This window comes from Lepidochelys kempii, chromosome 1 (genome assembly GCF_965140265.1).
Source record: "Lepidochelys kempii isolate rLepKem1 chromosome 1, rLepKem1.hap2, whole genome shotgun sequence".
In the NCBI taxonomy this organism is placed as follows: Eukaryota; Metazoa; Chordata; order Testudines; family Cheloniidae; genus Lepidochelys; species Lepidochelys kempii.
The window spans coordinates 156,823,675-156,926,835 of NC_133256.1; the positions used below are offsets into that span (position 1 = coordinate 156,823,675).

Genomic DNA, 103,161 nt, shown 5'->3' on the forward strand with positions numbered 1-103,161 from the left:
TTCCCTATTACAATAATCTTTGCGCTAATATAAACTCTGCAATGTTAAAAATATCTAATAAAATCATAAATATTGCTATCCCCCCCCATAAAATATATACTCATTAGCAAAATGAGCAACAATCAATTTTTCTTATATCATGACCAACCCCTCCCACCCAAATCCTCATTTCACTGAAAATGTCACTGATGAGACAGGTATATCATTTAGCTGGCAGTCATGGCAAAACATGAATCAGCCTTCATAGCTGCACTCCACTTTGAAAGGTCTGCATGGAGAGTCTTGAGATTAGCTAAACCAAGCTTTAAGCTATTTTAAATCATGTATCAGTGTTGTTTTCTGAGAAGTATATGGAGCAGCACTTCAGAGTATGCCAGGGTCTCACTCTGGAGATATTTTTATTATATGACATAAGTAAGTAGAAGCAAATTATGGAGCACATGGACAAGACAATGACTCCATGAAAGATGAGAAATGAAGAAATCATCCATTTGTTGCAAGGAAAAAGGAATCAGCTCTGCAAGCCTCATTCATGAGTTTGTTCCTTCTCCAGTGCAGGTGAAGTCAACAGGATTTACTTAAGTAAATATTATTTGCATGAGTAAAGATTGTTGGCTTCAGCTCTAAATTTATGTCACAGTGGAGCTCTCTGTTAAAAACAGTGCTCAAGAAAGCTGTGGGATCTGAAATGGAAGCAGTAAATTAAGTTCTCTGCCTATAAGACAAACAGAATGTAATCTGCAGCAGTGTAAGCTTCCACCTGCTCTCTCACTCCTGAGCTGAGAAGGTATTTAATTCTCCATACCCATTCAATCCTCAGGCCTTCTGCAGAAACTGTCAGCCAGCCTGCCAATTACTCTGGGATATTTTTGTGACCCAGCCACCTGTCTTATTCACTAAGAAGTGAGCTGAGTTCCCTATATAACAGGATACCGATGGGAGAGTTAAAGTAACAAAGGCAAAAGGGTAGATTGCAGCCAGCCCCTGAACAGGATTCAAGGGGATGGCTGTTACTGCAATTCTTGTGCTCTCCTGAGCAGAAAGGCCGGAGCTAGCTACTCAAAACAGGCAAGGAGAAGTCGGTGCTATGGCTGGATGAGGATGGGCGCATACACTACACCCCCTTAAGGGATGCTGTGATCACACAGTCTCTCTTGTGAGTCAGTGAGACACAATGGGAGGTATTCGTCTCTGCACTGCCGTCTCTTTGTGCCAGCTAGAAAATCCCCTCGGGAAGATATTCCTGACAGTAGGATCCTCAGCCTAACATTCATCAGCTCTGCACCCCAGCTCCCAACCCTACCCTGAAGCCCTCAGTGCTAAGCACATTCTAAGGCAGGCGGAAATGGGACTAATTTGTTTCTATGCCACGGCTGTTACCCAGCTGCAGAAGGCTCTTAAGGGCCATGGGCGGGGTGCTGGAACAATCTGTATAATTGAGAGACACTGAACTGTAAACCTGTCTATAATGGAAACCACTTCAAGCCAGAGGGTGCTTCTGCATCCCCTGCACCCCTCGTTCCAGCACCTCTGGTCGTGGGCAACCCCAGGTACAACTTGTAACCTGTACTTGTGGCTAGTTTAGTCCCAGAACTGAGTAGGTACCAGCCATTTTCCATCAATCCCAGGACTAGTGCAGGGAAGGGAAGAATCTGGTCCCAGCCTTCCTGGAGCTCCTGCTGGAGCAGTGAATACCTGCATCACCCCCAGCTGAGGGCTGTACTTTAATGAGCCCTTACCTTACAATTGAAGAGACCTGACAAAGAACAAAGGCATGGCCCTGTTATAATACAGTTCTGGCTCTCTCATCCTCATTGCTATTTGTATAGTAACCATTGATTTCTAGGTCATCTGCTCATTGTCTAGTTAGTTACACCCACGCTTACAGGCAGGCTACAGGAGGATCCTTTGTTGGGTGGAATAAAGGAACTACATTTTCACTTCACTGTACTTTGTTCTATTTCATTATTAGTTCAGTGTTCTCTGTGTGGCTAATTGAGCAGAACATGGCAATAAAAAGCTTAGAGATTGCACTTGTAATGATCCTATAAAATTCAGTACAAAACATTATTAACAGTGTTCTTGAAAATAGGTAAGTTCAAGGCACAAAATTCATGCTGGATCCAATGGGGATATTTGGATTAGAGGTTTTGCTCCTTTGAGCAGCAAACAACCAATACATGCCAAGATGTCTGCTACATTATCGAGCAGAGCTCCACCGACCAGAAAGCAGCTCCATCAGTTGTTTAATCCGGTCAGTGCTGCAGACGGCAATATTAGGCAGGCAACCGCTCCTGCAACCGCTGGAGATGGAACATGCTGTGACCATCGTTGCCAAAAAGCGAGCTAGACCGTAGTGGAAAATTCCAGGTGAAAAATTTCAATTGGTTCCAACTGGCAACTAAATTTTGGAGCAATGCAATAGGTCTTGTAGTCTAGGGTTCCCTTCCTGTAACTACCACCACCTTTCTTCTTCATGACAGTCACCAAATAAACAAAGACCACACAACCCCTTCTCTCCACATCTAAATGAAAACAGGCATAATTTGTATTAAGAATGGAGGCAGAAAAACAAATTTACCAATTCAGCATTATCAAGATGCTTGCGTAGTCAGGAAACTATGTAATCTTTTACTGTAGCTCTTGTCCTCTCTCTCCTCCTATTGTTTGTTGAACTTATTTGCATGCCATGTCCAGTGAAGCTGCGAGCGCTTTGGGGTGGAGACTATGTTTCTCTTTATGTTTTCACAGTGCCTAACAAAACAACCCCTCTTCTCTCCCCCAATCTCCAGTCCTCATTGAGGACCTTGGGTGTTACCATAAATACATATAATAATACTGTTCCTTCACTAGAAAGGTAGAGACAAGTAAAAATCAAGATACCTGCTGAGGGGTTCTAATGAAGCCTATTGGCATTTCCACTTGCGGTCCAAGACAAATCCATTTCGTATATACAGTCTAAGATAGTTACTTTTACCTTCAGAGCCTCTGCCTTCTAGATGAAGTGCAATTGTTCCTGGGCAAGGCTAGCTATATTCCAAAATACTGTAATAGGCTTCTAGTGAAACGCTACCATTCTATATGTTTATGTAGGTAAATACTGTAGGAGAGTTCGTATTAGAGATAGGCCAAAGAGACAGTGTTTGGCTCTAGAATAATTTTAGGCTAGAGTTAGAGGCTTGGGCCTGTGACGTTTGAGTTCAAGATAGTGGTAATCTGCTACGATCAGCCATTTTAGTGAAATTGTCGCCATCTTCATCTGAATCTGAGTTGGATTCAGAAAATAGGCCTCATCTAGATTGGGATTCATCCCAGCACCAAAATGGATGTCAGGCTTGGATCCAAGGATTTAAAAACCGGGCCCCACATGCGGTAGTTATGATTATAATAGTGTTTAAATATTGCATGATTTTGAGGAGAGCTGTGACTGGAAAACCACTAATAATTGAATTCTAATGACTGATGACATGTCATTATCTCTGAGAAAATATTCTTGGCAGGGGAGTATATGAGGTGTTAAATAGCTTTTGTGATTGTCAAATGCCTGCAAAAGCTCTTTATTGTAAACATAATCCAGTCCCGTGAAGGTCATCCCTATTTGGTGACAAAAAATTAAGAAACCCACAACCCAAGATATTCTGAACCAGGGACTATGAAAGTTTTCTGCTGCTTCCTTCTCTTGCTGTTCACGGATAATTGTTGAACACAGTAGCTGTGTAGTAAGGGGCGTGAGGTAACTGGATGTAAATGATAGCCAATATGGATTTCAATGTCCTTTGTTAGATAACATAATGACCTAGTTAATGCACTGGACTTCTTATATAAGCATAGGTCCTTTGCAAGCTATTAGTCCCTTGTATTCATGAGAGAAGTAAGATACCTAAATATCACTTTTCCATGACATTTTAAACAGTGAGTAACAGGCATAAAAAGAATTGTAGGGCCCTGTATTTTGCTTGCTAATAGGTGCTGCTTTTACATAAAATTGAATGCATTTATTCATGTCATTTGGTAAAAAGGATCCTCTGGTGCTGTGTAACAGAGAATAAAAGAACCTTGAAAAGATGAAAAATTGGAGAAGATGAGAGGCTTTCAAATTTGTTGCAGTATTGCGCCTTACTTTGGAAATGGATGGGGGCCTATACAAGTAGGATGATCTATATATGAACAGAAAAAGACATTACCACCTCTGAAGATAGAAAAATACACAGTATAGTCACCACATTGTCTAATACAGCATGTATTTCTATCAGGACTAAATATCTGCTGCTTTGTATATGCTGAATATTTAATTGGAATCCTTTTGTAGCAAGCAGCATTGGCAGAGGGAACAAGCAAGTTTGCCAGTTATATGTTTTCTTTTCCTTCTCTTCTGTTCCACGCTAATTGACACATCTAATGTTCTTTAGACTTGGGGAATGAATTTTTAAAGGCAAAAAGTTTGGATGCAAATTTAACAGCCAACAGTATTTCTCAGATGCTATATTGTGACTTCAAAATAGCATTTAGCCAAGAGTTAGAGTGACCAATTGCTTCTGGTTTTCTGGATTGGTTCCTTTCTATTAGCATCTGTTCCTTAATTAGGTGCAATATGTTCCTTACTTTTACTCTTTTGGTTGCTAGGTTTAAGATGCAATACTCAGTGACTGACACCAATTTCCTTTCACTCCCTGTCTACAAGGGACTCAATTAATTCTGAACAGGGAGGGGTATGTACAGCTGCACAAACTTCCATTTGGACACACAGTAACACTTCAGAAAGCTGATATCCAGTTGCAACATTATTGCAAGTTACAGAGTGCATGGGCATGACTCACTCACACCTCCCTTTCCTGGGGCACAGCTGTGGAAAACAGGCCTCCGCCACCTACACGGCAGCATGTAGACGGTGTAGGCTCTTTTGACCTTGCCCAGCAGGTCACCTTAATTCTGTAGGGCTTTAGTATCCGCGGTGTGACAAATTGCAGGGCAGGGGCATCAGACACAGTCTATGGGCGGTCCATATTTCATTTTGAAGAGGGGGCTAGCACCATAGCTACAAGTTTAGCACATGATATGACTCCCAGAACACCAGAACTCACTGATGTCAATGGGAACTTTGCACAAAGACTGAGGGTAGAATGTGGCCTTTACATAGTTACTATACTTGTTGTACAGTGGGTTCTGAGTGGGTGCTCAATTGAGAAGGTGCAAGAAGCTTCTGGGTATAATCCCTCTAGGCACACCAGCACTACACCCTACTATCATCTTGTGGGTGCTAACTACCCAAAAGGGGCCAAGGAAGAGTTCTCCTCCCCAATCTCACCTCAGTGCAGACTCCAGTGGGAAATCTTCAATGGAGAGCTGCCCAGACTCTGTGGTGGCTCTACCATAATGAATACTTTTCTTCTCCTCCACCTCTCTTAGAGCACTGACAGGTGGAGCATTTAAAAGGGAGGTGATTCAGAGACAGCTGCACCAGCAGACTTCAGGGATTCACAGATTCCAAGGCCAGAAGGGACAATTGTAATAATCCAGTCTGACCTCCTGTGTAACACAGCCACAGAACTTCCCCAAAGTAATTAATTCAGAATAGCTTTTAGGAAAACAGCCAATCTTGATTTAAAAATTGTCAGTGATGAAGAAACCACCACAACCCATGGTAAATTGTTCCAGTGGTTAATTATCCTCATTGTCAAAAATTTATGCCTTATATCCAGGCTGAATTTGTCTAGCTTCAACTTCCAGCCATTGGAACATGTCATACCTTTCTCAGCTAGATTGAAGAGCCCATTATTACATATTTGTGTTTCATGTAGATATTTATAGAATGTGATCAAGTCTTCAGAGACTGGTTGCAGATGACAGATGACCAGCGCTTAACCTACTCTTTGTTAAGCTAAATAGACTGAGCTTCTTGAATTTCTCACTATAAGACATTTTTCTAATCCTTTAACCATTCTCGTAGCTCTTCTCTGAACCCTCTCCAATTTATCAACCTCCTTCTTGAATTGTGGGCTCCAGAACAGACACAGTATTCCAGCAGAGGTTGCACAGTGCCAAATACAGAAGTAAAATAACCTCTCTACTCCTACTCGAGATTCCCCTGTTTATGCATCCCAGGATTGCATTAGCCCTTTTGGCCACAGAGTCACTGGGAACTCATGTTCAACTGATTATCCACCAAAACCCTGAAATCTTGGTCAGAGTCACTGCTTCTCAGGATAGAGTCCCCGACCCTGTAAAAATGGCCTACATTCCTTGTTCCTAGCTGTATACATTTACATTTAGCCAAATTAAAATGCACATTGTTTGCTTGTGCCCAGTTTACAAAGCAATCCAGATCGCGTTGTGTCAGTAACCTGCCATCTTCATTATTTACCACTACCCAAATTTTTGACTCATCTGCAAACTTTATCAGTGATGATTTTATGTTTTCTTCCAGGTCACTGAGAAGCATGTTAAAGAGCTTAGGGACAAGAACGGATCCCTGTGCATCCTACTGGAAATGCAGCCACTCAATGACAATTTCCCATTTACAATTACAATTTGACACCTGTGAGTGAGCCAGTTTTTAATCCATTTAATGTGTGCCATGTTAATTCTATATCATTATCATTTTTTAATTGAAGTGTCATGCCGTACCAAGTCAAATGCCTTATAGAAGTCCTATATTAATGCAATGCTATTACCTTTATCAACCAAATTTGTAATCTCATCAAAAAATATATCAAGTTAGTTTGACAGGAACTATTTTCTGTAAACCCATGTTGATTTGCATTAACTAAATTATCTTCCTTTAATTCTTTATGAATTGAGTCCCATATCAGCTGCTCCATGATCTTGCCTGAGAGCGATATCTGGCTGACAGGCCAATAATTATATGGATCATCCCATTTACCCCTTTTAAAAATTGGCATAACATTAGCTTTCTTCCAGTCTTCTGGAACTTCCCCAGTGTTCCAATACTTATTGAAAAAAAACATTAATGGTCCAGCGAGCTGCTCAGCCAGCTGTTCTGAAGCTCCTGGATGCAAGTTATCTGGACCCTCTGATTTTAAAAAGTTCAACTTTAGTAGCTGTTCTTTAACATCCTCTAGTGATATTAATGGCATGGAAAAAGCATTATCATCACCATATGATACGACTATATAATCTGTTTCCCCTCCAAATACACAACAGAAATATTTATTGAACTCTTCTGCTTTTTCTGCATTATTACTGATACTTATATCATTTCCAACTAGTAATGGACAAATATCATTGTCAGGATTCTTTTTGTTATAATTTTTTTTTTAAAAAAACCCTCTTCTTATTGTCCTTAACTCTGCCAGCCATAGATGTCTCCTGATGTTCCTTTGCTTCCCTTGTCAATTTTCTATAATTTCTAACTTCTGATTTATATTCATTACTCTCAACTTCCCCTTTCTTCCATTTATTATATATTATTTTGTTATTTTTTTAATAACTGCCTTCACTTTCCTTCTAAACCAAGTTGTTTTTTTAACCAGCATAGCCTTCTTCCTCAGTTGTGGGACTGTGGATTTTTGGGCATCTAGTAAGATGCTCTTAAATGATTTCTAATTATGATTCACATTTTTCTAATTAAATTCTTCCCCTCAGCTGACTCTGCCCATAATTGTTTGCAGCTTTGTGAAACTGATCCTTTTAAAGTACCAAGTATAGAAATCAGTCATCCTGTTCCCTAGTGTTAGTTGGTGGTCGATACCAGGCACCAACTAATACCGGATCTTGTGCTTTATATGTCAGGGCACTGATCTATAAACATTCAAGATCAATTTATTCTGAGTTATCAATGACTCAGAAACAGATAATGACATTTCTGACAGGGGGGAGAGGGGCAGAAGTACAGGAGAAAAATGTTATTTTTATTCTTTCCCTTCTTCTGAACAGGGAGTGGGGAAGTCCAGCAGTAGTTGATTCCCCCCCCCCGCCCCGCTCAATCCTCTTGATGGGGACTGAGTCAGAAGGAAGGCACAGGCATTAAGGCTCAGATCCTCAAAGTTTTTTAGGTGCCTAACTTCAGTGGGAGTTAGGTGCCTGAATACCTTTGAGGATCTTGGTCTGAGAGACTGGGACAGGAAAGATGGCGCCACGGAGCTAAGCACATTAGATGGGTGTTTCTGTTAAAATAATCACCAGTTAAACAGTTATCATTGTTGACATTTATAACATTACCATTAGGCTTCAGAGCCAATGTAATGAACTGAAATGAATGGGGCCAAGTCACCCACTCTTTAGGGTGATTGGTTCAAAATGTCTGTCTGTTGTCTCAGGAAGATTACATTGCATTAGTTCATACTGCAAAGTCTGTCTTTGCAACCAAGTGGGCTAATTTCTGTGTTGTTTTTATTGGTGATAGTTTTACATTTTACAGAACCCTAAAATGACACAGGGGTCAAATTAATACAGCAAGCAAGCTTCTTCTAACACACAGGCTTAGAACTTGACCTCCACAACATGGAGAGTGAATCATCTCCTGTAACACTATGAAGAATTCTCCCTCTTTTGTAACGATGTGCAGTCGGTTGTTATTCGCTTTACAGCCTGTAAAGTCCATTCTTACTCGGCAAATGCTGAATTCCTCTTACAAGTCATTCCACAGAATTCCCTTCCCTGTGCAATATGTCTTCAAAGATAACTACTATCTCTCCAGTTAAACTTTAACAACCAGGGATGAGAAGAGACCTTTGTCCCAGAGATAAGTTCGGAGGTGTTATAAGCTTATTACAGTGTGAATAATATATTTAACTTAATTTATAAAAGAAGAAGAAGGAAAAAAGTAATCTCGTTGAGGTCTCCTTTGATGATTGTTGTTTGGTACAAAGGGAAAGGAATAAAATAGAATTTATTTCAATCAAATTTTAATACATTTTTAATGTGTTTGTAGCATTTACTTTATTTGCATGTATTTAGGTCTGGGACATACACTGGGCCTGATTGCTGTAAAGGGACTCAGTGCAGATATACAAATGCCTACAATTCATTGAAGGTGCAAAATGGAGGGGGGCATTATTTGAGGGTGCAACATTTCTCCCACAAAATTAAAGGATTAATTAAGTGATTAAGAAATAAACTGACTGGTTGCATAAAGTGCAAAAGAATAAACAAGGGGGAATGCCTGAACTTTTCAGCTTACTAAAATGTGTGCTGCAAACGGGGGTTCTCCCTCAATCCAGTCCCACTTTCAGATTCCTTCCTTGACAAAAGCTGTGAAGGCAAACCCTAACTTATCTGAAACTCTGCTACATTTGTTCAGAACAACTCGGCACTGTCAGTTTATATGTTAAATTGAGCTGGTGAGCTTGGTTCAAATCCTAACGTGAACACAGGTCCGTATCAGAAAAAATATCCTCACCACACAATTGTCACCTTGTTTCACCGTCTCAGCTGAGAGGACCAGACTGAATAGGCATGGTGAACAAAATAGCCTTTCACACCCACTAGAGCTGCTTATGTGTCAGTTATGGCAGAATGAAGGGGCAGCATGTGGGAGCTTCACACAGCTACTGTACCTGTTAATTAAAAAAAAAGGAACAACTCTTTTTGTTTGTTTCCTTCATTTTTCATGATTTTTTTAACCAACAATTTTTTGTCCCCCCTTTGTCCTTTTTCCATTTTGCCACTGAAAAAGGAGGAGATGGGGGGAAATGGGGAGAGAAATATTTTAAAAAAAGAAAAGCTTTTCATTTAGTCAAATGAATGATCTTGAAAAAAAAATCAATGGGCCTGATCGTCAGCAAACGTAAATCAGTTTATATGCATTGAAGACAACAGAGTTGGGCCTATACCCACTGAGGATCTGCCCCTTACTGTATAGGGAGTAACAACTATGACTAGGAAGCACAAAGTCCTTAAAAACAGCCAGGAAGAAGTAATATTTTAATTTACAACATGTGCCTATAAACCTAATGACCCTCCTGCAGGTACTTAGTGTTTTAGACTTTTTGTCTTATATGCTCTAGAAATTTATTTCTCTAGCTCTGGATGGGTTACGTTGGACTCTCATTGCCTCATGGAGCAGGTACAAAACATGTACGCTCATAAAGGTGCTCTTATCTAGCACTGTTTCTCCACCTTGGTTAACCTTATACACCACGGTAGTAATTGTTCTAGCAACCTGAGTGGGCGGGCCTAACACTGAAGCTACCCCCATGGGGGAGATCTGAGCAAAAGGTTGCAGAGTCGCCATGATCCTCTTAGCTCTGGTGGCTAGTTAAGGGACTACATGAGTAGAATCAAAAGGAAACCATGGGCCTAAGGAGAGAAGAGGATTAAGAAGAGAGAAGATTGATGAGGACTGTCAGGGTCAAGTATCCTCTATAATGGCTAGAGCAAGGAACGGAGAGCTAAGGCTCCTGGCTTCTATTCCTGGTATTTGAATGGCTATGCTGCCTTGGGGAAGTCCCTTAATTTTTCTGTGCATCAGTTTACCAGTCTGTAAAAGAGAGGGGATAATCTTTCCCTAACTCACAGGGTATTGTGAGTTTTACTGAATGTTTGTAGAGCCCTCTGAGATCCGGAGATGGAAAGGGCTGTATAAGGGCAAAGTATGTGTGTGAAGGATGACACAATAAACAGAATTGTAAATCATTGGGAGAAAATTAAATCAGAGATTAGTTTTACGTGGTCAGTCTTAACTGGAACATACTGTATAAATACCTGTCAGCGCACAGCAATACACACTTCATCACAGCAAGGTCTTAACTTCTCAACAGTCAAATCACCCATGAAAATACAAAGTAGTTATTGCCTTGGCTTCGGGAAAAGACTGTTGCAACTTCAGCTGAACCTTCATGCTGACTCTTGCAACTTCCTGAGCCTCCTTCAGGAAGTGAAGAATAAGCCATTCCTTCCCACTGAGCTGAACAAATGGCTCAGAGATCAAAGGCCAGATCTTGCCAGTCTTCTGTGAGCTGAACTCCGACTGAAAGCAATGGGAGTTCTGAACACAGAGGGTTTGCAAGATCAGGACCCAATTTAGCCATCCTGAGCAAATCTTACTAGGTGATAATATAGACACAATTTTCAGAGGTGCTGAGTACCCTCAGCTCCTACTGACTTCAACTCAGCTTCTCTGAAAATCAGGCCCTTAGAGCCAGATCTAGAGGCAGCCCCAGTGCAGAGCACTCTGAGGGGAATAGACGTAGCTCGTTCTCATGGGACCGCTGCTGATTTTTTCCCATTCATTTATAAAAGTCTTAACTCTGCTGCCCTCCCCCTTATTAGTCTAACCATCCTGTTGGGCTTCCTGAGCTTGTCAACAACCCAAGAGAGGCAGATGCAGCGACATCTGTTGTGAGCCAGTGCAAGAAAATGTTGGTAGTGTAAGAACCACAACTCTAAAGGTGGTACAGTGGACGAGCTCATCAAGGCAGGATCCATGGACAGCTGCCCTAGAAAGTTGCTCATGTCACTGGAAGTTAGCAGGACCCATTTACATGGGAATTAAATTGGTAGGTTTAGGACTTGAGTAGCAGAGGGGTATTGGGTGAGATTAAGGAGCAGAGGCAGAGCTGTGTGGGAAAGCTTGCACAACAGCTGCTCATGCTATGCCCTGTTCAAGCCAAAGCTGTTAATCACCACTTTCCTGGCTACTAGATTTTTATTTGTTAGTTCAGTAGCACTATACGGTAAGTGTGCATGCCAGTTTACAGTAATTGAACTGTGCTAAACAAATAACAATATCCCTTGAGGACTGTTACCTTATAATTGTTAAACCTTGTTCCTCAGAGGCTTGATCCTACACTCTGGAAGTTGATGGGAGTTTTGCCGTTGACTTCAGTGGGAGCAAGACCAAACTCTCAGGCCCAGATTTTCAAAGGCATTTTGGCATTGAGATGCTCAGCGTGGCAGCGATTTCGAAGTCTCAATCTCGTTTTCAAAATGGATTTATGTACTGACTGTCCGGGGCATTTTGGCTCATAAGTGCCTAAATCCCTTTTGAAAATGTGATTTAGGCATGTACATCAGTTAGGTGTTGCAATGTTGAGTGCTGCAACATCTAAACACCTTTACAAATCTGGACCTCAGTCATCAGATCTTTCTTGTGCATCCAGAGGCCCACAGCTATACCTACAATAGCCCTGGTCGGAGAGGACCCTTTCGTGCATGCTCTTTTTACCACGCATCCTTAGTGGGGCCACCTCCAGACCTTTTTTTCCTTACCTCTTCTTCAGTGTCAAAGGTTTCTTTCACTTGGCGAGGACACTTTGGTGAAATTTCCAAACATCAGTCTAGAACCACAGAATCCAGTAGAATAAGCCTGATTAGCAATAAGCAGCCAAAAAGATCAGATAACCAAAAGGGGAAGCAGCATGTATCAGCTGATCAGGGTCAGATGACACAGAAATAAAAATGCCCGAGTCTTGCTGACACAACAGCTTCCACCATTCCTAGTGCCGGCAGAGCCCAATGGTGAAGAATTGCAGCTATGGAGATGGCAAAGCCTACGTGTGTGAGACAGGCTGAACAAGGAGTGCACAAGGAGTGAGCAGGAGAAGCGAATGGATGGGAAGTAAGGAGTGAGGGGGGGCTGTGTAGGAGAGAAATTAGATTTTTTTAAAAAGCAATTAACGCGAAGGGTTTCAGGTTAATTGCATTCAAAATTTAATTTTAAGAAAGAATTGCAACCTTAAGTGATCCTTTCCACAGCCTGAGTTATAAAGCCCCAACTACAAGGCTTTTGACAATGGAAAGGCGGATAGACCCGCCAGCGCTAACGATAGCAGGATCCAAACACTGCCACTAGACTAGATTGTCAGCCTGCCGATTTGAAAAGCAGATTGAACTCTTTCCATAGCCAGCTGGAAATTTGTTGCAAAACACCACAAAAGAATTGGAAACATTGGAATGAGCAAACCAGTTTAAGACCCGAAATGTTCGTGGCTTTCCCGTTGCATTGACTTGGCAATTTATTTGCATGTGCTTAGAACCCTTCTAGGGACTGCTATTCAGCTTAGTGATACGACTAGTGACCCTTCTAGTGACTGCTGAGCACTCCAGCCAGAGTGACCTGAACTTGGGCCATCAGGCATTTATTATATATCCCCATGTCACTTTTCATCATGTGGGACTTTTTAACTGCTCGCTAGCTAATGTTAGTTAAGTCCAAACAGGAAATGTTAGACAGGCTAACAGCAGATGAACAGTTGGCCAGTGTGCCTGGTTGTGAACTATCCAGAGCCCAAAAACCTGTGGTTTGCAGTGGGTCAGCCTGTCAGGTGGAGGATGTGTGTCTAACAGGGCACCTTGGCTCAGCATTAGTTAAGGGCACTTTGAAAGCACCCCTCACTCCGCTGCTGTGGCTGGCAGGCTTTGCAGGTCTCTGCTGGAATGAGCACTACAGTGTGGAGCAATATGGCTGGAGCAGCTGACCCCATAATGGACTGCTTGCCTGGGAAAGTATTCTGTTGTTAGCAGCTGTGCTCTGAGCACACAGACTAGGGTACATATATTTTACTTTGATTTTATTTTTGCTGACTGCAGAAATGCCCCAGCTATCTTAATAGCAGAATTACCACTGATGGTCTGACAGCAAATTGATTTATTTGAGAAAGAAATATAGCTATTCCAAATTCCTACTATTTAGCAGCTCCCCTCTGGGGAAGATCTGCCGTCTATCATATAGGGCAGGGTACATGGAGCAACAAAATTTGGAAGGGAAAGATTTTTCCTCAAAAGAAGAATTATAGTGAGCTTTGGCTCAGACAGAATCAGTTCATATTTGCCAAACCCTCCCGATTCTAAGTTTCCCTTGTAACAGAGAAAGTTCAGCATTATAAAAACATCGACAGATAGCACGTGTGTGTGTGAGGCCTGTACACATGCCAGTACAAGCATCACAGGTCCAGCTGGAAATATAAACTATCCAGCCCCCAACTAGAACCTCAAGCCTCCCATCTAGGGATTATGCCTTTTCACTCAAACTTTATATATTTTTTTCAAGATATGTAATAGGATTAGCAAGCTAGTCTTAATTATAAATAGGATATGTACATACATGAATGTATTAATATATCATATCATGTATGTATAAATATTATTAATATTAATGTGAGTGTATATAATTAGAAGGAACACAAATAAAACAAGGCATGACATAGGTTAGATAAGATAACAATGGGCATAAAAATGGTAAACCAGGCATTGCTGTTTACCCTTCATCATGCTACAAGAATGAGGGGCCAATCAATGAAACTGAAAGGCAGCAAAGGGAATATATTTTCACGGACCATATAACTCACCTGGGGTTCTCAACGAGGACAAGATGCTAGGGAAGTACAGGGTCTGACCCTGGAGTCACAAGACATCCCAGAAATGCCAGGAGGAGATGGGAGCATGGTCTCCTCCCTTCACTCCCAGTGTACTGGCCTGCTGAGCTGACTGGACAAGGTGACTTGAGCATGCTGAAGGGACAGTGCATCATCCACTGTCCCTGTGTGGCTGGGTCTCCGTCCCACAGCTCTCCTGGGGTAGAGGATCAGGACTTTGACTTACCAGAACAATTGAGCCCTAAGCACGTGACACTTATTGGATACTAGCTGGGAAGAATTTCACTCCCATGCCAACAAAACCACTGGGAAAGACAGTGAGGTGAGAACGTAAGTCAGACTCCTGTGCATAACTGCACCACATGCCAACCCCCGTTTCTTGCATTCAGTTTAGTAGGGGCAGAACGCAACGTGACAGGAAGCTATACTGACGCTTTTGCAGCTCTGATTTTTGAAGGTTCTGGGTAAGCTTTTTATTTTTGTTAAATGAGGGGTGCGGAGGAATGTTATGAATGTAACTATATTTCAAGGAAGGGGAGGGCACATGTTTATGGCTGTTGGCCTTTCTCCTGTGATAGGTGCACTTATTGCCTGCTTTCTAGTGCAGTTCTGCAGAGCCCAGTCACTAACTTTTACCCTGCGCTTTCCTGTGGGATTGAGAACAGACCTTCCCGCCCACTTTTTTGTTGCCTGGGAAAACATTAACAATGTTTTAAACACAGCAGGCCTTGATTCGCCAGCATGTGGAGAAGACTTTGCCAGCAAAAAAGCAGCCCTACCCAGCAGATCTAGACACTGGAGTATTCCCCATGCACCGGGGAATCTTTAGGTGATACAGAGCCTTGTATGCCACCCTTTCTCGACGTGGCCAGAGAATGGGGGGACAGTGGGGGAGGGGGTACATGGCATGGCCAAGGTTACCTTATTCCTGCCCGATTCCCAGCTGCACAGACAGCCCCTGGGGGCCTCTAGAAACTAGTGTTTATTTTGAGGACCAGTCCGCACACAAGGACCCCAGGATCAGAGGTGTATAATTCTTGCAGTCTCTCTCCAGCCTTGTGTTAAGTGCCTCTAATGTTACACCAGGGAATCAGTGGGAGCCAGCTTCATTCTGCTCCATCTTACCCCCCACCCCCCATCCAACTCCAATGAAGTCAATGAGATGACATGGGGTATAAGCAAGGTAGGGAAGATTTTGCCCAACTCTGTGGAAAATTTGTTCCAGAATTAGTGTATTTCTCCTGAAATCTTTTATTTTTTATTATTTATTAATTATTATAATTATTATAACAAAACAATGAGATTAGGATCGTAATAAAAAGTGTATGAATTTTTAATATTACAACTCAGGCACAAAGACTTTCTCTAGCTTCCAATGTTTCTGGAGCAGAGAGGCAGGTTGGAACGATAGCCCATGATGTAAAAGGAAAAATTAAATACTGTCTGACATTTCTTTTCATGATGGGTTCATCCTCAGTACCAGTATTGTGCTTCACTGCCATAGGGAACAGATGCTATTATTATTACACCGCAGAGGCAACTCTGTTATCAACAATTTCCACGTACAGATATTTATTTGGCATTACATAGTCCATGTATTTAACATGCACTAAACTTTCCTTTAAAATTGGCTGCTGTGGAGTAGTCAAGTTTTTAAAGCTGTCTCTTTCCCAGCTACGTAGTTATGATATATGACCTTACTTTGATCTGATTAGAAATGCTCTGCGCAAGAGTGAAGTGTGTACAGGACTCGGGGGACATCGCTCTATTTAAAAACAAAACAGAGCCCTAGCTTGGTTTCCCAAGCCAAAAATGTGGAACAGATATAAACTCTTTTGTATTTGCCTGTGATTCTAAGGATAATGGTAAAAATACCGGGCTGGAATGCATTCAGGATAATAATGATGCTCAAAGGATATGAAGAGCAGAGAGTGTAACATTTTGTAAGGCACATATCACAGAGTCAAAAATAATATTACAATATAACATTCATAGATATATACTTGACTGGGTTAGAAAAAAATTATTAAATCACACTTCAGATGCCTGTCTGGATGTCTCCAAAAGCTCCATTTTTATGCCAAGTATAGATTTCAAATGTCAGACTGAAAATGCATGACAATTGAAAGGGCTGATTGCCAGGATTTATCAAATCCATTCATTTACATATAAATCACAATATCCAATATTATGGAAAGACAGGTGAAACCTAGAATTAAGAGAGGATGCCTTCCAATCCCCATGTTTAAACATAAATTGGACAGGGACTGCTTGGAAAACACTACAAATACAGAGGGGGCAAAATATATCAGTAGCTGGTTAATAAAATAAGGGGTCTTGTTTTCATTTTGTCTAAACAGCTGCTTGCACTTTGCATGTTCCTTTAGTAAACTGCAGTATATGTTACAAGAGCCTGACAGGTATTAGCATATGCTTGAGTACGTAAGAGCCAAATTCTCCTCAGTAATACTGATGCACCTCCATTAAAGCCAGAAGGGTTGCATCAGTGTCCTTTATAGTAATCTCCCTTCAGAAGTAAATCAGAGATTTCAGGCTACCCTTAAACATGATGGGGAATTAGCTTGGTCCCACTGAAGTCAATTACAAAACTCTCATTGATTTCAATGGGAGAAGGCTCAAGCTCATGATGAGTCCTGATCCTGAACACGCTTATGCACATGCTTAACTTTATGCAGGTGTGGAGTTCCATTAATGTCTATGAGACTATCATGTGTGTAAAGTTAAGCAAATGCTTGGAGAATCAGAGCTTTGGTTTGCTGAAGAGCCTTTCAGTTGAAATGAAACCTACGAGGTAACACAACATAATAATAAACACTCAAAAATCTTTATTATGAGTGGGGTGAGGTGGTCTTATTACCAGAGATTTTCTCATGTAATGCTCTCGTTGAATGCGGGACTTGGTATATCCTAAAGCAATTGTTTGTAATTACTACACAGCACATCTGCTTTGGGGGCTGATTTGTGGAGGAAATCCACTTAACTGGAGATGGTAAATTTGATTCCCTTGTGAAAAGAAACCAGGAACTCCACAGCAAAATGAATCTGGTTCATCATGAACTCTGGAGTATAATATTTACTAGAGACAGGTAGCTGCAAAATTCAGATTCAATTCTCAAACATCACAGAGTTCAGGTGTATTTGGATCATTGTATTATAAAGGTATTTGTATAACTTGCATCTGAATCTGGGTTTAGAACCTTTCCTTGTCTGGATGTTAAAATCCAGGCTTTGGTTCTGGCTACCATGCAATGTACAACAGAAAAAGTCAGCACTACCCACTGTGGTTCTGCCACTGGGGCAGCCAAGCAGGAAGAGGGCAAAGATTTCAAGGAGCTGTCCAGTCTGTGGAGGTCTGGAGAGCAGATTACAATACTGGGATATCCACCACGTGAGAAACAATGTGAAGCTGAGAATTAACGAACACAAACTAGAGGAGAATAAAGGCTTTGAAATGCCAGAGCATTGTACAAAAAGGATGTAAGGATTATTATTCAATGCTGAAAAGAGCGAGTGTTAGTCACTTGGTACTCCTAGAAAGGAAAGCCTGAGATTCCCAAAGTGTTGCCTGTGTCACGAGGAAGAAGGACTAGCCACCCACCTTCTTCTTTCTTTTTAAAATGAGCTAAGACTTCACATGCAGCTTTGGAGCTTGCAGACATATGGCTTCAGTGTGTGTGCCCTTCAAAGAGAAACACGAGCATTCGTGGGCACCAGGCCTTCCTTATGTGCTACTCTGCATATTTATAGCGCAACCACAGAATAACCTAGGAGACAAAGCACAGAAAAGGCAGCCTGTTTTCTTCCACCACAAGAGTCTGATTAAAAACATACCTATGTGAAAGCTACAGTGCAATACTTCTTACGCTTCTGTCATGTGAAGATTTAAAAACCAAGGGCCAAATTCTGCCCTCGGTAATACGTGTGGAAGCCCGTTCCAGGCTCTGTTGTGGCTACTAGCCATGAACCTTCCTTGGGGGTGGAATGGAGGAGCACCACTCCAGCACTGACACTGCTGTGCATGCTGCTTGGAATTCCCTTGCGTGCAGATGTAACCCTGGGTGAACACGGGCTACATCTGCCCCTCTGTGTCGAGACACAGAGGACAGGAGTTGCTGCAGTCCCTAACTCCAGAGCTCTGGCTGTTTAGCGCAAGCTGTAGCAGCTCATGTTTTTAGCTTTGGACATCTCCTGTCCAGTTCCCCGTGTGTCAGCCAAGAGAGCAGCTGTCACACAGACAGAGCACACCCCTGGATAGCACCCAGCGGGGGGACTCTGCTGTGCAGCTGGCCAACTCTGGCAGCTAGTGTCCCAGCCGGTGCTAGCAGGGACCAGTTCCTGCACTCAGGGACTAAAATTGCGGCTAACCCCTGCAATGGGGGCACAAGAAACAACGGTTCCTTACCCCTCCTCCTCCTCCCCTCCTTGTGCTCTTGCACAGGGATCAATTACAATCTGGCCCTCAGTAGGCTGGCAGGGGCGGGAGGGACTAGGCCTAGTAAATAAACCTGCCTCTCCCACATGTCAGTGCATATCAACACCCCTAGACCACCAGAGTCAAACTTTTTTCTCTCTTTCCTTTGATTATCCCTACAAAAGGTTCCCCCACCCCCCAGCTCTCCTGCTGGTAATAGCTAACCTACCTGATCACTCTCCTTACAATGTGTATGGTAACACCCATTGTTTCATGTTCTCGGTGTATATAAATCTCCCCACTGTATTTTCCACTGCATGCATCCGATGAAGTGAGCTGTAGCTCGCGAAAGCTTATGCTCAAATAAATTGGTTAGTCTCTAAGGTGCCACAAGTCCTCCTTTTCTTCATGTGAGGGTTAGTGTCCTGTGGCAGGATTTGGCTCCTAATATTTACATAACCATACATGAATAATAAAGCATTTTTCTGTTCTTACTGTTATGACACACACTATACCACACACAAATGTTTATAAAATGGCTCCTCTAAAAGGTCCAACACCCATTCCTTTCCTCCATGTACATATGAAAACATTTTTCTTTGGGAACAGGAGCAGTTCTTTATATACACATCTATGAAAGGAAATAATTACACCACCCAGGTTTGTATAAGAATATTTTATTTAGAAGAGCAGTTGAAAAATAAAAAAATTCTATACATCAAAGTTTCCTTTTTTTGTGTCCATGAAGATAGCAACAGTTCTTAGAAAATACGTTCTTGACGTGGTCTCGGCAGCTTTCTACCATCTTTCCTCTGGGCTGAAGGATCCCATGATACTTAGCTGCATCAGTCCACTCCGTGAACAAACACAACAGACCTTTAAGGTCTCAACAATTCTGTTCTGGTACAGAAGGGAAATTCAGATCAAATATATTAAATGTCAACTAAACATAATACAATTCAGAAGGTTATTTAGATAAATACACTGTTAGGTCATAATCTCTGGAATATTGCTAGGTAAACCGAGAAGTCTGCTGCTTGTTAGGAGCTAGGGTTCACGATGTGACGGAGAGACTGTCGAGACTCATCAAGCCCTCGGATCGCTACCCCTTCCTGCTTCTCCACGTGGGCACCAATGATACTGCCAAGAATGACCCTGAGCGGATCACTGCGGACTACGTGGCTCTGGGAAGAAGGATAAAGGAGTTTGAGGCGCAAGTGGTCTTCTCGTCCATCCTCCCCGTGGAAAGAAAAGGCCGGGGTAAGGACCGTCGAATTGTGGAAGTCAACGAATGGCTACACAGGTGGTGTCGGAGAGAAGTCTTTGGATTCTTTGACCATGGGATGGTGTTCCAAGAAGGAGGAGTGCTAGGCAGAGACGGGCTCCACCTAACGAAGAGAGGGAAGAGCATCTTCGCAAGCAGGCTGGCTAACCTAGTGAGGAGGGTTTAAACTAGGTTCACCGGGAGAAGGAGACCAAAGCCCTCAGGTAAGTGGGGACGTGGGATACCAGGAGGAAGCAGAAGCGCACGAGAGGGCAGGGCTCCTGCCTCGTACTGAGAAAGAGGGACGATCAGCGAGTTATCTCAAGTGCCTATACACAAATGCAAGAAGCCTGGGAAACAAGCAGGGAGAACTGGAAGTCCTGGCACAGTCAAGGAATTATAATGTGATTGGAATAGAGACTTGGTGGGATAACTCACATGACTGGAGTACTGTCATGGATGGATATAAACTGTTCAGGAAGGACAGGCAAGGCAGAAAAAAAAAAGGGAAGAAAGAGGATCCTGGGAACTACAGGCCTGTCAGCCTCACCTCAGTCCCTGGAAAAATCATGGAGCAGGTCCTCAAGGAATCAATTCTGAACCACTTAGAGGACAGGAAAGTGATCAGGAACAGTCAGCATGGATTCACCAAGGGCAAGTCATGCCTGACTAATCTAATTGCCTTCTATGACGAGATAACTGGCTCTGTGGATGAGGGGAAAGCGGTGGACGTGTTTTTCCTTGACTTTAGCAAAGCTTTTGACATGGTCTCCCACAGTATTCTTGCCAGCAAGTTAAAGAAGTATGGGCTGGATGAATGGACTATAAGGTGGATAGAAAGTTGGCTAGATTGTCGGGCTCAACGGGGTAGTGATCAATGGCTCCATGTCTAGTTGGCAGCCGGTATCAAGTGGAGTGCCCCAAGGGTCGGTCCTGGGGCCGGTTTTGTTCAATATCTTCATAAATGATCTGGAAGATGGTGTGGATTGCACCCTCAGCAAGTTTGCAGATGACACTAAACTGGGAGGAGAGGTAGATACGCTGGAGGGTAGGGATAGGATACAGAGGGACCTAGACAAATTAGAGGATTGGGCCAAAAGAAATCTGATGAGGTTCAACAAGGACAAGTGCAGAGACCTGCACTTAGGACGGAAGAACCCCATGCACTGCTACAGACTAGGAACCGAATGGCTCGGCAGCAGTTCTGCAGAAAAGGACCTAGGGGTTACAGTGGACGAGAAGCTGCATATGAGTCAGCAGTGTGCCCTTGTTGCCAAGAAGGCCAATGGCATTTTGGGATGTATACGAAGGGGCATTGCCAGCAGATCGAAGGACGTGATCGTTCCCCTCTATTCGACATTGGTGAGGCCTCATCTGGAGTACTGTGTCCAGTTTTGGGCCCCACACTTCAAGAAGGATGTGGAAAAATTGGAAAATGTCCAGCGGAGGGCAACAAAAATGATTAGGGGACTGGAACACATGAGTTATGAGGAGAGGCTGAGGGAACTGGGATTGTTTAGTCTGCGGAAGAGAAGAATGAGCGGGGATTTAATAGCTGCTTTCAATTACTTGAAAGGGGGTTCCAAAGAGGATGGATCTAGACTGTTCTCAGTGGTAGCTGATGACAGAACGAGGAGTAATGGTGTCAAGTTGCAGTGGGGGAGGTTTAAGTTGGATATTAGGAAAACCTTTTTCACTAGGAGGGTAGTGAAGCACTGGAATGGGTTACCTAGAGAGGTGGTGGAATCTCCTTCCTTAGAGGTTTTTAAGGTCAGGCTTGACAAAGGCCTGGCTGGGATGATTTAGTTGGGGATCGGTCCTGCTTTGAGCAGGGGGTTGGACTATATGACCTCCTGAGGGCCCTTCCAACCCTGATATTCTATGATTCTAAACAAAGCATGTGCAGCATGCTACACCCACTGACTCATAAATATTAGGATACAAAGATTAGTTAGATAATGCTGTAATTGTCATATGGCTGCCTACAGGTATTTTAGTGCATGAATCAGAAAGACTTTTTTGTTGTTGTTGTTGACTTCTGTGAATCATTTTCCAGAAAAGGGTGGTTGCTAAAACTTCATCTTATGTGGATGGACTCCTGGCCAAATTCTCTAGGGGCACAAGAAGGGACAGGTTCACTGAAGTCAGTTGAGCTGCACCATCTTCTGTCCATGTGTGTCTACTTTTAAAATATTTTAAAACCAAACTCACTCACCTTGTGACTTTTGTGTTGCTAAGAGTGTTTTTCTTTTCACTTCTGTGTGCTCTCAGTTGTCAAACTTGCACTTTTTTTCTTTTGCAACTAGAATAAAGAGCAAAACAGAACAAATATCACCACTGGCACATCCCAGACAGACTGCTACAGCTAGCTGATCACTAATCCTCAATAAGATATCAGCTGAATCTCTAATGCAATAGTATACACCAATTTGGTGCATCACGGGCCCCATTGAATCCAAAATAACTATGGTACTTGACTGGAGAAAGTGCACCTCAGTATTTCTCATTATCTGTTGACTTAATTTCTGAGATTGTTCGCTACCTGCTATTTGTTTGATGGCATTTTTGAGTTTACACAGTTCTCATTATACCAGCACTCCTTGTGTCGATATACTGTAATTAAGGCTCTATCAGTTTCCATAGAAACTCTGTTTTTGACAGCTTTACATTTCAGGTATAGAAATTCACTTCAGCTTGAAACTTCTCAAAGCTTCTCAAAGCCCCCACTATCACCTTGAACTTATTTTTAGTTTTTTTAAGGAATGTTTCATGTTTCTGTTGTAGACTTGAGAATTTCCACAAGATTTTATTTGCCCTTATATAACTCTTCCCACAAGACCTGTGTTCTGTTCCTCTCCACTTTTAATCAGAATTAGAATCTGAGCTCCTTGGAGAAGGAACTGTCCTTCCTAAAAAAAGAAAAGGAGGACTTGTTGCACCTTAGAGACTGACCAATTTATTAAGAGCATAAGCTTTCGTGAGCTATAGCTCACTTCATCAGATGCATGCAGTAGAAAATACAGTGGGGAGATTTTATATACACAGAGAAAATGAAACAATGGGTGTTACCATACACACTGTAACAAAAGTGATCAGGTAAGGTGAGCCATTACCAGCAGGAGAGCGGGGTGTGTGTGTGTGTGTGTGAACCTTTGGTAGTGATAATCAAGGTGGGCCATTTCCAGCAGTTAACAAGAACATCTGAGGAACAGTGGGAGGGGGAGGGGGGGAACGCGCAGGGCGGGGGAGGGAAATAAACATGGGGAAATAGTTTTACTTTGTGTAATGACCCATGCACTCCCATGCATCATCAAGGATCTACAACCTATCCTGAAGGATGTCCCATCACTCTCACAGATCTTGGGAGACAGGCCAGTCCTTGCTTACACACAGCCCCCCAACCTGAAGCAAATACTCACCAGCAACCACACACCACACAACAGAACCACTAACCCAGGAATCTATCCTTGCAACAAAGCCCGTTGCCAACTCTGTCCACATATCTATTCAGGGGACACCATCATAGGGCCTAATCACATCAGCCACACTATCAGAGGCTCGTTCACCTGCACATCTACCAATGTGATATATGCCATCATGTGCAAGCAATGCCCCTCTGCCATGTACATTGGCCAGACTGGACAGTCTCTACGTAAAAGAATAAATGGACACAAATCAGACGTCAAGAATTATAACATTCAAAAACCAGTTGGACAACATTTCAATCTCTTTGGTCACTCAATTACAGACCTAAAAGTGGCAATTCTTCAACAAAAAAATTTCAGAAACAGACTCCAATGAGAGACTGCTGAATTGGAATTAATTTGCAAACTGGATACAATTAACTTAGGCTTGAATAAAGACTGGGAGTGGATGGGTCATTAGACAAAGTAAAACTATTTCCCCATGTTTATTCCCCCCCACCCCCACGCTGTTCCTCAGATGTTCTTGTTAACTGCTGGAAATGGCCCACCTTGATTATCACTACAAAAGGTTCCCCTCCCCACCGGCTCTCCTGCTGATAATAGCTCACCTTACCTGTTTCAGAGTAGCAGCCGTGTTAGTCTGTATTCACAAAGAGAAAAGGAGGACTTGTGGCACCTTAGAGACTAACACATTTATTTGAGCATAAGCTTTCGTGAGCTACAGCTCACTTCATCTTACTTGATCACTCTCGTTACAGTGTGTATGGTAACACCCATTGTTTCATGTTCTCTGTGTATATAAATCTCCCCACTGTATTTTCCACGGTATGCATCCGATGAAGTGAGCTGTAGCTCACGAAAGCTTATGCTCAAATAAATTTGTTAAGTCTCTAAGGTGCCACAAGTCCTCCTATTTCCATACTTTGTAATGCCAGCTTTGTGCCCCTCGATCAGTGCTTTTATCAGAGCATCCACCTAGATGAGCTTATTCACAATCCTAATTTATTTTCGGATTTTTCTGTTTTCTCTCCTGTGCCCATAAACTCTGCTTTTATGTAATGTAACTGGATTTGGATGTAGTGAATTTGGGGTTACCTGCTGTTGGGCATCATGACAAGAGGAAAAGAAACCTAAACTCTGACCTCAGAGGGAGAGGACTCAGGAGCAGAGGTCACAGTCTGAGCACTAAGGGCATCATTCTGTACCACTGAAGTCAACGGTGGCTCTGTCATTGACTTCAATGGGAGCAGGACCAAGCATGACAGCACTGTGATTCCCCTGCTTGCCCAGTGCTGAAGAGGATTTGGCCCAGGTCAGAGAGAACCGAAAGACCTGGCACCTGGTTACAGATATCATCAAAGCTCTCCGAGGTCTTACATGCCAACGGGAGAGACATCTGGTAAATACCATTGATAGATAGTTTAACCTGGGCCATAAAATGAATTAATGTGGCCGTTTGTTTAATTGTATTGTATGGTATGTGTGTTTGTGCAGGTGTGTGTGCCGTATAAGAGAGAGAAAGAGCAATTCCTGGTATAATGCCAGTGACATCTGGTGATATCTCGGCAGGCTCTTTTGAATGACTCATTCTGTGCACCCAGAATTTTTTTGCCATTTTCTTTTCTGTGGTAAGTTATCATGGCTGCTTCTCTTGCTCTTTCTGTTTATAATTATTATTAATAATGATCTTGTGGCATAGGTATGCCTGGTGCTTTACAAATATATAGGAAGAAAAAGTGACCATAGATATAATCAAAAGCAATAAATATCATCAAACTGAAGAACTTGAACTGTCTGTTTCACTTCTTAGTACCACCCAGAGTGTATGTACAGAGCTGAGAGAATAATCAATTTTTCAGTTCAAATCCACAAAATCAGTTTGTTTGGAATTGAAACAGATTTTTTTGTTTGTTTTTTCTTGATGAAACAAAAAGACTGAAAAAAATCACTTTGGCTTGAGCAAAATATGTAATTTGAGTGAAACAACTGTTTTCATTTTGTTACGTTTTCAGGTGTTTTTACCCTTTTAAATAAAAATTTGAACAAATGGAGCTAGATTTCAAAAAGAAATGTTGTTTTGACATGAAAAGTCAAAACATTTTGCCTTTAAAAAGCCAAAATAAACCATTTAGACTTTTTCAACTTAAAAAAAAATGTATTCGGCGAAAACTATTTGCTGAATTCAACCCATATTCACAAACAGTTTTGGTCACTTCTCACTGAATTTTTGAGCAAATTTAAGATTTGACTGAAATATGTCACCCAGTTCTAGGTATGTATAGCTTGCCTCTTTCATAGTATCATCTAGTTGTTTTAATTCCTCGTAGCGGTCCCTGGATTCCCAAAGAGGTTGGAGCATCACTTCGTCAACTTCTGGAAAAAGCTAAACAAAAGTGAGAAGAGTCAAACTATCATTTCTTTAAATATTTATTTACCTGTAAATGATAAAAATGGAGTAAGAGGAGGTGTCACTGGCTGACTAAATGTTTAGCAAAACCAAAGCTGAAATGTTCTCAGTTCCTGCAGGCATCTTAGAACCTTAATAACGTACCTTTGTTACTGTTTCAAACATTGGGATCAGGACAAACTTAAGGAACCCGATCTGTGCTGTTGGTTTGGTCACTTTATCTCGGTCCATGAAAGGTGCCACTGGAAGTCCCTCAGACTTTTCTCGGTCACTCTAGGACAGATTCAATAGTTAACAAAGATTATTATCAACAGGGAGACTGTGAGGGCAGCAAAACACAAACTGTTTGCAGACCAGTAACTAGATCACTGATATCCTATACACATGCCTCAATGGTGTATGTGACAACAGCAAATGAAAGGGAAACTGTGTGTCATACATTTTAGAAGCTGACTCTTATTGTTTTAATAACCTTTGTATTGTTGTTTCTTTTGGTTTTTCACAAATGCTGCATGTACAGAAACGTATCATATTATAACAAGGCCATAAGGGTATGTATGCAGTCAGGAGCGAGCCTCACAGCCCATGTAGACTGATTCACACTAGTGGGACTCGAGCTAGAGTGCTAAAAATAGCTGTGTGGCTGTTTTGGCATTGGAGGAGGCTAGCCACCTCACCTCGAACCCAGGAGGCAGGGTGGGCTTGAGCTCAGGTGGCTAGCTCAAGCCTCTGCTAGTGCAATGTCCACACAGCTATATTTAGTGTAAGCCCACTAGCACAAGTCTGCCTGCCTGGCTTAAGAGGCTTGTGTAACACCAACAGACCCCGGTCGTTGTCGGCCAGGATCAAACCTGGGACCTCTGGAGCTTAATGCATGAGCCTCTACTGCATGAGCTAAAAGACATGCCTCTTAGCCCAGGCTATAGCAGACTCATCAATCTCTAGCTGCCACTAGAGGGGGACAGAGTGCCACACCAAGCAGGCATGGGTTGCACTTGCTCCCTGCTACAGTATAGACATACCGTAAGAGGGAGATACTCAGAGGCATACAAATCCCAAAATCCATGGGACTTCTTGTGGAGTAAAGCACTACTCAGTGTGAGACAAGGTAACAGAATCTAGCCCTTAGCCATTCTACATAAGAGGGAAAGGGTCCTTGACTTCCTTCTCCTCTGGAGAATTATTCTTTTGGGTATTAGGCTACAACTAGCCAACCATGATCAAAAATGGTTGAGTGTTTCTAGTCTATCAAGTGGCTCCTAGTACATATAGATTCAGGGAGGGATGTATCTCTGTGTGCCAGACTTTGGAAAGATCTTTACAAATAATGGGCTGGATCCTTAGCTAGTATAAATCAGCGTAGCTCCATTGACTTAAATGGGTCTACAGTGATCGGACTGTCCTATAAGCACATAGTTAGTAAGAAGGGCACAGAATACACCAAAAATTGACACCCCTTTAACTTCATTGCCAGAATTTACTCTCATCTGTCAGACTTGCTTTAATAATGTGTGTACAGTAGTACTTTGGGTCAGATATTAGGGTGAGGAAGACAATAAAGTGCAAAGACAGATCATTTTATTTTGCATAAAAATATTGCAGAGACAATGAGCTAATTGTCATTAAGATTCCCTATTGTCAAGCCTTCCCCTTTGGATACGTCTAATGTCATTTCTTTGTCAAATTGATTCCTTCAGCTCAGGGAAAATGTTAAAAAAAAATAGAAAGAAGAAAACTCTGGCATCTTGTTCCTCCAATCACGATAAAGCTTTGCATGCTGCCAGCTACTTCACAGACAGCTTGGCTTGGGTAGGAGAGAGCAGAGGATTACTGTTAGTTTTAATGTTGCTTTATACTACAAGAAGCCACACTAGAGAGGGATGGGAATCCAGAAAGAAGCAACTGTTTTGGGAGCATAAGCTGACTTTTCAGGACTAATGAAGTTGATGGTGTCCTTTGGAAATAATCAGAATGTTTTCATTTTTAAAGCAAATGTTCATCCTATGCAGCCTTGGGCATTTCAAATCATCACGGATATAATTTAAACTTGGACCATTTAATACTGCACATTTAATTGACTTTTTCTATACTCACGCTTCTTGCCCTTTTGGCTTGACAAGGGTTTACATGCCAAAAAACTCACAAGACAGCCCTATTAGTGAGAACAAGCTGCAGTCCAATGACATTAGCATTTCTACATTATTGTCATTAATCTTACAAATTGCAGTCAATTACAGTAACTTTTATTCTGAACATACTGTCTTATGCCACACTTCTGTCACCTTATGCAAAAGAAACCTCCTCATCCTTGTGGCACTGGATTGTCATACAGTAGTACCAGTCAGCTGTCAGCCATAGTTAAAATAGGAATTACTATTATGATGATGATGATTGTGTATCTGTGTCTCTGTCTCTCATTCTTACCTGCATAAAATACTCCTCTAATAAGCAGTCTACCCACGGTTCCGCTACTTCCATCGGGCGGACTTCATTTGAGATATCACAACATTTTATCAGTACCATCTTCAACTGAAGAAGGAAAAATACTTTAACACTCTGGTAATATAGAAGCCTGCCTCTTTGCCTTTACAGAAGCCATAGAAGCCATGAGTCCTTCATTTTTAGAGAGGCAGAGGGAAATGATCTCAGACAAGAAGGATAGTCTTATGGCTAAGGCACAAGACTGATCTGGTTTCTCTTCCTTCTACCTAGAGAGATTTGATTCCTGGTTCTGCCTGCCACATATTTCCTGTATGATCTTTGGCAAGTCACTTAACCCCTCTGTGTCTCAGTTTTCCTTTCTGTGAAAGGGGGATAATGGTTACCTACTCCATGGGAGGCTTAATCCATGAATGATTGTAAAGGGCTTTGACATTCCTGGAGGGAAGACATTATAGGGACCTGATCCCACCCTCATTAATGTCAGTGGAAAGATTCCCACTGAGTTCAATGGGAATTAGATTAGGGCTAGAGCAAAGTATTGTTATGATGGATGTAATGGAGACTAGAATGAAACTAAGAATTTATATCCAGACAGATACAGTAATTATTTCTTGCTCAGATGACTCTAAGATTTCAAAATCTGAAAGAGAAATCTAGACTTTCTTTGTATCAAGTGACCCCAGACTTCTCATTGTTTTTTGGGGAAAAAGCTTTTATAAAAATCTACAGAAATACTTTGACGTTTCTTTTAACGTTACAGTGCAAACGGTTGTTTTTAGGCACACATTTCCCTGCACTTGGTACCCACTCACAGTGACACCCCAAAAGGGTAGGAAGGATGGTTCCATAGTTAGGTAGCTAGGCTGGGATTAGGGAGAGCTCGGCCAATACCCTGCTCTGCCAAGGATTTCCTGTGAGACCTGGGGCAAGTCACTTAGTCTCTCTGGGTCTCACTTCTCCAGCTGTAAAAGTAGTACTTCTCTACCTCCGAAGGGTGTTGGAGGCACTTATATGCTACACTGAGGGGAGCTATCCAAGTATTCAATTCAGATTGATCCAACCCAAAACAAACTATTTCATTTGGATTTTTTTCTTGTCAAAATCTTTTCCCCACACAGAAAATTTCAAGTTTGCAGAAACTGCATTTTCTGTTGAAAAAACCCATTTTGACAGAAAAATTCTGACTACTTCTACTCAACATCTTGCATGATTAGGCCAAAACCAAAGTTTAGAATGTAGCAGTATCACTGCGAACCATGGTAGGCACTGAAAAATGATAAACATGTAATCTCCTTACACAGGTGACATGTTCCTCATTTGAGTAATCAAAATTATCCATTTTTTCTTTGAAAGAGTCCAGTATTTCTGCATGTCTTGCCATGTCTGTTGCCAGGATTAATGTAATTATCCCCTATCAAAACAAATAATAATAATACATTGATTTAACGTCTCACAAGGCATAGCTATTGCTGTGTAAAGAAATGTGCTTAAATTAACACAAATACCTTATGATAGAACACAGACAAGAAGAACAGATGTATCACATCAGCACCATTGAAAGAGGAACTTTCATACTTGAGGCCACTTGACAAAGTAGACTATTAATTTAAAGAATTCACAGTGACATAAGAGAATGACTAACTATGTAATTGGTTTTGTATAATTATATGCTGGAGAAACTACTGTTTCTTGTTCTGAGCTTTGTTTGATTTTTAGTATGAATGCAAAGTGCACAAAGAAATAAACTAAAAGCTCAATTCTACATGCTGAGGCCCAAGCTTGGTCCCACAGAAGTCAATGGCAGTTTTGCATTTCTGCATTTTCATTTAAAATGGATGGGAGAGTTGCATCCATGAATCTGAGGGCAGAATTTGGCCCATAATACTATGCGAATTACATCTTAGTTTGTGGTCACGGAAAATATTGTGAATTTATTCTTATGACTTCACTGCCTCACGCAACAGAAAAAGAGATAGGCTCCACAGGTTGAAGCTTTTGTGCAAACACAAATATTTTTAATACTGATGAAAAATGGGGAAAAAAAAGATGATAAAATGTGTAGGAGGTGAATATTTGTTTATGTCTTTACAAATTGTCTCCAGTTTGAACTCCCTGTTTAAGTTCAGCATAATGTTCTCCTAATGGTTAAGTTGTTACCATATGAGCAAGTTGGCCTAGTTACAGTCACATCCTAACAACTCTTTTCATAATGTAAGTTTCTACACAGAAGAGGATAAGTTTAAGAGTCAAACTTTTCTCATTGGTACCCAAGGAAGGTCAGCTCAACTGTCCAACGAGAGTTGCTAGAGAAATAGCCCAGGAATCTCTCTGTGTTACTTCAAGTTTGAGATTATTCAGTTCTAACCTCTTGATGGAATTATTCTGTTGGACTGTTCAGAAGGTAGATTTGTGCACACTGAAACTTCAAGAGCGGTTTGCATGTCATACCTCCCTTCTGGATCAACATTCATACCTGTCTTATCCGTTTGAATTGTTCCTGGGTAGCATTGGAGAAAATGTTGCATTCTGGCTGGGCAATGATCTGGAAAGCCACAGCACAGTGATGGTTCTCCAGTGGGGAGATGTCATTGTAGCGCACGGCAAGCTCTGTTCGGGCATTAATCTGGTAGCTGATGTGAAGGAAAATAGTGAGGTCTCACACGTTGCCTACACCCGATACTTAAAAACATACGTTACACATTAGACATTGGTTATTTTTATGTATATTGTTGTGAATACCTAATTAATTAATAATAAATTATTGCAACAGTTAATATTAAATCCAAATATTTTTTTGAGAAAATGATCATACTTCCACATCGTTTCAAAGACTCTCATTATTTACTTGTTATTACTGAATTTCTATAACTTAAAAACATATGGGGGAAGGATAGAGGGGACTCTTCTTCTTTTTAGCTCACAGGCTTGACTCCCACTAACTCCCAGTAAAGTCAGTGGAAAGATGCTCATGGAGCTCAATGCAAATTGGATCAGGCCCTTATTTAATAGCTGAATACAAGTAAATTAGAGTTTATATGTAGTTCACAGAAGTAATAATGCTTAGCACTTCTAGCACTTTCCATCTGAGGCTCACACTATGCTTTACAGACATTTATGAAGTAACCTTCAGATCATCCCTGCCATCTAGCTCCATTGTATAGATGGGCAAATGGAGATAGACAGTGGTTAAGTGCTTTGTTTAAGGTCTTTGGCAGAGCTGGGAAAAGAACCAGAAACTCTTCCCGTGTAATTGAGCCTCAACCATATGACCATTCTTCTATTACATAGCATAATTAACAAAAGAATTTGACCTGAGATGTTTTCTAGCTGCCAATTTCCTTTAATGGAAAATACTAAGTTTTATGAGAAAATTGAAGAGGGAGCCATTTTCCTTTCAGAGTTTAGCACAGTTAGCAGCCTCAGCTCAGGACTGAGTAAGCTAATGGCTAGCGTTGCATATAACCTAACCAGTGGTGGCTCTGTCCTTGTCAGTGTTTGACCATAATAGCAGAGCATTGTGGGTAGATTCCTACTTAGCTGCCCTACTCTCTGCTCTGGACATGAGAAGAAAATGCTGATCTGCATTGTTTTCCAGATATATTTGAAAGGAACAAAAAATAAAGGGCACACATACGTGTTGTTATATCCTGGATGATCCAAATCATGGCAAACTGCAGCAGTCATCAGAATTAAGATATCAATTTTGGGAAATTTCTCCTGCAAAAGAAAAACATAATAATGTAGTGTCTAACAATTTCTATACTTTTTCCCCCCAATACATTCACATTTCAGAAAAACAAGTCACCCGGGTAAAATTAACCATTATTCGTTAATTAAATTTACTGCAGATAAGAAAGAAGATTTCACTGTTCACTGCAGCAACAAATGACTCAGATTCGGCTTTGATGCATTAAATAGAAGCAGTTTGGAGGAGGCCAGTAGAATTTTGTCTGAGAGTTATTCATATTCATATTATGTTTTAAAGCACAGAGATGTTAATACTCAGGCCTTTAGAAATCATTCCAGTGTCTACACTAGCTGAGGGACGGTTGGAAGACAATTTACATACTATTATCTTTCACACTAACTAGAGATGGGAAGAGAGTGAGGAAAATTTTTCACAAACATTTCAGCAACTTCCAAACAGGATGAATATTTGTGGAAGCGGTTTTGCTCATATGTATATCCACAAGAACACAAATTCTTGCCAGTATCTGGGATTCATTTTACCATGGAACAAAATGTGGTTTGTGATGAAATTAAATTTGTTTTGTGTGGAAGTGAAAGCAGTTTAGAAATGTTAGGTCATCCAGTGAGGGAAAAATACACCTGGCAAAGGTGACCATACAGAATAAATATGAATCGTGAACATAGAACATGCAAAGCAATATTTTCAGTGAGCGGTTTGTGAACAACCCGTAGGCTGAATCTAGTTTGCAGAAAACATTTGCTGAAATATTTTATATAGTGAATGAAGTCCCAATTCATAGACCATGAAAGTCACTTCACGGGGATTTTGACCGGCCCCAAATTCATACAAATGTCAGACTACCTGCATCCAGAGAAAGGGTTAAATTAATACATGGTGAATGGTTCTTCCAGCTTTAATAAGCGCTCTTTCTTTGAGCTGCAGTCTGATTTGGGGGTCTTCTGGGGAAGTAGTGACAAGGAAGAGACAACTTTAGCTTGAATGATGGTTCTTTCTACTTTTTGGTCAATTTAAAGAGGGACACCTAAATTTGAGATTAAAATCAAAGAGGCCAGTCCTTGGGCTGTTGAAGGTCAGATATACTTCAGTCACAACTACTGTCTGGAAATCTGGATTTTTACTACGTCTCTGGATCACTGATATCTTTGACAGGATGATAGAAGGAGATGTTTTCTAGTCTTCCTATTTGTAGGATTCTATTGTATTATAACTAAAGCTTAATTCATTCCACAGGGCATGCCAGTCAGCCAGCTGTCTTGTGGATTTTCAGAGGTGTTGAGTACTCACAAATCCCAAAGAAGTTAGTGAGAGCTATAGGGGTGCAGCATCTTGGACTACCCCTTGTCTCCATGGGATTACTCTGTCATTTTCTTAATGTTAAGCTTTTGCTTAAGTGCTTTGCTGATTCAGGGCCTAGATGACTAAATGAAAGAGTCTCTGAAATGACTGAGCATTTTATTCCGTGATTTAAATAATTACTTTTCATATAATCCAGGGCAATAAGTTCTCATTATAATTAGACATAGATGAACCAATTGGGGTAAAATAAGAACCCACTGGAAACATTTTTTATTTCAGAACAAAACACAACCTCCTTTTCATGGCTGGATCTGTTCGATGAGTCTCTTCACTATGTCCCGTGACCAGCCCAACCACTTATCTACAGTGGCAGATCCTCTTTTGAGGAAGACTGTAAAACTCCTTCCTTCCTTGGGTGGCAGTTTAGCCTCTGTACTAGCCATTGCTGCTGCAGCTCTTGTCAACCTTCCAGAGAGTCTAGAGTTCCCCTGATACATGCTCCCCAGAATGCCCTACTGGAACACAGGCAGGCACATGGTTTAATTGGCTCAGGGGCTTCAGAAGGTGATGGTGTAGTCTGGGACCCAAGTACTGGGGAAGAGCCAGAATGGGTGGAGTGTGAAGGAGCACTCAGCGGAGACACTAATGGGTCCTGTTCTCAGCTGCTGCTTCTGGAGAAAGGGAGAGAGAGGGGAGGGCTGCTGCATGGCTTTCCACTGAAGAGAGTACCACACCGGAGGAGTGGAGAAGTCCTCTTCCCCTGAAGCATAGCAAAGAGGAAGGAGCATTGATCAGCAAAGATAGAAGAGCTGGGGCTTTTTGAGGGAGTTGTTTCATAGGGAGGGAGCCAGCAGCGAACTATCCAAGTTTGAGTTTCCAGAACTTTAAGTCATTTCTGGTAAAGCTCTTGTGCTTATGGATACTTATCTAAACTTTTGAGACCCATCCTACCTATCTTAGGTACTTACATAGCCCCATTACTGTCATATTTGAGCATCTCACAATCTTAATGTATTTATCTTCACAAACACCCCTTTGAGGTAGGGCAGTGCTATTATCTCCATCTTACAGGTGGAGAACTGAGGCATAGAGAGGGTAAGTGACTTGCTCAAGGTCAGACAGGAAATCTGTGGCAGAACATGAACTTGAACCCAGGTCTCCCAAGCCCTAGGCTAGTTGCCCAACCTTGAACAGCCTTTTTTTCCACTATAACTAATTATAGTTAGGTTTTCTTGTTTGCTTTCAATAAATTAATGAGTCATGTACAAACAAAATGATGGTCCTTTTTGGAAGGAAAATGTCCTGGGTTTTATGACTCTTAGTGGATGAATATTTGTCTGGTGATAGAAGCAGAAATACAGATAGGTATGTGGACAAACCAGAGACACACCTGGAGATTGCAGAGTGAGATCATACTGTACATCATCTGAGTCACACAGAAGCAGTGCCGGAAATTATGGAATGGGTTGTTTCTGTAATTGTCATGAATACACAGCTACAAAAAGAAGGAGTAAAACAGTTAATGACTGTAGAGATGTTTCAGAATGGAAAGATCTGAGTCCATGCACTTCCTGCTCTCCCTCGAGGCACTGCATGTCGCCATGTGAGACATATGGATCCCAAATCATTCTCCACTTTTGCCCCTTCAAAAATCACAACATGCAGCCCTGCAACACCACCCTCCTCTTTCTGGCTGAGGAGAACTAGATATGGCTCCCTATGAAGATTTTATTAACAGAATCTGTGAACCATCCAATGGAGTCACTGAAAAGTACCAGGTGGCATTCCTTCCCCAGCTACACGAGGGATAGCAATATGAGGCCAGGGATTGTCAGTAGTCCCTCTCTTTGTTATCTGCCTCACCCAGTAGTATAGGCAGGCAATAGCAAGATTTCCCAGTCCTGATGCACAACATGTGCTCTGGTCTTGCATATCTCCTCAGCAGACACCACCAAGTCTGCCAAACTGTGCTGGGGACAAAGGCCCACTTAGGAATATACAGAGGCCACAAAACTCATTTCTGACATAATTTGAATGTCAACTCTTGAGGTCTTCAAAGGCAAGAATGTAATAGTTATTTAATTTACAAATATACACTGAAGACATCTTATCAGATCGCTAATCTTCCCCAGCATTACTGAGCTCCACACACTTAGGGCTTGATTTTGCAAGGTGCTCAGCACTCTGGCCTCCAGCACGTGCTTAACTTTAAGCATGGGACTAGCCCCATTGCCATATGTGGGATTACATACATTCTTAAAGTTAAACTGAGCATAAGTGCATTGCCGGATCAGGACGAGAGTCCTCCGCACCCTGCAGGATCAAGCCGCTTGTTCTTGGGCTTGATGTTTTAAGCATCCCAAACCTCCAGCTGGAGTCAATGGGAGCTGGGAAAGCTCAGCACTTCTGAAAAACCAGGCCTGTATTGTTTGGCTTCTATTTCAGTAGAGAAGGACTTTTGAAAGTAACTTTAAAAATTCTATGTTGATGATCTCCTCAAATGTTATAAACATCATCTCATACAACTTCTGTACTGAAATGTGGGTCATACACATTCATTGTGCAAGGTAATATGATTGTAATTCATGCATCCATCAGCGGAAGTCAGACACTAAATGTGATTCCTGATTCAGAAGCTGTATCAGCCCTGCATGCTGAGCTATTAAAAATATTTGGTTGCATTAGTCATCCTGTTCCTCAGTTTCTCGGTGGTATTTTAAAGGCAGGTGAATGTGGGACTGAGAAAGGAAACGTTCAAGTAAAGTGAGGTAGCTCTTTCTCGTCCACCTGAGTTCAACCCTAAGCACACTATAGGCTTTGGGGAAATATCACCACCTGGAATTAGGGACTGTGGGTCTCTTTTTATCATCCCTTTTTGCAAAGCCAATATTTGTGAAGTAATTTTTGTAACACTCACATTTTTATAGAATAAATAAGGAGCCGCACACATGGTTCAGAATGAGATTGTATTAACTATTAATAGTAGCACATTGAATTACTCAGGGAAATTTGAACTGATGTGAACGCATCTCTACACATATTGTAGGTGGCACAGATTCATAGTTTTTAATGTCAAAAGGGACCATCGTGATAATCCAGTCTGACCTCCTGTACCACACAGGCCATAGAATGTCACCCCATAATTCCTGATTTTGCCCAATTTGTGGTTGAACAAGAGCGTATCTTTTAAAAAGACAGCCAATCCTGACTTAAAGATTCCAAGTGATGGAGGATCTACCACATTCCTAGGAAAGTTGTTCCAACGGTTAAATACCCTCACTCTTAAAAATCTGCACCTTATTTCCAGTTTGAACTTCTAGCTTCACCTTTCAGCCGCAGGATCTTGTTATGTTTTTCTCTAATAGTTTAAAGACCCACCTACTACCAAAAATCTTCTCCCTGTTTAGATTTTTAGAGATAACACTCAAGTCACCTCTTGATTTTTTTTACCAGTGAGATAACTAAATTCATCTCCTTAAGTCTCTCACAGTGAAGCATGTTTTCCAGTCCTTGAATCATTTTTGTAGCAATGCCATTTTACTGACATTTGCTACTTTTGGCCAGAGAAAGAGCAATCAAATAGTTTTCATTGCATCCACCAGACAAAAATGATATAATCCTGCAGAGCAACATGCTAGGTGACATACACTTAAAAGACAGTACATTTTCTGCTGTGCATAGAAGTGCAGAGACATGCCATGTTTATGAAAAACAGTCTAACAACCTACATGCAGAAGTATTGAGAGTCACATCATGTCCAGTACTAGTAATTTCAGGCTAAACCAATGTATAATATAGGAACACAGACAATGCCATACTGGACATAGGCGTGGGAAGTAGGAGTGCGGGGGCTGCTGCCAGCCCAGGGTCCTGGCCACCAGCCCCGCATGTGGGGTTCCGGCTGCCGGCCGCCGGCCCTGCCCCCACCCCCGCCCCTAGCTGTGGCCCCAGCCTCTGCTGCCTTACCTCTGTCTGTGTCCCCACCTCCTGGAGCCATGGCCCTGCTCTCGGCCCCAGCTCTAGGGGGCGGTGAGGGGCGCAGACAGGGGAAAGAGGGGTGCAGCTCATCACCCCCACTCCAAAAACTGTTCAAGCACCACTGATACTGGATCAAACCCAACGTCCATCTAGTCCAAGCTCCTGTTTTTGACATGGCCAGTACCAGATGCTTCAGAGGAAAATGTAAGAACCCCACAGGGAAATGTGGGATAATCTGTCCCCCCACCACATTACGTCTACCTCATCTATAATAGTTAGAGATTGGGTTAAGCCCCGAAACATGAGATTTAATGTCTCTTCCAAAAAGAATTATTAGCATTTATCGTGATAACTCTGGTATCTATATAAGTGTCTAATCTTGTTAAATTCTTGGTCTCAACACCTTCCTGTGGCACTGAATTCCAGAGTCTAATTATGCATTGCAAATTCTATTTTGAATTTACCACCTTTTAATTTCATTGAATGTCTCTTTGTTCTTGTGTTTCAAGACAGGGAGAACTGACATTCCTAATCTACATTCTCTATATTATTCATTATTTTATATACTTTTATCAAGATCCCTCTTATTCATCTCCTTTCTAAGCAAACCAATCCCAATTTTAATTCATGTGAGTTTTTCCATTACCCTAATCATTCTGGTGGCCCTTCTCTGAAACCTCTCTAATTCTGCAATATCCTTTTTGAGAGATAGTGACCAGTACAACACAAGGTATTCCAAATGAGGTCACATCATTCATTCACATAACGGCATCATACTATTTTTTGTGTTATTTTCCATCCCAATCCTTAGGAATTCTAATGTCTTGTTGGCTTTTTTGACCACAGCAGCACATTTTGCAGAGGTCTTCATTGAGCTGTCTGCAATAACACCCAGGACATTTTTCTAAGGTGACACATCTAATTTAGAACCTTTTAAGGTGTACTAGTTGCCTAATTTTTTGCCTCCAGTGTGCATTACTTTGAATTTATTGACACTGAATGTCATTTGCCAACTCATTTATTTAGGTCTCTCTGAAGTTCTTCAGTCTACCCAGTCCCGACTAATCTATATAACTTTGTCTCATCTGCAAATTTTGCCACCTCACTACTCGCTTCCCTTTTCAGATCATTAATATTAAACACTGTACGTAGTATCTAGCCTTAAAGCACCCTGTGTTAACCTGTTTTTTCCATGTTAACAATTGAGTTACTCTAGGAATAAATTTGGCCGTAGTGAGTCCACAGAAAGCTCAGAATCAAGATTTAAGTAAACAAATACAGACCTATTCCAAAACATGTCATCTGTGACCCCGATCATGCAAACATTGGCACAGGTGCTTAACTTTAAACATGTGAGTAGTTTCACCGCCTTTAGTGGGATTACTCATCTGAATAAAGTTAATGTCATGAGGAAGTGTTTGCAGGATTTGGAGCTGTATTTTAAAAATCACAAATACTGGGAATTTTAAAGAAATACTTACCAACCACCTCTTCAGCGTGATGGGGTTGATATTAAAGCCTTTAACCAAACCGAGATCATGGTACATATGTTCCAAACAACTCAGCATCTGTAATGATGAATAGACAGGATATTGTTTTAATCACTGTTGTTTATAAAGCACAAAGTACAATGTAATGTGAATCTTCACATTACAAGCACTGATGTCTAATGGAGCCCTATTGTTAATCATGAAACAAAGCTGTTCAAAGATTGCAAGATCAAAACCAGTTCACTAAGGACCTGATCCAAAGCCCACTGAAGACAAAATAAAAACTTCTGTTGACTTCAATATGTTTTGGATTGGGCCCTAATTCATCCCAGAGCGTCACAGTGATCATTGCTCATGAAAATCAACACTATATCACATCTTGAAGAAGTAATTTGATTTTGCTAATGGAACCGGTTTATGGGCCTGATTCAAAGCCCAGTTGAAATCAATGGTGGCCTTTTCATTGACTTCAATGGACATTGTATTAGGACTCAAGTGCATAGAAATAGACAGCAGAAGATAAGAGTGGCTGGAGGTAGAGTGCAGTCCAGATAACTGGGCACATCTAATTCATGTGTGACTTCCTGGAATTTTTAAAAAATCAAGTATCCTCAATAGACTAAACAGACAAAAAAAACCCCTCAGACTGTAAAATTACAAAATTAGAGCAGGTTTGTGCATATTCCCTCCCATAACTGTGTATCTATGAATCTATGAATACCAAAACACAAAGGCAAAACATTGTTTAAGACAACAGCATATGACATTCATTCGTGTTTTCAGAACAGAACACAACTAGCTCAGCTATGCCATTCCAAGTCTAGATTTTGTTGTGTCTGGAAATATTATAGAAAATAACTTATTTATATGCTACTTAGGTCTTGGTTTAAGAGTGGCTGACCCAGTTTTTGCATCTCAATTATAGTAACATTGGAATAGTGTTATAAATATGCCCTAGGAGATATTTGAATTTTAAACCCCTATTTTTTGGGCACTCATAGCGTCCCAGAAAAATTTCTTCCCTTAGTGAAATTTCCTATGTTTGTCAGCTCATATTTAATTTAATATCATGTTTAGTAGAATTCCATTACGGCTGGCTTTGGGTCATTCAAATGTGAATTTAAAAGGTTTTCTCACAAAACTGCAAGAAAAATCTCAGAAGACTGATGGATACTCAGATAAGACCATCACAATTTTGCTTTACAGCATCATGCTTGGTTCCCTGGTACCCAAGGCCAGAACATATTGTTTGATACATTAAAAAACAAACAGACAAAACAAACCCTGTTACTGAAACAAAGATTTAGGCCTGGTCTACACTGAAAAGTTGTACTGGTATAATTTTGTCAGTTAGGGTTGTGATTTATTACCAAAACAGTTCTATCTGTACAGCTGCTCATGTGCATGCAGTTATAATGGTACAAAATGCCAGTGCAGCTTATTTCCCTTCCCATACTGGTATAGCTATACCAGTATAAATCATCAATATGACTGCATCCATGCTAGGATTTTAGTTAACAAGGTAGAACATTTTATGTGAAGATGAGAGGATGTTGTGAAGGTCAAGACTATAACAGGGTTAAAAAAAGAACTAGATAAGTTAATGAAGGATAGGCCCATCAATGGCCATTAGCCAGGATAGTTTGCCAGAAGCTGGGAACGGGCGACAGGGGATGGATCACTTGACGATTACCTGTACTGTTAATTCCCTCTGGGGCACCTGGCATTGACCACGGTTGGAAGACAGGATACTGGGTTAGATGGACGTTTGGTCTGACCCAGTATGGCCGTTCTTATGTTCTTAAGAAATTGAAAGCAGGGCATCATTATGAGTGAAACTGGAGTCAGAGGGCCCATGTGCCCAGGAGGGCCTGTTTTAGATGAGACACCAGTAGAACAGACAATGCAGGGAGGTTGGTTGGAAGCTAATCAGCCACATGGACAGAGCAGGGCACAAGGTTTAATAAAGTTCCATTTATTCAACTTGACCTGCATTCCACTTCACTCTTTGCTAATGAAACAAGCAGCAGACTTCACATTTGCTGAGCTTCATTTTCCTTAATGATTGAACTGCATCTAGTGCAATTATCCAGCAGGCATATATTTGGATCTTGGCAAATTAAATGTCTTGGTTCAGTAAAGGATCTCCTTAATTTTTTCTTATATTTCCTTTTCTATTTTGTATGAATAATATTAAAATAAGGGAAATATAATGCAAAATGACAATAGGGTTAACATTCTGCAGACACAAAATTCAGAAAATTCAAACTTTTAGTACAGACAGAAAAATTTTAATTTATAAATACTGCACATCTATTCTATATTTTATGTCTGTCTGTCTCATTTTTGCCCTGGATGATGACATTATGGAGATGCAACACAACCTGTCCACACCCCTGCCTAACCAATTTGCCAATTTACAGGTTATATAATTGGGCCAGATTTTCAAGTGCTCAGCTTCAATTAAGGCACCTAAATGAAGTGGCCAGTTCTGCAAATGTACACCCAGTCGCTCCCATTAAGGTTAATGACAAGCTCCCCCGAGGAGCTGCTGGATGCTGAGTACTTTTGAAAAGCTGGCACATTATTTATGTTCAATTACTCATATTATGATAGCACCCATAGGCCAAATATGGATCAGAGCTCCACTGTACAAGGCACTGTACAAACACAGATGTAGACACACACCTTGTCCTGCAGAGTTTACAGTCGAAAGCCCTGATTCTGCTAGCTGGTAAATGGGGGTGGAGGTGGGAGCAGAAGGGACACACTGATGCTGACACAGAGCCCCATTGAAGTCATTGGGCACAGTGGTTTGCCAGCAAGGAATATCTTGCAGGATTGGGATCAAAGAAGACAAGTGGCAGACAAAAGGTGGGGCAGAAGGAAACACTAAAATACAGTGTTGACTACACTTTGTGATTTATTGTGAGTCTCACAATATTTGGAGTTTTTCTTAAAGCTCCAGCTCCTGGAATCAGGAGAAAACATGAGAATCTTGGGGAGGGGAGTTAAGCCAGAAGGAAAAGAACCCCCCCACCCCCCATTTATTAATTTAAAAATCTCATGATTTGGGAGGGCCTTATGATTTTTGAACATTTGGGGTTGGCAACACTGAAAATATATACAATTTTCACATATGATTTGTTAATGTACAGGTATATGGTAAGCTTCTTTCCTTCCTTTCCCTTCAGGGCTGAGCTTAGGCATCATCTGTTGGCAGATACATTGTAAGCACTGTGGAAGAGGTGGCTTTTGAGGAGGGATTTGAAAAAGGTACTGACCTTTATGGACCAGTTCAAGGATGTAAGGAATAACATGGGTTAAAAATGTATATGCAGCATGGTACCCCTCTACAAAGACACGGGCACCCATTAAAGGCTTGGAGCGAGGAGCCATTCTGATTCCTCTCAATCTCCATGGGGAAGCTCCTTGTGAGGTATTTGAAGCCCCATGGCTGCAATAACTTCTGATAGTCTGCTAGCCCTGTCTGGGGAGAGGTGGGACAACAAATTCACAGAGATACTCAGTGTGAGGATAAAGTGGGGCAGGACGTCAATATATGAGTGTGCCCTATCTCCTGAGCAGCTCCATAAATCCGAACAGAAAACGGTCACCTCGTTTCTTTGTCCTCCTTCTGCATATAGCTCGACAGTCCTCAGGACTGATCAGGTAAGCTGCTTTAGAAGGGAACAAGGGACTAACACCCCAGTTACTACTGCATAAGAGAAGGTTAGGTTTTAGCCCCAGTGGGCAAAATATGATTATATTGTCATACATTCCTCAGGGAGCAAGAGATTCTCCAGGTGGGTTGATGAAATAGAGCAAACTATTACGTTATTGCCTTACACACTGGTTACACTCTAGCATGGTGATTTACAACCCACTTGCTCAAAATCAGCCACATAAACCACCACTTACTGTTAAGTAAGCGTTAACATAATTGAAATGATTCATGTAAACATAAAACAGAGTCAAAAGGGTGAAAATGTCAACAGACATTACCATATGGTATTGTGCCCACAGTGGTTTGTGTGATTGTTTCTGAGCCTAAGTCCCGCATATGGTATGTTCCTAATCTCCATACCCTCATGCTATCGGTGTGCATGCCACAATGTAATGGTTCCCATTACAATGAATGAGTTACGCTGTTAAAATACTGTGCCTCAGTGTACAAAAATCCATGGATAATGCTTTTTTCCCTAGTCCTACTCTTTATTAATGGTCTGCTAAACAATCTGCCAACATTTTTATGATCTACCTGGCACGCTGTAATTCTTAGGGCAGTAAAAACACCACAGGCTAGATATCTTTAAGATGGTGGGTAAAGCGTTTTGCCTGACAAGTAAATGACTTTGATGCTTAACTACAGGTGCCTGGAAAAAAAATAACCATAAAGAATCTCCCTCAAACTGGCAAGAAGTGTGCGGTGAAAATGCGGTTACCTTCCATGTGAACGTGCATGGCTATATATTCTAACAACCAACAGGAGACTGAACTCTGAACCCACATAAAAGTCCTCCTGTTACTCCTACCAGCTGGAAGTATGTTAACAAAGAAACTGAATGAAGAACATTATTCATGTTAAAAGAAAAGGAGGACTTGTGGCACCTTAGAGACTAACCAATTTATTTGAGCATAAGCTTTTGTGAGCTACAGCTCACTTCATCAGATGCTGTAGCTCACGAAAGCTCATGCTCAAATAAATTGGTTAGTCTCTAAGGTGCCACAAGTCCTCCTGTTCTTTTTGTGTATACAAACTAACACGGCTGCTACTCTGAAACCTGTCATTATTTATGTTGGGATTTTTTTAATCTTTGGAAATTTGCTTCGTCATAGAATATGTTCATCTAGCGATTCTGAAGCAGAATGGCTCCTGTTCGCATAACACTTCTTTGAGGATTGATTTGTGCTGCTAGTTTGCAACTCCACTCTCTCTCCTTTTTTGTTGTTGCTATTGTACTGATCTAGTTACGTCCTTCTTCTCCCTTTCCGGGCTATCGTTTGTTACATCCATTTGTTGAATCTTGTTTCACATTATAACTTTCCACAAAAGGGGCATCCTCTTCCTTTGTGTTTCTACAGTAGCTGGCACAATGGGCCCCCGGGGAGCTTCCGTAACACAGATGATGATGATTAATAAATAATAATAATATACTGTGCACTTAGATTTGCATCTCCTCTGAATGTATTGCACACCAAAATCCCTGTACAGGAGCATCCAAATCAATGTCTGCCCCCAGGCCCTGATTCAGCAAAGCACCTAAATACTTGTTTAATATTCTGCAGGAAAGTAGTGTCATTGATTTCAGTAAAAAGAAAAGGAGTACTTGTGGCACCTTAGAGACATCCGATGAAGTGAGCTGTAGCTCATGAAAGCTCATGCTCAAATAAATTGGTTAGTCTCTAAGGTGCCACAAGTACTCCTTTTCTTTTTGCGAATACAGACTAACACGGCTGTTACTCTGAAACCATTGATTTCAGTGGGATTGGTCACTTACTTAAAGTTAAGCATGTGCTTAAGTGCTTTGCTGAACAGGGATAGACTCACTTATACTAGAGGGCATGAAAGAACACAGGCTGGCATTAACTTTGTTGCACTTGTCCTTGAATGACATTACCAATATTTGGACTATGAAGAAATAAACAAGGAGTTGTATAATAAGGACAATCTATTTGGCACCTTTAGGGAACAAAAATTATTGCACTCCAGAATGATTCACTCAGTAAAGAATTAGATTTCAGGCATATTACCTGGATCCACCAATTCTGTGTTTAAAACAGCAAATTTCAACTTAAAAGCTGAGGAGTCATGAAAATATATATTAGGTAAGGGGATCTGAAAAGGAAAAAACAAAACTTTCTTGAGTGGATATTTTTGGCCTTGTGTACCTTTGGGAATAGCACTAATCCAGCAATTGGTGTACCCCCTCAGGTGCTGATCTCTAAGGATAATGTCTACACTGCAATTAGATGCTTATGGCTGCCCAGTGCCAGTTCACTTGGGTTCATGGGGCTCAGGCTCAGGGGCTGTTTAATTGCGGTATAGACATTTGGGCTCGGACTGGAGCTTGAGCTCTGGAACCCTCCCACCTCGCAGGGTCCTAAAGCCTGGGCTCATGCCCGAGACTGAATGTCTACACCACAATTAAACAGTCCCTGAGCCTGAGCCCCGTGAGCCTGAGTCAGCTGGCACGGGCCAACCCTGGGTTTTTAATTGCAGTGTAGACATGCTCAAAGGCAGTGTCTTCATTGCAAAAAAGGTATGTTTATCTCACTGTAAAATGCGAGTGGAGTGAAGGCACAGGCACTGTTTACCTCTGTCTAGCTAGATGAGGTCATCCCTATGCCTTCCACCAGGGGTTTATCTTGACTAACTGCATCAAGGTAAGAACTATGGTGCCTTGTCTCCACTAGGATTATAGCTAGCTCGAGTTAGCTATCTCCAGGTAAAAACACCTGTCATAAATATAAAGGGAAGGGTAAACCCCTTTGAAATCCCTCCTGGCCAGGGGAAAGCTCCTCTCACCTGTAAAGGGTTAAGAAGCTAAAGGTAACCTCGCTGGCACCTGACCAAAATGACCAATGAGGAGACAAGATACTTTCAAAAGCTGGGAGGAGGGAGAGAAACAAAGGGTCTGTGTCTGTCTATATGCTGGTCTTTACCGGGGATAGACCAGGAATGGAGTCTTAGAACTTTTAGTAAGTAATCTAGCTAGGTATGTGTTAGATTATGATTTCTTTAAATGGCTGAGAAAAGAATTGTGCTGAATAGAATAACTATTTCTGTCTATGTATCTTTTTTGTAACTTAAGGTTTTGCCTAGAGGGGTTCTCTATGTTTTTGAATCTAATTACCCTGTAAGATATCTACCATCCTGATTTTACAGGGGGGATTTCTTTATTTCTATTTACTTCTATTTTTTATTAAAAGTCTTCTTGTAAAAAACTGAATGCTTTTTCATTGTTCTCAGATCCAAGGGTTTGGGTCTGTGGTCACCTATGCAAATTGGTGAGGCTTTTTATCCAACATTTCCCAGGAAAGGAGGGGTGCAAGTGTTGGGAGGATTGTTCATTGTTCTTAAGATCCAAGGGTCTGGGTCTGTAGTCACCTAGGCAAATTGGTGAGGCTTTTTACCAAACCTTGTCCAGGAAGTGGGGTGCAAGGTTTTGGGAAGTATTTTGGGGGGAAGGACGCGTCCAAACAACTCTTCCCCAGTAACCAGTATTAGTTTGGTGGTGGTAGCGGCCAGTCCAAGGACAACGGGTGGAATATTTTGTACCTTGGGGAAGTTTTGACCTAAGCTGGTAAAGATAAGCTTAGGAGGTTTTTCATGCAGGTCCCCACATCTGTACCCTAGAGTTCAGAGTGGGGGAGGAACCTTGACAACACCCCCTTTTAAGCAGTGAAGGTGTAGCCTCAGTGTAGAGAAGGGCATGCAGGGGTTTGTTTGATGGAGGGAACAAGGCGCACCCCTACTTGTACGTGGGGTAAAGCACGATGAGCTCAGGCAGTGCAACTCCTTGCATGTTCATTTCTACACTTTGGGGTTAGCGCCCATGTGGTCTCATTGACTTCCGGTGGCCAGTCAATGAACAAAGGGTATTCCTGAGTGTAGGCCAGGTCTTTGTTCTGCATTGCCTTCGTTAGGCTTCCATTGTTAGATACTAAAGACGGCTTTCCTGACCGTCTCAGTGCGGTCATGGGATAAGCCACAAGTACCAACAACTTGTTTACTCCTTGCCTCATTGGGCTCCCACAGCCAGACATCAAACGTTGGTTTCCGAAGTGCTTCTATGGTTTCTTGAGACAGCATGTACTGTAGACAAAAAGACAGAGTCTATTATTAACTACTACATACTGAGTTCCCCTCATGTCTTTGTGGGAGCTGCGTTCTGCCCTCATCAGAAGTTCTCCAGCATGCCATTAATTAATTTTCCAAAATTTAGTGCCTCAGCCGTGGGTGGGTAAAATGCATTGTCTCTTGTTGGTTTTAATCTTAAGTTCTTCATATTTTGGGGAATGAAATATTTAACTGCAGGTGATTTATATTGTTATTTTGAACAGTTGTTTTTCTCAAGGGTTCCCACATTTCAATCAGGTGCTAGGCAGCAAAGTTTATGCATGTGTTTATTGTGTACTCAGAGCTCCAAAACAAAATCCAAGTCAGCCTCCAGCAGGACTTAAAGTGTGCTGGGCTGGCACAGAACACAAACCCTGGAAATAACATTTCTAAAAGGCAAGCTGGGTCACCTAGGGTACACATTTTTAGTACCCCCAGGGGAAAAGCCCCTCTGATTGCTTGCTTTTCCTGCTTGCCCACATCCTGGGGAAGTGCAGCCAAGCAGAGCTGCTGCAGGAAACAGGTAAGGCTCTTTCTCCCTCCCCTCAGGAGCTGACACCGTTCTCACAGAAGGGGAAAGGGAGGAGGGAGTAGAAAGAGACCAGCAGCTCCGAGCTGGTGGTCGTGGTGGTGGGGCTGGGGAGACAGGATTGATTTGGACTTTGTGGGCAGGAGATGGGCAGATGTGGAGAGGATGACAGACCTCTCCCCCCCCCCCGCCACTTTTTTCACAGCACTTTAAGCATTGGCCCCCAGTGTTCTGGGTTGTTACTGTGTTGGTAACAGTGGCTGGCAATTTGTAAAAAATTCTAGAGTGTCAGAAGATGTTGAAGGTATCTAACCACTATTGAACTGTGTTTTTGAGACAACATGATCAAAATATTCTTGGAATACGTAAATCTAGTATCTTAATTGGTCCACTTACCATAGTTGGCTATAATTAGTTTTGGTATATTATACTGAGAATATAAATGAAATGATCTGCGCCACTCCATTGTTATTTAATTCAAGCAAGAATTACATTTGAGGATTAATTCTTCATCTCTGGAAGGAAGTAATCTTGCATTTGCATTATACTTTATTTGTAGTATAGAGTTTTGCTAGACAGCTGTAAATTAGCAATACTGATGTATTCATTAATAACTGCATTGTAATTACCAAATCTTTTTCAAGTGAACTGCCACCTCCTAACATGCCTGAGGTCACACAAATCCAGTATTTAAAGCCATAACGAATGTCACACACAGAGCAAACAAAACCTAAACTTCTCCTAAAACCAAGCAATTAAAAGCCTTGGGTTCGAGGCAGAAAGGAACAAGTTTACCACTGTGTTCAGTTAGTGCAACTCTCTACAGTAATAGTTAATCTCAGAAGCCAAGCATTCTAGCAGTGGGTAAAAGGTTAAGGTATAGTTTCCGTGTACATATCATGGAACAAAGGAATGTAGAGCAGTTTGAGAAAGCATGTGTTAGTAGTGTCAACAACACACATAAATTTAAGCAAAGCCAAAATGGAAATGACATTTTACAGCTCATTAAATCCATTTTCAAGAGACAGATGCCAGGACTACATAAATTACTTTAACTGAAAAATAATTCACTGAGAGGGAAAAAGGTAGAGGCGCCATTACAGAATAGGGAATAAAGTTATAGACTAAAATAAATCTTGTTCTGAGCCTGCAGACTAAGTATCATTAGATAAAACAGAACACGAAATGTTTGACAAATTTCAGGAATTCAGTAACATTTTCAGCTTTAATGAGATTCCAAATATTGAGGGTCGGATTTCAAACCCATTGAAATCAATGGGAGTCTTTCTATTGGCTTCCAGGGTCTTTGGATTAGGCCCTTGATCTACCCCAGTGGTTCCCAAAGTGGTGTTCCCGGACTCTGGGGGATTTTCTGTGGGTCACATGGGAGTCCCACCCTTAAGCCAGGGCCGGAACATGCTGAAACAGCATTCTGGTATTTTTGCTGCATGGAGGATGCCATTTTGTTCTCAAAATGACATCCTCAGCACAGTGTGACCTTTCGCACACAGTGCGTGACAGGTCACGCTGGCAGGGGTGTTCCAATAGTACAGGATATGAAAGGGGTCCTGGACAGTTAGTTAGTCAGATGCCAAAGGGTCCTTGATGGGGAAAAAGTTTGAGAATCACTGATCTAAACAATTAAGCTATAGAGTGATGTGAAGTCATGCATTGTATTCCAGCTTCTCATAGGAAGGCATGCTCTTTTAATTAACATCCTGATAACAAAGTACATCTTTTGGTACCTTTGGATAGGATGGTACGTCCCTTCGGGGTGCCAACTTCTTGTTTTCATCTAAGAAGCTGTGCTTACAGGGACAGCTGGTCCTGCAAATGAAAAATTCAGCACTCAACATTGGGACAACAGCAGGTGCATTCTCTTGAGTAGCACTGAATATAATAAAATATCTTGGTATGTGGTCACATAGAGGGTATGTCTACACTGCATCTTAAGCCTGGGTACTAACTCAGGTTTGGGCCCAAGCCCCACTTCCATTCACACACAAATCAGTTTAACTCAGGTCAGCGAGCACTCAGGGACTGGATCTTAGGACCAGCTAGAGGGTGGCTCCGAGCCCAAGTTCTGCTGTGACTGAGGTCCAAGCCCTGTGATTTTGCAACGTGGATGAAGCTCAAGCTGCAGACCCAAGTCAGAAGATCTGTGTGGTGCCATATGGATGTAAACCCAGGTTTACAACGCAGTGCGGAAGCTGAAGTGTAGGTTTGGAAACACCAAACCCACAAGCCAAGGTCCCACAGACCTGGCTTTACAATGCAGTGTGGACATATCCTTAGAGTTACACTGCTTCCCAATCTCACCTAACAATCTCATTTTCTCTAATCATAAGAAAGAATCAGGGCCAAGTCATTCTTGCCTATGTATGAGGTAATATATAATTGAGGCCACCATAATAACCAAGAAACTCTCTGGAAACAAATGTAGGTGTATCTGAAATTCATTCATACTCTTTAATTTAATCATCTTTAATAGAATCATAGACTTTAAGATCTTTAAGAAGGGACCATTATGATCGTCTAGTCTGACCTCCTGCACAACGCAGGCCACAGAATCTCATCCACCCACTCCTGTAACAAACCCCTGACCTATGTCTGAGCTATTGAAGTCCTCAAGTCATGGTTTAAAGACTTCAAGGTGCAGAGAATCCTCCAGCAAATGACCCGTGCCCCATGCTGCAGAGGAAGGCGAAAAACCTTTCAATTCAACCGATTCAATATCTTTATTATCTTTTGTGTAAAATAGTTCTGCTTGAGTTTAGCTTTCACTCCTAGATTCCTAATGTTTAGATTATCCCTTTTTATTTTAAAAACACTCAATAGTAAAACAAAAAGCAAAAAACAAAGAAAACTAAAAAAACCCAAATCCAAAAAACTAAAAAACCAAAAGCCAACAAATCAAAACAACCTATCAACTTTGTTTCTTCTTTTCATAATTTTGGAAATTTCTATTATGTCACAACGTTTCCTCTATTCCAGTGTGAATATCCCAATCCTCTAACTTCTTCCTTGTAACTTTGATGTTTGCTATCATCTCTGTTGCTGTATTTTGTATTCTTTGCAAAGCAATTTTGGCTGTTGGTTGATGGTGATCAGTACTGAATACCATCTAACAAGGGCTTTATGCATTAGCAGTATCACTGGTGAGGTCAGAGATTGTCCAAAACAGTCCTAAGAAATCAATCAGTTCATGAACATTAATAGTATTACTCTTTGTATTGTAGTAGCTCCTAGAGGTCCCAGCTGAGATTAGGACTCCATGGTGATGGCATTGTATGAACACTGAATAAGACAGTCGTTGCTCCAAAGAATTTACAATCTAAATACACAAGACAGACAAAGTACAGAAGAAAGGAACTATTATTCCAGTTTTACCGGCAGGGTGCTGAGGTGCAGAGAAACCAATGGCTAGATCCACAAAGGGGATTTAGGCTTAGCATTGCATCTCCTAACTTCAGGTGCTCTGCCTCCCACTTGAGCCCACAGCTCCGAGTCAGATGCTCAGGCTCCCTATACAATGCATGAGGAGAGTTAGGTGCCCAGAAATGGGATCTACAAAAGCCAGCACATTGAATAGGGAGCGGCCTAAACTAGCCAATAGGAAATACCAAGGAGAGGGATTTGGCCTCAGCCCTACCCCTCTCAGGGACTTAGGCGCCTAACTCTGGCCCAGAGGTTGGTACCTATATCCATTTGGAATTCACAACTGTGATCCTGCTCCCACAGGTGCTGGCTTCCTCCAGGCCCCAGGGGTGCTCAGTGCTTGACAAAGCCCTGGCTAGGATGATTTAGTTGGGGTTGGTCCTGCTTTGAACAGGGGATTAGACTAGATGACCTCCTGAGGTCTCTTCCAACCCTAATCTTCTATGATTTTATGATTCTATGGTAGGCCTGCTCCAAGGCTCCATCTGAGCACACCTACGGGGTTGGGCTCCACAGGCGAGATAGTGGGAAACACCTGGTTTGAAGATCCCATCAGAGTTTAAGTGTGAGTGACGTGTCAGAACTTCAGCAGCTGTACACATGCCTGCTGCCAGATTTTTAGGCACCTCAGAAACTGAGGTACCTACAGGGTTAAGCAGTAGCTGAGTGCGGGTTTTGAGGATCTAAATTTTGGCCTTAAGCACCTGAAGTAGCAGTTAGGTACATAAATCCCTTTGTGGATCTAACCTTAAGTGACTTGCCCAAGGTCACAGAGAAAGCCTGTGGCAGAACGTGGAGCTGACCCCACATCTCTTGAGATGCAGTCCAATGCATTAACCACAAGAACGGCCTTCCTCATTATCAGAGCCTGCTATAGAAATGGGAACCTCTGGGCCGGATTCATCATTAGCCCACAGCTGATTTGTGCAGTTTGAGGGGGTACTAAACTCTGTAAACTCAGATTAACCAGTCAGTTTCTCCTGTCTAGTGTAGGGGGGATCCCCAGGTGGAGGACAGGCACATTAATGGCTCATAAGCCACACTCCTCCAAGCCCCTGTGCTAGGGGTATGATAGGAGAAAAGGTGGTGTGGTCCCGCAATCCCTGCACCTGGCTGAAAGTAGCTACTGGGGGCGGAGGGCAGAGCAGCATGGAGCAGCCTTCATGTTGCTGTAACTTGCACCAGTGCCAGGACATAATCAAGCACTTATGTATATGCATTACCTAAATTATACCCCACAAGCACCCTCATGTTATTAGCCTCTACAAGCTGCAGGTGCAAAAAATAGGGGCCTGCATTAACAATCTGACCCTTAGTGTGTGGGTAAGGGGAAGGGAGCTTTGCTCCTCTTTTTTGAAGAAGCTGATGTGCTTCTATCTGTATGTGATGACACTCCAGGAGGGGCATTTTAAAAACATATACGTTGATCATTACTATTCTATTCTATACCATTAAAATATGACTTTGTCTATATACATTTTAATAAACTGTGTAGTGAATGAAACACTGTGGTACGAAGGCTGGATGAAGTGCAAAGAAAACCACTACGTTGCTCTTCGATGTCTTTTTTAGACCCCTCATGCCGTGGGGAGGGCTTGTTTGCTTAGCAACTCAAGGATGAAGCTCCTCTTACACTGAGTCAACACTTCTTCATGTCACTGCTCCAGCTGAGCCATGGTTGCTAGGGAAACTGGAAGCTACTTGTAATTACTCAACAACTTCAGTGGGGGTCCTTCTTCAGGACAATGCCACACAAGGAGCAGACTTTCCTTGCCTTAGAAAACCAAAGCAATTCACTGGGATCTTTGATTATATTCTGGTCCAGCTCAGGTCCAGCTGCTGATGCAAGAGCCATCTGTTTAGGCTTCAGAGTAACAGCCGTGTTAGTCTGTATTCGCAAAAAGAAAAGGAGTACTTGTGGCACCTTAGAGACTAACCAATTTATTTGAGCATGAGCTTTCGTGAGCTACAGCTCACTTCATCGAATGCATACCGTGGAAACTGTACGCATCCGATGAAGTGAGCTGTAGCTCATGAAAGCTCATGCTCAAATAAATTGGTTAGTCTCTAAGGTGCCACAAGTACTCCTTTTCTGTTTAGGCTGATGACTACAGTGGGTGGCTTATTATGCACGCTTTTAGGTCATTCGGCTTGGACCTCAGTCTTCCTTCTAAAAATAAGAATGAGTAAGCTGATACTTTTCTTTTACTTTGATGATGTGGGAGAGGGAGTATGTGTGTTTGTGGGATTCCTTGCTTCCTTCCATACGTTTAATGGAGAATCTGAGATGTAAGTGGTCTCAATTAAAGTAAAAGCAATTAATTAATACAAATAATTAATTTTGCACTTTTACAGTGTTTTTCTCCTGAAGATGTCAAAGTGGTCAACTCCACTCATCAAGTCTCGTAATACTCATGTAAGTTAAGTAAGTATTATGGTAGGAAGGATGATCTTGTGATTAAAGTATATGATGGAGAATCAGGAGACCTGGATTCTAATCCTGGCCCTGCCTCTGAGGGTATGTCTACACTGCAAAGAAAAACCCGTGGCTGTTCCGTGCCAGCCAATTTCGGCTTGCAGGGCTCAGGCTGCGGGGCTGTTTCATTGCTGCAGAGGCTTCCAGGCTCGGGCTGTGGTCTGGCTCTAGAACCCTGAGAGGTGGGAGGGTCCTAGATCCCGGGCTCCAGCCAGAGCCCGGCAGTCAATACAGCAATGAACCAGCACTGCAGCCCTAGCCCTGCATAGGACCAGCCACGGTTTTTTCTTTGCTGTGTAGACATACCCAGATTTACTACATGATCCCATCAGATTGTCTCTCAACCTCGTCTTCCTCATCTGTAAAATGGGGATAACAGTGTAGTGAATTGGCTAGGAGCCCATGCTTTTGAAGCAGAGGGCTTCAAGGATAAATGTAACTGTGATTTGACAGTAACTAGGTAATTAAAGCTGCTCCCTACACCTCGCTGGGAATAAAGGGAGAGAAAAGAATCAACTGGGGTTAGCCCAAGATCGGCCAAAAAGAACTCAAGAAGAGCAACAGTCGCTGACTATAGTTACCACTACCTCTGAACAGTGGCCGCTGCTGGCACAGGTCCCTCTGACCTTAGGAGAACCAGGGTGCCTTGACCAACCACCATCAATCAGCAGTAAATGAAAAAAAACAATTTTATTTTATTTTTTTCACCTTTCATACTCTTTAACACATTGATTTCAATGGCATCACATCAACATAAAACTAGAATTTTGCCATGGTGAGGCAGGCCCCAAGCTTCTATCTTTTTCTACTGCAAAGATGCAGATGTTACAGATCTGCAGCCTTGTAGAACAACCGCAACAGCAAAGATGGGATCTCACTTCTCCAGTGCACCACTGACTTAGAGGAGGTGTGAACTCAACATTCTAATTGGATGCATTTAAATCATCACATTATTAAGAACAGGCAAGTTCATTCTTTCTTTTAAAGCCTACTTACTTAAATGCAAAAAACCTGTGTTAAATCAGCATTATGACTGCCCAGTTAAAACCACAAAAATACAACATTTCGGTCCCACAGCAATGTTAACTTGACTACATTGAATGTATGTAGTATTTTCTATTTCTGATTTTCTGGTTAAATCGACAGCTTACTCTATTGCTGCTCATATTACAAAATACAGACCACAAAACAACAGGATGTGCAGCACAAACGAGTCAAGACTGAGGTTAGAACAATAAGTTTTGCATTTCCTAATTTTGGTGTGATATTCACTGTGCAACCTTAATGTAGCATTAACATAATTTTTTGTTCTGTCTCTCTCTGCATGCCTGCATGCACACACTCACATACTCCACAAAAAGTCAGGAATCAAACCGCCTCTCCTGCCCCCCCGTATGCAAATTGAATCTAACATATATTAGAACACAATTTTTTTTTCATAGATTCATAGATATTTAGGTCAGAAGGGACCATTATGATCATCTAGTCTGACCTCCTGCACAACGCAGGCCACAGAATTTCACCCACCACTCCTGCAAAAAACCTCACACCTATATCTGTGCTACTGAAGTCCTCAAATCATAGTTTAAAGACTTCAAGGAGCAGAGAATCCTCCAGCAAGTGACCCGTGCCCCATGCTATAGAGGAAGGCGAAAAACCTCTAGGGCCTCTTCCAATCTGCCCTGGAGGAAAATTCCTTCCCGACCCCAAATATGGTGATCACCTAAACCCTGAGCATATGGGCAAGATTCATCAGCCTGATACTACAGAAAATTCTTTCCTGGGTAACTCGGATCCCACCGCATCTAATATCCCATCACAGGCCATTGGGCCTATTTACCAGGAATATTTAATTACCAAAACCATGTTATCCCATCATACCATCTCTTCCTTAAACTCATCGAGTTTAATCTTAAAGCAAGATAGATCTTTTGTCCCCACTGCTTCCCTTGGAAGGCTATTTCAAAACTTCACTCCTCTGATGGTTAGAAACCTTAGTCTAATTTCTAGTCTAAATTTCCTAGTGGCCAGTTTATATCCATTTGTTCTTGTGTCCACATTGGTACTGAGCTTAAATAATTCCTCTCCCTCTCCAGTATTCATCCCTCTGATATATTTATAGATAGCAATCATATCTCCCCTCAACCTTCTTTTAGTCAGGCTAAACAAGCCAAGCTCCCTGAGTCTCCTTTCATAAGACAAGTTTTCCATTCCTCGGATCATCCTAGTAGCCCTTCTCTGTACCTGTTCCAGTTTGAATTCATCCTTCTTAAACATGGGACACCAGAAAGGCACACAGTATTCCAGATGAGGTCTCACCAGTGCCTTGTATAACGGTACTAAAACCTCCTTATCCCTACTGGAAATACCTCTCCTGATGCATCCCAAGACCGCATTAGCTTTTTTCACGGTCACATTACATTGGCAGCTCATAGTCATCATATGATCAGCCAATACTCCAAGGTCCTTTTCCTCCTCCGTTACTTCTAATTGATGCGTCCCTAGCTTATAACTAAAATTATTGTTATTAATCCCTAAATGCATGACCTTACACTTCTCACTATTAAATTTCATCCTATTACTATTACTCCAGTTTACAAGGTCATCCAGATCCTCCTGTAGGATATCCCTGTCCTTCTCTAAATTGGCAATACCTCCCAGCTTTGTATCATCCGCAAACTTTATTAGCACACTCCCACTTTTTGTGCCAAGGTCAGTAATAAAAAGATTAAATAAGACTGGTCCCAAAACTGATCCTTGAGGAACTCCACTGGTAACCTCCCTCCAGCTTGACAGTTCACCTTTCAGTAGGACCCGTTGTAGTCTCCCCTTTAACCAATTCCTTATCCACCTTTCAAATTTCCTATTAATCCTATTGATTTTGCTGCCAAATTCATTCCTAGCCATGCTAATGAAATTCCCTCAGATGCCTTAACAAGTGACTATGTAGTCAGCAGGGCAAATTTGTGTCTGTCACGCTGCTTGCTGTAAATCTGGAGCAGTTCCATTGAGGTTAATGTGTTACTCCAGATTTACACCAGAATGACAGAGCACACTTTGGCTCTAAGACGGTATCTAATACAAATGTGTTTTTTGAACTCTTGCATCACATTCATCTGGATAATCATAAAATTATAAAACCAAATTATTATATTTGAACAAATCTCCCATCTACTTCAGTGAAAGATTTGTCTGCTTAAGGACCAAAAAGTGTGACCCTAAATATAGAACAAAAGTGAAAGGCTTTCAAGACAACACACACAGTTAACTTCGCTTAAGAGACGCCCTTTTTAGCAAGAGTCTGAATTGCCTGGTGTATTTCTCCTTAATAACCGTACCAGCAGTGTTAATAATCTCTTAGTTACCGATATGTTTATCTTAATGATGTATTTTGGAGACATAAAGGTCCAACACTCCAGCTGATGCAGTGTATCACAACAAGATACAATTCCCTCTGCTGTTTTTTTAATTACAGCAAGTCTAAACTTGGTAATAGCTGATCGGTAGGGTGACTCCTTGAATTTAGAATGAAATCCCTCATTGCTAGTTGAAACTGGAAGTCAATTCTGCAGAAGTGTGAGATCATAATTAGAAGAACTGTTATGTATTTATGTGATATTTTCCCAACTTCCATTTTAAATCTTAGTGGAGCTAATTAGAACACTAGTCTCTTACAAAATAAATGTTTTCTTTGACAGAAGTTTCTCTCTCTGCATAAAACTTGGTGCAAAATTCCTATGACTGGATGGCTGAACACAGAAAAAACAAGACATTAATCTCTGTCTGCAAGAAGATTTTTCTTTCAGTCATCTGGAACAAGCTTTTTTAACGACTGAATTTCCATAAATTCTTAAATGAAACCACAGTCTTTGCAAATGAAGCCAATGCCCTGCACAGCACTGAGCTGCTGATTTGCTTCTGTGTTTAAAAAACCAGAATGACTAAATTCAATGGAATTACTTCACCAGAGTTTGAATACAGAAATCCAGCTGGATTTTTCTTTTCCCCAGTGGCAACTAAAGCAGAACTTACCTGGTGCTTCTTGCTGCCATTTCCTCCCTCATCTTTTTAATGTCACTCTTGCATTTCTCGATCTCTACTACTTTCAGTCCTTCCACTGTCAACAAAGCAAAACAACAGGGGTGTTACCATGGAGAAACATGAAGGATCTTATTTCATTAATTGTGCAGAATTTCAAAAGGGTTGTAACAGTGGGGTTATCCAGTGAGTCAACAGGTTCTTACATGCTGCACCAGTTCCCATACCTGCAGGAGTTACTGACACCATGTAGCTTTAAAATCCTTAGGAATTTTCTGTTGCCAATTTTTGAAATTACCTCGTGTTTTAATTCACAAAATGGCTATAGCATCTAATCTTTTCAGAGCAGTTAGCAACAGTCTACTGCTCTGTTACCTTTTTCACCCCCTCTTCCTTAGAACACTAATCAAAGGAATTAGTTGGCAAAGAACTGCTCCAGTAATGTGATAAGATTGTGACTGTACAGTCTGGCAAAAGTGTCCTGCTAGAATTCAAATTCTTCATTAAGATAAAAGGTTTTAATTTAAAAAGTTCCCCCAGGAGAAATAAGAGACTTTGAGATGCATGCCTGAATACAGAGAAACCAAAAATAGACATTTTAAAAATGTCTTGGTGCTTAGAAATCATTTTATTTCAGTTAATTACCTAAAATATGTCATGATTCCTTGCGGATAAATTGTTGTGCAATCCAGGGTCATTGTTGCATACAGAACAGGAAATACTATACTCTCATCTCTATGTATTATAAGTGCCACAAGTCAGAGAGTCTGTGTTTATGTTGCAGCTCGTTTCATTCCCTGCAGCCTTGAGAGCCTCACGCAGGTCCAATGCGTGGATCTCCCTCCCTTCTCACTCTCAGGCTACCAACATACTCAAGGACATAATACCAAACCATTTATTAAGCGCATATCATTCACAGTGTGATCATGCCACAGCTCATTTGTTTACTGTACTCACTGCTTACGTAGACAAGCTGATGTGCAGGAAACTCAAGGGAACTTTTAACTGTTGGATCAGTATTCATTCACTCTCTCTTAAAATAGTCATCATCCTACCCACCCATAGCATAACATACAAGTGATGAAAAATTGCTTGGGACGGACATAACTCTGTAGATAGCGGAGAACTCAGATTTCATCTAATTGCTAGTATCTACAGTTACTGCTTTTGGGTATGGGAAGGGGAAAAACACAAGGGATACACAAGCTCAATCCAGATTATTACATATGAGAAGAGAAAAAGGAGAGGGTTCTGAAAATAATTCATGTTTGACGAAAGGGACTTGGAAAGCACATTTCCATCAGAACATTTTGTACTTAATATTTTTAGGAGTAACCCTTAAGATGATTAGAGCTGAAAGGGACGAGAGAAAAAAGGTTTATTTATTCAGTGTTTGTTTGGTGTGCTTTTGACAGCACTTGGTGTATGCTCAATTTTACTGCTTTGTTGGTAGTCAGTTGCACTTCCTGTCTCATACACTGGTATGATGACCTCTATGATGCATGACCAGAAAGAGTTAAGCATCCGGCAGGATAAATTACTCAAATTCAACCCTTAACAACATAAGGGGAGATAATGTTTGTGGTTTTGTGTTTTTACATATATATTGGTAGACGTCAACAATGTAATCAAACAGTCCCTGTCTATGTGTATTCTTTTAATTCAGAGATCAAAAGGACATCTTAACATTTAAATGAACTGTAAACATACGATATCGCTGTATTCATCTTTCTTTGCAATGTATAGCAACCCATCTGCGAATGGTAGAAAAACAGGAAATCGCCTTATGTTAATCTGCATGGATAATTACCGGGGATGCTTAGGAACTGGGTCCACTTCAAAGTCCACATGAGTGCCTACTGTTCGCCTAAGGATTCCGAGCTGTTAAAAGAAGTCCTGAAACTATATGAAGATATTTGGGTCCCAATCCGTTTTATTTCAGATCTGCTTGAGGCTTCATGCAGGAGAAGCCTAACCCCATAAGGACTGAGATCCCAGTTCTGACTGGACAGCCCTGAATATAAACTGGATTATAACCTGTGAACTACTTCTGAAAGAACTCTTTGCAACTACAAAGCTCACCATCTCTGCTATGAATCTGAATCTCAAGAATTGTACTCATGTCTGTATGTATACTGATCTTTTAACCAATACTCTCTCTCTTTTCTTTTTAAATAAATTTTAGTTTAATTAATAAGAATTGGCTGTAAGCGTGTATCTGGGTAAGATCTGGAATATTCATTAATTTGGGAGGTCATGTGTCCGATCCTTTGGGATTGGTATAACGTTTTTATATGATGAATAAGATTTTCAGTAATCCTCATCATATTTGACTTGGGTATCTGGGTGGAGGCCTGAGGCTGGGTTACTATAAGGGAACTGTGTTGTCGGCTTCTGGGCAACCAGTGAGGTACTATAGAAGCTGTTTTGTGTTGGCTCGGTAAAGTAAGTATTGGAATATTCACCAGCTTTGGGGTTTGTCTGCCCCATTCTTTGCAGTTCACCCTAATTGAGTGACCTCAGGTGGCTCCCCTGGGACTCCGGTCACAATTGCGCTTCAGCTTTCCTCAAACCTGCTCACCATCAACACGGGAAAAGAAAACTAATATAATTATTTTTTAAAAGGGTGTTTTTAAAATTAAAAAAAATTAAGTGTTCTTCTCCTTCCTTACATAGCTTTTGGGCAGGCCGGAAACGGTCATGAAATTAATTTGTGGTCATGAAATTAATGTTGTTAGCATTGTACAATCACATGTAACAGCAGTTTAAATTGAGAGGCAGGGCCAGATTCTGCCCTCACTTTACATTTGTGAAATATTTTGTGGTCATTAAATGTAATGCCATCAACGATGCACCAATGAAAGATAGATAGATAAAGTGGTTTGAGCTCACTCATGGCCTTAGATGTCATTCCTTTAGGTGTCCTTTTCAGATAATGAATTTCAGCTATGGTTGCTGACCTATCTAATAACTACTGTGACGTGATAGATCTTTGAGCCGGGGAGGAGGACATTGACAAAAGGGTCATTTTTCTTCCTCCTGGCACAATGTGGTTGTGTATTTTATCAGGTGCAACCTGAGTCATGCTCCTTTGGGATTCACAGTTGCACCCTTGTTACACCCCTTGTTTAAGGCCATTTATTCTACTGCAGGATGCTTTGCTGTCTTAACTACGCGTTTATCTACATGGGGAAGTTTTACAGGTATCGTTTTAGAGATATTACTCCCCACTTTTATTTCAGCATAAAAATGGCTTTTTTGGGCGGGAGGGGGTTTAGCTGTAAACCCTTCCCAAGCAATGTAAGAAAAGGAAAAGTCACTCTTATACCAGAATAAGAATGTCCCAGTGAGGGTTGCCCAAGTATAAATACATTGGATTATACTGAGAAAATTTTCCTGTGTAGACAAGGCCTTACATACTTCAGTCAGTTACACCCTGTAGGTGTCCACTTGGCACCCATTTATACTTTTCACATCCCATGTATGCCAGCACCTGGTCTCCATTGCAGAAGTCAAGAGCAAAGGAAGCAGCTGAAAAAAGCGTTATTTGCTTTACACTACTTATATATGATAAACTGCCTTGTTTATGCACACAGATCAAGGCCCTTTACATTAATTTGCAGCAACAAATACATTTTTAAAAGACCCTGTAGTTTAAAAAGGCAAATCCTGAATTCTGCACTGGATCATAACTCTTATTGAACTCAGTGGGAGTTTGCCTAAGTAAGGAGTTCAGGATCCAGCTCATTGCACTTATACATTTAAAACACGAAGACCTGGAATTATTTCAAAATGTTGCATACTTGGCACAGTTGCAAGATCTTGAGGTCAAATTCTGAGCAGATGCGTGCACTCGTAGACAGGAAAAAAGGAGCACCTCTTCACCAGCACTGGCTATTGGAGATGCGATCTGATCCATTCAGGCAGAAATAGCCCTGGATAGCCACATCTGTTGTGAAACCCAGTTTAAGGAGGAGCCTTGTTTGGGGAAAATTTGTCAGCTCTGTGAATGCTGGCTTCCCAAATCCAACTACCAAGCCCCATGTACTGCAGATACATAATTTATTTCACCATGTAGCTGAAATAAGACAGTTTGCAACTGTGGCCCTAAAAGCATCCCAGTGCCAGAGGGAAAGGGACTTGCTGGTATCAGGTAATGAGTTTCAGCTGACCCAACCAATTCAGTGTGCCCTAACTCACTTTGGTTATAATCTGTATCTAAAAGGTATCATGCAATACGTGACTGGAAAACTAATAATTCACTGATCGTTAATATTCTGTCAAGGTGTATGCAAAGGGTGCGGACAAAAACTCATGAGTATGTGCTAGAATTATATTCTTGACATGTGTTTGGTGTGTGTTGGCATCCTTTCGTCTGCGAGAGATGGTGGGAATTGTAGCCTGCGTTGTAGACGGTTTGCAATGTCTCATGTGTCTGAATAGTCCAATCCGAGATTTGCATGATCTTTGGCAGTTATTGAAAATGTATGTATCTTGGTTGGGAGCTGCTTGCTTCCTATGGGCTCTTTTCTCTTCAAGCTGTAGGAGCCAGTTTCTGTCATAGACTTTGATACCCTGATGGAGACAATGGCGCCACTTATTGTGATCATTTACCAAGATTTCCCATTGGTCAATACCAGGTGTTTGGTAAGTAATGCATAAGCACAGTCTGCCTCCGAAAAAGGAATACATATTTGATTCTCTGACCAGACAGGTCTTCAAGCAGACAGTGAAAGTCCGTTGTTACATATTAGGTAAACAAGGCTATCGAGCCAAAAAATGGGTGAGGAGATAGGATGGTGTCTATGCCCCAGGAGAGAGAAGCTGGGTCCGGGTTTTACTTTTCAAAGAACACATTGTAAAGGTTTACTTGTCTATAAAGACAGGAGGGCTGAACCTCAAGTGATAAGCAATTGAATCAACTGATTATATAGAATATTACTTTATTATAAAAGTTTATAGAGTAAGGTCTTTTCTGAAAGCTAATGACACTGGTGATTAATATTGTGAAATGTATATATTTACAATATATGAGGAAATGTGGATATTTTATGATATTATGCTTTACAAATCTGTGGCCAAACAGGAAGAAACAGGTACTCCCCTCCGGACAAGAAAGAAGGTAGCTATTTTCCTGTCTCCTATGTAAATTAAGCAAGGTGGAATCAAAACAACTGAAGCCCCATATACATACAGAGGGATGGGAGGCCCACGGGAAGGGAAGAACCAGCATGAAGACATCCTGCCTCTTGAAACAAAATAACTGAACTTTGCAAGATATAAGCAAAGACAGAAGTCATCTTTGGCACTCATCACTAGACAGACAAAAGAAACCAGAGCTCTTGCAAGCTGAGAAAGATGGGTCCTTCAATCAAGATGGTGGGGTTTGAAGTCTCTGGAAACTGAATATAGGTTAGAAACCTGCTTAGGCAAAGATGTTTTACCTAGGAAGACACGGGAAGCCAGCATCTTGTACTTTTGTGGAAGGTCCTGACTGAGGGAAAATCAGCCATGGCTGGGAGAAAAATGTCTGGTGAGAGAAACCATCTTGAACACAGCCTGTACGTTGCTAGATTAAGTTTTAGAACTTCTAGATGAGTTTTCACTTTTATTTGCTTGTAACCTTTTCTAACTTTATTCCTTTTACTTGGCATCACTCAACCTATGTCCTGTTGTTAACAAAGTTGATTTATTTTTAGCTATAAACCAACTCAAAGCTGTGTTTAAATGGAAGAGTGCATTTACCCTAGTTAAATTAATAAGCTGTGATGTGCGTTTGTGTCTTTAGAAGAACACAGAACCCTTAGCATTTCTCGGAACTGTCCAGGAAAGGATGGATATTGCAGAGCACACAGTTTTGTGGAAACAAGGCTGGAGGAAGCTAGAGTGGGGCTGTAGACAGGGTGCTGGGGTCAGAGCTGCTGAACCAGGGCTGTCTAGCACACAAACACTTCAGGGAGTGACCTGCATGCTTGTAGGCTGCTTTTGAGCATTCCAGGCTAGAAGCTACAGCAGCAAAGCACCGTAAGGAACCCAGTGTGGCAGGGCCAGTGGTGACATAACCCCGCACTGGTCTGGATTGAACCCTGAACCATGGGACAGCAACCTTTCTTTATCTCCTCCCATTCCAGCTGGCCTGCCTGTGCTGAAAGGCTGTGCATGCAGAGTGCATCTGCAGCTAGGGTTTAGTAAGCCACCAGGGAGAGAGCCCGTGGAAGAAGGAAGCATTTGGCTGGCTGGCATAGTTCGGCAGAGCACTCTCTCTGGTGCCTGCTCTGTATACCCGTTTGACGGGGAGCCCCACAGAAGTGTTGGCCTCACCTGCTCTGGTCCATGGATTCTGGCAAGCTGCTCGTACTAGCCTAGAGTGAAGAGGCATTGCTGCAGCTGCGGTGCGGCAGAAGGTTCTCTCAATTTCTGTCTTAAATGTGCCTATGCCCATGGAGCATATAAATGAGAACTTGACCATGTCGAAACTGTGCTGTATGACAGTGCTTTATGTGTCCTATTGCCCTCTCTTCCATAGGTCTATTTTATGCACTACACAGGCTGAAAAAATAAAAATCAGATTGTATATAGAAAAATGCTGCTTTGAACTTTACTTTCGTGCTGCAGAGTAACTAAGAACAATCATTTTACTGTTAAAACAATAAGGAAGAATAGAAACAATAATAGAGCCTTGCAGTGTTTTAATCTGCAACCAGGAAACAGGGGACGAAAGGCGTGGGTGTTCTGTGTTTACAATTCCAGTTTCGGCCAAGGTAATTTAAAGCCTCTGCCTCTTTAATAAAGAGCACAGGTAGCCTCTGTTGCCTAAACTATGTGAAGTCACACGAAATAGATGTAGTCTATTTTATATATGCAGTATATTTATTGGTGTGGACAATATAGTATTTTACATTTTACTTACATTACATATTCAGAATCAGTGTGTGTGCTGCAGCTAGAATAGGAACCACAGTAGGTGAAAACCTGCATTGATATTAATGGGGCTTTTTCCTTTGACTTCAGTGAGATCCAGATTTCATCCAGTGTGAGAGTACAGAAAGGGAAAAAGAAAGTGAGATATTTTCACATATATTGGAAATACCTTAAAAACCTAATGCTAATAATGGGAAGTTTAAAGTATTCAATGAGAAGAAGGTATTCAATGGTATTCTCTTTAATATATGGTAAATGTATTAATGAAAGAAGTTGACTGTAAGGGAAGGGAGTGTAAATGACTAACAAGGGTTCTGATTTGTACAGATATCCAGCATAACCACATAAAATGGAAGAAGTTAGCTACATTATCATTGTTTAATTAATTTTTAAAAAGTACTAAAAAATTCAAGGAATGAGACTATATTTTACAGGACTACACTTTATTGAGTGTAGGCACTTATCCTTTGGAGTTGTACTTCACATAAAAGTGAAAACAGCACTATAAATATATATATCACATCCACACACCCAACGTATTTTAAAAGTACAGTATTAAGGTTGAACAGTCAAGCATTAAAAGATCGGAAATTCCAGAATTAATTCTGCTCCCTTGTGTGCATGCGTTATCATACAGTCTTCAATTACACGATCACATACTGTTTTTTCCACAGGCGCTCTTCCTCATTTAGTGCACAGGATGGGCAGTGCTCATTTAATGAGCAGCTATTTGATATTTTGTTTTCTTTTCATTGTTCAATATGTGGCCCCAGGCCTGATTTACTGCACACTATTCAAACCCTGCTCTGAATATACAATTATTAATTTCCTCATTGGTTTTCACGCTAATCACTAGGTTATCTGAGTGCTTCACAAACATTACTTTATCTTCCCAAACCCTATTATCTCCATTTTACAGATGGAGAATGGAAGCACAGCAAGATTAGGGTAAAAATTTTAATTACGGTCCACTAAGTTTCGGTGCCCAATTTGAGATGCCTAGGACCTCATTTTTCAGAGTGCTTAGCATTCTATACCACTTTATATGTTCACCTTCCACCTCCCACTGACTGCCGTTGCAGCTCTGAATTCTCAGCACTTCTGTAAACCAGATCCCAAGGTCTCAAATCAGGAATCCAGAAAAGGAGGGACATACTATTGGTGACCACCTTTGAAAAGTGTGGTTTAAGTGACTTGCTCAACATCTCATAGGATCTCTGTGGCAGAGGCAGGGACAGAATCTAATTCTCCAAGCCAGCATTCAACTACTGTAACCATGAAACTATCCTTCCTCTTCCTGCAGTCCCGTGCCTCATTCACTGCACACCTTCCAACTTCTATAGCAAATAAAGCAGAAGTCCCTCGGACAACATTTTCTTTTACTACACAGCCCTGATTCCTCTCCAGAGCAGCTCTATCCTGTGTACTAAATGAGGCAGAGGTCCTGAAGAAAAAAAATTAAATGTGATCATGTAATTAAGGACTGTATCTTAATGTATGCATACACACAAGGGGGCTGAATTAAGGTAGCACAAGCCACCTTAATTCTGGCATTTCCTAACTTTTGAGTGCTTGACTTTGCAACCTTATATTGTTCTGTTAACACAGTATTGTATGTGTATAATTTCCTAGGTTTTTTAAAAAGCCAACCGAAAAAACAGAAATTCCATCATGTGGCAACTTATTGTCACCAGCATGGGTCATTAGCAGGATTGGAACCTTTAGATCCACCTCACAGAACTCTGCCACTTGAATTGATAGAGTAACCGACAGTAGTAGGTTGTCATGTGGTCATCTTCCATGTGGACCAGCAGAAGAGGGGGACGGGACAGGACACTTTGACAATGGGTTTCACAGATATTTGCTGACAGCAGAGGAAAGGTGAGACTCAGGAATCCTTCGTTCCATGTCAGGCTCTGGATGGGAGTGTATTGTAGTGTCTGTCCCCCATAAACATGACCCCTTCAACCCCATCCCCTCCAACATGTCCCTGTCCCAGCCCTCTCTTCCCCATCCCTTGTTCCTCATTCCCATCCCAGCCTCCACTCCTTCAGCTTCTCCTCCCAGGCCCAGTCTCCTTACCTAGAGACTCCAAGTCTCAACTCTTTGGACTCTCTGTACCAGTCTCTCCCCCAATCCCAGGGCCCCTCCCAGTTCTCCTCCATACCCTAGCTCTTTGTCAGATCTGTCTCCCCTCCTCCCACATCTCCTTACCCTGGTTCTCAGTTCCAGTCTCCTTGTCCATCCAGTCCCAGTCCCCCCTACCTTCTCTTCCATTCTCAGCAGCCCCTAAATCTATTGGCTCCCAGTCCCCTCCTGTTTCCCTCCCTAGCTTTCAGTCCCCCCCCGCCCTCAACTTCCAGTCTCCGTTTCCCTCTTCCCCCTGCCAGTCTCCAGTCCCAGTCTTCCCACAGGCTCCTTGTCACCATCTGCTCCCTCTGCCTCCCCTGCAGGTGAGGCTCTTGTTCCCTCTGCATTCAAATTAGGCAGCTTCTTCCTACACGCTACCTTGTCATCAGCAGCAGAAGGGCGTGGAGAGACAGGCTGTCTGCCCTCAGTTTCAATGTCTGGCCCTGCTCTGGCCCATGGCAGCTCAGAACTACAATTGTGCAGAAAATCCTGCTAATCACTGGACTGGAGTGTGCTCAGTACAGATGGAATATTTGGGGAATTTAGCAGCTAAAATTGAAGCAGTCTCTACTGAGCATGTGTAAACTGTGATTTTTCAGAGGCTTATTACTTGTCCAAATTTGGGCAAATATTCATAGGGACAGAAAAAGGCACATCCTGACATAAAGACCACTCCCTTCCCAACTTTCAAGTCCCTTCTCCAAAGCATAGGGGCGCTAGAGCTTGTCAATGAAAAGGTCACCAGAATTTTTTTAACATGGACAAAACACCATATTTTCCCCTAGCTTCTTGGAAATGACTTAACTTTTTTGGCTGAAAATTTCCAGAACAATTCAGCCTCAGGCAAAGACCCAGCATGGAAAATTTCAGCCCAAATGTCTAAAGTCTGGTAAAAGTCATAAGTAACTGAAAACAGAGTGATATAATGAGAAGTGTCAGGAGACTTTAATAATAGGCAATGCTACCAGTCCCTTGTATTATAATTAAACAGATATCGATTTTATATATAGTAATTCCTAATTGTGTTAAAAAATAAAGGGCACTTACGTTCAACTTTTTTCTCCAGCATTGCCAAGTGATTTGCTACTTCAGTTTTCAGTTCATTGATTTTAAACACCCTGGGAAACAAATTCAGATCTGAAATATACATTTATATCTATATGTACACAAGAAAGAAAAGATTTTCTGCTAGAAACCACACACCAGTTTCAAAGGGTGGACTAAGGAATGACATTTAACGGCAAGTAAAGAACAGCAAAATCTGTGCTGAATGTACAACCTTGAAGAAAGATATGTGCACATTCAAAGGCGATGGAGAGTCCATGAAAATTAAAAGAGAATGCTATAGTTATGGCTCTAAGAAAATGAAGTCATCACCCCATCTTCCAGCAGATACTTGTTATCATGCCCCTTAGGGAAGCAAAACTAAATTGATAGTGCTTCAAGACCAGCATACAGGTATTTGTACACTTTGAAGCTCTTTTTTCTTTCAATCAGATTGGTGGCTTGCAGAGATGTAGCAGAATCGATCCCTCTTACTGAAGCCAGTGAGGATAAAACAAGCATTCGAAAAACATTCAGAATTATTATCTGAGGGAAGAAAAATGTGCACATGAAAATTGATAAACCGATGCTGAGCCTACAAAACTAAACAAAGCAGCACTTTTTTTGCCGCCAATAAGATGATGGAAGCACAATTAAATCAATTAACCTTTCCTTTCTTCTGGAAATACCGTCCAAATTCCATCTTGGCCTAAGCCTTGTGCATCTCCTCGTTGCAGTCAATGGGAGTTGTATGGGCTGAGTCTGGCAGTAAGGCTGGAATTGTCAAGAGTTCTAAGGTCATGAGGTGCCCAACTCCCTTTGAATTTCAGTGGAAGTTGGGTGCCTCACTTCTTTAGCCCTCTTTGAAAGCCTCAGCCGGGGTCAATAAAAGAAATAGAACTTTGCATTCATAACAACGATGTAAAGTTTTTACCTTGAGAATTGTTCAGCAACCTGTGTCAGTACACTCTGGAACAATTCCTCTTTCTCTAAAAAACAAAACAATGGGAAAACATAGTACACGACACAGAAAGAGAAGACAGTGAAGTCTGACACTGTATGCATTACTTCAACTTTAGAGCCTGGCAAATGCCACCCACCTGCTGCAACAGGTCGGGGAACTTGATGGAGCCATCAGTGAAGGGGGACAGTCCCAGCAGTGAGGTAAGGAGCTACTCACTGAAGGACCTCTCCCTTGGAGTCTCTGGCACTCATTGGCCAGCTGGAGGGGAAAAGGGTGCTGGTTGGCTGGCATTCCCCAGCTCCCAGGATTTAACCTGGAATAGGGAGCCATGTGGAGCCTCTTTGGACTTTATTCCTGCAGCCCCACCCTACCCACACTGAACTAGGAATGGGAACCTGGCCTGACAGAGGCTGCACACCTAGCTCATCGTCTGATTAGGGGCGTCAGGAAAGATTCTTTTTCCCCCCTGGGCCAAGTAGCAGAGGACCAGAGAGTTTTTTGCCTTCTTCGCAGCACCTTCAAGCCACAGTGGGTTAAGTAGGAATGCGTTTGGTACCTAACGGGGGTACTTTGATTGAGTTGTTGATCTGTCACAATTTGCAGCTGGTTCCAGCACAGTTAAAGGGATAAAACAAACAGTTTCCAACCTAGGATTTTGGTGATGGGCCTTGGGTTTTTGGGACAAAGTGAGATGTTAGGGCCCTCACGGGCAGAGTGCCCATTCTGCTGCACCCTTTGTTCCCCTTGAGAGGGTACATTGTGCTGCCACTCAGAAGGAGCAGAGTACCAGGGGGTAGGCTGAGGAGTGCCTACACTGAGTTATGAGTGATGTGGTAGGAGCTCTGGAAGTCTTGCACTGGAACCAACTAAATGCCTGGTACAGATGAGCAGGGGTGATTGTAGGTAGGGTCCCTCCGCTGTGTTAAAGTTTAATAAGATTTGTAGCTTTCGGCTTAAAATCCATCCACGTGTCTGTCCTGTTTTCGCAGTGGGTCCGCATCAAAGAAATATATAAAGCAAAGCAGCTATTCTGGTGCCTTGAATGTAACCATTCGTTTGGAATGTAGATATGCCAGTGATGGTACCTTTCCCCTTCCACTGGACTTGCTACTTCCTTGGTTCTACCACAGTCTCATATCCTCTGGCTACAGATTACAGTCAAGGTTTTCAAAAGAGGCTGGTCATTTTGGACGCCCAACTTGAGATATCTGAAAAATATCTGATTTCCAGAAAGAATTCTACTCCTATCCTCTGACAATTAGGTCCCTTTCAGGTGTCTCAGGGTGGACACCCAAAACTGGAGGCACCCAAAATCACTAATAGCTTTTGAAAATCTTGGCCCACTTTCCTCTTTCTGGCTCACACAGGTTGCATTTACACTATAAACACACTGTCTGAAGAACCCAGTAACAACATGTTAATGCCTCAACGTAGCTAAAGCACAGCTTGGGATCACGCTTTAGTCCTATCTTTGGCACTGACTGTAAAAAGCAGAAAAGTTCAGTAACTTCTTAAATCTAGGAAGTGTCATTCCATAACCATGTTGTATTCTAGGGTAGGTAATAGTATCAGAAGTGTCTTCTTTACAAGGGCATAACACACCATTGCTAAATAAGGTGATTTTGCAGAGTCGGAGCTGGCTGGTTGACTGTGGAGTCTGTAGTGCGTTTCAGCCATTGCCTGCAAAAACACACTCCAGATATTGGCCTACTCCCTGTCCTCCATTGTGAGTAACTACAATGTGGAAATAAACTGCATTACAGGAAATATAAAATTTTGACCTTTCTGGAGACCTAGGAAACCACTAGATCCTCTAGTTTGTTTGTTTTTAACTTAAAAAATTTCAGGTGAATTTAGTGCTCATGAAAGTTAGAGACTAGTAGCATGATCATAAATCAGGTAGTGTGCAAGCAGATGTTGTGAAAGTTTCTCCCACACAACACAGTAAATGCAGGAGGAGAGGAGACCACCATATTCATTTTCCTTTGTAATCCAAACTAGGATTAAAATTCAGGTCCCCAAACAAGAAAGGCCAGTCTGTGTATTAACTTGCTCTATTAGCTTTAGCATGAATCCCATTTTAATTTTCTAGAGGGCCCAACACATGAAATTGAAAAGGAAGTCAAGCTATAAATGATAGGACAGCACTAGGGTTGCCAGGCGTCCCGTTTTTGACTGGAAAGCCCGGTCGAAAAGGGACCCTGGCGGCTCCAGTCAGCACTGCCAACCGGGCCATTAAAAGTCCGGTCAGTGGTGCTGCGGGGCTAAGGCAGTCTAGTCCCTACCTGTCCTGGCTCCGTGCTGTGCCCTGGAGGCGGCCAGCAGGTCCAGCTCCTAGGCGGGAGGGCCAGAGGTCTCAGTGTGCTGCCCCCGCCCTGAGCACCAGCTCCACAATCCCATTGGCTGGGATCCATGGCCAATGGGAGCTGCAGGGGCAGTGCCTGCGGGTGAGAGCAGCGCGTGGAGCCTCCTGGCCCCCCCGCTTAGGAGCCGGATCTGATGGCCACTTCTGGGGCACAGCGCAACATGGAGCCAGGACAGGCAGGAAGCCTACCTTAGCCCTGCTATGCCGCTGACTGGGAGACCCCTGAGGTAAGCCTGTGACCCCAACTCCGAGCCCCAACCTCCTGCCCCAGCCCTGAGCCCGCCCAAATCCAGAGCCTTCTCCTGCACCCCAAACCCCACATCCTCAGCACTACCCCAGAGCCTGCACCCCCCGCCAGAGCCCTGACCCCCCTGCCCCCCAACTCCCTTCTCCAGCCCAGAGCCCACTCCCACTCCCTGAACCCCTCATCCATGGCCCCACCCCAAAACCCACACCCCCAGCTGGAGCCCGCACCTCCTTCTGCACCCCAACCCCTTGCCTCAACCCAGAGCCCCCTCCCACATTCCAAATCCCTCGACCCTACCCCCCAGACTGGAGCCCTCTCCTTCATCCCAAACCCCGCATCCCTGGCCCCACCCCACAGCCCGCACTCCCAGCCAGAGCCCTCACCACCTCCCGCACCCCAATCCCCTGCCCCAGCCCAGTGAAAGTGAGTGAGGGTGGAGGAGAGTGACCCACTGAGGAAGGGGGAATGTAATGAGCAGTGGCGGGGCCTCAGGGAAGGACTGGGGCTAGGGTGTTTGGTTTTGTGCCATTAGAAAGTTGGCAACCCTAGACCAGTGGTTCTCAAAGCTGGTCTGCCGCTTGTTCAGGGAAAGCCCCTGGCAGGCCGGACCAGTTTGTTTATCTGCTACGTCCGCAGGTTCGGCCAATTGCGGTTCCCACTGGCCGCGGTTCGCCGCTCCAGGCCAATGGGGGCTGCGGAAAGTGGCGTGGGCCAAGGGACGTGCTGGCCACCCTTCCCGCAGCTCCCATTGGCCTGGAGTGGCAAACCGCAGCCAGTGGGAGCCGCGATTGGCTGAACCTGTGGACATGGCAGGTAAACAAACCGGTCTGGCCCGCCAGGGGCTTTCCCTGAACAAGCAGCAGACCGGCTTTGAGAACCACTGCCCTAGACAGCACTGAGTGATTTAACCAGGTAGCTAGAAAACAGCAAGTAAAATTTCTTGATTTTGTACATATTAAAAAACAGCCTAAAACCTACAGAAGTGGTGTCCATGTTCACAAGTAAAACATTGCTAATTCTTCAATGGGAGGAAAAGCAATACACCAAACATTGAGACCAATGCTTACTGCAGGAGAGAATTCTAGCTCTTTACTGTTCTTTATGACAACACAACTACAGCAAGTACACTTTAGACATATAGGAAAGGTTTATGCTATATCTTGGCTTTACAATGCTTAGTACTGCAGTAGTTGGCATGTTAGCAAACCTTAAGACAGATAAATAAGGAGCAACTTTCCAGAACGCTGATGTTTGACAAAATGAAAGGCATTCAGGATATACTTGCCTTTGACAATCTCCAGTAAATAATTCTTGCAATAAAAACTAAGATGTACCATACTAGGGAAGACCCTTGATCCAACTTGTCTAGTATCCTTTCTATTCCTGACAGTGGGTAACTGCTCTAGTTATGAAATGCCATGCTATAGGGACATGATTTTTTATTTATGCTTATGCCCTGAAGCATGAAACACGACAGCCAGATTATATCCTCCCCAGTATAGCTGCAGAAGCTATATCCATCACCTATATCTACACACACAGAGCTATCATTTATCTCTATCATCTATATGTACACTCACACACAATATATAAATGTCTAAGGGCAATCCTCAGCTGATATAAAGTGTCATAGCTCCATAGAAATCAATGGACCTATGACAGTTTACACCAATTGAGGATCTGTCCCAAACTCTTTGTTTTGCGCTATTTATCCAAATGTAATGTAACCAATAGAGAAGGAATCAGCAATAGACATTTTAAAGTGGAACAGGCCTATAATTCTAAAAGGAAATCTTGGGTAAAAAATTTTAAAGCATTTAAATAACTTCCGCACCTAAGCATCATTTTCAAAAGTAACTTAGGTACTATTAAAAATGGTACCCCTTAACTCTTTTGTCTGAAATGTTATGATCCTCACTGGCCTTGATATCCTTTGCTGGCATTTGGTTTGTTTTTTAGGCTGTATTTACTGACATTCAGTAAAACTGTAAATATATATGAAAAAGAAATAACTTTGACTGGACAAGAGTCTGTGGCACGAATGCAAATTAAAGTAAGATGGAGCATTTCAAATAACATTAAACATAAATGTGTCCAAAGTTTTGGACTAAGTGAGGTAAATCTAGAAAGTAAACATGGAAGATGTATCTGTTGTTGACATTGCTTGGGAGATAACCTACTTCTACATTAGATTTTGCTACTCACGCTTTAATTTTTACCTCTGTGCACATGGCTTATGACTTCTTCCCCATTCAAGCATGGACTTAAATGAGAATTAACATCTATGCATCCCACCTGCAGTAGAGACCACCTCACTAGTCCGTACATTCTGCTTTACCAATATGCTACAGGCTACATTCTGCTTTACCAATATGCTACAAGATAATATCCTTGTATTAGCATAGTGCCCAACAGCCCCAGTCAAGGACCAATCATAGTATCAGTATTTCCAAGTAAAATCCCAGTTACAGAGCTCTGTTCTAAACCACTGATAATGCAGCAGGACAGCAAAGTTGCTTTGTACTACACAAACATCCTTAGGATAAAGCAGAAAAGTGCATAATCCTGAGGTCTTACTCCTGGGGGAATTCTTTGCCAAAAAATAAAAAATTCTGAACACAACATTTTTAAATTCTGCATATTTTATTTGTCAAAATAACACAATATAATCACACCAGTTTCAATTATTTTGGTAATTTATTTCAGAATACCTGTCAGCAAGTATGTCTGTAACAATACAGACAACAAAAATGATTCAGGAAAGGTTTTTTGACAAATAGATTAATTACTAGGCATATTAATACAGACATCAGAGTAATAATTCATTTGAACTGTGATACAGAAATGTATTTCCTATGCTCCTCAGAAGTAGTGCAAAAGCTTGGGGGAGCCAAGGGTAACAGAGGAGCTGAGGGAGATGGAAGTAATTGCTTTGGAGGATCCTGGGTGTGAACTTGGAGGGTTGTTGGGTATGGGTGGGAGAAGTATGGAACAGGGTTTTTTTTATGCAGGAAAGGATTGTTAGGGAGCCTTCCCCATGCAGACCCTGGCTGACCCTTAGTCTCTCTCATTCAGTCAGGCACATCTGCCCCTGTCCGCATGTGTCCCTGCATCCCCACTCAGCCAGCCCCCCCATATGTCTCTGCAGCCCCTTCCCTCTGCCCCATGTGTCCCTGTACCCCCATCCTTATTCAGCCCCTACCCTAGTCTGTGCCTCCCACTGGCCCTTCTGAACCCCAATCTGTGACCCCCCAGCAGGTCCATGTGCCACACCCTATCCATCCCTCCATATCCCTTGCCTCCTGACCTTGCCCCATGGGCAGGGCACTTTGAGGAACGCAGCCTTTTCTCTTCCCTATCTGCAGCTGGGGCAGCTCCCACCCCAGAGTGGCTGCTCTCTGTTCCGGCACACAGTGGCTCCTAGAGGGTGAAAGGCATAACTGCAGCACTTCTTGGCAGAATGTATTTTCTGCTGAGAAAAAAATATTCTGTACTGCACACGAATTCTGCATGTCCGCAGTGGCGCAGAATTCCCCCAGGAGTAGTCTCTACCCAGGAAAAAGCTCCTAATAGAGTAATGGGAATCTTGCCTGCGTAAGGATGGCAGGATCAGACCACTAAATTTATATTATATGGTAATATATTAATTGATTTATTTTTTAAAAAAAACAGACTTTCTTTAAAAAATTCTTAGTATACTTTAAAAAGTTGCTAACCTTTAAAAAATGTAAGTGCATAAAATGCTAATATGAAGTGCCAGGTTGACAGCGCTGGAGAACAGAGTCCTCTGAGTATCCATAGGAGAGGGAGAGCATTGGCATTTGCAGTACAAACTTCCCAAGCACTTTCCCCTGAAAATCAAACCTAACCCATCTCTACAGCCTTGTCTACAGTAGGGAATTAAAATGTAAAAATCCCACCATTGCCAGCACTGGTTCAGCTGCACTGTTGTTTGCAACATTGGAGGTCCTAGTGTAGACAGCTCTCTGTCTCCAGCAGCTGTGTCCATTAAACTTGCTCAGCAGAGTAGTTCAGGTTTCCTCTATCTAGTAAATCCCCAGACTCTTTGCTGAGATTATCCACAAGACCATGCAATTAGTGTTTGAAACAGCAACTGCTTCTTAAACAAGATACTAGATTTTAAGAAGTAGGTTCTTTTAGTTAGGTTTAAAAAAGTAAAATGAGAAAATGGTGCTAATATAATCCCCTGTCCTCCACAAATGAAGTCCAGTAACAATATGCTATATTTCTCTCACTCTCTTCTGGAAATGCAAGCTAAATATTTGATATTCTTGCATATGTTTTAAATATATTTTTAATATATTGGCACACACACATTTATTGTCATTTCTAAACAACATATTGTCATTTCTAACAGCTGCCTCTTGTACTTTTCTGATATACCAAAATGTATCATGAATATAACATACATAATGCAAAATACATTTTGGAAAATAATCAGTTGTATACACATGTAAGAAATAGATACCCAACATATAAAATATATTTCTTTAAAACAGCTTCTGTTTCCTTTGAGATCATCCATTATCACTAGGCTACTCTTCAAAATATTACAGTTAATTATGAGAGATATCAGTAATACTTCTCAGGAACATTTGCTTTTATTTTCCAAATGATTTGATTATTACATGAATGTGACTCTAAAATGGGACAAGCACACAGTAATCTGAAAGTCTAGGATCTAATTCATGCTCTGTTGTGTTTTTATTTTATTCGATTCCCGGGTTCAGTGACCTGAAGAGCAAATAAAAAGATTTGTTCCATTACAGGGAATAGTTTTCAGTTATCTCAGAAAGGGTTTTAAAACTGCTGTTGAAAATCAAAGAGCTGAAACAAAACAAATAATACTTCTTATTTAAAATACCAGGAAAGCTTCATCTCTGCTTACCGTATACAATGCCTGGAATGCTACGAGTCCAGCAGTAAGAATAAACACAGAAACCTGTGTACCCTGAATTCAATGCCTCTCAGATCTGTCTCAATGGCTGTAGCATACAAGAGAGTGACAAGTTGCTTTTAAAAACCAACCCAGTAACAAAACTAGATGTTCTACTTTCACTCCTTCCGCCTGTCAAAACTCACTAAGTACCAGGACATTCTAATCCAGGGAACAATCAACTGCAATGTGATGTTTATGGATGTAATAAATGACTTTCAAAACAAAAATGTGTTTTTACAACCCTAGAGTGCAATAAATATATATGACTAACAATGGTAGTTCCTCTCATCTTAAAGAGACAAAGCACCATTTCTTTTCACCATTTTAATCAAGAATGATATAATTGCTTATACAAAAAAAAAAAAAAGAATTATGCAGACACCATTTAATCTCTCTGGCTCAGATCCTCAAAGGCATTTAGGACCCTAGCTCCCATTGAAATCAATGGGAGTTAGGTGCCTAAAAACCTTTGAGGATCTGCACTTCTGTGCCTCAATTTCCCATCTGTAAAATGAGGATAATAATAATCTTCCCATTCTCCTATCTTCTGTCTGTTGTATCTATTTAGCTCTTTTGGGCAGGGAATGGCTCTTACTATGGGCCAGATTGCAATCTCCCTCTCATGCTGAATACTGCCTTATGCCATCAGTAATCTCATTGATTTCACTGCAAGTCCTTGTGTAACTTAATGTGCATCAGGATATCACAATCTGACCTTACATGTATGCACAGTGCATAGCACAATGCCTCATTAGGGCCTCTAGCTCCTACTGGAATGCAAACATGCAACGTAATTGTCACCTCCATTCTGAAATTCACATTTACAAAAGTGGATATGGTTTTACAAGACAAGAGTTTTTGCATAATTTGCAAAGGACTTCAGTTTTGCTCCCCAACATTTTTCAAGTGAAAATCAGAAGGTTTACACCCACCCAATGATATTGCAGTAAAATAATGCTGCACAGTTTACAGGCCAAATTCAACTCTTTCTGCAGCTATCTGTTACCTATTCTGCACTTGCTCTGTGTGGAGCTCTCGGCAAGGTTTCTTGTATGACGACAATGGAAATTCATCCCCAAATGAAAGGGAGTACTTGTGGCACCTTAGAGACTAACCAATTTATTTGAGCATAAGCTTTCGTGAGCTACAGCTCACTTCATCGGGCATCCGATGAAGTGAGCTGTAGCTCACGAAAGCTTATGCTCAAATAAATTGGTTAGTCTCTAACGTGCAACAAGTACTCCTTTTCTTTTTGCGAACACAGACTAACACGGCTGTTACTCTGATCCCCAAATGAGGGCATGATATTCAGCAGTGCTTCCACAGCCTGGATATGAGCTCTGCAATATAGGATCAGAGAGGAGGAGTTTGCCCTTTTTCTTTAAAGGCCAAATTCCAGCAGCCTTCAGGTTTGGCCAGAAAACAGGTGCATACCAATGCTGTAAAAGCACTTTCTTTGTCAAGTGTACTGTGCCAGATTGCTGCCATGCACAGATTTTTCCTGCCAGAATCAGGAGAAATTTAGAGTAGGACAGGTATATGCTGGGCTGAGTAGGTTACACACACACTAAAACAGGTGGCCTCATATCCCATAACCCCTCGGTGCCTTCTTTAGAATGGCCAGAGTTACAATCCCTCCCCTGCTTCACCTCTGGCCCCAGACAGCTATTGCAGCCTACAAGTATGGGGAGGCAGAAGCAGGGATCTTACCACTTCCCACTGAGTTGCTCATGGGGCACAGGGAGTAGCAGGCAATTTGGTCCTGTTCCCCTGAAAAACAGTCAGAATTGCATTTTGAGCAGGTCAAAGCAGGTGGTGGGGCGGGGGGAGGTTGTGGCTTACCTCACACTTCCCTAGGTGGCCAAGCAAGGCCTGTGATAATCTCAGCCTAAGGACCAGAATCAGGCTGGATAATTTCTGCCCCATGGTCCCATCCTCAACACACCTACCCGAGCTTGTGCCTCTGTCCAGCTCGCAGTCAGGATTTATCTCTAAGCATTTTGTTTTGATAAGGATGATAGCCCTTCCAAATGTAAAAGATCAGAAGAACAAACGCCTTAGAAATGGGCACAATGAGAGCTGGTTAGGAATTTTTTGACAAAATGTGTTTTTATTGGAAAATGCCGATTCATCAAAACCAAAGCTTTCCATGGAAATTTGGATGGAAATGTTGCTGAGGTCTAAGCTGGAATTTCTGGGAACAGAAGAGACCCTCCGCACAATAGTCATTTGATTAGGGCCCTCACCTGGGATGTGGTAGACCCAGGTTCAAGTGCCCATTCTGAAGCAGGCAGAGATGCCTCCCACATTCCAGCTAAGTGCCCTACCCACTGGACTATAGAGTCAGTCTCAATTTCTCCAGTTGGACTTTGCAGAAATAATTAATAATCACAGGACCAGAGAGCTCAGGCAGAGGACAGGCTTAAACCTGCATCTCCTACATTCCAGGAGAGGGCCTTAACCACTAGGCTAGTCTCTTGCTCTTGCTAAGGGTCTCTTGCTCTGCCCCCCTGAAAATTTTTTAAAGGTCATGGTTTTGTTCCACTGCAGAACAAAAACAAATTCTGAAACCTTGAAATTTTTCACAAAACGGAATTCTTGTTTTGTAGCCAGCTCTAATTCTGACCCCAAATCCATTGCAGCTCATCATCTAAGATTGCTCCACAAGTTAATTAGGGCTGAAACTTGCAAACCCTTACTCAGGTGAGTACTCTCTTTGCAAGTTACAGTAGCTACTGTTGGATTTACACTGGCGTACCCGAGATCAGAGTCCAGCCCACGAGCTACTTGTGTGAATAAGTTATGTAGGGAACAGCTTTGCAGGATGGGGACCTTTTCCCTGAAGACATTGTTTAGAATGAGCATGTCACACTCTTGCATAAGTTTTAAGAGTTATCTTGTCTCCTAAATGAAAATAGATCATCATATATGTAGATTCAGGCATTGGTGACAAGTTTCTGTCATTTCACAAATAACGAATAGGTACAATAGGCTATATATAACTATTCAAAAAAATCTGTGGGTCTCACTTATATATCATCAATGGGCTCATCAATCAGCAAGGCGGGTATATAAACAGATTTGCGCACAGGTCTCGTACCAGGCAGCTACATTAATTTGTGTAGATCCAACTCTTCCAATTCATGCTGGTATCTCTGGGGAAGAATCATGGGCTTTCTTCCATATGAGTGGTTGATAACAAGCTAATTGACAAGGAAAATAAAGGGCAACTGAAGTTGGAGGCAGAGATGCATTCTTCACTCTTTGTCTGGCCAACAGAATATGAAATGCACTGGTAACTGTTCCTAATGCTGAGGCTCTGTAGAAAGAAGTGGTAAAGGCATTAATTGCCCTGTGCGTTTGTCTAGATATCATCTCAGTTGATAAGACAAAGAGGCTACTGATCTCTTTGCATTTCAATATGCAGTCCAAATTTGGTCATGAGGTTACTTTGTTATACTTTTCCCAAGGACTTGTCTGACTGATCTAGTGACAGTGGTGCTAGGAAAAGCTCAGAGGTGAATTGGGTGCATCTAAGTGATGACAAAGGCCTCAGAAAGAAAACGCTAGAGAGGAATTTAGTTTTATTGTTTTCCTTAAGGGTTGGAATTCTGTAGGATTTGATCTTCAGCATAATTTAACTCGCATCTATCGTATTAAGAAGTGCTTGAACTTTAGTTGTTCCAAAACACTACTGTCATGAATCTGTGAGTCCTAAGACCATTTTAACTTCAGGAATGAGACCGCTGTCTTCACATTGCAGAAATCTAAGCTACTTGTGATATAACAGTACTCACTGGAGTTAACGGAGGATGCCCCTATCATGTGACTGTGGTAATCTTCCGCAGTCCTGACCTATGTGACTATGGCCAGGACAAAGACTGGCCTCTTACCAGTACACCTGTGCATCACACCTTTACGCTATGTCTACAGTACAAACTTTGGTTGATGCAAGTTATGTCAGAGTAAAGCTGCTGCAGTTAGTATACGCTTGTGCGTGCACACTTGTCTCCTGGCATCGGCGCTTTGCGATAGTCACCAGGAGTGCTTGTATTGATGCACAACCACTGGCTCAGCAGGTGCAGAATGACAGCTGAATGTGCTTTTGGTAGATTGAGGGGTCGCTGGTGTTGTTTATTCACAAGATTGGATTTCAGTGAGAAAAACATCCCAATAGTTATAGCTGCCTGCTGTGCCCTGCATTATAGCTGTGAAGCAAAGGGGGAAAAGTTGCTGCTGGAGTGGAGGGTGAAGCAGCTGTCTGCTGAGTTTAAACAGCCAGACACAAGGGCTATTAGAAGATCTCAAGGAGCTATATGGCTCAGGGAGGCTTTGAAAGGGCACTTTATCAGTGAGCCACAGTAATATGGTGTGGTGTGGTGTGCTCTACCTGGCCCTGCTGTGAGGGGGCCTGTTAGGAATTTTATGGTGCTTGGTGTACATCTATGCATGTAACAGTCAATGTACCTATTAATTTTGTGCTGCTTGCTGTACATTTTGATTATTATACTGTGTGGGTTTGTCACTGATCCTGTGAGTTGTGTCACACTATGCAGGAACAAGTAAGTGGGTGCTTTCAGAACTGCTACGCACTCTGCAAGGTATGTTATGAACTGATGAAGATGTTCCAAATAATTGAATTTTATTCAGTAACAAAACCAGTGCAGAGAAAAATCTGTGCAATTTAAAAGCAAATACACTCAAAACTTTAATAAATTAATAGAACAAAATGTATCAAGGGGAAAGAATATTCATATCCATTTGTGCTACACATACAGCTACCGTGGCTTTCATAAGGTCAGTGAAGCACTGATGGTCCTTAATGTCCCTTGTGTGGTAGGACTGTGGACCCTGGTGCCATGTGGAATGTTGATGGGTGGCTGCAGGGAAGTGCTGTAATGGAGTTCGCCCTGGACTGCAAAGGGAGGAGACCCCAGGATTGTTGAACCCGTAGATCCACAAGAGCCTGTAGCATCTGTGTTTGCTGCAAGAAAAGCCCCATTATGTCCTGATGCATCTCTCTCTCCTTTTCCTGCTGGGAACCCTGGGCCTTTCTCCTCTCCACACTCTCCTTCTCCAGGCTGTCTGCAATGTTCACCTTCCAGGCCCTCTGCTCCCATTCTCATGTAGCACTATCTTGCAGGATCTCACTGAACATGTTGTCTCAAGTCCTCTTCTTTCTCCTCCTTATCTGGCTCAGGTATTCTGCTGGTGTGAAGGGGGAACCCCTTCAAGGCTGCAACTTCAGCAGTTACAGATAAAACACAGAGGTACCCTTGTCAGTATAATCACAACAGAAAGCAAAAGTTAAAGTTCAGAACTCACTTCCCTCGCTCCCCCAAAGTTTTAAACAGGCCATGCCTATTGACACTTCTGCTTTGGAGTGCTTGTATACGGCACCACTCAGCACCAGCCGTGGTGAATAAGTCTTGCTAGGGGTGAGGGAAATGAGGCAGGAATTACTCAGTTGCATGAAACTAGGGCAGTGGCACTGAATACTGGCACCATTTTCCACAGACTGTGGTGATTTTAGCTGATATCTCATTCCTGAGGGTGACAAAGGCACAGAGATCACAGCTGCTGCTGGTGACCCAAAGTTGCCTAGGCCTGTATGCTGCTAGCCTGTGTACTGCAATGGCCTGCTGAAGTTACCGCTGACTGGCATGGGAAAGTGTCTTACCGCACAGGAAGAAATAAGGCTGCCATCCCTAGAAACCTTCTGGAAAGGACTGCAAAATACCTCTATGAAAGTATCATCGAGATCTCTCAGAAGGATTCAAGGGACATCCCTGTGGACATAAACAAATTTCTCCTCATGGTACACACCTTGCCTAACTCTACAGGGGAATGAAAAGCATATAACAACACTACTTCTCTTTTTTGTACTGCTGCCTCTTCTAGTAGAAGTAAAATAATGCAAAATCGATAAATGTGTCCTGTTAAGTTGGGAGTGCCACCACTGTAATGGGAAATAAATTTACACACTTACCCCAAGATCCTTCCCTTCCATTGGGCTCACTCGTTCTTGATTGCCAGGACTGACTAGATGCATTGGAGTCTCAAACAGCTCCTGGCTAATGGCATAGCTGGACCCCTCCCCTGGTTGCTTGTCTCCCATCTTCCTCCTCCTCCTTGCTGTTCAGGTCAGGGAACTGTGGCTCAGGCTCCCTGGAGGCATCCACGGTGGTGGGTTCTCCTTTAAGTATGGCATGCAGTTCTTTGTGAAAACAGCAGGCCTGTGGATCACTATTGGTCTCCCTGGCCTTCAGGTATGCCTGACATGCCCTTTGCTTTCATGCGGCCCTGCTGCTGGTCCCTGTCATACACCTTCTCCTGCAACCCCCATGCAATCTGCTCATAGATGGCCACATTTCTATGGTGGGTCCATAGCTGTGCTTGCAGAGCCTCTTCTCGCCACAGGCCTAGGAGATCCAGTATCTCCTGTCTATGCCAAGCTGGAGCTCATCTGGAGCATGTAGCCAGCATGGTCTGTTGGGCAGTTGTTCACAACAGTGGAGAGCTTCCAGGTGTGCTCACCAGGCTGGGCAATCAGGAACAGGCATTTTCAAAATTCATGGGGCATTAAAAGGAAGGAGGGGCCTTCTGGTCTCTGTGCTCCTGGGCAGTGAAGTTCACAACTGAGAGCAGAGTGGTCAATGTAGGGATTGTGGGACAGCTGCTGGAGGACTGCTAGGGTCAACACAGGTAACTCAGTGTCTTTGCTTGCACAGCATTGACCTCTGTACATCAACCATGGCTCAATGCTGCTTGGGGAGGCACGTGTAACTGCGTTGCTGTAACGAGGCGCTTACATTGGTGGGAGACAAATTTCAGGGTAGACACATGCACAACTAGGTCAATGCAAAATGGCTTACGTCGACCTAACTTTGTAGCGTAGACCAGGCCTCACTGTGGTGAAGCTGCTGCTTATATTCCTTTCCAAGGGTCAAACTTTCCAATCTCATCTTTCATGCTCCTCTTTGCTCCGTTTACCCATACTTCACTGTTTTCCAGCTGTGTCAGAGAGCAGTGAAAAGAGCAGTGCTAGCTACACCCCGTATGGAAACTGCTGTGAGCCTTTTTTGGCATCTATTTGACTAACAGCTAGTTGCTTCTGAAAGCAGAATGTGATTGCACCCTCCTTTCATGAAGTCAGGGTTGTTTAAAAAGAAAGAACTAGAACTGAGCATTTTTACAGAAAAAAACACTTTCCCACTCTCAATTCTTTTTATCCCCTGAAAAAGGTCAGGAATGTTTAAAATTAATGGCAACCAATGTAAATGAGAAACAGAAACAAAAGAAATATTAATTCCCTTGCATACAGTCCAACTTGCTTCTCTTTTTCCAAAACAGAAAATGTTTGCCTGCTTCGGCTACTATACCACCAGGAATTTCCAGCCCTTTCCAGCTTAGATCTTTGGGAATCCCTACTTCATAAAATGAAGCAAGAAGCCACAGACAGTATGAAAATGATGAGCCGTACTCTGCACAAAGCATTCTCCCCTCCCCCCACCCTCAGCTGACCAAAAAACCAGGACTATCAGAAAGTGTGAAAAGGCAAATGTGCTCTTGGAAAATACAAAGTGGGCTTCGTGTAAATAAAGCCAAACTACCTGGAGCCATCGGGTGAGATTCTCAGCCAGTGTAAATCAGTGTAGCTCGACTGCAGAGCCACACTTACGCATACCAAATGAGGATCTGTCCCTTTTTGTAGATGAGGCAAGCAAACAATGACACTAGTCGGAATTTAAGGAAGGGCACACCTCCTAAAACCCCTTTCCTTCTCATTTGATAATGCAGGTATTAAGCTCCTAGGCCAAGAGTTCTGACCCTTTTACAGTGTGGAGCACATTTTAATAAGAAGAATATTTCTCAGGCTTGCTCCCTTCCCATTTGCTATCACAAGGACCCCTCTCCTCTCATTTGGATAGCCTTCCTCAGTCTTCAGCAGTCACTGCTATGTGAAGTCTCTTTCCTGTCAGAAAATCTTTTCCCCTTTTCAATCCATTCTATTCCTCTCCCTTGTCCTGCTCCCCTGCACATGCTTCTCTGTCACCTGTTCCCTCTCTCCTGACATGCTTCCCAATTGCTTGGCCCTCCCCTGGACATATTGCCAGGCTGCCTCATTTCCTTTTCCTCTGGATATTCCTCTTCCAATGGAAGCTAGCAGATGCAGCTAGGGCCAGGCTATTCTTCCTTGTTTCTAGCTGCCTTTACAGGCCTCTGCATACTTCTTTGCAGTGCAAAGCCAGCATCCCTCTAGAACAGGGGTTCTCAAACTTAATTGCACCACGACCCCCTTCTGACAACAAAAATTACTACATAACCCCAGAAGTGGGGACTGTAGCCTGAGCCCACCTGACTCCCACCACCTCGAGCGGGGGGAACAAAGCCAAAGCCCCAGGGCTTCAGCCCCAGGCTGGGGGCCTGTAACCTAAGGCCTGCCACCTGGGGCTGAAGCCCTTGGGCTTCGGCTTTGGTCCTGGGTAGTGGGGTTTAGGCTTTGGCCAGCAAGTCTAACGTCATCCCTGGAGACCCACAGCTTGAGAACCACTGCTCTAGAACCAGGTAGACAGAAACAGCCACTACCACATGACTAGCTGGCTCCCTGCTGAACACAAAAATGTGCTTGTGAACCTCCTGTGCTCGCCACACCAAACTCTGGGAGCTGCTGGCCTAAGCATGTTGCTCAAAAGCAGAGAGAAAACGTGAAGCAGATCGGACTGAAGTGAAAGTGCCATTTCTGTTCCTTTGGAGAAGGAACAACTTAGCTGCTTTGGAGAACAGGCCCCTGAAAGCACACATGGTATATGCAATGTTGTTGTCCACCCAGAGCTTCTTCAGTCATGTCGCATTTATTTAGAGCTACTGAACCTGCGCCCAGTAAATGTTTGAAGGAACGACACCCTTTCCTCAGCCTGTTAGTGCTACCTAGGGTACAAATGTTGTGCCCAACTTTGAGGAGATGTTTGCAGAGGTAAAAAACAAAACAAAACACTACAAAACACTTTCAAAAGTGATCAGCAACAGCCTTACCCTTACTGATCTCAGTGGGAACGGTATGTCTACACAGCAGCTAGACACCCGTGGCTGGCCTGTGCCAGCTGACTAGGGCTCACAGGGCTTGGGCTGCAGGGCTGTTTCATTGCTCTGTACACTTCTGATTTTTCAACCTTGCAGGATCCTAGATCCCAGGCTCCAGCCTGAACCCAGACATCTACACAACAGATCTACACAACAGCCAGAGGGGCTGGCACAGGCCAACCATGGGTGTCTAGTTGCTGTGTAGACATACCCTCAGACTTTTAGCCTTGACCTCAGTGGGAGTGGAGTTAGACCAGTGGTGAGTCCTTTTGAAAATTCCATGCTACATGTTCACAGATGTGTCTCCAACTTGAATTTAACCACTTTTTACTTGGGAGTTAAATATTTTACACAGTTCTTGATTATGGCATAGCCACAGCCATGTCAGATCAATTTTTTGTTTTTTTTTGCAGTATAGCTAGAGAACATACAAGTAATACATTTTCCAGATTATTTTAATCCCAAACTACCAGCTCAGTCAAAGGCATTTTAGAAAATATGACTAAAATAAAGGTGTTTTACCTGATAACTGTCCAGTGGCCACAGGTCTCACTTTATATGGAGTACTGCAAAATATCAAAGAGGGCTGGTTACAATGACACTGATAAAACACTTTGTGTTTTCTGTATAGGACTGGTGTACATGCCATGAAGAGTGGGAGGAAGCATATGAATGCATTCTGAGCCAGCTTGAAATTTGTGGGTTGAAAATTTACCCATGGAAATAAAGAACATGCACTTTCTATGAATTTATCGCCTTCAAATTTGCCACTGCACTGGTAGTCAAGGACTTGTTCAGGCTGCTTTAGTGCCACCAGAACACACCATGGTCACACTACAAGCACAGCAGAAATCTCTCCCCTTTGGGGAGAGTCAGGTTAGCTTGGAAATAGAGGTGTCAAGGAAACAGTCACTGGGAAGAAGAAAGTTCCTTGGGGCAGGGACAGACTTTTTGTTCTGTTTGTACAGTGCCTAGCATACTGAGGTCCTGGCCCATGACTGGGGTGGGGGCCTAGGCACTGTGGTAATACAAATAAATAAATAATAATGAGAGTGGCCACGGTAAAAAAAAAATAGCAAGGCAGAGCAAGCTCTGAGAAGCCAGGGAACAAAAATAAATGGGGTTCAGAGCAGTTGGGCTTGGAGCAGCACCTCATAAAAGCCGGGACCCCCCGTTTCCAAATAATGACATGCCTAAGTTCTAACAGAGAAATAAAAAAGACTGTGAATTAAGGGAGCTGGGAGCCTTTGGAGTAAACATAGTGGGTTGTAAACGGATGTTCTACATGAAATACTTATGTGCAGTAGTTTTTCCTCAGATAACTCCGCCTACTTTAATAGCAGGTAAAATTACAAACCAAAGAGGCATTAGTGTTATAATCTTGTGCCCAACTTCTGCTGACAGCTATTTCCCACTGCACAGGCTCTCCTGCCACATTGCACAGGAAAGGTGTTTATGGCTAAACAAACCCTCTTCCCTGGGCTTGACACTATTTTACAATATCGCGTCCTCCTCAGGCTTACCTCTCTGAGTTTGCTGGCATTGTTGGATCGATGGATACCATGCAATTATCAACTGTCAAAAGTGAGATAGTTGTGTTCCTGAAAGACACAAATCAAAGAGGTTTATTTAACCTCGAAAGTGACGGTCCTGATTCTGTGCTGCCTCAGACCTTGCATTGCACAGGTATAACTGGCTAAGTGGGCTTAAAACACTCCTATTTTGAGTAGCTACTGTATCTCACCCACTTTGCACTGATGTAGATGACTACACCAGGGGCAAGGCAGTGGAGAATTAGGTCCTTAATGGCTATGTTCTCTACAGTATAACCACAAGAGACATTTGTGATTAAAATGCAATTGTGGTCTTGTCTTTCCCCAGAGGGAACTTTGCTCCCTATAAAATCACATATGCTGTGCTGTTGAATAATCAGATACTGACTTCTACTGAGGAGGTATCGTGATTTATTGACTTGGCAGATATATATTGACGGAGTTAAAAATCAATAAAAATACTTACCTTGAGATAATACACACAAAATCCAACCCCCTCCAAGCTACACAAGTGATTATCAGTGTTGTTATCCACTTCTTTTACAAAAGGGAATTCTGAAATTGTTAAAGAAACTCCTTCACAACAAACAAAAACAAAACACCAACAGCAATTGAAAAGAGGGCAATGTTTTCTGAATATTAGTTTGCTAGTTTGGGCACCACAGACTGAACTGTGCTCACCAGAAGCTTGTTTTAAATTAGTGAAACTTCAGCAGCCCTTTGTATGGCCCTATTTAAAACAAACCATAACCTAACCTGTTTAACTGAAACCCTCCTGTTATTGTCCATGAATGGCTTACATTGTTAAACAAGGTTTTCTGAGGGACAGTGGAAGTGCTTGACATCACAGGCAAATGACAGTTGTTGAGCTCTCCAATATCAAAGGAGGGGTAATAGCAAGGGTAAACAGCAAAGCTTATTGGATTCAATCCCAGAGTTTTATGTAAATAATAGTCAGTAGGATTCTCCAGATGCCCACAGAGTTAACCACACTCAATAACCCTGTGATTTAATGTTTTTCTTGGGTTTTGTACTGTGGGTGTGTACATCTAAGGGACATCATACTCCTCTCTGCATACCCCTTTTAGAGAGTTCTGTGATGTCTAGGGAGCAGTGGGAACTGGACTCCAGCGCATAGGCAAAGGGTTGCTGGCCGATTCCCCCAGATTCATGGGTGAAACCTCCAACCAATTCTCTTTGTGGAGGATAGGTACACCAAACTCTATCCCAAATGAAACAATTAACAAGAAACTCCAGGAGTGGAAACTAATGGAATTTTTAGACCGCCCCCCACCTCACAAAAATAACCCAGTTAAAGGAGAACATGGCCTGGAACAAGGGACTCGGTGACATTTTTTGTTTGTTTGTCCCATTTGTGCAAAATTCTAGTGGGTACTCTGTTTGGATACCAGGAACCTTGAACAAGAGTGGTATAGTTCTATTTGACAGTGCCCCAAATGTAAAACTGGCATCCTTGACTGGGCTTGTCTGTGCACAATTTCTCAAAACATCCCTCTCTTCTATTCTATTCCTTATACCAGACTAATATTGTGATATCCGAGCACCTTCCAATAGTGCATTAAGCCCTCTTCTGTTATTCATTATGCATGAATTACTGTTACCCCAATTTCTGATTCTCACATTCTGTAACTTGAGATATGCCTGAGATGCAAAATTCAAATCTAGGTTCAGATCTAGATTTTGAAATATATTCTCCTCTTCCCAAAACTAAGGGATTGTTGGGTGTGAGGTTCCATTTTGGGCCCACCTCTGAATTGTTCTGAAGAGGGAAGGAATCAAGGTGAAAGGTGTGTTAGCCCTTGTCAAATGTATCAACTGATGCCTACCTTGGTAACCCAGTTGCAATGCAGAAGAGGTCAACAATATCTCTGGAATTGCAGTATTTACTGAAGACCACCTTCCAAGCAAAACAGCAGCAGTGAAGAAAAACAAGAAAAAGAAGAGAAGGTACGGTTAAATTCCATTGGACATGGACCTCATGTACTGGCTTTACATAAATGACCATTCTTGCTTTTAAAATATCTGATTTGCCCTGGGCATCGAAATTCTTTCCTCCCTTTCTTATCTTCCCCCTTTTCTAATTCATTTATTTTCAATGAGAAAGCAGAGCAGGAAAGGGGATTTTTGAATCCTAACCGAACTATCAACAAATCTAGCATATGGTATCTGAAATGACAGCAAAAGAAACTTTATCATTAATCTAGAGAATGATCATGATCTATAGAATGGGTCAGATCCTCAGTGTCAATTTGCATTGGTTAATTCAAGTCAACGGTGCTGCACTGATTTATATCAGCTGAGGATCCGGTCCTGTAATTTAGATGGAATGTAATATTTTCCAAGGAAGCCAAACTTCCCACTGTAATGTATGGCACTATTGCAGTACTATTAAGTTAGCAGTTGAATCCACTTGAGATTAATTTTTCCAACTGCTGTTGACCCCCAAAGAATGCCCTTTATCCTTTTACACACAAAAAATTATGTTAAAAAACACTATTAAGGTTGCAAAGACAACCCTAAAAGATGTCAGTTTAAAAATCTCCAAAAGCCAGGAAATGCTGGCATTAGGTGTTCCATGCCATCCCTTTGTGCATTTGCATTATGATACAGTCTTTAATTACATGATCACATACTATTTTTTCCATTGGACCCCTGCCTCTTTCAGTGCACAGGATAGACCTGCTCTGGAGATGAAGCATGATTGTGTTGTAAAGAAGACTGTTGTCTGTCAGACCCCTGCTTCATTTGTTGCAGAAGTTAGAAGATGTGGGGAAGGGGATTGCAGGAAGAGAAAGGACACACTCATGGTCCTCCTGCAATCCCCTGCCTCATTCCTTTCACCACACAGACCTCTGCCGTTCGAGTAACTGATAGCAGTAGTAGGTTGTCTTCCTGTATGTGGACCAGCACTAGAGGGGGGACAGGACGCTTTGCCAGTGGGTGTCACATATATTTGCCTACAGCAGAGGAATGGTGAGACTCAAGGATCTTGCTTTCCATTCCAGGCTCTAATGGGGAGTGTGCTCTACTGGGCATGGATTCTTCTGTTTATTCCCCCCCCCCCCAAGCATGACCCCTTCTCTAGCCTGTTCCAATTCTTTTGCTTCCTTACTCCTAGCTCCTTCTTCCAATCTCATTCTCTTCACTTGGCAGCTCCTAGTCTCCATGCCTCAGGCTTCTCACCCCAGTCCCAACCTCCTTGCTCAGCCAGTCCCAGTTCTCCCCTCCTGGCTTCTCATCCAGTCTGCCTCTCTCCCCAACCCTGGCCTCCAGTTGCCCCCTCCACCCACATTCCCAGTCTCCTCATCCAACTTCACTGTTCTCTCTTGCGTCCCAGCTCTTTGAACCACTCTCTTTGTCCAGTCAGTCCCACTTCTCCTCTGCACCCAGCTCCTCATCAGATCTCTCTCCCTTCCCCGGCCACTTCCTTCACTCTTCCCCCACTCAGTTCCAGTATCCTCCCACCTACTGGCTTGCTCCCCATTACCTTCCCTGGCTCCCAGTCTTAGTCTCCCTCCTGCCCTAACTGCTGATCTGATCCATGTCTCCCTCCCCAGGGCCTTCCCTAGCTCATAATCCCAGTCTCTTTATTCATCCAGTCGCAGTCTCCTTGACCAGCCTGCCCAAGTCTCCCTCTCCCCCCACCCACCATCAGCCTGCAGCCCCACTCAGGCTCCTTGTTCTAATCTATTCTTCCTCAGGTCTGGCTCTTGTCTTTGCAGCACCCTCCTCCTCACTGCCTGGACCCCACTCATTCAGGTATCTAGATTAAATGTACAGGATTGAACAATTAGATCATTAAAAACCTGAGACAGATCATTACCAGTTATTACATGTTATTTGGAAAGTAACTGGCATCAATTTACCCTATATGGCTATTTTGATAATCACCACAGTGATGGACCTTAGTTTATTACAATCCAGCTGCAATCAAAGCAGTAAATCAAGGTTTTAAATATATTTTAATCAGATTTAGATATGACTGAAATCCTGCTCTTAGCAAAACACAGCATCTTTCAGAGGTTCTAGCTACTAAAACTGTCCGACACAATATCACAAGCCCATTATTGTACAAACAACTGACAAATGCAATAATTTAGGAGATGATGGCAATTGTAGCTGAACTTAGAACGAACTTTTGTGACATGCTGGGAGCGCTATTTCAGGTGTCCGGGGTTCTCATTCTGGAAATCAATTATTAGTGACCAGAAACTGGGATAAGATAAAAAAATATTCAGGAAGCACTAAAGATCAGAAAGCCAGCCCGTTTCATGAAGGAAAACACAAGGCTTTCAATGAAGCCAGGATGAATTTTTAAAAGTTCCAGATAATAATGAAAGAGTGAAAAGTTAGGCAATAAAGATATTCCTTTGTGGTTATATTTAAGTGGATTATGGGCTAGATTCCTAATTTTCTTGGTCTTTTAAAAGTTTGATAGAAACTGATTCATAAATCACTTGCTGCATTTTGCTAAGGAGAGCAAGATTTGAATGATTGTCTTTAGGTTTTCTTTTAAACCAATGATTTTATGCTGTAAAAGGTCTTTTCCTTTGTCAGTTGCTGCGCTCTTCTGATTGGCTTCCTTCTCTTTTCAAACAAAGCAGTCAGCCAGCAAGCAATCATTTCCCAGCAAATATACAATTGTTTCTGTGATTGTCTGCACATTCTTACTCCCAATGAAGTAAATGGGAGTTTTCCTGGTGATTTCTCAGTGGGAAAAGGAGTTGGGCCCTTTGTTCTGAGACTGTGGCGGTGAGTTATTTTGCCTTAGGGCTCGATTAATGAGCTAGTAGTATCCTTTCTATTTTACATTATGTGTAACTTGTGGGGGGGAGGGTGGACTTTGGGCATGTGTGTGTGCCATTTATAGCCCTAGCAAAGTCTGAAAAGCCAATTCACTCAGAGCTGGCTTTTATTCCAGAGCCATTAGCAATTTTCACCATCTATGGGTGAACCACAGCAATATTAGCTTGCAAACATCCATTGCCACCTAGGGTGACCAGATAGCAAGTGTGAAAAAATCAGGACAGGGGGTGGGGGATAATTGGCGTCTATATAAGACAAAGCCCCAAATATTGGGACTTTCCTTATAAAATTGGGACATCTGGTCACCCTAGTTGCCAATGGGAAAATGATTAGCCACTGACCTGTCACAGTCTGTGGTAACCTGCTTCCAGATGGCAACTGCAGCTCACTTCTGGCCTCTCTCAACTGCATGTCCCAGTACTTGAGGGCCAAGGGAAGCTCATCACACACTCCAGAAAGGCATCTTTCCTCATACGGAAGTTCTAGAACCACTGACGGTCATCCTAGGTCTGCATGATAATGCAGTCCCATCGCTCCGTGCTTGTGGTCCTGCTCCAGAATTGCCAGTCAGCTTACTGGGATTCCACAGCTATTAAAAGCTGCATCAGCTGTCTCCACTGCTCCATATCTCCATGCAGCCTGCATGATCTCCTTAGCAAGCCCTGCTGCCATCGTTTTCTCAGGATGACAAGCAGCTGCTGAAATGCCCTCTGTTGCGTCTGATGTCCTGTATCCATCTTAAGTTGCATTAATGCCAGCATCTCAGAGTAGGAGACATGGTTACCAACAGATTGGGATGGAGGTCCATCCTGGACAGAAATCTAGAGAGTGCCAAACAAGAAGTACTTCACTGAGTTGGTGGGCTAAGACCACGTCCACACAGGTGCCCAGGTTGTCCCAATATACGCTTCCACAAAATAATAATTCATAGAGCAGCGCAGCTTAGAGTAGGACTAAGAACTATGGGACGTGCTCCCAGAAGTTCTACAGCCTTAGAGGCACGAGTACAGTATCAGTGTGGGTGCAGCAATTCCACTGTGGCTTTGCAGTGAGGGCACTTACGCTGCTGCTAGGCCAACCTGGGTGCCAATCACTTGAATGACCAAAATCATGTGACTGTAGTGAAGGGTGCTGGCACTCTGACTGAATTCTTCTACGTACCCATAGAAGAGATATAGCACAGGCAGGGGCAATTCAGGTTGCCCTACACTGCCCCAGCAACACACTTCAGCTTGCCCTGGAGAACTGACATCTAGGGTTTAATGGTGGATTGAGGAAATATAGCCATTCTTTGTTAACTTCACTGGCAAGGGTGACATGATTGTGTGGATTCTTATCTGCTGGGAACTGGACTGGTGCCACTAGGTTAATTTCAAATAGACCTCATGTTGTAGGAACTTTTGGTAACTACAATTTTGGACTGGATTTGAACTCGCCACCTTGAGAGAGAAGGCTCTATATTTCACCAGCTATTTCCTTCCCTGTCCAGTTCCCTGCAGAAATGCTGTCTCAAAGTTCTCTTCATTGAACTATCAGAGCCAGCTCAGTTTAGTCATTTTTATTCTGGTTCTCTTTTAACAACACTCTAAAGGTGGGGGAGAGGGTGCTAGAGGGTTCAGTCTGAATTTGCAGATTGCGAACTTCAAGATCCCCAACCATATATAAATCCAGTTAACTGCCTCTCCCTCATGCATGTGCCAGACAGCAATGGAAGGAATATAATCCTCAAAAACATTATAGCAACTGCACATAGTTTGCTTCCCCTGTTTTAGGGTTAACATTTGCTACATTTCAGCCCTGTTGCCCCCTTGTCTTTAGAGGAATTTCCAATAGGCTTAGAAAAAAGGACAGTGAAACTGGTCATCATTTAATATTTTGCACAATCATTTTAATAAGCCTCCAACAAAGCCAACATGTAGCCATTTGATTTAAGCACAGGATATGTTCGGATTGCTTCTGAGGGTAACATGAAGCAAGGAAAGAAAGCAGAGTGACTAATGAGATGACTGAGACTTTCTGGAGTGGAAATAATAGTTAGATTAAGTGTGCAAAGAGTGTGAAATAGGCCACTGAGTCAGCGCTAATGCTTATTGACTGGGCTTTGGGTCATATCCACAATGTTAATATTTCTGTAACTTTTTTAGACAAATGTCCTTTCTATCTTACTCCCTTCTGTACAGCTCTGGTGTGCGTCAAAGATCTCACGTTACTTTGCAGAGAGGTTAGAGATTAATAACCCGTGTCTTGCCCAATATTCCCACTCAATAAAATATATTTTAATACTCAAGGCTGAGCAGGAGCGATTATTAAAGATACAATAACTGCTCTGATTACACATAGTTGTAAACTGGTAGGGCTGAGACTAATTACTTTGTATTTCACTTTGGGAAATGGATACCATGAGTAGGAAACAGTGTATTAACCCAAATTCTGTTCTATATTTAGCTTCAGAGTATCTCATCGTCCACATGTCCAGAATTCTATCCCTTATCAATTTTTGTTGATCATTGGATTTCGTTCCAATTTTTCAACAAACATTTGAATTTTTTTCCCCTGGTAAAATTCCTAATTGAGTAGTGCAAAAAATACGTTCGAAGTAAGCCTGTGCTTGGCTTCCAGCCCTTTGTATGGTAGTATCAACCCCTTGGATCTGACATCGGTAGCCCTTAGGTGATGTATTTTTTCAGTCAGTAAAATAGGCAGGATCACTGTCAAACTGTACAGGGTTTGCGACCTTTTAAAAGTATGTAAAACACTAGTGTCTGTAGAATAACACTGCAGCATAGCTGGTGTCGTAGAACATACCATAATAAGGCAGCAGATGGTGCCTAAGTGCAAGCAGCCAAGTTTTGGTGGATCAATCGCCAATAGGGGCAAGAAGCCGGAGGATTCCAGAACAGTTGGGAGGAGTAGGTGGAGAGACAGAGGGGAGAAGCGCCTCGGTGGAGAAGGAGGAGGACTGTGTTGCGCGGAGTGTGGGTGTCTGTGAGCCCAGGGAACAAGCCTGTGATGAACACTGCTAGACTGCAACTAGTGGTGGACACTTTGGATTCAGACTCACATGTGTGTCCCAAGGGCAGGTGAAGGCTGAGTAGCCAGGGAGCAAGGTACCCCAACAGGTCAGCGGTCCAGACTGAGCAGCCACCAAGCAGCGCGCTCCACCAAGCTAGCGCATTTCTGCTTTATGCGCACCACTGGTGTGATCTGAGGCCATGTGTGTGTGTGTGTGTGTGTGTGTGTGTGTGTGAGATACTTTTGGGTATCTTGGGGGGGGTGGGGGGCGGGCCGGAAAGGGGAGGGATAGTACCTATTGTTTCACTATTGCTGTTGAATTCCCTTCAGTCACCCATCCCTTTTCAGCCCATCGGTCTGTACCCATTCCCTTGCTTATATTCCTTTATACAAATGGTCTCAGAATTCCCGTCTGTGAAATTGGGTTTTTGTGTTCGGGGCCTCTGGATCCATGTAAGCAAAGGGGGTCTATGCCCAAACCAAAGAGAAATATGTTCAGGTCATGCTACCTTAGGACATCTACCAACACCTGTGTCCGGCTCAGAGAAAGGGTAGGGAGCTGGCACAATACGATTATGCTTTATTGTGTAATGTATCTTGTCCAGGCTGTGAAAAGTGTTACTGAATTGCTTTAACAACAGTTTTCTCAGAAGAATTTTGAACTGCTGAATAAGAAGTCTGATGTGATGTTTCTATCATTATGATTATCCTTTCCTCTCCAACAATCTTAAATGGCTATATCAATGTGAAACAGGAGCACTTAAATACTACTGTGTTGAAATCACTGGGAAAGAAGAAACTTTCTTTTCTATTTTTGTAATCAAATGTTCTTGAGAAGCTGAGAAAGTACTGATAAGACTACCTGTCTTATCAGTTATATTTCCCAAACATAGAGATAAGCCCCATCTAAAACCTCACTTCTAAATACCATCTGAGTTTAGGAGTGTTTGAAATTCAGATACAAGTAGTATAACTTGAGCCCATCCCTATCCAAAATATCAGGTGATTTCTCCTTTATTTCCCAACCTAATTAATAGTTGGCTGAGTAACTTCACCTCTCTGTGCCTCAGTTTTCCCATCTATAAAGTGGGGATAATGATACTTGCCTCTTTTCTAAAGTGCTTTGTGACCTACTGATTAAAAAACAATAAGAGCTGTGTATAATTATAATTGGTAGTCTTGTCTAAATGATTTCAGTTTCTGTGGAGCGTGGTTAGGATACAACACATAGGATGCTCATTTTGTGTTTGCTACTATCCTACTAAAGTTTTAAATTTCTATTCAAAATGTTATGCCTGATTCTTGGTTTATGCAGGTGTAACTCTAGTTGGGGGCAGGAGAAGAGAGAGAAACATCAATACAAGAACTTAAACCCCCCACTAGCTTTTCACATTGCCTGTGTATCAGAGAGGTGGATGTTAGATCAGTTGGGGCCAGAGATCTAACATCTATATGAGCCAGTTTTGTCTCAAGAATATTGGCATATTTTGAGGATATTCACTTCAACACAGTACACAGATGGAGAGTAAGTGATTACTTTTCTAATGACAGCATGTGATTCTGAAATGAAGCTCAGAAACCAGAAAGATCCTGCATATTGAGATTTCAAGACACACGACTGTATGATCAAACATACTTTTTATCCTCTGCTATTTTTTAATATCCACAAACTGAGAGGTTTGGAAGAAACATCTCCAGGTGGAACCCTCAGTAAAGAGAAATTATCTGGTGGGCACATGGTGCGATACTGGTCAGTGATATGCACTGGTCAGTGCTTAATTTGTAACTAAAGAGGTGCTGGGGCTCAAGCAATTAGGTGCTGGGGTTCAAGCTTTTTTTTTTTTTTTTTTTTTTTTTTACTTTCATAACTGACACGGCAAGTCCAACAGTGCTGGGGCTCTGAACTGCCAAGCCGAGAGGCGCCAGGGCTCAGCCCTGGAATAAATTAAGCACTGGCACATGAGAGCTCCAGGCTAGATTCCTGGTCAGGAATGCCTTGGGAAGGAGGAGTGCAGCAGAAGCTGTGCGCTTTTTAGTGATGTAGTGACTGGTACAGGAAGTGATGAGAGCTCAGCGTGGATCCAGTGCAGTCCTTCTGGCCAGAAGGATGGTGGCCATAAACTTATGCCTTTGAAGCGTTTGGAGGAATGCTTGGGGCTCTAAGAAGTATGCCAAAGATACCCAACCAGCTAAATAGAGATACCACCTTTTAAAGGGAATGCAGAAAGGAGCATTAACTATGGATATTGATCCCCTCTTCCAAATTTCCAAACAGTCTGTTTTAAACCATTTTTTTACTCTAAAAATATTCACTAAACTGTACTGTACAAATAGTTTAACATGACAGGGTGTTTTAGAGTGCCCATTGCTTAATTTGCTGCATTACTAACTAACAAGAAACTATTTTATCAGCTCCCTTGAATTCACTGAAATGTGATGAGTCACAGGGTAAGTTGAAACAAATTACATGAATCATGATCTGCACTATTTTTCATAGGCTGTTGTCTTTAGCGGTCTATCATCAAGAACTATGACCCTGATCCTGCAGACAGTTATTACCATGCATAACTGCAGTGGTTCTCAACCAGGGGTACATGTATCACTGTGGGTACACAGAGGTCTTCTAGGGGGTACATCAATTCTTCTAGAGATTTGCCTAGGTTTACAACAGGCTACATAAAAAGCACTAGCGAAGTCAGTACAAACTAAAATTTCATAGCCAATGACTTGTTTATATTGCTCTATAAACACTATACACTGAAATGTAAATACAATATTTATATTCCAATTAATTTATTGTATAATTATATGGTAAAAAGGAGAAAGTCAGCAATTTGTCAGTAATAGTGTGCTGTGACACTTCTGTATTTTATTGTCCGATTTTGTAAGCAAGTCATTTTTAACTGAGGTGAAAGCTGGGGTACACAAATCAGATTTCTGAGAGGGATACAGTAGTCTGGAAAGGTTGGGAGCCACTGCATAACTGTAATCCTATGGGTACTCATATAGGACTACTCATATGAATAAAGAACATGTGAAAGTTGGCCGGAGTACTGCAGAAAGGGATCTGGGGGTCAGAGTGAATCCTTTGCAATCCCAGCTAAATATGAGTCAACAGTGTAATACTGTTGCAAAAAAAGCAAACATCATTCTGGGATGTATTAGCAAGAGTATTGTAAGCAAGAAATGAAAAGTGATTCTTCCACTCTACTCCATGCTGATTAGGCCTCAACTGGAGTATTGTGTCCAGTTCTGGGCGCCACATTTCAGGAAAGATGTGGACAAATTGGAGACAATCCAGAGAAGAGCAACAAAGATGACTAAAGGTCTAGAACACATGACCTATGAGGGAAAATTGAAAAAATTGGGTGTGTTTAGTCTGGGGAAAGGAAGACAGAGGACATGATAACAGTTTTCAAGTACATAAAAGGTTGTTACAAGGTGGAGGGAGAAAAATTGTTTTCTTTAACCGCTGAGGATAGAACAAGAAGCAATGGGCTTAACTTGCAGCAAGGGCGGTTTAGGCTGGACATTAGAAAAAGCTTCCTAAGGGTCAGGGTGGTTAAGCACTGAAATAAATTGCCAAGGGAGGTTGTGGACTCTCCATCACTGGAGATTTTTAAGAGCAGGTTAGACAAACACCTGTCAGGGATGATCTAGATCAGTGGTGGGCAACCTGCGGCCACTGGGAGCTGCGGGCGGTCGTGCCTGCGGATGGTCAATGTAAACAAACTGTTTCGCGGCCCGCCAACGGATTACCCTGACGGGGACTGGACTAGATGATTTCGCGAGGTTCCTTCCTGGACTATGATTCTACTGCTGGGGTCTCAAACACTTTCATTCTGCAGATCACCAGGAATTCAACATACTGTGACCCCTGGTCTAGCAGTTAGACTGAGTCAGGTCTCTTTGGGCAGGCTATGTAACTGCTTTGTGCCTCAGTTTACCTAACAGTACCCTTACCTGCTAGGACGTGATACTTAATTAAATGTGAATGTTTTCATTAACAGATCCTCAACTGCAATGTGCTACATACCAGATCCTCAGGCATAATACTCAATAAGTCTGATTGTCCTCTGACTTAAACTCATGTAAATGAGGAGTAACTCCACAGAAGTCAATGGTGTACCCCAGTGCAAAAACGGTGTGAGGTCAGAATCAGGCCATGTAAAAGCAAAAGTATTTATTATTATAATTATCATGAGATGCCCACCTCCATTACAATACTCTGAAATGTTCATCAGTTCAGCCAGACTTTGAGTCTGAAAGGATTTAGCCTAAACAATTTTATAATGATCGTATTTCAGTACTGGGTCAAGTAAGGAGTAGTTCAGCATTAGTTTAAAGAGTTGCCTCTAGAAATCACAAATACTGCATTCCTTGGAAGATTATGGATTCCTTTTGTCTAATTAGGAGGCATGAAGCTTTGCGATATGCTCTGCTTACCCCTGAATGAACCCGCGTTTACTCTGTATTTTTACTGCAGGAATCCTTCCAAACATTGCACAGATGGAATTTCACATCTGACAAAAGAAACAGATAATGTTTATTGAGCAAAATTTATATTGCTGGAGTTTGCGTTGCTATTTCATGCAGTCATGCCTCTGGTGTGTTCTTCTACGATACAATTACTCTCCAGAGACTAATCCTGGGAAATGCTCAAGTTTTAGCAGGAGGAAGTGAAAAGTATTATTTAGTAAATATGATGTAAATGATCTCTATCTTTTTAAAATAAAAATTAAAACCTTTGTTTTTCTATTTTTGAAGGTGCTGGGGAACTTCACATTGCAAGTGTCGTTTCCTTGGATTATTAGGCAACTAGCTCTGCTAAACTGTGGCAAAACATAAATCCTCCCTCCTGTTTAAGAGAGTTTGGATGCTCCTTTCTGCTAGTGACGAAGAGCTGACAGCAACAGAGATTTCACCTTCAACTCAAAGACCCCAGACTGATGATGAGGTGATAATATTCTGCTCTGGGGAAACTTGTGCAGCTCTTCATTATTCAAGGTCTTATTTTGACTGCATTTCTGATTCTCTATTTGCATGTTTCTGTGAGTGTGCCTTATGCAGGAGAATTGGTTAAGTCTTCTAGGTGACCAGAGCAGTGGGGGGGGGGGGGGGGGAAGAGGCAGAGACCGTAGGCAAAGGCAACACATTTGGATATGACTGTAGGCAGCTAATCCTAAATTACGTGTTCATAAGGTCATTTAAAACATGTGGGAAATGCATAATGCTATTTCTTTCCAAAGGAAAAGCTGAAGCTAGGTAAAATAATAATTTAGGCTTGAACCCTAAAAGATGGCTATTTTGAATTTTGCAAGCCACACTGAGATCACTCTTTAATAGCTTAGTGTCTTCTATTTGCTGTATAAGATAAGGCACTTGATTTGTAGCTGAAAGATGATCTAGGATAAATTAGTAATAGAAACCGTAGGGTGTTTATGTGTAAAATGCATGTCTAATATATTTCACATATTCTGAGCTGTCTGTTTTTTAGTTACTAAACATTCCTCAGAGCAGGGACTGCATCTTCCTCTATGTTCTGTATAGCACGGAGCACACAATATCTGAAGTTCTGATAAAAGTTTAATGATACGGAAGAAGAACTTTGCCAATGTTATTGGGGATCCCTACCTGCTGATACAAATACACAATAGATTATAACAACGAATGAAATAGCTTCCTATACACCATTTAGAGTATATTTTAAAATGTCTTCCTACCGTTAATATCCATGTGCTAAACAATCTCAAAATAATGCAACATAGCTTCTTTTCCAGTTACTATTGATCATGTGAAAACCAGGAAAGCACCTTTCCACATGCAAAACTTTGCAAACACGTAAAGGGCTGCTCTTGTAGAGCAACCCTGGAAGACTATTAAATCAGGAATACACACACACACACACCCTGCAGCACAGAGAGTCCTAACTGCACTTAAAAAAAAACCCTATATTCATTCGCAAAACAGAAGTAACTCAAGAGCATTTTACAAAGAGTCAAGATCCATACCAGAGCTGAATATAAACAACCTTTTATATTTTATAGGTCACAAAATAAATACAGCCTGCCATCATTATTGCTGCTGCTTACTGAAAGAGACACCAGTTTGTGAAATATAAGAAAAGTACCTTTTGAATTCTTCCATCAATATCCAAATAAATACACTTGGGCCGGTAAGTTGAGGAGCCGGATCCCATCTTGCTACAGTTGGACTTTTACTGTACTTTCTTACTGTCAGCTATATAGCAGGAAAAAGGGATTAGCCAAACAATGCTGAGCCACCACTGCCAGATCCTTTAGTGTCTTTGCTTTTCTATAAACCACAGTCTCATGCTATGAAGATCCTTCCTCTAACATGCATGCATTTTGCTGTGGCAGTGTGTGTGCCACCTCCTCTTAGTTTCCCTTTTCTCTGACTTCAGCTGCCTTGGACAGGGAAACACAAGCTTCAGATCCTGTCTTCAAGTGCCCTCCCGATTCCCATAGCAACCCCCTTTGACTTCAGAGCTGGGAGCCTGTGGGCAATCAATCCGTAATGCTGTACTGGAGAGCAGGGCTTGATTAGTTGCTTTCAACACACAAGACAAAGTACCACTTATCACTGGGAGAATCCTCTACATTAGACTGGATTGCAGTCAGTGTCACTCTTTTTTATGGTGAAATGGAAACAGAATAATCCATTAACATCTATCCTTTTAGTTGCCTTTCTATACATCTTAAGAAGTGTGACAGACTCCCGACTGCACTGAACACGGACACAACCCATTTTAAAAACACCATGTAGCCAGAGCTGGGACTGACCCAGCTAAAATGAAGCAGTTTCATTTATATACCACCTTTGCTATCAATGCATAGAACACAAGACAGGCAAGAAAGAGTTACAGTAATAAAGTTTGAAGAAAACAAAGCCTGCCTGTTGCTATTGACTAATGTCCTAAATGCAATTCCTCCATTTAAAAGAAATGTAGGGAAATGTTAAGTACTCTGAGAAATGTGTACCATATTTGAAAACCGTCTAAAAACTGGAGGGAGCAATACATTTGCTCTTTGATTCTAAGTGAACTCCAAATGCCATCTGCTCAATGTCTGTCTTGTTTTGCATTGTTTCAGAGTAGCAGCCGTGTTAGTCTGTATCCGCAAGAAGAACAGGAGTACTTGTGGCACCTTAGAGACTAACCAATTTATTTGAGCATAAGCTTTCGTGGGCTACAGCCCACTTCATCGGATGCATGCAGTGGAAAATACAGTAGGACGATTTTATATACACAGAGAACATGAAACAATGGATGTTACCATGCACACTATAACGAGAGTGATCAGTTAACTTTCTAAACTACTACATGCTACAAGGGGCCACAGCAATGGTTCCCTCAACCCACCTAGCAATATTGTTAACCTATCCAACTATACTCTCAGCCCAGCAGAAGCAGCTGTTCTATCTCGGGGCCTCTCCTTCTGCCCCTCCACCCCCACGAACATGATACAGTTCTGTGGTGACCTAGAATCCTATTTTCGACGTCTCCGACTCAAGGAATATTTCCAAAATACCTCTGAACAGCATACTAATCCACAGAGGTCTCCCTACCAACACTACAGAAAGAGGGATTCTAGGTGGACTCCTCCTGAAGGTCGAAACAGCAGACTGGACTTCTACATAGAGTGCTTCCGCCGACGTGCACGGGCTGAAATTGTGGAAAAGCAGCATCACTTGCCCCATAACCTCAGCCATGCGGAACGCAATGCCATCCACAGCCTCAGAAACAACTCTGACATCATAATCAAAAAGGCTGACAAAGGAGGTGCTGTTGTCATCATGAATAGGTCGGAATATGAACAAGAGGCTGCTCGGCAGCTCTCCAACACGAGTTTCTACAAGCCATTACCCTCTGATCCCACTGAGAGTTACCAAAAGCAACTACAGCATTTGCTCAAGAAACTTCCTGAAAAAGCACAAGATCAAATCCGCACAGACACACCCCTGGAACCCCGACCTGGGATATTCTATCTACTACCCAAGATCCATAAACCTGGAAATCCTGGGCGCCCCATCATCTCAGGCATTGGCACCCTGACAGCAGGATTGTCTGGCTATGTAGACTCCCTCCTCAGGCCCTACGCTACCAGCACTCCCAGCTACCTTCGAGACACCACTGACTTCCTGAGGAAACTACAATCCATCGGTGATCTTCCTGATAACACCATCCTGGCCACTATGGATGTAGAAGCCCTCTACACCAACATTCCACACAAAGATGGACTACAAGCCGTCAAGAACACTATCCCCGATAATGTCACGGCTAACCTGGTGGCTGAACTTTGTGACTTTGTCCTTACCCATAACTACTTCACATTTGGGGACAATGTATACCTTCAGATCAGCGGCACTGCTATGGGTACCCGCATGGCCCCACAGTATGCCAACATTTTTATGGCTGATTTAGAACAACGCTTCCTCAGCTCTCGTCCCCTAAAGCCCCTACTCTACTTGCGCTATATTGATGACATCTTCATCATCTGGACCCATGGAAAAGAAGCCCTTGAGGAATTCCACCATGATTTCAACAATTTCCATCCCACCACCAACCTCAGCCTGGTCCAGTCCACACAAGAGATCCACTTCCTGGACACTACAGTGCTAATAAACAATGGTCACATAAACACTACCCTATACCGGAAACCTACTGACCGCTATTCCTACCTGCATGCCTCCAGCTTTCACCCTGACCACACCACACGATCCATCGTCTACAGCCAAGCTCTGCGATACAACCGCATTTGCTCCAACCCCTCAGACAGAGACAAACACCTACAAGATCTCTGTCAAGCTTTCTTACAACTACAATACCCACCTGCAGAAGTAAAGAAACAGATTGATAGAGCCAGAAGAGTTCCCAGAAGTTACCTACTACAGGACAGGCCTAACAAAGAAAATAACAGAACGCCACTAGCCGTCACCTTCAGCCCCCAACTAAAACCCCTCCAACGCATTATTAAGGATCTACAACCTAT

The 103,161-nt window shown here is 42.3% G+C and overlaps 1 protein-coding gene across 6 annotated transcripts; it reads right to left on the reverse strand.

Annotated features, from left to right (window-relative positions):
- Positions 1-19,397: 19,397 nt before the first annotated feature.
- Positions 19,398-100,656, reverse strand: PDE9A (phosphodiesterase 9A). Of its 6 annotated transcripts, none has more exons than XM_073359704.1 (19): positions 100,281-100,656; positions 88,159-88,229; positions 86,282-86,359; positions 85,281-85,324; positions 68,073-68,127; positions 67,142-67,212; positions 57,038-57,122; positions 48,837-48,918; positions 46,464-46,538; positions 38,711-38,797; positions 34,642-34,746; positions 31,878-31,960; positions 30,717-30,873; positions 29,541-29,654; positions 28,226-28,330; positions 25,946-26,074; positions 25,682-25,777; positions 22,185-22,271; positions 19,398-19,600 (listed from the first exon to the last, which is right to left on the reverse strand). In XM_073359704.1, exons 1-18 carry the CDS (start codon positions 100,347-100,349, stop codon positions 22,221-22,223), a joined length of 1,557 nt encoding a protein of 518 aa, XP_073215805.1. In that variant the 5' UTR covers positions 100,350-100,656; the 3' UTR covers positions 19,398-19,600; positions 22,185-22,220. The 6 variants fall into 6 exon arrangements, with proteins under 6 accessions (XP_073215805.1, XP_073215796.1, XP_073215813.1 ...); XM_073359695.1 differs by having other exon boundaries at positions 19,398-19,605; XM_073359712.1 differs by lacking the exon at positions 29,541-29,654 and having other exon boundaries at positions 19,398-19,605.
- Positions 100,657-103,161: the final 2,505 nt, after the last annotated feature.

What these genes read in the sequence shown, in the direction of transcription:
- PDE9A (XM_073359704.1), bottom strand. Translation starts at nt 100,349, where the DNA reads ATGGGATCCGGCTCCTCAACTTACCGGCCCAAGTGTATTTATTTGGAT. An exon ending in ACGTACCATCCTATCCAAAG is followed by an intron (nt 46,539 to 48,836) that starts GTACCAAAAGAT and finishes TTTTGTCTACAG; the next exon opens with TACATGCTGTCTCAAGAAAC. An exon ending in AATTCAAACGGATAAGACAG is followed by an intron (nt 29,655 to 30,716) that starts GTATGAATGTTG and finishes TTGTTTTGATAG; the next exon opens with GGGATAATTACATTAATCCT.